At 46.7% G+C, this 144,179-nt stretch overlaps 1 long non-coding RNA gene across 1 annotated transcript; it reads right to left on the bottom strand.

Annotated features, from left to right (window-relative positions):
* Window positions 1-25,435: 25,435 nt before the first annotated feature.
* On the bottom strand, window positions 25,436-139,359 carry LOC138493338 (uncharacterized). The gene is made up of 3 exons (XR_011276385.1): window positions 138,975-139,359; window positions 26,616-26,762; window positions 25,436-25,473 (listed from the first exon to the last, which is right to left on the bottom strand). It is a non-coding gene; the product is annotated as an uncharacterized lncRNA (long non-coding RNA).
* Between the last annotated feature and the right edge of the window lie 4,820 nt (window positions 139,360-144,179).

Genomic DNA, 144,179 nt, shown 5'->3' with positions numbered 1-144,179 from the left:
CAATTCGTGATCAGAACGAGTGAGCATGGCATGTCGCTGGTAAGAGGGTGTCCTGTGCTTCTTGAGTGCGTTGGCAAATGCCCTTAATTGCCATCTCACATTAAACAGGTGCTTAAACCAATCAGTGTGGATTGCGCAATAATAAGTCGACAGAGGTATTTCAAATGGCCAATTTAGCTCTTTGGGTGACATTGTCAAAGTGGGAGAATGTTGCCCAGAATGTGCCACTTTCCCTGCGGAGTGAATTGTGCCCACCCCGAGGAAGAAGTATGAAAACCCACAAGGGCACCGTGCCCTGCTCTTTCTGTGTGTCTTCCCCACAGGGCGACAGATGCCGACTCAGACATCTGACATGGGTAAGTCTCAGGTGGCAAGCCTATACCCTAATTGATGCGGCAAAGGATTCCAGACTTCCGAGGCTGATCACATTAGTAGCATTTAGTTACATGCCATCTGACAGTTATATGTGATAAAGTTGCAAAGCAGATCTGTTAGTGGACTAAAGCCGGAGGCAATGTCTGCCCACCCTCAAAGGGTACGTACAACCAAAAGTAATAGGCCCCTCCCCCCCATCATGGCAGTAAGGGCCAGGATCCAAACCACAGAAAGAATGCCCTCCAATCATCCATGCCCACGAGCAGGGTACCCCTCCTGCTCCAGGAACCCTGTTGAGCAACCGCTTTGCTTTCCAGGTGATACTGACATTATTTAAAGCCAGAAGTCTAAAAGGTAATCGCTTAGTTGCAGCTGGAAATTAGCTCCTGGTGTGATCAAAATGTCTTAACCAAGTGTGACATCATCCCCTTCATTTATAAGCAATATGTGTGTTCTCGCGTTTCTTCATCCACTGAATTATTGTTAGAAACAAAGGCAACAGTTGTGTCTCTTTTGAAGACATTAGGAAGGCAGTTGCCCACCTCTGGCATAATATGCCCATGTTCTTCCAATATTGGCTAGCTAGTGCCCTCTTATGGCCAGGTAGAACCATTATGGCAGTGACTGGCAAATGCCTTTCCCCGGCAGACAGTAAAGCGGAAATAAGAAGCCAATTCAAGACACGGAACAAATAGCAGTTAAGACAGACTGCATCTGGCATTGCTGTATTAGGGAGAATATGTTGAGTGTTCAAGCAAGGAGGTATGTATTAAGCAAACAAGCAGTGAGATAAGGGAGAGGCAAAGAAAGGCCAGAGGGGCTCTTTGAATAGTGTAACAGGGCAGAGGACCCATGCTCTGCCGTCCTAGTAAGATATGAGAGAATCAAATAGATCAGGATTTGCAGCAAATGTTAAACGAAAAAGGAACAGAGTCCAGCTCTGCATTCAGAATAACAAAGGCAAAGAAAGGCTCAGCTCTAAAGCCAGCATGAGATGGAATACGAGGGACCAGACTCATCATGAGAGGCTGGCCCGGCCCTCACAGGAGCACTAGAGGGGCAGCCCACATAGCCGGCTGCCCCTCTGACCACCCCCTTGGGTCCACATACACCCCACCCACTAGGCATCCCCCGGGTCCGACCCATCCGGCCGTGGATCTGGGGAGTGCTTATAAGGGGGTGGGCTTGCGATCGCTCATCCTCCTTGTTTGCTGTACCACCCACACCCCGGCGGACAGTCAAAGCAGCAACATCACACACCTGGTCCCTCTACTCCAATAACAGGGCTTACTCAGAGGTACAAGCAAGATTTCCTCTTTCTTTGAAACCCCCCTCCTTCCATTCCAAGAGACACACACGTCTCCTTGCCCCACACAAAAAAGTAGCAACTTGCAGTTGGTAGAAAGGCTGCAACTGCTTTATTTGGCAGGAATCTACTTAGAGGTGATCTGCCTCTTAACGAGCTGGCGTCCTAGCTGTGGCCCACTGGAAGTAATTGTTATTTCCTCTCTCTTACCATGAGCTCATAGTCAGATGACAAATTCAGAAATGCAACATATAAAGACATGGGGCCTCATTACGACCCAGGCGGTAAGTTACCGCCTGGGTCGTACCTTTACCACCATGGCGTAAACTACGTTTACGCCATGGTGGTTGGCGGACTTACCGCCCCATTCCGAGGTTGGCGGGGCGGTAAGTCCCCAATCCCCATTTACCCTTCCCCATTCCCATTTTTGCCCCATAGGGCATAATGGGAGTGGGGAAGGCGTTAATTACGCCACCGTAAATTACGGTGGCGTAATTAACAACAAGGTCCCTTAGCGCCATGGATTTTAACACCTGCTAAAAGCAGGTGTTAAATCCTCCATGGCGCTAAGGGACCTCGGAATCAGGCGGTAAGGGTCGGCGCTGTTTACGCTGCCGTAAACCCCTTACCCCCTGGGTCGTAATGAGGCCCATGTTCTTTGCTGCTGCATCCTTTAATTTTCTTCTGTTTTCTTTTCTTCTTTTCTCTTGTTTTATACAGTGATATTTGTAATTTAATGTGTACTGCTATTTTAATTTTAATGTTGTGAAAAGTCGAGTTCTTTGAATAAAACACAATAAATAAATTAAAAAAGCATAGTCCCCATGGTGTCCCCTGCCCCCCCCATATTTTATGCATCTCCTACGCCCCTGATGTAGAGGGTATTGTGGAAACAATCTATCATTTGCTGCTTGAATGCCTGGTCTTGTCTTATCGGCGTGAATTGTATTTCAATCATCTGGTTAAATATTCTACAGTGTTGTCACCAGGTTGAATTTGGCAATACATTCTTACTGAAAAAGTGAATAGGTGGAGATTGGCGGCCCTGCGACCTTTAAAAGAGCTTTTTCCAGACGAGCCTAAGATTAATATTAGCCAGGGTGCACAGGGTGTACTAGGAAAACTCAGATGTTTATTGTTAGTATGATAGTTATACTGTTTTTTTTTCTTATAGTAGACTGTTTTAAGAATTAGCTATGATGAAATTAATTTTGGTAATAGGAATTTTAATGGGCAATCTAAAATGAAATAATTTGGATTTTATTGCGTTGTATGTACTGTACATGTTTTAATGTGTCTTCTTTTCTATTCTCTTAACTGATGTGTGATTAATGATGGATAAGTGAAAAGTTCCTTGTGAGCTAATACACTAAATACATAAAAACAAAAATGTGTTCCATGTATGTGTACCACACTGCCTCCTTAACTCACTAAGAAGTACAGTACTGTCACAAAGAGGGGACATTTTATTCACGCACTAAAAAGACAAGACAGCACATGCAGCAGACATTTACATTCCCCCGACATACAGGAAAGGTACAACATGGGTATCAGAGCAAGTTACCTGCCCACAAAGGACAGTACCCGCATAGGGAGCAGAACTGAAAGCACCCATCACACACTGAACCGATACATCATGCTCACCAACACGGCAAGTTACTATCACACACCAAACATGTTCAGCATGGGTGGCATCAGGTCCAAATTCCCTCACAGGCACCCGTAAATCACAGTCTAGGAAGCAGTGCTGCAAAGTTTCCAAAAGTACAGGATGTCCTCACAAATACAGCACATACTGTTCCTATATGCAGAACACCAGCACAGCCTTTCCTCAAACAGGTATAACATAGACCAGGCTATTGCAAGCTTTCCTCAAAATCCATCAGGAACCGCATGGACAGGGCCAGTGGGCACGTTCCACAAATAGGTACAGCACGTGAAGGGTCACTGCATGCTTCCCTAACAACCAGGTATATACACAGAGCATTGACAGGGCTAATGCAACATTCCATCTCAAACAGATGAAGCATTTATGCAAACAGAGCTAGCTTCTCTCACAAAGGGTTCAACATGGTCAAGTGAAGGTTACCACACAACACATCCTGCAAGTGTCCCTCACAAATAAGTACAGGTACATAGTGGAAATACACGTGCATGTTTCCCTCACAAGTGGATATGAGTACAGCATGGGCAAGTCTATTACATGTTTCCCTAACAAATGGTGACATGGACAGCATGGGTAGGGCCAGACAAGCTTCCCTCACAAACAAACATAGTATGTGCAGCGTCATTGCAAGCTTACCTAATAAACAAGTGCAACATGAGCAGGGTCAGTGCAAATCCTGTGCAAAACAGGTACCCACACTGCATGCCAGGGCCAGTGCAAATTTCCCTCATAAATATGCACAAGGAAAGTATTGGCAGAGCAACTGATTGCAAAGGCCTGTGCCCACTTCCCTCACATGTGTACATTTCTGACACACACAAGATCCGTGCACGCTTCCCCCACACACTGTTAAAGGTACAGGTACAGCATCTGCAAGGCCAGTTCAGGTTTCCCTCCTAAACTAATACAGGTGCAGCATGGTTAGAGCCCGGGCAAGCTCTCTCAGCCAACAACTTGCACTACACTGGCAGTGATAGTGCAAGTTTTGCTTGTAAGGAACGGGTACAGCATGAGCTCTCCATCCATGCTGCCTGCTAGCTCCCATGCATGTGGAGAGCTCCTCTTTTATATAACCCTTCAACCCAATCAGCAGCTCCTACCAATGGCCATGTGCTGGCTGGGGAGTGGGACTGGCACAGGGGTGCACTGTGCAAAATTGCCTGCTTTCTGCACTATGTCACATCAATGGATCATTACCAGGCGTACATGGTTGTGGGTGGAAGGACGAGATGAAGAAGATGAGGTGCTAAGGGCAGATATTGCGGGCCTGAACAACACGCACAACCATCGCCCATTGCAAAAAGTCTCAATTTCCAAATCTGCCCATTAGTGAATACAATGCTGTCCAGGGGGTAGGGAGGGGACAGCCAGGGAGCAAGTTCTAAGATTACAGGCCATTGCTGCTTGGCTGGAGCATATGGGGCCTTTTGGAGCACAAGTGCACTGCAAAGGGCCATCAGGGTCCTCTATGTTCAATAGCACCCCAGTGGCTTATTAGTTGCTCCGGCCCTCCCCTGAATTTGGAAGGTCAGAACTTTTTGTCCATCACCAAATGGCTAGTGTGACCATCTAAAATGTTCAATTCTTAAAATAAATGTGCCGTAAGTTTAACCAGCCTTTTAACATCAGAAGACCCAAATAAAACTTTGACAGGTTGAGTGCTATGCATTTACCCTCAACATGCACATATTTTTTGCCAGCAAGTTTATCTTGGATTTAGAACCTGCACTGAATATATATATACTGGCACAGCTAGCAAGGCTTGACCAGTACATTTCAGTATTGCTTTGAAAGTAAGCACAACACATTGCATTGGGCGTCTTTGTTAATCCAAGAAATGCTAAATAATACTGGCAGCTGTCCATTCATCCAGAGATAAAGAAATTCAACTTTAAAATAGTGTGTGTTCCCAATATAAAGTCAATTTATTTGTGAAGTATTTTCAAAGTTGCGTGAATAAATATGCATTACTTCCACTTGAGAGCAAACACTGCAACACGTCAATTGTGGGGTCAGTACTCGGAGTCAGCCCTTCCAGCATTGCTTAGAAAGTTACACCCAGCACGTTGTTCCATCCTAATGGAAATGATTATGAGTAAATGTAATGCATGCAGAGCACACTTTGGCATATTCTGAGGTTATGTGGATAAGGCTCTTGAATTCCCTTTTGCTTAACCTGCACAAGGCCCCCTGAACCCACCAAATCTCCCTCCTGCTCTTACCTGTGAGGTGTGCTTCGCCTGTCCCATGCTCTGCCGCCTGGGCTCCACCATGACTCTTGACTTTCCTGGTGAGAGTGCCCTGGCTCAAACCGGGTTATTCCATCAAAATGCATTCCTGCTAGGCCTCTGTGCTTTTATTTGAGCCACACTATGTGTTGCTCAAAAACATGTGTCAATAGGCAATGGCCCTGCTTCCACTTCCCTGTTAGAGACTCCTAGAAATGGGAGCACTGTGATTTGCAGCAGGGCACCCCCTAATTGCAGGAAGACATGATGCAGTTACTTTAGTTCAGATTAGTTTGCATCTCTTTTGCAATTCATGAAAGCAGAGTGGAAATCGTGGTCTTTGGCACCTCCTGTTGGCCAGCAACATAGGCAGGCGTCTAGCTTACCTAGTGCTTGCACCGGCCCGGTCTGTCTCCTCTTCTCTTATTCCCAAGATGTACTTTTCCATCCATCTTTTCTTGACCATTCACTTTAATATGTCTCTTTCTATTACGACTTTTCCCTCGGACATTAAGCATGCTGTCATTCTACCTACTTTAAAGAAGCCGTCTCTTGATGCTTCTATTCCTGCTATCATTCAATTTCACTTCTACCACATCTGTCTGAAATTCTTGGGCACACAGTCTGCACTCAGGTCTCTTCCTATCTCAATCAGCACTCCCCTCTTTTTAAATACCAGGCTTGATTACATCTCTTTCACTCCACTGAAACTGCTCTCTTTAGCATACATTGCTTGCTTCTTTCTGCTCGTCATTCCAGTCTTCTATTCGGATTCGGACCCGCCTTTGCGACACAAATGGTTGAGAGCTATGGGAAAGGGCACAGGACAAGTTACACCATCTCAAGTATCAGTTAGTCACACACGCACACATGAAAAGGGTTACATAGGGATGGGGGTTTCTGTTGTGCAAACCTGCCTGAGCATCTAAGGAGCCCTGTACATGGAAGGGTAGTTTAGCATATAGCTATGGAGGGGGTTTGGGATAAGAGCGGGTATAGGAGAGATCCTGGGATGTCGAGATCAATGGTTTAGGAGATGTGACCATTTCTTTCCTGCCATGCACTAGGCAGAGAGGCTAGGAGAAAAGTATTTCTTGTGGCCGCTCGCTATGGATTTACCTACATTCCCCTCGTGTCCGGATCCTAATTCTTCTTCAGATCTCACTACAGTGTCAAAAAACTAAGTAGAACCCTGGCTACATAGGCGCTGAGTCAGCAATATATTTCACAATGATTAGGTGTGTTTCCAAGGATTTAAACCAGTCCAAAGGAGTTAATTATGAAGGTTTGTTTTAATTAGGATTTCAACCAACACGTGTTTCGACCCTCCTGGATCTTTACCAAGGCTGTGTCATGGTTTAGCATAAATTGGCATTGATATTCCACCCGAATAGTGATTCACAGAAAAAGTGGTGTAGTTACACAAAGGGAGGAGCACCATATAGTTAATGGAATTGAGCATGTGTCGCAATATTGAAATTAAAGACAGTAGTTATGATCATAGGTCATGGTAGCAATTAATACAGACAGTCAGATAGTGGACCCATAAGGGGTGTTTGCATTACAATGCTGTGCACCGAGAAAATTAACCAGGGAGAGAAAGGACACACATAGAAGGGAACATGGCATTAATATGTTATGTTGGCCACATGGTGTATGAGTGAGGACTTACCGTGTGGTCTCAAGTAAGACGTCATCAGTGAGAGTGATGAGAATGAGATTCCGATGAATCTCTGGTGATGCACAGCCCTGGTTGAGCTGTTTAGCGGCTGGAGTGGCCCTGGGGCGGATTGTGTTGGAGGTATCCAGCTGGGTTGGTGTGTGGTTGTTGGATCCTTCAATAGAAACCTAGCGCGTATGTTCTGTAAAAGACACAGATGAATGGGGGGCTGGTGAGTGGTAAGTGGATGCATCTACTAAGAGGTGGGATGCCCAATGGAGTCAGATAATATTTCACCGTTGATTGGTAGCCTGTGATACAATTGTGTTCGGTGAACATGTGCATTAGTACGGGGCAATATGCATGCTGCCAATAGCTGTGCGCCTCGCTAATTTGGTGTGGCTACCCCCCTGTTGTAAAAGGGGACTGTGACCGCTAGCCGTGCGCTGCACGCTCCGTTTTTATGTTGCAGTCATGGTAGATACGCTGACTTACATAATATTGACACGTGCACCGATTCGTTTGTTCACTCGTTTTGATCCCAGAATGTGCAGGTGGCCGCTGGCATATTGTGAACTAAGTACAGGGGGAACTTGTTTTGCTGAATCCTCTCTCTGGCTGTAGCCTGTCGAGGTCCCTTGCTTGAGTTAGGGTATTCCAGGTATATGAATTTGATCTCTTGAGGGTAAATGCGATTCTGCCTCTTGATGAAAAATGCCTTGTTTGAAATGTATTACGATATCTGAAGAATGGCTAGGATAAGACCTGTCGATTTGAATAATTCTCTATGTTTACTTTATGTTATAAAGAGCCAAACATGGAAAATGTTGATAGCTTGAGTACAGGGAAATGTATATTGTGATGTATTAATTGTTCTTTAAACAGTCTAGTTGGATGTTTATTAACTGAATATTTCAATGAATTGTGTTTATGAATATACAATTTTATTGATGCAATTTTACAAAAGTTCTTAGTTAAAATTTTTGTTTACTTTTCCTGTTTTCTCTTTCTCTGATTTTTTTGTTATTAAAATCACAAGAACTATAACACAATAAAAATAGTTTGAAAAAATTAGTATTATTTCAAAGATGGACAGTGGCGAGTGGCATGGAGAGAAGAGGAGAAGCTCTCAACTAAGAGGCCGAGTCGGCCCTGCTGACCTACACAACAATGATTTTGAGACTTTTGGAATGGAACATAGAATGACACACTGCATCTTTGAAGATCCCACAAGTGTGAACAAACTGCTCACACTTGTATGGCATCTCACACAAGCCATATCGATATTTCAATGTATATAGGCTTTTTTTTCTCATGTGCACTCTCCCCAACATTTTGTGGGTCACTCAGATTGCCATCCTTAAGCTATGCTGGAAAAACCAGCTGGCATTTTCAATTCAGTGGTCCGGGTTGGAAGTGCCAAGTGGAATGAAAAGTGATGTTCAATGAGGTTAAGTGCTTGGGGCAAACATTCCTATAACGCGGAAACCGATGCCAGGACAGAGAAGAGTGTCCAGACTCTTTTGACTGGGGTGGCCCAAGTGGGGACTGATTTATGCAGGGGTGGCATGAAATATGAGCGCGCACACACACACAATAATCATAGTTTAGGATAATGGGGTGGCACCTGATGTGGCCAATCAGATTCCAGAGGTAGCACGTGTCACCCCAGGCCACTCCCCGGACACGCCTATGGTATAAGATAGAAGTTACTTTTGTTAGGTGTGAGAGACATGTTGAGGAGAGAGAATTGATGAGGGTTCGGTTGTCTGCGCTGGGTGTGGCTGAGCTGAGTGGGAAGGCTTTGCTGGGAGGTGACGGGGTGAGAGGCAGGAGGAGGAGCAGTGTGCTGTTGGATTTTGTGAGGCAGAAGGGGCGGCGGGAGGAGTTGTGAGTTTATGTGAGCTGAGTATTGATTGGTGGGTTTGGTGCACATCATCCTTTAGGATGGGGAAGCGCCTGCGTGGGTCCGCCCACGTATCCGAAAATTAAGAAGAGAAGAAGAAGAAGAAGTAAAGAAGGGTGTCCCAAATCATGCATGCTCTTCCGTGAGTGACGCACTAGCCCTTAAAATGAACGCGCTTTCCCCTGGCACGACTGGCATCATCTAATGATATAGAGAAAGCCAGGGGCGCGTGGGTATCACTATGAATCGAGCTGCAACGTTGTGTAATCTTTGTAATTTTATTTAGCAGGGTTTTAGGCAACCCTGGTAAATTGTGTCAGTGGTACCCAGCAGGGGCAATACCAGCGCAATGACTGCCTGAACTTGGCGAAAGTAGGATGGGTAGGAACATAGTAAAAATAACCTATCACCTTCTGCTTTAGGATGACGTAGGAAGAGAGACAGATGGTTGGTGTGCAGGTGGGAAAAGCATTAAGGTTCAATTTTCCACGTGCGTTCGGGAAAATGCAGCGGCCTGGGGAAATGTTCCGTTGTTGCCAAGTCCTCCTAATTAAAGAGCCACCGTCGTACCTGGTGGTAACCCCGGAATGTAAAGCGAAGGATGAAACAACAACTCCCGTCAGCTGCTCCTAATTACCACTGGAAAGAGGACGTGGTGCTGGAGTCAGCCTCGTGACGTTGCGTCATTTCCTAAGAGAACAGCGTGTTCTCACGGCCACACGTGTTAGATATTATGTCCTGGAAACACCAGGATGAAAAGGCAGCCGTGAACGGCTGTGGCGTGCCTATCATTAATCCCACACGTGTCGCTTATAAATTTGTACTTGTGTAGACTTGTAACCCTATAGTAAGTATAGGGTCAAGAAAATCAGAAAATGACATCTCTGCCAACAAAACAAAACAAAAAGCGCTGCAGGCGGAAGGTGTCCTCTGCACGTCTGCATATCTGTTACCCCCCCCCCACCCAGTAGGTCTGCAGAAGCATGCATTGCCTTCATGGGATGATCTCACTGCCCTTCCCCTGCACCTGCATACAGTGGCCTCCAGCAAATTGTTTAACTGGAGTGTCATACATGTTTGCATGGGATATGCAGGAGCCACCAAGCACATTAGGATAGCCCGAACCAAACAAGTGAGGGTCTGTGGGGGTTCCTGGCTGAGAACTTTTTCAACATAATGGGTTAAAACGGTGCATTTTAAAGCACTGTCTGTGAAAAATTGGGTAAAAACCCAGTTTGCAATCGGTTTTTCACTGGAGCACATGAAAAAGAACAGTAGATGCATGCCACCAACAGTGCACAAGAGCATTTTCAAACACATTTTCATGATGCCTTTGGCCACAACATATGCCAGTGTAAAAAATTGTTATGCTAGCTGTGCCCATATATGTCGTCCCTTTAGACTGCACCAATATATGCCAGTATTACCATATAAGAACTCCTAACCAATAAAGAAATGCTATGCCGCAGAAAGGAAGTATATCCAGACTGGCCATACCAATGTAGGCCAGTGTACCATGTTGTTTGCTTTTACCCCTGATGCTTAGTACAAAAATGCCATGGCACACAAAGAATACACAGCCAGACTGGAGCCTGAAATGTAGACCAGTCTAGCCATCTAGTAACACTTTTCATGTTTGATTTGCCGTGGATGGCAAGTAAAAAAAATGCCAAGCCCATTAAAAAAGTAAATGCAGACCGGCACTATTAATGTAGGGTAATTTAGCCACATGATAACACTTATCATGTTTGCTTTACCCTTGAAGACTAGTAAAAAATGCCATGCCACCTTAAGAAAGTATATGCAGACTGGCACTACTAATGTAGGCAAGTGTAACAGATAATACCACTTCGCATCTTTGCTTTATCCTTGATGCCAAGTAAAAAATTATTTTTTTCACCTGCACATGCATACATTCTTTGAATGACTCCTTGCATGCACTCAGACATAAAACAAACACATCAACATACAAGCAAACACAATTAATGGAAAAAAACACATACTTTACCTGTGTGCCCCTTGCCGCGACACCTTGGATGACTGGCTAGCCCACATCTTCTATCAGCAACAACATGAACGGTTGAGTGTGCATGCTGTTAGCGCAATAATGAGAGGTGGCCGACTTTCATTATTTCATGCTATGTTTGTTGCAGAGCCCCAATGGCTATGCATACAAACAAATAAAATGTGTAGCGGGATGACGCACCACTGCTCAGAGGCAGGCAGCACAGTCCTTCATGCAAATAAAGCATACGGGTGGACTGTGTTGCCTGCCACTGAGGAAAGGCATCGGCACCCTCCACCCACAATGGCAAACCGCTACTGTCTGTATAAAAGGGCACCACACACATCCTGGACCCCCTGGATTCAGGTGGTGTTGACAGACAAAAGTGGCAGTAGGTGGGAGTGAACAAGAGGGATGGGCCCAGGAACCAGGTGCAAGCAGCAGATTGCAGCGACAATGGGACGAGAAGTGGTGGTGGTCTGTTCGCTAAAGGCTAGTTTGCAGAAGGAGAATGCATGTGGCTTCAGGAGAGACATGTGTCAGTCCCATCAGCAGGAATAAAGCCCTAGTCTGTCGAGATCCCAGTTCCCGTGTTAGGGCAAAGACACGTATAGCCTAGTCTACTTCTGACCACGGTTTGCAAGATCGGGGCTTTGAAAAGAAAAATGGAACAAGTGCTATTGATTAGGATAAAAAAGCACCCCGTATCCTCCCCCGGAAGCACATCAGTGTCCCTGGGGGCAACAGATGCATATAGTGACCCTTCAGTAACCAATCCTGCACACCCCCACTCCCATCCCACCTCCATACACCCATGGTAGTGCAGACAACGAGGGTAGCAATGTCCATACAAGGTCCTGCAACATCCCAATCTAATGGTGCATATAAATGTGCTAGTGCCATCTTCTAACCCTCCTCCTCCTTGTTACTCTAAAGGTGAGAGAGTACAAACAGGCCCTGCCGCCCAATGAGCCCAGGGTAAGAAACGATACAAGCTAAGGCAGAGTCCATTAAACAGTCAAACTATAATTGCACATACATCTGCCATAAAGAATTAGTTAGGTTTAGCGGCACTAGTAGGGATCTAAGCTAAGCTATAGAATGCAAAAGTAATGTGCTATAGGTAGCATAGGTTCCTGCATCCCAAGGGAGGGACTGACTACACTGGAAGGGCAGATGAAACTATAGGTAGATACAGGTGCAGCATACATGAGCAAGGAAACCAACGTAAGGCAGACGTACAAGATGAATGGAACAGGAACAGACACGAATATAAGTCACCAACATGGAGGCAAGAGTGCAGAAGAACAACCATTTTTCCTAACATGGAGGCTGCAGCAGGTCCAAGAATTAGCAAAGCATTAGATTCCAAGATGCTGAATTTACAAAAACATTTATTTGAGAAGCCTTTGAAGCTGCCCAGACAGTAGTTCACAGTGCGCATCAAGGTCTGAATGCCAGGAAGGGTAGTGAGAGAGCAGAACCTAGAGAAAGATAACAGTTCCCAGGATGCGAAGCAGTGGCCTCCCAAGTTAAATAAATGAATAAGAGCACAGACAGCCATTGATGTTGAGGTGCATGAGAATAGTATGTGAAAGGACTCTACAGAGAATAGATGAAATGTGTCTCAAGTGCTCACAAACCGTACACAAGCAGGTTAGAATTTGTTAAAAGTTCAACAAATAGGAAGAAATTCATTTTCCAACACAGTCCCCTAGTATGTGATCAAGACACTGAGAACAATGGCTATTCATTATGAGCAAAACAAAGAAAAGACACATGATGAACTCCCCAGTACACAGACAGACACCAAATGATACACAAGGCCATTTACAAAGGAAAGGCCTCATTGTCACAAGAAGTTGCATTTAATTGGAATAATTAAAGATCATGGACTTCTCTTCCCCCACCCTATGTCTCTCTCGTATCTTGACCACTGTCAGGATGTCCAAGGTTGGAGAGCGAATTGCCAACCAATAGAAATCCCTTCAGTCACACTACCTATTATGAAAAGCGCCAACCTATTAGTTATCAATGTGATGATGTATTGAAAGTATTATCTAAAGTAGGTTGCACCCAGGAGGAGCCCTCAAATATGTTTAATTCAATCATAGAACTAACACCTATATACTCTATATGTAGTTTGTGACGTTGAGAGCTGATTGTATGCTGTCCTGGCTGAGTTTCAATGCTTTGAATAAAACTGGGATTTTCCGAGCACTTTGAGTACTCCGTTATTGAGTATTGGTTTTATTAGTGTGGCAAATTGGGCCCATCTCTATACCACCTCTCAAATCCATTTCCTCCATATCACTGCGACAGGCAATTGAAATCCTGCCACCCTTGCCTTGCATTCGCACCAGGCATCTCACCCCACCAAGAGTTTAGACACAGCTGCAAGGTGCCAATTTCCAAAGATATGATAGAAAACACTTTACACTACTGTACTAATCATCGACATCAAAAATATGGATTTAAGACATGACGTACCCTCTGGTGCTATGTGAGACCCATTGTCTCGACGAGTGACCGTTGGGTGATTTATTTCTTATTTTTGTCACTGATAGGATTAAGGAGGAATTAACAGTACTTCCCCACTCTCTCCACAAGGTGGCGCCAGATGGAACCTGCTCTGCCCATGCACAAGGTTTTGCCCAAGTAGAGCGCATGGTGACATATGGGGTGTGTTAATGTTTATCTTTGCCTCTATGGGGTTCACCCGCGTGGCGCTGGATTGTCCAGTAGTTAGTACACTGGCCTCTGAAAGAGGAGCCTGCATGAGTGCCAGGTTTAAATTCCACCTCCACCAAGACGGGGTTGAATTAGCTATGTGTTTTTTAATATTATTTTATTTTGTTCTGGAGCTAGCTGCAATTGCCCTCGTGGTTAGTTACAGCCAAGGCTGGTGGCTCCAGTGTAAACTAGCTGGAGAGGCGCAAGGTTGATGCCCCTTGACATCCAACTCCACTTTTTAATTAGCAATCCACAAAAAGTCACACTTATTAATTACTAGAAAATTTAAATACCACGTTGCATACATTTTATATTTTTCAGAATTGTGTTGCCTTTTTCATACTTGCCAGGAGCAGCAGCCTAACATGTGCCAAGGCTGCCCAGGTTGACTAAGTCATGCTGGTCTTGCAGAGGCTCCCCTGGCGTGTGACTGACTCTTTCCTGCCCAGTTACCCTCACAGCTTTGGACATAGCTCACGTGTATTCTAATTGTATACTCTTGCAGCTCATAAGGACACAGCAGCGTTATTGTGCCCATTCAAAATACATATTGGCTAGTTGCCAGACTGTGATACTAATATTGTGACACTGGAGTCATGCTGCCTTTGCCTCTGTGATGTCAGGTGCGTGCTAACAAAACCCTATACATTAGTACTCAGGTAAAAAGGAGAAGTTTCTTCTATCTTTTATTGCACAGACCTGTTCAAGGCCTGCACCATCCCTCCTAGTCGTTCAGCAAACCCCATTTAGTGTAAGACTGCGTTTTATGTTACAGATGCCCGGAACTTAATAAGGCACAACATTAATGTAGGTATTTCCCGCCCTTTCAGGTATGCAGGGCCAGTTTGTTTATGTTGAACTACAATGGGCGCCAAAGCTCTGCACTGAACCCTTTCACCAGTCCATCTCTCAGTGGGGGGTGCGTTCGGTCTGTGGATTTTGAAGGCACAGACGCTGCTTTGTCATCATGTGGAGCTCTTTCTGTTAACCAATGCCCTGTTTCTGTAGCTCTGGCGATAAGTTGGCCACTGTGCACGTGCAGCAACAGTACTGTACAGATGTGTGGCCTTAATATGTACGGTTGGTTAGTGAGTATGGGGCAGGCGGGAGCATGGGGCACACACGCCACATGCACATAGCTCTCTCTTCGGTATACCTATGCCCGAATACAGCACACGACATGTGACATGACGAGTCATTTATAACGCGCCAGTACACAGGTGTTTCGACTGGTCGTGTTTACTAATAATTGGCTTGTCTGCACCTGGACACACACATCCAGATGGGGGGCCCTGTGGGGAACGCAAAGCGTTTCCCCCGGGGAGGTTTTTGGCGCTGCACACGGCCAGCGAGTGGCCGTGGGGGGCAGAGTGCCTCTCCGGGGTATTTAAAGGGCCAGAGAAGATTCAGGAGGCAGGTGACGTTTGGACTTGGCGATTGTGCGGTCCTGTCCTGTCGCCTGCTCCCGAGCCTTCCCTGTTAGCCGTGCTCTTGGTGTATGGAGTTAGTGTAGGTGAGCTGGTGTATAGGGCTGTAGTGGGGGGAGGTTAGGCATAGTGATTTATTATTAGTGCCTTTTATTTAAGGTGTATTATAGTCGGGGGTACATAAGGTACCCCCCTTACCGGTTATTTTTACCTTTTTCAGGCTGCTCGTGGCGGGTTTACTGCGGCAAGGCGGGGTGTCCGGGTTAATATCCATCGGGTTGGGAAAGCGGTGTTTTCGGGAGTGGAGCGCATAGTGCAGGCAGCACTCGCTCCTCCCAGTCGCGGGTCCTCAGGGTTCTTGGGGTGCTCTCCGCCAGCGTGCGCCATAATATAGAAGGCAGAGCAGGCTGGGGGGGGGGGTAATTATAGCTTTTATCCCACCGCGGGTGCCCGCTCTTCCTTGTGTCTTTTGGGCGCGCAGTGGCTGTCTATTGACAGAGGGGGGCGGTGCGGGTTTCTTAAAGGGCCCGTTACGAGGTAGAGCTCACAGTGCGGTTCTATCTACACACCGCTAGGGGGCAGTGTCTACGGCAGTTCCTTCTACCATATCTTGAGCCTGTGAGCGCAGTTTTTCGGTTTTTGGTGGGATGAGTGGGCTATTTCGGAGTTAGGGAAGGGGCCCAGTAAGGAAAGGGTAATTTTAGGGGGGAAATATATATAAAAAAATAAAAATAAAAAAATAATAATGATCATAAATTTAAATAAATAAATGAAGAAGTAATAATAATAATTGTGTGTTAGGACAACAATTTTGCTTCATTTCATCTGGGTATTATAGAGTTAATTAACTCTTTACTTGGATATTACATTTTTTTCTAATTTTTCTTTCTTGGTTTCCCATTGCTAGGGGTATTGATCGACGGGTAGGTGCTGGCTCGGGGCTTAGTTAGCTAGGGGAGCTATAAGGGGCATATTTTTAGTGCACATTCAGAGTATTGGTGCACAATGGTGGGCTGGGAGGCCAGTAAGAAGGGGCTGGTTGATGCTAGGGCTCTGAGGGAGGCCCTGGAAATTATTAGCAGGGCATCTAAGGCCCAATTGGAAGGGGCGGTAAGGGAAGTAACTAGTGAAGGGGAGGAAGGAGGGGGTAGGCCGCAGCGTAGAGCTGCGGCTGATGGGGCTCTCGCAGCAGTGGTGGCTTGCACCCCCGCGGCGGGGAGAGGGGAGGTTTGGGAATCCAGGGGTAGGAAGATGAGGAGGGAGATAGACAGGAGGGCGTCCGGGGGAGAAATGATTTCGGTGGGCAGCCGTTGAGGGAGGGAGTGGATGATAGCCCGAGGGAAGCTGGGAGTGCACAAAAGGAGGTGGCACAAGGGAACCACAGCGTGGCCAGTGATGGGGCACAGAAGGGGATGACGGGGCAGAGAGGAAGAGGGGTAAATACCTGCAGAAGAGTGCAGGTGGGAGAAGGAGGGAGAGGTCCCCATCAATGGAGGAGGTTAGGTTGGGGCGCGGAACGGCCCCCCCGGGTAGGAGGAGTGAGGGCGGAGGGCACTGCGCAGCCCCCGCTGGTCAGGTGGAAGGAGAGGGTTTTAGAACGGCCCCTCCTCGGTCAGCGCATGGAGAGCCTAGAGGCTGCAGCACGGCCCCTAGCAATGAGGACGCCAGGGTGGAGGGGTTTCCGCGGCCCCGCCGAGAAGACGTCAAAGGAGTGGCGGGGCGGACGCCCCGTGCTCGCAGGAGGAAGATCAACTCGATTGGGGCACGAGCTTGCATCCACAATGGTATTTGAGGGGTGATGAAGTTGGTGTGGAGGATTATGTGGGGCAATGGGAGGTGGAAGGTTATAGGGCGGTAGGGGAAAGGAGGGAGGAGAGAAGAAGTTGGTGGGGGGATCTGGAAAGGCAGGTGCAGGGGATTCGGGGGGCAAGAGGGCGGGGAAACTGTTGGCTGGGTGATTCTGCTGACATGTTTTGTCCCTGCAGTAGGAGCCCTCTAAGAAAAGAGATGAGGAGCATCGGTGTGGACGCCAGACCGCAGACGGCAGGCGTGGAAAGAGGTGAGAGGGGAAAGGGAATAGTCATCTGCATGGCAGAGAGGGGTCACAAGAGGGGGGATGGGAAATGAAGGGTCTGGATTGCAAGGGATAAGGAAAGACGTTGGGGTACAGGCCATGGGAGCATTGGGGGTTGAGAAGGGCAATTGCTCAGTGGAGGTCCAAACGGATAAGGTGGTGGAGCCATTGGTGCTCGAGGGGCAAGCTGGGAAAGAAAAGGAGTTGGAAGTGAAAGGAAAAGAGAAAAAAACTGCCATACATGGGGATAACAAAACCGTTGGGGGTGCACTTGATGGCAGCAACCAGGGAGAAGATTCAGGCGGGGGAATTTGTAGATGTTTTTAAATTGCTCCATAGGGAAGTGAGAGCTAAGGAGGGGTCTAAAGAAGAAGAGAGGGACGTAATTAGGAAGGCTTTCACGAGTTTTGGGGGCTTTGCCGGGGTAAGGTATGATGAGGAATTCAGAGCGAGAATTGGCGGAGGACAGTCAGGCGGTCTGGGGGGAGATAGACATGGATCTTTGGCTGCAATGGATGGCCCCAACGAGGCCTGCCCCGACATTGCACACAGCAAGTGGGCTGCCGGTGCCTTTCCGGCCCTTTCTTGGTTGCCCCGCCCATGAGGGGGCAGGGGGAGGAGGCAGAGGGCAGTCCTCAGCAGCATGTTGGGCATTTTATAAGGACGGCCGCACAAGGACCTTGTGTAGGTTCAGGCATGAGTGTAGCAAGTGTGGAGGAAAACACCCTCTTACGCAGTGTTTCCAACAGGGAGACAGGGGGAGGGGGAGAGGTTCAGGTAGAGGGGTTGTGGGGAAAAGCTTCTACGCCAATTAAAGTGGGGGTGCTGCAGAAATGGTTACAATTTTATCCAGACAGGGAAGGGGCGAAGATTTTGAGTGAGGGGTTTAGTCAAGGTTTCAGATTGGGGTACCAGGGCCCAAGGGTGCGCCGGTGGGCTGAAAATCTGAAGTCAGCCAAAAAAAATGTTGAAGTGGTAAGACAAAAATTGAGCAAAGAAATAGCGGCGGGAAGGATTGTAGGGCCATTTGATGACCTGCCGGGTGACTTAGTTATATCCCCACTGGGGGTGGTGCCCAAGAAAGCTCCGGGGGAGTTTAGATTAATACACCATTTGTCATGGCCGGAGGGCATGTCAGTCAATGAGTTCATTGCCCCGGAAGAATGTGGGGTTGTATATGCAAGTGTTGACCAGGCAGTGGAGCTGGTAAGGAAAGAAGGGCGAGGGGCCTTCATGGCCAAGTGTGACATCAAGGCGGCTTTCAGGTTATTGCCGGTGCACCCGGAGGATTTTTGGTTTCAGTTTGAGGACCGCATATACATAGACAAAGCCTTGCCAATGGGGTGCGCAATTTCCTGTGCGCTGTTTGAACGATTCAGCTCCTTCTTACAGTGGGTTTTTTCATTTAACTCGGGTCGGGAGAGTGTGCTGCACTATCTGGATGATTTTCTGTTCATTAGCGGGGCGGAAAGAGAAGGGGAGTGCAAGGGAATGCTACAGTTGTTTCAGGAGCTAATGGAGGAGTTGGGTGTGTCGTTAGCGGAAGACAAAACAGAAGGGCCTGCAGTGGTGTTGACATTTCTGGGAATTGAACTGGATTCAGTGGCCATGACCTCATGCTTGCCGCACGACAAGGTGAGCAAACTGGTGGTGCTGCTGGAGAGAGCGGTAGGGGCCAAGAAAATGACGCTGGTTTACATGCAGAGATTGGTGGGGCATCTGAATTTTGCATGCAAGGTGGTGGCCCCAGGATGGACGTTTTGTAGGAACATGGCAAGGGCTATGGCGGGAGCAAAGTGCCCACATCATCGGATAAGAGTATCGGGGGCAGTGAGGGAGGACTGCAGAATTTGGCTGCGTTTTTTGGAGAATTTTAACAGGGTGTCAATGTGGTTGCAGGGAGACCCGGTGACATGGGAAGTACAGATATTTTCTGACACAGCAGGAGCGGGAGGTTTCAGAGTATTTTGGAGGGGGAAATGGTGTGCGGAGAAATGGCCAGATTTGTGGTTGAAGGAGGGAAGGAGTATAGCGTTCCTTGAATTTTTCCCATTGCTGGTGGCATTGGAGTTGTGGGGGAAGGATATGCAGGATAGAAAAGTGAATTTAAATGTTGACAATGAATGCGTGGTCCATGTGGTAAACAGGCAGTCAGCAAGGGATCAGAGGGTGGCAAGACTCATGAGGGAGTTTGTGCTGCGTTGCATGGAATTGAATGTGGTGTTTAAGGCAACACATGTGCCAGGGAAGGATAATGGCATCGCTGATGCATTATCTCGTTTTCAATGGCAGAGATTCCGTGGATTGGCTCCAGATGCGGATCAGGAGGGGCAGCAGATTCCGGAGGAGCTGTGGAAGATAGGAAGATGAGAGCGCTGGCTTTGGTGGAGGGTTCATTGGCCGGGGCGTTGAAGGAGTCATACAGGAGGGCCTGGGAGGATTTTATTGGAGGGGGAGCGTGTAGTTGGAAGGGTAGATGGGATGCGGAAGAGCGGAGGAGGGATGATGTCATGAGCTTCCTCCTGAGGTGCATGGACAGAGGCTGGTCAAGAGCAACTATAGCAGGGAAGTTAGCAGGGATTGCTTTCTACGGGAAATGGTTCTGGGGTTTTCAGCCAAGTGGGGGGGAAATGGCGAGTAGGATGTTGGAAGGATGGGCAAGGGAGAGTAAGAGGGACAAGGACAAGAGGAGGCCGATATCGGCGGAATTGCTGCAGAGGTTGGTTAAGGCAGTAGGGGGAGTTTGCTGGTCGGTATGGGAGGGGGAGCTGTTTGCGACCTGTTTTACGTGGTTATTCTTCGGGGCTTTTCGGGTTTCGGAGTTGGTGGGGGGAAAAGAGGGGTCTGGGGGAATGCAGTGGGAGGATGTGCAAATTACAGAATCGGGTTTGGACATCAAGATTTATAAGTCTAAAACGGACCAAAAGGGGAAGGGTTCTTGGGTTTTGTTGGGTCAGAGGAGCAAAGACTTATGCCCAGTGCAGACAGGCAGGTTGTGGAAGGAGCGGTGTGGGGGTAAGACAGGCTTGGTGTTTAAGCATGAGGATGGGACGCCGGTTTCAACGGCACAAGTCTTGGGGGTATTGCGGAAGGCTCTGGTAGTGGTACGAGAAAAGGGAGAGGATTTTGGTGCACATTCATTCAGGATGGGCGCAGCATCTGAGGGTAATAGGCTGGGTTTCTTGGAGGATAAGGTGAAAAGTTTGGGGCTTTGGAGGTCTGGGAGATACAAGGGGTATGTCAGGGAGTTTCATAAAGGGGAATTTTGAAGGAAGGTGGCAGAAGTTAGTTGACAACACCGTGTGGGGAGAATGTATTATGGTAGTAATTTTGTAATTTCTTTTTCAGATACTGTGCGAAAGGAGGGGGAGTTGGCGCAAGTGTGGATTGTCGGCCATTCAATTGTTAAATGGGCTGGGAAAGAAGCAGAGAAAAGGGTTATGGGCAGGCAACTGGGGTGTAGCTATAAGGATGTGGTGGTAAGATGGCACGGGTTAGGGGTTCTGCGCTGGGACCAGTTGCTGCCTATGTTGGCAGGGTTGCGGGAGCGCTATCGGGCTCCAGAGGTGTTGATTATTCATGCTGGGCAGAATGACCTGGTAAGGGATACGTGAGTGGCTCTGCTAAGGAAAATGAAAAGGGATTTAGTCTGGGTGCGGGAAATGTGGCCTCAAGCAGAGGTGTTGTGGACCAAGTTGTTGCCGCGGAGAGGAGCGAGGAGCGAGGGAGCGATAGAGCGGGCTACAAAAGGGATCAACAGAGAAATGGTGAAGTTTTGTGCCTCTGTGGCGGTGCAGGTGATGGAACATAAGGAAATAGTGTATGAGGGCTTCGTGATCTTTAGGGAGGATGGTGTACACTTGTCGATTTATGGGAACAATCATTATCTGGCGGACCTGGGCTCTTGGCTGGGAGATTGGTTAAAGAGTTGGAAGTAAAGTAAAGTGTTGGGGGGGTCAGAAAGAACACCTCGGGGGAGGGTTTTTCTGGTGCCGGGGGCATGGCCCCTTTTGATGTGGGGGGAGGGAAGCACAATGGGGGAATGACACGGGAAAGGATGGGGTGTTTGCACAAGAGGGCCACCCCGGGGGAACAGGTATTGAGCCTGGAGGGGCATGGCCCCAGGGAGAAAGCGGGACGCCTGGAAAAGGGGTAAGGAGACGGTAGGGTCCAAGGGACAGTTAGGGAGGAAGTGGCTTAATTTAATTATTTATTTGTTGGGGAAAATGAAAAATGTGTAATTAGTTAATTGGTTGTTTAAATATTTTGTTAGTCTGTAAGGCCATGGAGCCAGGTAAGCGTTTAATTGTAAGCTTTGGCCTGTCACATTATAGCGACCTTTTCCACTTTTAAATGAGTCTGGGTTTTTGTGCAGTAAGCCAAAAAAGCAATCTCGTTTTTTGCTGCACTCTCCAAATGTTCTGGAATGCCGCCCCCGCCAACTTTACACAGGATATGCAATCGGGAGGGCTGATGGGATCAGCAGTTAGAAACCCCTCATCACCCACACAAGTGGCTACTTCACACCGGCTGTCCCGACTTTCGGGTGCCTGCAGTATGTACAATGTGTTTACTAATGCAATGCATTTTAGTCATGTTTATTTTCGATTGATTTGATGCGCCCTATTTTCATTTCCCCAAAGGTCTTGTCTTTTGTGTTGTTTATTTGGCGATGCTGACTCATGAAGACACTGCTGTTTGTAATCGATAATAAATGAAGACGCACCTTCATCCCGGGAGCGCCCAGTGGGTGTCCGTGTAACCAGTGGGCGCACGGGTCCGGTGGGGTCTGCCTCATTCAAAGGATGATTAGACGTCGATTTGCACTCCAGAGGGGAAGGCACACATTTGCCTTAATTTCCTCTGATGGTCCAGAAGGCACTCAGCGGTTGGCACTCTGCCAGGTGTAAACGGATGGAGAGCGAGGGCAGGGATGCTTCAGCTGAGCAATGAGTTGGAACTGGGGGGGTTTTCATGGAGAAGTAGAGTAAATAAGCTCATGATGTGTCTGTTGTGTGAAGTGTGTACATACCAATATTGCTCATGTATTCTGGGGCATACAGTCCTCCACTGGTAAAAACAGAAATGCCTCTGGGAGCATCAATTAAAACAAGAAATAATAAAAGCACTAATAACAAAAGGCACTAAAACAAACAGGAAGGGATAAAATAAAAGAAATACATAATAGAAAGTAAATGCAGGGGGCGTGGCGTGAGATCAAGCAGGATGGTCGCTTGATCTGTGAGCTCTTCCGACAGAGCATTAACATATGGCCTTTCATATATGTACATGGATGTAAACTTATTTAAACATTGCTGCTTCCCTTAATGTCGGAGTCCTCTCTGGAGTGCTTTTGGAGTCTCTTTGTGCCCATTTTGTCAGCGTTTCATTTCTGGCGCGCTTTTTCTGTGGAACGACTTTTCCGTCAGGTGCTGGGAACACAGAGTGTGGACGAGCACATAGGCGATGGTGAATTCACCTACAGAACTTGCTGAGGCCTGTGTCAGTGGGGTGGCTTGGGGTGGCTTCTGTTGCCGGAGGTAGTCCGCTGACTGGCTTCCCGCCTCTTAACTGTGCATCTCCGCATTCAGGTCTATACTTTGCTGTGCCTCCTGAGGTGAAGAAACGGCCAGACGTTCTACGCTAGTGCGTGCCTTGTAACTTCATTACAGGCCTCTCTGCTGGCCTCCAGTGTCTTTCATTGGTAATACAAGCACCTGCTACTGTTTAAAATGTGTTTTCTGCATATAATCATTTCATTAAATCAACTAAGCTAAAAGTCTACGGTTGTAGATATTTTATCAACTGGGGCTGAACAGGACCATCTTAATTTTGCAGGAGAATCCTCACAGACCTGGGGATCTATTTGACATTAACGTTCTAAATTTAACTGGGGTTTTGGGTGGTAGAGGCTTATTTTAAACCAGCGACCTGTGTCTTTCAAGTTTCTCTGGTGTGGCGCTAGTGTGTTAATTGGTGGGGAAGGACCAGTCCCCTCCTTCCCTTGGTTGCAAAGTGAAGGGGTTTAAACACACTTCGAGACTGCGCCACTTCCTGTTGTCATTTTGAAAAATAATTTTCCCACACTGTAGTAAAGTTTGAGCCAATTTATTCATTGATAGCTCTTACTGCCCATTTGACCATTGTTGACACGTGTTTCAGCCTCTCACGGGCCTTTTTCAAAACAAAAGATTAATCTCAAGGGCAAGGTTATCGTATCAAAAGAATGTTTTCCTTTTCTCTAAATAACAAAAATAACACCAAATGTACGTATCATGAAAAAAATGACCACACACGAATAAACATAGTCACATATAATGAGATATTCACAAAAAACGATTTGTAAAAGAGTACAAGGAAAAGATGGAGAAGGATGGAGAGAGAAAAGGGAAAATAACAGAAAAAAGAAAATTAGAGATTGTGCTATAAAATGCGCTTTCAAAACATTTCCACATGTTTAAACCTCATAATTCAATTGCAATCCAACTTAAAGCAATCTTTTTTAACATCATTTCAAAAATGTTGTTGTTGAAAATAGCAATCATATCAACCAGAGTGCACCTGCATAATATAATCCTAAACCTGCAGTATTGTAGTATAATTGGATTTGCCATTGTATTTCGGTGCTGGACTGCCCCTGGGCAGGACAAAGACTGATATGCAAATGGATATTTCCCATCTGTGAAAGGCACAGTGAGTAAAAGCAGTGGCTGCGAACTCTCAAGTGGTTAATAACCACTGAACAGGTTATCATGTCTGTTCTTGCGAGAGAGGGGCGCCCGCTACCTTTCTAAAACTATTTTTTAAGGAACCTGGGATTGGTAACCCTAGGTCTCCTGGGGGCAACCAGACGTGGTCTCCCTCTCACTGTGCTTAGAGAGGCATCAGCTTCACCTCACTGATGATCCCCAACAAGGGTGAAACACGTGTATGGGGTTGCTGGTGGTACTCTCGTTCAGATTGGATTTGCCATTGTATTTCGGTGCTGGACTGCCCCTGGGCAGGACAAAGACTGATATGCAAATGGATATTTCCCATCTGTGAAAGGCACAGTGAGTAAAAGCAGTGGCTGCGAACTCTCAAGTGGTTAATAACCACTGAACAGGTTATCATGTCTGTTCTTGCGAGAGAGGGGCGCCCGCTACCTTTCTAAAACTATTTTTTAAGGAACCTGGGATTGGTAACCCTAGGTCTCCTGGGGGCAACCAGACGTGGTCTCCCTCTCACTGTGCTTAGAGAGGCATCAGCTTCACCTCACTGATGATCCCCAACAAGGGTGAAACACGTGTATGGGGTTGCTGGTGGTACTCTCGTTCAGATTGGATTTGCCATTGTATTTCGGTGCTGGACTGCCCCTGGGCAGGACAAAGACTGATATGCAAATGGATATTTCCCATCTGTGAAAGGCACAGTGAGTAAAAGCAGTGGCTGCGAACTCTCAAGTGGTTAATAACCACTGAACAGGTTATCATGTCTGTTCTTGCGAGAGAGGGGCGCCCGCTACCTTTCTAAAACTATTTTTTAAGGAACCTGGGATTGGTAACCCTAGGTCTCCTGGGGGCAACCAGACGTGGTCTCCCTCTCACTGTGCTTAGAGAGGCATCAGCTTCACCTCACTGATGATCCCCAACAAGGGTGAAACACGTGTATGGGGTTGCTGGTGGTACTCTCGTTCAGATTGGATTTGCCATTGTATTTCGGTGCTGGACTGCCCCTGGGCAGGACAAAGACTGATATGCAAATGGATATTTCCCATCTGTGAAAGGCACAGTGAGTAAAAGCAGTGGCTGCGAACTCTCAAGTGGTTAATAACCACTGAACAGGTTATCATGTCTGTTCTTGCGAGAGAGGGGCGCCCGCTACCTTTCTAAAACTAGTATTGTAGTATAATTCACACACCACTGTTATAATTTACCGCTTTTGTGCATCTGGGAAAAATATATATAAATTAACCTAATTGCGTAACCTCTATTACACTCCCTTTCTGTGATGGATGTAGTCCACTGCTTATACAAAGTAAATATTCAATTCATGTATGAATAAATAGAGGCTTACACAAAAAGTCGCTTTCACAAAAAGTCATGGGTTAATCCCTGTGGAGCAAAAACAAAGGCGAGTGTGTTCAACTTCTTAACAAAGCATCATAGTTGACGCTAAAAACAATTTCCCCGCCTTTTCTTGTATAGAAGAACATACTCACATTTGCTTTTCGCATAATGCCAGTAATAGTATAAGAAAACATGTCCATGCTGGCTCTGCCAATATTTGGCAGAATCACCACATACTCATGTTGGCTTTGCCTTTAAAAATGCTGTGCCACAATAAGAAAACTTGTCCAAACTGACTGCACATTTTAGGCCAGTCTAGAGACGTAATATGACTTTTGTTTGCTTTACCCTTGATGCTTAGTACAGTAAGAATAGGTAGACTGGCTGCACCAAAATGCCAGTCCAACCATGTAATAACACATGTCATGCTTACTTTATCATAGATGCCAGAATGAGATACCATGCCACAGTAAGGAATACCTAGACGGCAGCAACACAATGCCATTCTAGCACATAATAATACTTAACATGCTTGCTTTATCATAGATGCATAGTACAAAGATATCATGCCACAGTAAAAATTTGCTACACTGGCTTCCTCAAAATGGCAGTCTAGCGATGTAATACATAATACATAATTCATGATAGATGCCCAATAAAAAAAAGCTGTTGTTGCTGCAAGCCCCAACTCGCCCTCATCTGCCCAGATGCCAAATCAGCTCCCTGCACCAGCACAAACACGCACACACACACATTCTCACAACATTCCCTCGCTGATTCACAGACAGTATTCAATCACTCATTCACCCATTCACCCATACATCATACAGTCACTCATTTACACATTCACATTACATAAACATAATGTACATCTTTGTGGCTGGCCCCCGAAGTAAGACAGTTTCTTTTAAGACTGCAGATAAATCAACTGCCGGTAATGGCTGTTATGTGCCCCCGCTTAGGGGTATCCTTGGAACATAGCACTTGTCGTATCTGTGGTATGCTTGGACATGTCCTTACTCAATGCGCCTACCTGGGGCCCCTACAAATGTGCATGCTAGGCAGATTGGTTTACTCCTATGAGGCAATTACTGCAGATTCCTTTTGGGATTATGGTTTGAATTCTAACACCATTTCAGTGCAGCTTGCCTTATTTAGAGTATGACAGCACGTCAAAACCCTTTTACCTGATCAATGATGTTGTGACCTCTGTACTTGGGGTATCTTTTGGTATCTTTCGGTGCCGTGATTCCATAGAATCCATAGACTCTGTCTTTCCATTTGGATTTCCCTGTTCTTCTCCAATGAATTGTTTTGCGAATTGTCTGGTGAATCTGGAAGTGAATTGAAGTCATATTTTATTTGGGTACTATATATTATGCATTTTTGTTTTGCATTTTCATTGCATCATACTTATTTTACTGATCTACATTGTATTGCATTCTATATACTGTATTTATGTTTTGTATACTAAGTATTTTATATGTTTTATGTGTGAAGTCCAAATTATGGACTATATGTTATGTTATGTTAAAGGTACTTATATACTGCACTGTCACCAACGGAATTGGTCCCCAGGCACTCTGGTGGATCTGTAAACAAGAAGGAGGGAGGGTAGGGTTAGTCGGGTGGAGCAGGAGTAGAAGAGTAGGAGAGTTGGAGAGGTGGTGTGCAGTTGGCGGCTTCAGCTCATTATAAACAGAGTGCTGTGCTTTGGTGCAAGTATCGGATCGGGCGAGACCTTGTGTGCTGTAGGTGCTGTTTATGTGTTGTTGATTCAGTGTGGTAAAGTGCATGCGGATTGCTGGGAGAGAAATGGTTGTGTGAGTTTTATGTGGGTTGAGTCTGCAGAGATTTGAAGGGGTCTGTATCCTGATTCTGATACTTCAGGTTTCGTTTGAGCTGTATCTCTGTGGGTGGGGTTGTTGCTGATTCCTCATAGGACATCTCGCTGTGGTGTGTGATGGTGCGGCGCAGATCCAGCTGTACCTGGTGAGTATTTGTATAGAGTGATAGGTATGTCCGAACCTTTCCTTCGGGTGTGGAACTGAGGTTAGCACTACCTGTTCTCTTGTTATCTATTGTGACAGTGGTCTGTTGGAGCTTGGAAAGGTTCAGGGTCAGTGTGTTGATGAGGCGTCCTAGTGTTTCTGTTCTTGGTCAGCCTGTGTATTCAGTCGTTAGTTTCCTCCTATCATGACTATCTTTCAGTTAGTCCTTCGGTTTTCTGTGGGGTGACTTCCTTAAGAGCTATTGTTTGGTTATTGTTTGTGTATGATGGCGCATTGTGCTTCCTTGATGAACATTGTGTAATGTGAATGCTTATTCTGTTTCTCACCCTCTGGTTTGGAGCTAATGGATGGGAGTTTCCTATTCCCTTGCTATCTCCCATGACTTGTGATGAATTGGCACATGAAAGTAAGCATCCTGAAGGTCCAATGATACCATCCAGTCCTGAAGCTGGAGAGCCTGAAGGATCTGAGAAAAGGTAACCGCCTTGAACCTGTCCTTCCTGGGGAATTTGTTTAAGTCTCTTTAGCCCAAAATGGGCCTCAATCCTTTTTTTCAAAAAGCAGCTGAGGGGGCGCTCTGTGTTTCCACTGGGAAAACTGCTGGGCGGAATGGCCCAGGAAGGCAAAGTTGTAGTGTGGCGGTCCAGAAAGGTGCCAGTATGATGCGACTGGCACCCTTATTTCTGGACAGATACACTTGTAATGAGTCCTAATGTCTTGGGCAGTCATTGGAGGACACCTTTAAGACACACATGTTCATTGGGAATGACCTGATCCATCAGTGATGGAGCTTCAGCACAAGTACCATTTCACAAGACTCTGCCAAGTGGCCAGAGAGCTAAACGCTGTGGGACTGTTTCCAGGAACACTTTAACTAGATTTCAATATGAAAATGGTTGGAGAAAACAGATACCCCCTGGCAGTTAACACATGTTAAGAATGGGGGTTTGAGTGTTAGGCCAATACTGAAGCTCAAAGGTGTAAAGATAGGGTTAGCATCAGCCTAAGGTGCAAGAGCTAGGAGGTGATCTGTTCCTGTGTACAACTGTTCTTATGTAGTGTTTGAAAGGGCACTATGTAGGCATGTCTGACACAGGAAAGGACATCAACAGCATCTTCTCACTTTGCTGGGTTTTGCGTAGGAGAGGGATATCCATTGGTTAAACAGTAACTACTCTCCAGAATATTTTTCAGAAGAGTGTTCTTTCATCAGACTATTTGGGCCATAGCAGATTTTCTCTTAAATTGCAGCCCTCTTGTTGACCTCCTTTGAATACTAGCCATTCAAGTGCCAGAACATGTTCTGGTAACTATAAACCTGCAATCTGATTATGACTTACATTTTAGGAGCGCTTTGGTGAATAACCTACGAGTTGTTGGGACAAATCAGATACACTTTCGACAGACAGAGAAATTTAAAGACAGAAAGAGAGGGGGAGAGAGAATCTGAGAGAGATATCAGTCATTACACGTTTTAGGCGCACTGCAAACTGATTACATACAGGCCTTTTATTGAGTTACTGGTTTCAGGATTTGAAGTGAATTTAAGAGGTTTATTTGTTGATTTACTGAGGATATGATCTGCTCAGTATAACACTTGCAGCACAGACAGGTCAAAGGAGTCTTTCATCACTGTTGATCCCTGAATCCTGCTGATTGCTTAGTAGGGGAATAATGGGAGTTGGATGCCACAGGCAGTTCTATTGCACCCCATCTTATATATCTGCAGATTTGCACAAGGTAACCTCTTTAGTAACATGCTTTTCTACATCAATTAAATCTCATTGCCTCATTATATTTAAAAAGAAAATGGAACATGAATCTACCCTATCTGGAATCACAAATTCCATTAGCTGTTCTCTTGATTCTTCAGAAACCCTGTGTCAGGTCAGCGCGCATGTAAAACACTTTGAAAAAAAACTAAAACTAGCCAATTGGCGTTGCTCACTCCTAAATACTCGCTCAGTGGCCGTATATAGAGGACATGGTTATGATGTTTCCACATCTGACTCGCTTAAACTCGTCTTCTATACAGAAGCTTACTTTTCAGATGCTATTTCAATCAATTACTGCATCCTTTGCACTAATAGAACCACTGATCCTGGTGGCTGCATTGCCTAATCGCTAAGAGAGCATATCAGTGACAATATTAGACTACCTCCGCAATCTCTAATTGTGAATCCTCCCTTTTCAAATGCATATATATATCCCCCCTCAGATACAGCCTATTACCTTATACTTTATTGTCCTACTAAAGCTCTCTCGCACAGAGATACATGCTGACCCAGTAACTGATATAAAGGCAGCATATCTTTCCCTGATGATACTGGGAGATTTTATTGTCTGGGCAGATAACACCTTGGATCCTGCATACAACAATTTACTAAACAATCTTGCCATTATTGCTGTGATCCAATAGGTTGTAGGACCATTGCATAAATAGGCCACCTTCTTGATTTGATCTTTACCTCAATCAACACGATTATAGTGCTGCAACTTACTCAGTTGGCTTGGACAACCTTCTATGCCAACTCTTTGAAATATCAACCTTCACTCCCAGACAATATCTCTCAAAACAAAACAGATGGCAATGCATCAAAGAAACTGGAAAGATCTATATATGTTGGATCTAGGTGCCCACGCTGAGAGTGGATTTGAAGAAAAACATAGGATATGCTTGCTTAAACACTCTAGAAGTATGAGAGACTGAAGGTACCTTTTTAAAAATATACACTCCCCACCAATAATGTCTTGATTCACTCTAGGACCAAAAGGATCCCTTGTTTAACACCACAGTCAAAAAGCAAAAGAGCAAAAGAAAAGGAATCTGGCACATTGTCTGGCTTTATTGGACCATAACATCTTATGGCAACCCTGACATAATATAAAGCTATAGCAAGGGTAAGTCGTGATTTTAAGTCACCCCAGAGATACTTGATGCTATGTGCGGCTTTGAAGCTGTGCAATTTAATTCTGCGGCTGCAGATTGCCTGTGTTGGTGATCATAAGGGCAGAATGAGGCATCCCAAAATGAGAGCGACGTGTTGACTGTGTAATCTACCAACAGTGGACGAAACAGTGAGACATGTACTAACGGAATGCAGAGAAAAGGGAGCATTACATATGTCCATTTTGGGATTTTTCGTTGCTAATTATGACAGAATTAAAGAGGATAGTTTCTGGTCTCTTGTTTAAATACTGAGAATAAAGCCCTTCATATTGCTTTACATTGTATCTGGAAGCAGATTGAGAAAATGTTGAAGAATTAGCAAAAGAACACTTTTAAGGTTTCTCTACAGCAACGGTCTATGAATTTCTATGGCTCTAAGCCTGAAAATCTTACATAATCATAGATGTGTATGTATTTATGTTCTAAGAAAATCAGTAGGAATTGTTTCATTTTTTTTTAGGACTCGCTAATGAGTTTTAAAATAAATGTGGAAGGAGAATTGGAGGAGTGATACGTAAAGTTGCCAGAGATAGTCCTTGATTCTGTATTCTGTTCTATTTTAGAGTATATAACTATGTGGTTTTAATGCTGAATTATGATGAATTGTTTTTATTTTATGTATTTTATTAAATGAGTTTATATGTTTAAAGTTTTAATATAAACTAATCACATTAATAAATAATAAAACATATGCAAAATATGATTACACTATCAGAAACAATGCAGCAAAATATACTCCAGAAGAATAGTTCATCATTCTAAATACATTTTGCAATTCGTGTGTAATTGCTGATTTGATATCATCATCTGTGAAACTCTTGCTAAATTCTTCTTTTCTGGGATTCCTACTATGGCAGCAGATTCTTGCATCTCATCTATGCCGAAGCCTGGCCTTGCAGAACATCTTCTTCTGATTCAAGTTTTTTTAAAACATCTGTTTATTCAGCTTTTATATACATAGAAGTCACAGTAGAGTGTTGTCACATACACCTCTCTTAAAAAAACGAGGAAAGAAGATTGGACATCCAATATTGCTACATACCCAGCATGCCGGACCACATATCCCTCCAAACAATACTGCAATTACCCATTCTGCCCCCCTCTAATTCCCTCCCTCTCAATTCCTCTCCCACCCCTGGCCCCCTAAACATTTCAAACCCACCTCTGCCTCTCAAGGAAGTTTCAGGTCCATCAAGGAATTCAGTTCAATCAACAGCTGGCCTGCAATCTACCGCCACCCCGTCCTCTTACTGCGGTTCCCAGTTCTGTTGCAGAATGTCCATTTCTGCCATTCCCCACCTACGAATATCATCCTTCCATTGCGCTAAAGATGGGCCCTGGGGTTTCTTCCAGGCAGTAGCCACCCTTCTTTTTGCCAATATGAGCATAAACTGAGCCAGCCGTCTCCTCACTTTATGCCACTTTCCACCCAGTACCAGCCCCCACAGGTATCTTCTTGGGCTACATTCAAAACTGGAATTAAGCAGTTCATTAATCTTGGAGATCACTGCCTGCCAATAGTGTTTAATCACCGAGCATCCCCACAATATGTGCCAGATCTCTGCTGGACCTGACCCACACCTTGGACAATTGCTACTCAGGGTACTATTCAATGCGTGTAATTTGGTTGGGGTCACATATACCCTGTGGAAGACATTAAACTGAATAAGTGAAAATCTGGCATTTCTTTAGACTTTGCTGACTTTTCCCACATTGTACCCCAATCCGCCTCAGAAATCTGGTCCCCCACATCCATTTCCCACTTGGTCTTAACCTTCAGCTCCCCTAAGGGAAACCACCCCTGTGTTGTCTGATAAAGTCGAGAAAACCTAGCCCTCCTTCCCCTTCCACGAGCATGCACCTGTATCAGTGGATTCTTGCTGGGTTTCTCTGGGATACCCGCCTGTATCCTCCATTCCTCAAATGGCATCAGCTTTCAACCTGCAAAAATATTACCCACTGACCGACATCCTTTATTCATCAGGTTCGAGAACACCATTAACTGTATTGCTGACCAGAGTTCCTGGTCCGCACGGCATAGCAGATCAGCACATTATAACCCTAGTATCGTAGTCTCCCCAGAAGCTTCTTCCAGATCTCCCATACCACCTGCAATATATTAGTAGTCCCCTTCCCTCCAACCGTGCCCTACAATAATTCTACTCCTGTCCGATGGGCTGGGAGGTTCCCCAGTAAGCCTGCGAACAGTGCTCCTTTTGTGTCCACCCATGCTAGCAATGCTTGTAATTGTGATGCCATGAATTACCATTCATAGTTTAGTAAGTTGAGGCCCCCCTGCATTGCACGATTGCCACAGAGACCCTTCTCCTCCCTGTATTCCATAGCAATTCCCCAACCTGTTCATCCAGCATTTCGTAAAAAAGGTCTTCATTATACTACAGGGGATATTGGTAAAATAGTAGAGAAGTCTTGGGAGAATGACAATTTCACACAACGCTACTCTCCCCATCAATGATATCAGTAACTTCTTCCAGAATTGGACCAAATCTCCTATTCCCGACGGCTCTATACCCGTATTATATGTAAATGTGTCATCTATACTACGAAAGATTGGGATGCCCAGGTATCTAAATTACTACCCCTCCCACCTGATCCCTAGTCTCGGAGTGTAGTGAGATCCTGACTGCAAAGTCCCCCCAATGGGAATAGAAGTGACTTGTCCTTATTTATATGGAAGCCTGATAGCCTCCAGAAATTATTTAATACCTCTGGCAATATCGTTACATTTTCCAATGGGTTACCCACATATAGCAACAAGTCATTGGATATAGGAAACTATGCGTCTTACTCTACCCGCCAATATACCTGCTGTCCTCATCTCTTTTCTGAGATATTGCACCAGTGGCTCTAGTACCATTTAAAATAAAATCAGGCAGACCGGACAACCCTGGCACGTCCCCCTGCCCAGTGTCCACTGTGGCAATACCCAGTCATTTGTCTTTACTGAACAGAAGGTCCATCTGCATCCCATCAGCTTTCTGGCATCTGTGACATCTGACACTGGAGACAGGAACAAAGGAACAGATGCCCGGATGCGATTCACAGTCCTCTTTAATACATGTTCACAAGATACACTGGAAGGGCACACCACATCATTCTGTCTTCCCCTTCTTATATATGCCTTTTTGAATGATGCAATACTTTCATGCAAATTCAGGGCTTATCTTTAATAGGTCCTTTCATCCAAGCCCACATTAGCTCATTATTGGCAACCACTTTCTGCCTGACACAGAGACTGATAAGCTTATTTTAGACCCAGCCAGACACAATTACACATCCTTCAACTCCTGTCAAAAGCAATGCTTATCTGCTTCTCGAGGTCCTGCCACATTTCGTTGGCAGCTCATACCATGGAAAACCCAATAAACTCATTTTGTTTGCTGCTAATTTAATTCATCTGATCTGTACTAATTGGTCACTTTCTTGCCTTTATCTGAATCATGGCTGCTTTTCCGGGCTAACTTTCAAATTCAATCTCCAGACTCAACTATTTCACAGTGAGATGCTGCCAAGAAGGCTCTCCAGCAGCATGATTCAGGCCTTTCTTACACCTATCCTTTTGTTTTTGGCATCCATTTAAAAATATATCTCAGTCTGTCTGTGCTACCAAACGGGGAGTCAATATTAACTTTTAAGCTTATCTCATCTTCTATCTCATTTTTACAATACATGTTTACATATTCATGATATGTGAGTAATACTGGAGACACTCTTCACTGCCTGAGTCATTCTGATCCAATACAATGTGTTGCCCCACATGCGCCTTTTACTTAAAAATAAAAGCGCTATCATTCTAATTTCTGCAATACTGGAACCATTGATCAGCCTATTATGTTATCTATAATCAGTTTGGGTGGTGGGGGGTCTGCACCCCTCTACATTACCCTTGCTATTGGGTTACTATATAGAAGTTGCAGCCATCGGTAGATATTGTCTACAAATCCATAGGCCCCCAGCACCCTAAACAGCCACTCCCATTCCACAGAGTCAGAGGTCTTCATAGCATCAAACGAGGCCAATGCCATGTCCTCAGTGGAATCTTTGACCTGGTCCATCACATGATGTATGCGCTATAGGTTAATTGTGGTGCTATGTCCCCTATAAATCTGCACTTGTCTGGATGCACCAAAAGCGGAGCCACCCCAGATAGTCTGATAGTCAAGACCTTGCTCAGAAACTTTGCATCCACGTTCAACAGTGAAATTGGGTGGTGGGATGCACAGTCTAGTGGGTCCTTACATTCCTTCAGCAAGACAGTTATTACTGCCTCCCTCATGGAATCTGGGAGGGATCCCGTCTCAAAGGTTTCATCATAGATTTTCCAGGAAATCTTCATATTTACAATAAAATTGGACCAGGAAGCCATCCCTCCTTTGGGACCTATCTTTACTCATGGACCTCAACGTCCACTTATCTCGGATTCTTCAATAGGCTCCTCCAATCTATCCAAAAAATCCCCTGCCAAGACCAGCAGCTGCACCAAGTCCAACGGTTCCTCTACATCTTTGACTGAGCACATGCCTTCACTAGCATATAGGGATTGGAAAAAATGTTGAAAGGTCTCATTGATCCACTCTTGGGTGGTGGCTAGTTCCCCAGACTCCTGCCTAACGTCTGTTATGGTGTGCCGGGTTGTTCCCGATGGATCAGCCAGGCCAGTAGAGGCCCTGCATTATCCCCTTCCCTGTGAATCCGTACATCCCGTGTGCTTCATTCAAATTTGGAAAGTGATTCTTGCCTCTACCGATGAGAATCCAAGGCCTTCACCAGTTCCGTCCCCATCCCCCCGCCATATCTTTCTCTAACTTCGACACTACCCCCTCCAATTTTAACAGCTTATTCTGCAGTACTCTCTTCACTACCTCATTTTAGACATACAGATCCCCCTAATAGTAGCCTTAAAAGCCTCCCAAAGGGTCCCATCCTTTCCACCGAACCTTTGTTCCCCCCAGAAAACTGTACTATTTCTTCCTGCAGTGTCTCCATAAATACCACATCCATTAGCGCCACGATTGAAAGGTGCCACAAATTCACTGCTGATCTCCACCTCACTTCCTCCAAATACGTTATTAAGGGCGAGTGTTCCAGGTGAACCCTCCCCAAATATGCCATTTTAACAAACATGTGAAAGTGTTCCGCCCCCACAAAAATATAATCCAGGCGTGAATAGGAAATGTGCACCCCAGAGAAATAAGAGTAGTCTTGCTCTTGCCCATGTGACTCCTGCCACAATTCCACCAAGTCTAGGTCTCCAACAATCTTCCACAGAGATAATGCTGCCGGCTGCTTCATTAGGCCTGATTTCCCCATACCATCTAATCTAGTCCTGGATCTAGGAGGCAATTAAAATCTCCTCCCCATGCAAATAGCCCTTCCTGACATCCCCCCGCCAACTGCATCACTGAAGGGAAGTACTCTCTGTTGTCTACCTTGGGAGCATAAGAATTTATCACACATAGATCCCTACCTTCCATCGTACCAAGGTGAACCACTGTCCTCTCTACATCATCAGTCAGTGCCCTGTTCACCTGAACAGGGTCCCTGCTGCTACCCAGATCAAAACACCCCAGGCATACTTTGAGTAGGTCATTCCCACTACTGTCCCTCCCCAACACCTCTTGAGCAGTTCCAAGTCCTTCCTTACCATGTGAGTTTCTTGCAACAGGGCCAGTTTCACCCCATGTTGCTTCAGGAATACCCATACTTGCTGACATTCCCATTTCTTACCCAGCCCTCAGACATTCCATGTCCCAAATGTCAACCCGTCACCTCTCATGTTGGATGTAGATATTGACTTCCCTCCGCTTGTCCCTCCCTCCTTCGTGCATCCACTGTACTTGATGTACCCGACTCAATCTGCTTTCTTACCCAACCACACACTTCAACCAACAGGACAAAATGCCCTATCATATGTTCAACCAACTACCCCCAAATTAACTTCCCCAACTTGCCCCCCAGCTTTCCCCCAACTCCTTCCGTCTCTTCCCCCACCTTGTCTCCCAACCATAGCCAATCTACTCTGTAGTCCTGTTTCCCCCTACCATTCCCAACCCCCCAACTACTCCCAATTCAAATACACTCCCTCCTCCCACAAACCCCCAAACCCAGGTCCTGTTCCCCCATAACTCTTGGCCCCTTAGACATTCTTTCATCCCTTCACCTCCCTTCTATGGATGAACGACCATTGGTCCAGGGGTGTCTCCACATTGCCCCCTTCCCATCCGTCACTGTAATCAGCTCTCACTTCGCCAACACTAGATCATTAGCTAGTGCTTCAGGTGTGGTACAGGTCTCCAACCATCAACCTCAATTCCAATTCACCTCACATCACCCGACTGTGGTACCCCATTCTTCTCTTTTCCTTGTGTGTCTAAATCTTGTGGCACCGATTCCAGCCAGGTCCATACCTCCTGCATAGATGTAAAAAACCACAACTTCCTACCCGCTATGACCTTCAATTTGGTTGGGAAAAAACATCATGTATTAAATGTTAAGTTCTCTGAGACGACATCTCACTGCATCATAGATTCTTCTCTGCCGTTGCACCTCCAATGTAAAATCCAGGAAAATGCACAGCTTCGTGTTTCCTACTTCATAATATCCCACCTTGCGGGACTCCTGTAGGGTGGCATCTCTGTCTCTGAAGTTCAATATTTTTGCCACTATTACTCTCGGCCGCCCTCAGGGGGCGGAGGTCTGCCTAGCACCCTGTGCGCCCGTTCAACCATGAACAGTTTAGACAGTCCTTTCACTCCCAAAGTGCCCAGAATAAGATGTTCCACAAAGTGCTCCACACTGGGTCCCTCTTCTCTCTCTGGAACCCCCACCAAGCAGATGATGCACCGTCTAGATCGGCTTTTCATGTCTTCCGCTCTTGCCTCCAAAGACCTGGTAACCTCCACCAGACCAGCCACTTGGTTCTTAAGATGTTGCAGGTCGTCCTCTACATCACTCACTCTCTGCGCCACTTCTGTGACCCTCTCGCACACCTTCCCAAGGTCCGCTCTCACCAGAGACACATCCACCCCTACCTCTTTAATACTCCTCTCAAGTGCACTCCTAGTGGCTTGGATTGCTTCCATCAGGGCATCCAGGGCCACCCCGCCCCCAGAGCCCCCAACCTCAGGCCTGCCATTGCTCTACCTGCCTCTCCCTGTTTCTGTTGTTTATTTGTAAGGTCTGTGAACTTGTCCATTTTTTGTTGGGCATGGTTTCCACTCAAAGAAGCAGGATTTTAACAGGATTTATGGCGGGCGGTCCGGGAGTGCTCATGCTCCGGCTGCTGGCCTTGCCCTCCCAACATCTTCCTCTGATTGATGTTACTGATTGTATATCTCTGTTACAACAAGTCTAATCTTTATCTGAACCAGAAGTTATGATTTATCCTATGTACCATGACAATCACACAAGAAGAGTAGTTAAAGTAGTTAAATGGCTTGGAAGGTGTGTCAAGGTAGAGTGATGACATGTTTCTGCTAGGTTACACAGATAATAGACAGTGGTTTGTAAAGACACTTTGGTTTAACAGTCATGTTCCGCATGTGGCCTGCTCTGCTTTGCCAGTTCTGTTCATTTTGTAAAAATGGCATTCACTAAATCAAAATCAAGGATTTGTACTAATGTGGTTTCTGCTAATGCAGTCTTTTTTTAAAACGCCAGAGGATCTGAAGATTTCAATTGACTCTGTCAGCTTAATATTAGTTATTTACATTCGTTTATACAATCCATGTTTTGTAGTTTCAATCTGCCAGCTATTTTAGCCATTGTGTAGCCATACTACCCATTAAAGCTTTGCCTTTCAGTTTGGCTTGCAAGTCACAAGAAGGAAGTCAGCTGCCTATCACGAGAACCCATGAAAGAAAACAAACTTGTAATATTCAGCATCACACCAGGTTAAATGAAACTGAAGGCAAGTCTACCTGGGTAGCAACACCCCTTTTTGCAAAATGTGCAACTCTGCAAATAAATCATTGATTTATTCAAAATTCCTAGCAAGGGCCCTAGCAATAGTCCTATTCTTCCTTATAAACCATTGGAGAGGTCCTACAATGAAAGAACCGTTAAAGAGAAGTCTATCCATGCTTCATAGTCTATGCCAGGGGAACTGCAAAATGAAATAACTGATATACGCCCAAAAGCTAACCAGACCTTTAAGTTTTCAGAGAGGACATCTACGATGAGAGATTCAACTCGCTTTCAAGATAACTTGCTCTTAAGCGTGAGGAGAAGACAGCGCATTGAAGCAGTAAAATGTGAGGTTGATTTCCCAATCTCTAGGTCACAAGGCTAATTCAAGTGCTTTGGAGGACAGCTAGTCAGTTCTGCTTGCAGCTTCTCTATGCATCCAGCCAGCTGCACAGCCAAACCAGTTGGAGAAAGATGTCAATATATCAGTTGGTCGCTTATGTATTTCCAGAATTCCTACTGTAAATGGGAAACAACAGAGTTCCAATCCAATGAATCCACCCAATAAGGAACCAGGGATCCTGTCCTACAGTTTTGATGCAAATGATTGGTCCTTAACAGAGGATACACCACATGACACAAATCAAATGATTCCGCCCTCATATGGGGTTATGCCACGTCCTCCCATGTAATCAGAAACAGTGTCCCTGTTTGCACAGCACAGTGATGAAATTGCATGGTTTAGAGATGAATTACCAGCCCTGGCAAATAAAGGTAACGTAAAGCCAGATGTGAAAATCAAAGTGAATTGCTCTTCTCAGACACGTTGGACACTACGTCGCGATAACGGTAAACAGAAAACGTCATTGAATGTCTGATTACTCAGCACGGCCATTAAGTTGACAAATGCTAACATTGTGATGAATTCAGAGATCTCAAGGGAGGGGAATAGAACCAGTACAATCTCTGGGGCGTTATGTGAATCTGTCATACCTAAGCATCCATCTTTCCAACAATCATACCGCGAAACGGACTACCTGCAATCATCACAAAGATTTCATCAAGCGAATTATAGAGCTTCAGAGGATTCAGTTTCTACGTCAATCCAGATAGTAACTCAGCCCAAAGCATAGAACGCTCATCAAATGGAAGGAGAACATGGCAGAAATTAGGGATGAGAAAACATTGACTAAAATGACGGACAAAAGCAACCTTGTTATTAGCAGTGTTCCCAGAGTAACAAAGCATGAGCCATGGATAGCCCTTCATGGCTGAGTCGAAAAACCATTCCTGGAGCTAGATGTCTCAGAGATTTAAAAAAAGGTCATGAGAATCCACATCCCTAAATGGAGTCCTTCAACAGGGTGCATCATTCTAGGATGTGGGTAGATACATTTGCTGGACTATCGACAGAGGAACAAAGAAATGAGGGAATCAAATTCTTAACATTATTTTGGATCCCACCATCTTCAGAACAGCACAGTAGTTTGTATTTGTATTTGTATTTATTTGAGACTTGTATAGCGCCTTAATCCAACACGCTGTACATAGCACTAATATAAAAATGGTTAAATGATATAAAATGTAAAAATGAAATGAGAAGCCTAAGATCAACCCTTCTGGATCAGATGAGATTTCAACAATTTACGAAGCAAGGAGTAAACAGTTATGGAGCGTAGAAAAAGAGAAAGAACATTCCAGTGCATGGGAGCAAGATGAGTGAATGTGCAAAATCGTGACTGGGCACAGGGGGGGGGGGCTTTTACTACAAGATGAAATTGAGCGCTAGATGAAGAGAGCGGGAGGCAATATCGAATGAGACAAGCTAGGAGAGGTAATCTGGGGTAAAAGCGTAGAGTGATTTAAAGACAAGGGATACAAAGTTGAAATTGAATTGAGCATAGACGGGGAGCCAACCTAGAGTGAGAAGAGCAGAGGAAATAGAATCAGGTGGAGTCAAGCAGAAAAGAACATGAATAGAGGCATTGAAAAAAGATTTTAAGGGAGAAAGTCGAGAGGTTGGGAGGCCGAAAAGTGTAGTGGAACAATAGAAGAGACATGAGAAAATTAATGAAGACATCAATAGTTTGGTTGCATCAAAAGTCAAGAAAGAGCAAACGTTGTGAATATTGAATAGATATTTGCGACAGGCACAAGAGGAGATTGAAATGTGGTGTTTAAAGGATAGAGCGGAGGAAAAGTAGAGTCCCAGATTGTGGGCGTTACATATAATGGGGAGCTGAGAAGGGGGAAATGATATGGATGAGGGCAGGGACGTCATTTCACCAAAATGCCAGGGGTAGCGGAAGTGACATCACACGACCCTTGATCCCCTGATGACATCACAGGAAGTGATGTCATTTGACCCCAACCCAAAGTGATATCGTGAGAAGCGATGGAAAACGACCTTTCACACGTTGACAAAACAGGAAGTGGCATCACATAGCATTGTACACTCCGAAAAATATGATATCACTATAATGTGATGTACTTTTAATACAAGAATGGATCACCGAGTGCGCATGCGCGAGCGACGTATGCGCTGCTAAAACCAACGGCTCCCGGCGGCCGCTGCTGACATCCTGTAAATTTTTCCACTTTACGCGGACTAATCTTCCCTCAACCGCCTGCCAGCGGTGGTGGCCCCACCAGGGCTGCTGACGCCGCACTCCGGAGAGAAACCGGAACGGGAGACGCCAGAACCGACCCGCGGACTGCCGGCGGACGGCAGGCGACCATCGCGGCGCGGGCGGAAGAAGAGGACCGCCCCTCCCCCCCGGAGGCGCTGAGTTCGCTGGTCCCCAGGCGAGATCGTCGCTCGGAACGCGACCCCACGGCGCTCTCCGGGGGCCATTGAGCGGCCGTGGAGAGGCCCCCCCACCTCCTCCACCCTCAGGACAACAGTGGCCCACACACTACGAGAGGCTTTGCGGCCTGGGCGCTGCAGCACCGGCCTCACCTGCCGGACCTTCCCCCCCCATCAGCAAGACTGCGAGACCCGGGGTCGAGCGGCAGCAGGAGCCGTGAGCTGCGCTCCCCCGTTGAGGAAGACACGCTGCAACTAGAGGCACCCACGAGAAGGTACAAGGGAGTGGGGGGCGGACGCTTTGCTTGTTTTTCCCCCCCCCGCGACCCCTTTTTGCAACCAGCCTGCACAGAACACAGGTGCGCCACAGACCAGCACCAGACCCAGAGCGCTGCTACTACCTACGTGTCCGCGGTGGACCCCAAAACTCGGCGTGAACAGTGGAACTGCCCTGCCTCTCTCTTGGGACCACCCCGAGCGGCCTACCTCACACCCCGAAGCGCAGCACTCGCGGTAGAACAAGGGCACAGTCCTACGCACTTTGGCCACTCGGTACGCCCGAGATAGACAAGGGCCAACATCACGCCGCCTGGTGAGGCCGAGCGACGACACTGTGAACACCCCAAACGTGACCTTGGCCGCGATTCACAGTGCGCATCCCGCGCAGCCTGTACGCAATCGTCCGCCTCGAGGGGGAACAGCTGGACCCCTGTTACACAGAACCCGACCACAACATGGGAAAGGAGAAAACCAGGAGGCAAACGCTACAGAGCAAGATGGATCTCTATACCGTGGGGGCCCCTCCCCAGCGCGAGCCTCAACCCCTAGAAGAAAAAAGTAACCCTGGAGAACTCAGCGACCCTCCTATCTCTTTGTCAGATCTTATGAAAGCGATTGGGGACTCCAGGACGTCCTTGGAACTTAAAATGGGCGGCTTATCCTCGGAGGTGTCCCTCATACGCCAAGACCTCCGCAACTTGTCGACCAGAGTGGGTGAAGCAGAACAGAGGGTGTCCAGCAATGAAGATGCGATCCACCGCATGGAACAGCAGCTCACTGCGATTGCCCAAAAGGTGACCCAACTGGAAAGCCGCGCCGAAGACAGTGAGGGGAGGGCGCGACGCAATAATCTCAGGATCCTCAGTATACCGGAGAAAGAGGAAGGCCCCAGTGCAGAACTCTTCCTGGAAGATTGGCTCACTCATATCTTTGCCCCGAAGAAGCTATCCAAATTCTTCTCGGTGGAAAGGGCACACAGAGTCCCCACCGGCCGGCCTATACCGGGCGCCCCACCCAGAACAATGATCGCACGCCTACTGAATTATCGCGACCGAGATGCAATCCTACAAATGGCAAGGGCCATGGGCCCGATCACATACACCGGCTACAAGGTTGGCTTCTACCCCGACTACACGAAAGAAGTCCAAAAAGCCCGCCAATCTTTTGACTCCGTTAAGAGAAAGCTCCAGTCACTATCCATCAAATATGCCCTCTTCTTCCCGGCATTGCTGAAAGTCCAGTATGAGGGCGCTACACACTTGTTTTACAACCCCAAAGATGCATGGGACTGGCTTGAAACTCACGTCCTCACGGAACCCAACGGGAGACGTGGGCCATCGGGCCCACCCACGCAGCGACCCCGACCTGGGAGACCCTCGCCCCCTCGTTCCCCGTCTGAGACAGACGACGACGCGTCAAGGACCCCGGCGGGAAAAGGATGAATACCCGGTACTGTAGGGCCCAAACTACAGATTGGTAGAGTGGAAATGCTCACTTAGCGGCCGCCGCCCCCCTAAGGCTGAGCGTGCGTTACCACACCCGGGTCATCCCGAAGAAGTTTATAAAGTTATAGGTTTAATGTTTGGGCGACAGGTGCTCCCAGTTGGAGGGGAAGTACAGGGTGGGGGGAGTTCAAAGTTCGTAAAGAAAACGAAACAAGAAACAAGAAGATACGACACATAGAAGCACTGGCAAGGGAGCCAGATATTGGATATGGGCAAGACCGCAGACACGATCATCATCCAGGCAGGAGATATACCAACACGAGAAGACCTTCGGGCATCCCCCCCGAAAGTATAACGTTGCACAAATCTCGAGCGTACAGGACTACCATTGATCCTTCCAGATATCCAGATAAGCGCCCCACGCAGAGAGAATGAACTCCAACAAGGTGACCGTGCTCTCCTGGAACGTTAACGGCCTCGGCTCCAGTATAAAGCGAAGACTGGTGCTCCAGTACCTTAACCGTTACTCACCTGATATTGCCCTACTAAATGAAACACACTTGCTAGGCACGAGCACAAACTTCTTCAAAAAAACCAACTACTCTCACACCTACCAGGCTGGATTCACAACAGGAGCTAGGGGCACGATGATCCTGGTTCACAAGCGAGTCCCCCTGCAGGTCAGGAAGGTCAAGATCGACCCCCGGGGCCGATATGTTATGATACTGGCCGACATCTGGGGCGAGAAATGGGGCCTCGCTGCAGTCTACAGAGCCGGTTGCTTGAGGATGTGGCCGATGTATGGGTGATTGGTGGGGACTTTAATGAAGTGATGAACACTACAATCGACAGATCTCACAGGAGGTCAGGTTCCTGTCTTGCCCCCACACCACTCGCCATGTTCGCCGAAGCTCTGGGTATGACAGATGCATGGCGCGCGCTCCACAACAACGAGGCTGGGTTCTCCTTCTTCTCAGGTGTCCACAAGTCATTCTCCCGAATCGACTATGCCTTCATCCCCCGCAATGTAAGTCACAGGCTCCTTGACGCTGACTTCCTCGCAAGAGGTATTTCTGACCACTCTCCGCTCCTACAGTTTATGAAGAACTCTTGCCGTGGTCCGGATCGTAATTGGCGCCTGAACACATACCACCTACGTCTCCCCGAAATAGCAGAGGAACTGGAGAAGAAGACAACAGAATACTTCGAAATCAACGAAGGATCAGTGGATTGCCCGATCTCGCTCTGGGAGGCATATAAGACTGTCCTCCGCGGAGAAGTTATCTCGGAAGTTTCAGCCTACCAACGAAGACGAATCCGAAAGATCAAAGAGGCAGAAGCGCGCACCCTGGAGTGCGAACAACAAACCCTGGAACACTCCACCCAAGAAGCTAAGGAGGATTTGATCACCGCACAAGTGGCCCTTAGCAACCTGGCTCTAGACAATGCACGGACAGCCCATCAGTCAGTCCGGAGCCAAATCTACGAACGGGGTGACAAGGCGAATAAGACACTGGCCTGGTTGGAACGGCGCGAGCAGACCAAGGGACATGTGCGGGCAATTGAATCTCCAGACGGAACGCTCCTCACAGACGACTCGGACATTGTTGCAGCATTCGCCGCCTACTATGAGAAACTCTACACTCCACCAACCGAGCACTTGCCTCCCGAACCCACATGCTACCTTGACCGGTTCGAGATCCCGAAGCTCTCTCAGCGCCAAACAGACCTCCTGAATGCCGAAATCACTGTAACTGAGGTACAAGAGGCGCTCGCACAGCTCCAACCTGGGAAGACCCCGGGTCCCAACGGGTTCCCTACAGAAACATGGAAATGCCTCGGCGGTTCACTGCCCGCTCACATGCACCGTATGTTTCTACGCAGCAAGGAGCTGGGGGCACTCCCCCCGGACCTCAGGAAGGCATGCATAGTCGTCATACATAAGCCCGGGAAACCCCCGGAGGAATGTGCCTCCTATCGCCCAATATCCTTGATCAACGGCGAAGCCAAGGTCCTTGCAAGAACACTAGCCAATAGACTGCTACAGGTCATTGAGACCCTGATTCACCCCGACCAATGCGGATTCATGCCCAACAAATCCACCCGCAAGAACCTGTGCAGAGTTCAGTTGGCGCTGAGTAGAGCCAAGGAAATATCAGCCCCACTGGCCCTCCTGGCAGTGGACTTTGAAAAAGCATTTGATTCTGTGGACTGGGAGGCCTTGTGGGCAATCATGTCTCGAATGAACCTGGGGCAAACGTTCATATCGTGGGTTAAACTCCTATATGCACACCCAGAAGCCACGGTAAGGGTGAACGGCAGGTCTTCTCAATCATTTCCCTTGGGTCGGGGTACGAGACAGGGGTGCCCCCGCTCCCCGCTGCTTTTTCTATTGGCCATAGAACCTCTCGCAATTGAGCTTAGGACTAACACTACTTGGACAGGGTTCGCCTGGCCAGGGGGGGGAGAAGACCGACTATCCCTCTACGCGGACGACCTCCTCATATACCTAAGCAACCCACGCACTTCCTGCCCGATTGTCTCCCGCATCCTCAGGGAATACCAGCGCTTCGCAGGCCTCAAAATAAACGAAACCAAAACCATTTACTTCCCGATCCAGGGAGGTGAGTCTGCGATCCCTGAAACCTGCCCATATCATGTCTCCATTACCTGGGCATAAGACTCGACCCGTCACTAGGTGGGTTCCTACAACTCAATCTACAGCCAATAATTGACCGATTCATTAGGGACACCTCCCACTGGCAATCACTCCCACTATCACTATTGGGCAGAGCGGCGCTATTCAAAATGCTGACCCTCCCCAGACTACTATATGTACTTCAAAACGCCCCCCATATAATCCCCCGTGACACCTTCGCACTCATTGACAGACGCCTCCGCACACTGCTGTGGGGAGGGAAACAATCCAGGATCGCCCTGGAGACGCTGCAGCGATCAGTGTGGGAGGGAGGCATCGGTCTACCATGCATTCGCACCTATTACCTTGCAGCCCAGATTGGGGTGGTAAACGACTGGATACATGCTGACCCCACACTCCCCCACATCCGCCTTGAAATGGAGAGCATGACCCCACTAACCCCACTACAGACCCTGTACGCCACCCACGACCAACCCCCGTCCTTACCCAAAATGACACGTCACATTTGCTGGGCCTGGCGGGATGCGCACAAACTGATAGGCTGGAAAGATAAACCAACGCTATCTCAACCCCTATGGCACAACGCACTCCTCCCAGAAATAGTGAAGATGGGCCCCTTGGGTCACTGGTGCGCGAAAGGGATACACACACTAGCACATGTGATACAAGAAGGCCATCTCCTTGACTTTGAGGCCATGCAAGAGCGTTTCGACCTCGCACCTATGGACCGGTTTCGACATGCGCAAATGACCCACGCCATCCGCACCCAATTCCCTGACACGACGACCATACCCCCCTGTACTCCCATTGAGACCAACATCCTTCCGCAACGCATTACCTCTAAGGTCACCTCCACGATCTATCAAGCCCTTAACTCCTTCTGGGCGACGCAGCTAGATGGGCTCAAAGAAAAATGGGAAAGGGATATAGGTCACATGGAACCAGAGGACTGGGTAGAGGTATTAATGTCCCCTAGAGAAATAGGTATTGATTCTAAACTCAGGCTTATACAACTGAAGATCCTCCACCGCACATACTATTCACGCACTGCCATGGTCAGATGGGGTGGACTGGAAGATGGGACATGCCTCAGGTGCAAAACAGAACCGGCCACCTTTTACCATATGTTATGGGAATGCCGAGTCTTACAGGTCTTCTGGGAGAGCTGTACCAACACGATTTCTGCCACCCTGGCGACACCAATCCCCAGGGACCCCAAAATGATGCTGTTGGGAATCCGAGGTGAAGTGGATCTCTCAAAACATGATAGAATATTTCTGGCACTGGCACTTGGGACAGTCAAAAGATTGATCGCGGCTAGCTGGGGCTCCGCCGACCCCCTATCTGTGAACCGATGGTGCAATGAGTTGGACAGATGTGCGGCCCTGGAGCGCCGGATTTACAACGCACGGGGGTGCCCCCGCAAATTCCAGAAAATATGGGGTAAATGGCTGGACGCTAACTGAAATGTACCGAGAGGAATAGAAATGTACTATTGTTAACATTGATTACCTGCCATACCCAACGAATGTCTGATGGCCCTCGGCCCCACCGGGTTCCCTCTGCCTCTTTGAAAACTGCCTTACTATCATGATCTGTTGTATGCCTTTGACTCATGCCTGTTTTGTTGTTGTGTTACTAAAACGTAATAAACAGAATTATTAAAAAAAAAAGAATGGATCACCATATGTATTGTTAAGATCAGTGTGTATAGGCCCATATTACCAAATTACTGTGAATGCAAGCAGACGTCCATGACAAATGGTAATGATGTGTTCTTATATAGCACTTACACTTAAGCGCTTTATATAGAAAAAAAATATACACCCAATATCACCCAACCTGTGTTGGTACTCATTTATCGACCTCAGAAGGATGAAAGGCTGAGTTGAGGCGTTTAAGAACAGACTAAATCAATGACTCACCCCCTGAAGTGTGCCTGAAATAAACCTTTAATGAGTCTAACAATTATTGTATAGAATCCCAGAAAGACACATTATTTGGTATTCCTATTCTTTCATATTTAGGGTCAGTGCTGAAAGAGTTAGAATTGTGGCACTCCGGTTCTTATTGTTGTTCTTTTTTTAAGGGGCCTGAACAAGAAAGCCAGCCACTCCAGAAGTAAAGAGCCACACGGTGCTGTCCACAGCCCAGGAGCTTGATTTAGAAAAAAAGAAAAGAACGTTTTTAAATTCTTTTTCAGAGGTCGCAAGAGAGACCTCAGAGGTTGCAGTTGCGACCTCTGGCGACCCCTAAATTACATCCCTGGATGAGGGAGGCAGAGGGGGTGATAATAATAGAAGGGAAAAAGAGTACTTCCATTTTTGAACTGTTAAGTGTGAGAGAGGGTGAAGATATGCAGAATTTGATGGCCAATAAGCATGAAGATATCTGAGTATGTATGTCTGCTGAGTAGGAAGAGAAAGAAAGGAAGAATTTGGTGTTGCCGGCATAGAAGTGGTGTGATAGGCCATAAGAAGAAATAACTTCAGATAGAGAAGTTTAGAGAGAAAATAGGAAAGGTCACAGAACAGATCCTTGTGGGACACCATGAGCAAGAGGATGGGGCTCCGAGGTTGTACCAACCCATGAGAGAGAGAATGTCCGCTGGGTCCAATAGGATTTGAACCAGGAAAGAACAGACCCAGAAATACCAAAGGATGAAAGAGAAGCTAGCAAGAGCGAGTAATCAACAGTATCAAAGGCAGCAGAAAGGTTTAGTAGGATAAGAATGGAAGAGTGCTTAGAGTGACGTTTTGTGAGCAATGATTTTAGGACTGACAAAAGAGCAGTTTCCATTGAATGCATGGGACGGAAACCAGATTGAAAGTGAGGGAGAATTGAGTGAGTTACTTGACACAAATGAGGCAACTTGTGAATAGACAAGACGTTCAAGTAGTTTACAGAGATGGGGAAGAAGGGAGATGGGATGAAAGTTTGAAACAAGAGAGGGGTCAGCAGAAGGTTTTTTTAGAATAGGAATGATAGAAGCGTGTTAGAAGGAGAAGGGGAAAGTAGATGTTAGAAGACAAATATTAAAGAAAGATGTGAGATAAGATTTAAGGGAGGGATAGACCTTAGAAATGAGAGCAGATGGGATAGGGTCATTTGGTGCAGCAGTAGGATGAGCACGTCTCATCAGAAGAGAGATGTCTTCGTCAGTGATGGAAGAGAAATGAGAAATAGAAGTGGTAGGAGGCAAGACGTGAGGGAAGGGTAGTCTTGGTGTGGAAGAGGAAGAAGAGTCATTAGTGGGATGAAGAGAGGCCTCCTTGGAGGAGAAAAAAAGAGGCTAACTCAGAGGCAGATAGGGAAGAGTTAAGTGAGTGGTCCAAAGTCAGAGGGGAAAGAAGATGAGAAAGAGTTTGAAGAAGGCGTTGTGGGTGAGTTGAATGTGCATGGAGGAGATCAGAGGAATAGGATCGTTTGACAGCAAGAAGACAGTCGTCATATAAGATGTGATATGATGAGTATGAATTGAAATCACCCTCAGATTTGGAATGGAGCCATCGCCTTTCAAGAAAAAATAGAGCAGGTCGCATCGACTGTAGATGGGTAGAGAGTGAAGGCTGAGAGGGTTTACGGGAAAAATGGAAAGCAGAAGTAGGATAAAGAGTGTCAAGAGATGAGGAAAGTGAGGAAAAGAGAACAGAAGCTGCTTTGTCAGCTGACAGGGCAGAGAAAGTAGAAAGCAAGGGTAAGGCAGAGATGCATGAGGAGACCAACAATGGGGCATTGAAACTGCCCAAATTGCGCCGGTAGAATGAGAGAGGGGAAGGCAAGGCAGGTGGTGTTGGATGTATGGGAAAGATGGAGGCAAAAAGAAGATAGTGATCAGAAAGATAAACAGGGAGAGATGATACATCAGAAACGGACAGAGAAGAGGAAACGAAGACAAGATCAAGATGGGACCCAGAGACATGTGAGGGGAGAGCGGAAAGAGGAGAAAGGAAATAGGAATCCAAAATGGTGAGAAGTGGAAGCGAGGAGTGAGTCGAAGAGAGATGAACATTAAAATCACCTAGAAGTACAAGAGTACTAGTCAATGGAGAAATAGTAGAAAGGAGATTGTCTATATCGTCACAGAATGAACTGATAGCCCTGGTGGTCTGGGGGGGCCAACGATAAGCAGAAATGAGATAGGATAAGGTTTAGAAAAGGTAGTGAGGGTGTATTCAAAGGATGAAAAACTAGGAAGCGGAGGTGAGGAGGGCGAAACAACGACATAGTTTGTGCCATGAATTACTCCAGTCCCTCCACCATGACCAGAGGTATGCAGGGTATTGCAAAAGGAGGTCTCTGTTGTGGGTAGGGAATCAGTGACTGTGGTATTGAAGGGAGGGAACCATGTCTCAGTGATGCAGAGGAAGTGTAGATTGAGTCTCAGAAACAAGTCCAGTACAGATGAAGATTCATTGCAGAGTGATCTAGTGTTCCATAGACCAAAGTCAACAAGAAAAGGAGTAGCAGTGCAAGGGGGGTAGGTAAGATTTGAATGGTTTTCGAGAGGTAGGAAATCGTGAAGTATCCAAGCAAACTGTTGGTGGCATTGATTATATTGATAATGAGCAAATAAGAGTTACCAGCATAAAACCGAGGCAGCTGTAGGATCCAAATAGATGAACTGTTTGTGCTTGTGGTGTAGACGCAGGAAGGACTGCCATGAGCTGCATTGGGGAGAAGAAATTGTGGGCAGATTTCAGAGTCAAGGAGATTAGTAACATGCGCCCAGCCACGGACAGCTGCAGATAGCAAAGTACGACTTATCCCAACTTCGCCTGGCTTTGCCAAGAGTGGATGTCCAAAGCCAGCGAGCGGGATGAGAGTGAGGTAAGGGGGCATGGCCTTGGACATTGCCGGACAAGAGGAACACTGATGTTCTTGCCGTAGGAGCGAGCGGGCACAGCAGATGGAGCAAATAATGCCGTGAGCGCCCTCACAGGGTGATCACAGTTCCTTGCAGCCATGGAACCCGCAGACAGCAAGGTCCGACTTATCCCAATTTCAATCTGTTAAATATTAATGATCCATTGAATTTTGACTTTTTGTCATTTTTCTGGCTCTTCTTTGAACTTTTATTTTACGTGCTTCTTCTGAAATGTGGTGAATATTCTCATATATTGTGTCTGTATGTATCTTGTCTGGCACCAAAGCCCACTGGCCGAAGTGTGCTCAAAATAAAACATTAAAAAAATAGAGCAGTCTTGTTTTTAACAGAAGCATTCAGTATTCATAATACAACTGTTACGAAGAAAGTATTCATTTTAAAAATGTACGTTTACCATCCGAATTATGTGATTTATGAAGAGCCAAAAGCTCAGCCCTGCTACTTTTCAACATTGCAATGAAAGCAAATGAAGCAAAATCCTGATGAGGAATGACATCAGTGTTTTTACAATTGAAAACAAACATAAACACCTATCAGGACTAATGTAAACACTGCAGCATTTTGCATTTCCTCTATGTTCCACATTGAACCACTAGCATGCAAACAAAGACCAGCAGTTTGCATCCACTGCTTCAAGGTCATTTACATTAAATAAAACTAGACCAGCATGTTGATGCTTCCATTGCAAAATAGTGGATCCATTAAAAAGATAGACCAGAAGGGCCATTAGACTGTTGCTGTTCTAGTAGGAGATTGTTTTATAGAAAGGTACACACTTCTACAGAGAAAGGCAGGGAATGTGGCTAGAAGTCACATAATGAGATAAAGGCTTGCTTCAAAACTTTAGATAGCATTTTAAAAAGATTGGATTAAAAGAAGATTCCATGTTCATTGGGGACAGAGCTGGGATGGAAATTGATATGGCCATCAGAGAACCAACACAATGGTTAAATACTATAGAGATGTGCTCATTGTGGATTGTAATACTTGCTTTTAGAGTACTGAACCTTGAATTAGGCTTTTAGATTGATATGTTATTGTTCATTATTACATTTGTACATGGTTTTGAATTTGTTTTAGAATGGCCATGTTCATTTTGCTTGGCTAGCTGCTTAACTGTTCACTGGTGTTTGGGACACACTGAGCCAAGATTGGGCATAGTGCACATCAAACCCTGTGCTGTCCCTTGTACCTCTTGACAGGATAAGTAGACTCATATGTAAATCTGGTGGACAGGGGACAGGGTAGTAGGTGGATTACTACTGCTTTACCTGTATTTTAACTGTGAGTTTAGATTATTACTTTTGATTTGCCATGGGAATTTGACTCACATTCGTAGACAACACTAAATTGAGCGCACGTTATTAGTTTTACTATGTTATATTTCAGATGGCCGTGAACATTGATGATTGGCTGTAGGATTTAGATTCCTTTAAGTGAATAGTAGAAGGGTGCTAAGTTTGCATTCAAACACACTTTTGCTTATTTGGGGAATTACTTATTGTTTGACCAGACTTCTGGCAATGCTCATATATTGTCTCTTCAAAATAAATACACATAGTGCAAAAAAGAATTGGAAGAGCATTGTGTTCCTATGTTGTGAATATAAGAGGAATTATACTGCAAGTGTAATTGTTTGTTGGTTAAGTGAGAAAACTGTGTAGGGACATGTGTAAACATTTCATGTTCATTTTATAAACCTTGTGTAAATTAATTGGTTCCTAGGATTTCTGATGGTAGTCCCACAACAATTTTGATAAGTAATATTAATAAGTAAAAGTAAGTAATATTCGGGCGCTCAAGGGTAGAGCATTCCCTTGCAGAGGACCAACACTCTTGGACGCCTGGCATTGGGTATGGCACTTTTTGCTAACACAAACTCTACCTCAGCCCCAAGGAGGCATTAGGCCTCTGAGATGGAAGGGAGGCTGTGCCGAACACAGTATCAATACAATCATGTCAGAGTCTCAACTTATCTTGTAGATGCTCACAATCTCTTCTAGATCCACTCGCAGGCAAACATACATTTCTCCTGCCCTACCATCGATTGTCAGTCTTTGTTGTTCCCAAGATTTGAAACAGTGGTTCTAGCTCCACCTTTGAAAACATCTGGATTAGGTGACATGCAGCCAGGTATCCTCCACTTTATCTTCTATTTACCTTATCCTGCAACACTGTTGAATAGAGCAGTGATTAACCAGGTTTAACACTTTCTAGATGGTTTTGACTGCCTAGACTTGAGTCAACTGGGATTTCGTCCTGGAAGAGGAACCAACTTGTTTGTCATTGCACCTTTTAGATAATCTCAGACTTGGAGTTGATTTATGCAAAGTCAGAGCATTGATCCTTCTGGACCTCATTTGATACCTCAAAACATAAGATATTGATGTTCACTGATAAGAGACATTGGTGTACCAAATACTGAATTGACATGGGTGGGACTCCTCTCTGAGAGATATCAACATATATTAATTCCTCTATTGTCCTCTGACTCATGTGCTGTAAACTGTGGAATCCCGCAGGGTTCAGCGCTTTAACCACCCTCTTCAATATTTGTAACCATTCATAAAAATGATTTGATCTTTCATGCTGGAATCCCTGAACTATGCAGATAACTATGTGCATTTCTTATGCAACTCTCTGTTAATAGTAAACTTTTCTATCCCAAAAATGTTGCTAGTGTGTTGACAGCACTACACTTCTGGATGAGCAAAACATTTTTAAAGCTCAATCCTCAAAAAATGTAGCTTTTATATTTATATTTATTCAACATTAGGGATGTTATTTACACAGAAATGATTTGGAAGCAATATGGGTGTTAGAGACAATCCATGGTTAAGGGACTTTTACAATAGAGGGTGAATGCTTGAATGGTCACAGATGATAGGTACATATAAATAAGACAAACAATAAGGGCTTAGTGTCATAACATGATCAGAATACATATTTGCATTAGTTACATAAGTGATCACATTTTCAAGAGAAATATGCTGGTTTCAGTAACAATATTATAAATGGGCTGTCTTTACTTTCCTGCAGGAGGCCATTCTAGTGGAGGGAAGAAAGTTGAGAGGAGTAGAATTGAGACGAGGCACAGGGTGCAGGATATAGTGGTTGATAGAGAGGAGGATGTCAAATTTCATGAGGAAGAATACAGGGAGATGCAGTCGGCAAGGTGGCGTGAAGTCAGTGGATGGGTTTGTAGACAACAAGATGAAATTTAAAGAAAGAGTGATTTAGAGAAGAGAGACATCCAGCGTGTTGTCATTTGCACAGGTGATAGGATCATGGTAGGTTGTAGAAGGTGCAAGTGGTGAAGCTGAGAACATTATTTAGTGAAGAGAAGGTATAGAGGGGAGGTCCAAGTAGTAGGCTTGAACAGTAGTCCATTTTATGAGTACAAGGGAAGTGTGTCAGATAGAATAGATTTTCCTTCTATTGAGAAGATCAGCCCTTGAAGAAGTGGTAGTTGCTTTGATGAACTGCTAATGTTTTAGGTCGCTATCAAAGCCCAAGGTGGAAAGCCTTGGGTGAAGGAGTAAGGAGATCAGGAGGGAAGGAGATGGGACATCTGGGTGACAAGAGAGTAGGATTAGCATTGGAGTCAGGGAAAGAAATTACATTTTGGAGGAATTAAGCATCACGCAGAGAGTAACTATTGAGTAGCAGATGCCCATGAGACAGCTAATTATGAGTCCAAAGATGGTAGGGTTGGAGGATGGAAAGGAGAAGAAGATTTGGGTGCCAATGGCAAAAAGCTAATAATGAAAGCCAAAGGATGAGATCACTTTACACAGTTAGGGGCTGTAGAGGGTGAAGAGAGGAGGTCTAAGAACTGATGTTATCAAATATCCCTACACAGTTTTGTCATTAAAAAGAGAAACTTGTATACTTGCAATGTAGTGCCTCTTTCGACTCATGAAAAAGGAGCACATAAAGAATGCTCTCATACATTTATTTAAGATGTATGCATATGAACTCTCTTGCAGAGATACAATATGAACATTAAAAATAGAATAGTTGAACAATAGGCAATTCCCAATATAAGCACTAATGTTCTTAAGCCTACATTCAGTCGCTAATGTGTATAGCAATCTAAACTATGGCATGGTAAAACTAAGGGTATGCTCACAATAGTGCTGTAATAATAGGTGAGCCAATAGTAATGTGATGTTTTTGCAGCTTCAGTAAACGCATTGTAAAACCATAGGTAAAAATACAGAAAAAAGAGTAGTAATCCACCAGTTGTTTTCCTCTCTTCCAAATGCTTACTTGGGGCCACTTCCCCTGGCCAGAAGAAGTACAAGGAGGAGCAAAGGTTTTGAAATGTGCTATGCCCAGACTTGAACCACACCTCATCTCAGTACTTTACAAAACATTAGCGAAAAGTCAAGAATTAACCTCACAAAACTACAGTATGACCTCTCTGAACATAAAAGGACACAGACAAAAAATGTGTTAGCTTTGTTTTTGGTTGGCTGCTGTTATCCTTTCATCTAAGCTGGTCAGTCCTATCGGATACTTAAATTTGGTCTACGATGTTAGTATAAACATGAAGGGGAGCATTCCAAGTTTGGTGGTAACAGTAATTTTGGTGGTATTTCCAACATATCGCCAGAATTAACATTTACAAGATCCAGAGTTTGGAGGTAATACCTTTTGATGGTATTACATAAGGGGTAAAGTCCAGCTTAAGGTAAAGTTCCCAGATGATTTTATCCAAATGCAGCTTATCTTTACCTTTTATATAGCAGGAAGAGGGAAAATATTCCACATTGGTCCTAAAAGTATTTCCATTTTTTCACTACTGAAGGAAAGGGAAAACACTTCCCTGTAATACGTTGACCCTGTTTTTAGAATGGGCCATGGTAAGGGGTTGAAAGGGAAGCCATGTCTGATGCCTCTCTAAACACATTAACCATGTAATGCATAAAAGGGCAAATGGGGACTCTGTTCTGCATTGCCCCAGTGCTCATTAGCATCCTCTGTGTTTCTTTGTCTTTTTATGTACAGGCCCCAGCGTTTTGCCATTGAGGGTGCCAGAAACAACCCAGTCAACACAGTGTTGAAGAGATTTACGGATTTTATAAATAATCCCTTGAAGAATGTTCTCCCTAGATGGGGCTTGATGAACAGAAACATGTTGGGATTGATATTTTAACGACACATTGAGATTGTTGTCTTTTATTATGTGATATCTTTTGTGTCCTCTGTATTTGTATGATTGGTTTTTGATGTTTCAGATTCAGTTCCTTCTATTATTAGAAGCATCACTGTGTTATGTTAGGGTTGTTTATATGTTTTAGATATTTTTTAATTACATTGAATAAATATTGTTTTTGTAAGGTAATTAATGCACAAAGTCCATTTTTTCAGGACATGAAGTGCCGGGAGATCATATGGAGGTTCTAAATCTTGGTGGGAAGGTGCGACTGAAGATAGGAATCATCTTACTCCTTACTTTATTATATAAATCCATTTCCCTGTTGGTGGAGGGAGATGAAATATTCAGAATAGGGACATTGTTTACCTATTTGAACATACTGTGAACCAATACTAAACAAATACATTTACACCACCTCATTGAAGGTAAAAAATGAATATATATATCTGTTGCAAAATTAAATTTATTTTTTTATTGTAGCTTTAGTTTTACAAAAACAACAAACTTTTTCGCTACATTAACCCAATATACTTGATCTAAATCTCGCTAGTAGTAAGTACAATTCGTAAGCAACAGTGCATAGATAATCCGCTCCTCATCACATCAAGCAAATTCCTTCTTCACGAGGATTGCGTCCATAAAATTATTTAATGCACAAGTTGCAAGCACATTTTGTCCATTTACTAGAAAGAGCCACCAGTCATCCATGCTTTCATTTACAGGTGCATATGTGTGTAGATTGAAGTGATGATATTTTTCCACATTCTACTACTAAATGTTTTACTGATTCAACAGCATTGTCACAGTATCTGCATTGATTGTTTAGTACATTGTACATTGTCATGTTTCAAAACCCTTATTTCGTTAGTATTATAAAGGTTTAGTCGTAGTCGTATGAACTGGTCTCTGTGGTACCGTGATGGAAATTTTGTCAAATATTTCGTCATCACATCGAGTCCATACGAAATGTGGCCGGTGTCCAATGTAGTCACCATGTTGTTCCGTCTTTCGATGTTTATTATCGAATTCCATCACCTCCGTTTTTTCTTTGCTATTTGAGGTGTTGCTAGTACTGTCTCTGTTGCGACATCAGCTTCTTTCAAAATATTTAGCAATTAAAGCTCCCAGCTTGTTATTAATTCTGGAACCTCTTTATTTTTTTCTGTTTTTAGGATCTCATATGGTATCGAAGGTATTGTTAATCACATTTTTTGCCATGCCATAACAGATTTCCACAGCACCGTTCCATACAACGATTCTATTCCTAACTCAACACGAATAGCTGTCATTGACAAACTCTTCGGCAGTCTCAACACCTTCCGCCAGAAGTGCCCCTCAAGTTCAGACCATATATTTCCATTGATATTCCAGCCTGCCTCACTTCCAAATGATATTGAGGGCACTACATTTTGTAAGTAGAATGTTTGTATAGGAATTCATGAAAATTTCCCATAAACTGCATGTAATTTCGCAACTTGTAGTGCAAACATCCTCATTTGTGAGGACAGATCTTGGGTCCAACTCCATTCTCTAATCGAGGTGTTAAATAGCACTCCCAAATAACGTACACTGTTTGTCTCTGCCAGCTGTTTACCCCCCACTGATAATTTAAAAGTCTTATCACTTTTCTGGGTCTTCGGGCCAAATGAGATAATCTTGGATTTGTCCACATTAATTTTCAGGTCAGTTCATTCTAAATAACCATAGAGCACATTCAAGAGTCTCTGAAGCACAATTTGGGTTGAGTCGATGAGTACAATGTCGTCAGCATAGATGATATAACTAAGATTATGACCATTTATTCGTGGTGGAAAGCATCTCGTTTGTTTTAGTACATTTGGCAAGTCTACAATGAACAATTTAAACAATAATGCTGCCAATGGACAGCCTTGCTTCACACCTTTCTTAGTTTGTATTTCGTCTGTTAAGTCACTGTGGTCATTGAAACGGGGCCTCATTACGAGGTGGGCGGTAAGGGATTACCGGCACCGGTAAGGACACCAGTGCCGGTAATCCCTTACCACCCTATTCTGAGGTCCCTTAGTGGGTCCCTTCCTCAACGCCTGGTTTTGCCAGGCGTTATGGAAGGGACCCGTTAAGGGACTTCAGAGCTAATAACGGGCCCGCTAATAGCGGGCCCGTTATTAGCTCCATCCCATTTTCATTGAGCCCTATGGGGGCTTGAATGGGAATGGGGAATGGTTCCCGGAATGGGGACTTAGCCCCTATTACGGGAACACGGACCCGGAAGGCGGTAAGGGGGTAGCCATGGTGCTAATAGCGCCATGGCTACCTCCTACCTCGTAATGAGGCCCACGGACTTGAATTGAGGTGTTGGAGTAAAGGGCTATTAGTGGGAACAGCAGCTCATTTGGACAAGCCCACTTTTGTAGTTTTTTCCCATAGTAGATGTCTATTTATGCCGTCAAAAGCTTTTTTTAAGTCTATGAATGCGAGGAATAATTGTTTCCCCCCCTTGAAGGCCTCCAACTTTAATGTATTTAAGAGAAGCAAATTGAGTTCCACCCCAACTCCTTTTGTAAATCCCGTTTGACGGCTGTCCACAATCCCTGTGTTTATTGCCCACTTGGTTAGTTTTTGTTGTAAGAAGGTTGCAAAGATCTTTCCTATGGTGTCAAGGAGGGCCAATAGTTTGTTGGGTCGGCACGATTGCCCTTCTTGAATACCAGGACCACTACCGCATCTCTCCATGAATCCGGTAGGCATTGTATTTTACGTATTCTATTATATAATGCTTGTATGAAAGGAATCCATAGAGCTTTATTCAACTTGAGCATTATATTTGTTACGCCGTTTGGGCCGGCTGCCCTTGAGTTTTTTAGTTTTTGTATTGCACTTGCAATATCGTCATATATTTCTCCAACGTTCCAACTTACGTTCATAGATTTTTTTAATGAGTTTAATGGCGTCACCTCTGTACCGCTTGCGTCAAAGACCTTAGAGAAGTGACTTATCCAATCCGTTGGATTTACACCGTTCGATAATAAACATTTTTGTTTTAGCTGGCCTGTGTTTATTATCTGCCATATTTGTCGACTGTCATTTTTGGCCAATAGGCGTAGCATATTATCTGCTCTTTCCTGGTCATGGAGCACTTCGAAGGATTTCTTCCAGTTCCGATAATGCTGGTGTCTCTTTTTAATTTTCAAAGCCTGATTCGGTCGGCGTAATTTTTAAATTAAATTCACATCCTTCCTCTAGGTTTTTTTTTCTTCGTTTAGCAGCTTACTAAATGAATGCTTGTGTTCTTCATTGCAGCGTTTGCCATTTACTTGATTTGCCTTGAATTGCAACAACAGTGGAGCATAATTGACATCTGATTGCAAGGCTTTGTTTGTAAACAGATTTGAAGTCAACACTTTTATTTCTTTTGCTTGAATGCGAAGTCTAGTTGCTCTGCTGTCAATGGTCACCGTTTCCAGGTATCTTAGTGGGACTTTTCCAATGCTCTCTTGCCAGGTTGCAAGTAGTGCATCGTGGTCACTTTTCGTTGTTTTGATCGTTTTTAGATTTTCTATTTTGTTTCTTAGGTTACTAGATGCCCAGATATAGTCTAGAGTTTTCCTAGATGCCCCTTGATGCCAGGTGTCAACAGCTGGTATGTCACCACGAGTACAGCCATTTAGCATTTCACAATCTCTGTTGAATAACTCGCTTTCCCACCATTGACCTTTATCTGCTTGCGACACTGATTGGTTCTTTAAGTCTTTATTTACCAGTTCTTTGTTTTCATCAAACCAGGAATAATTAAGATCGCCACATATAAATATTCCTAAATTATTGAATTTTAAGGGAGTGTCATCAATTATTGAGGTCACCGCCCCAATACATTTTCCTGTGGAGATCATAGCTGAATTCCAATATGTATTTATGATCAATAGGTATTGGGCTTCACCATCTATTCAATCAGTGTATTGTAAAATTGTCGCTTGTACAAACAAGTTTGGATTTTCCGAGCTGAGAACCTCCCAATCACATATATGTTGGATCATTGTTATCAGACCAGAAAAGGAGCGACCAAATACATTTTTCCCAGCGGAATTTAAGTACACTGAGTACCTATCACATACTGGAACCTCCCTCAGCCATGTTCCTTGTAAACAGATTATGAGGTTTTTGCTGCATTGTTCGTGAATATCTGCAAATAGATGGACAAAGCCCCTGGTGTTACACAAGATCAAGGTGTATTTGAAGTCACTTTCCTTTTTTGTGTGCTATTTGTGCATTCAACGAGCATTTTAGGCCACACGAGGACTGCTGTCTCGTCTCGCCGATATCTTATTTTTATATGAAGATGAAAGGTTTGCTTTAAAGTAGGCCCATAATTCTTTTCGTCGTTTGTCATTCGTGTCCGCACTAACTGATGCAGACAATGCAGGATCCTGGGGTCGTTCTGTCTCATTGTACATTTTTATTTCAAATCCATACAATAACAGCTCTTCTTTCGCATCGGTTAAGGACTTTGCATTTAGCTTTGACTTTGTATGCAAAATCATCCAATCCGAGCGACTCTCTGACACATATTCAACAATTGCAATATCAGCTGATCTAATAGTCCGAAGTGACGAAATTGTGTGAAGTAAGGTCATTATGTTACTTCTATTTAAGTTCACTTCGTTTTTTTCTTTAAGGATGTTTTCTAATTGCAATTTCCAACTACTTGCTATTGTAGGGTTATTTATACTCCGACCCACTTTCTTTGACTCTTGTTCTTCTTTCAGAGATTGTGCTTTAGTTTGTTTTGGGTTTAGTTTTAGGGCAGTCATACTTCCCTTTTGAATTTGCCCAGCGCAATGTTCTGGTTGCAACTTTAGATTTAAGTCCTTGACGTTGGACTGTGTTTTTAGCTGTCTCGAGTTTATTTTCACGGATGCGTCACTGTCTAAATCGCCTTGCCTTTTCTGATTCTTTAAGTCAGAGATGGGGTGATCACACTTGACTCATGTTCAGAGCATTTGGAACCAATTGTATTTTCCGGTTCATCCTCCTGATCTTCGATTGAATATGTTGAAAATTCACAGAGGTCAATTGCAGACAACTCACTGGTGTCTTGGTGTCTTCTGCGTCTTCCGTTTCAACTCTTGGCCGTTTGTACAGTATTGCGTGAGGACAATTCAGCCGCCATAACTGTATCACAATGGCCTTTTGGGCATTCACACTGATGGCATATTATATCGCCATTATTGGGGGCATCTCTTGATGTGTTGGTGTTATGCCTCATCCATTTTGTGCATTCAATTACGGCCTCAATGAGGTCTCTTTTTTCTGCCACCTCATGCCGTACTAGGTCACTTAGGTGTGCTTGCCACTTCATTGACGTTTCTGCCTCATAGTCAAGTCTTTGATTTATCTGCTATGTGAATTTATCAACATTTTGTAGTTTACTGAGTATTGCCGCCAATAATGTACCTTGATCTTTAACGGCCTCATTGAGTGATTCATTCAGCTTCGTGAACGGAATGAGGACTATGGAAGTCACTGCAAGGACTTTGTCATCTATTTGGATGCCGGTGGCAATCGATGAGTTACCTCGATTGTTTGACTCATTTTCAGACCCCCCCTTGATTCGCCAGTGAGTGTCTTACTGGTGTGGAGCATTCTTTTGACCACCAAGCATGATGTATATCTCTCCCGTTTGTTATTTCCCTGTGACTCTTCATTTCTGAATGACCATTTGTCTTTTCTCTGAGTTATTTGTGGTGGCTTTATTATTGGCGTTAACCCACGTGGCGTGCTTGTTGTTGCTGCACAAATGTCTTGTTCGGCATGCACGACTACGTTGCTTTGATCTACCTTATTTGCCAATCTGTGTAAGAAACTATCGTTTAACCGGTCCCTCATCAATACAAAATCAGCTTTCAGTCTTTCTGTTAGTCGCACTTCGCGAGCAGCGTCTTCATTGAAAGGTTTTCTGTTTTCATATCTTAGCCGAGTTTCTAAGCCGGGCATTTGTGCTTCAGTGATTTGTGGATTTTCTGGTGCTTCTCCGTTGCCACCTAAAATATGATGTCCTTGCTTAGGTTTGCCATTGAACGCGCCTTCGGTTCTAATGGCGTGAAGTGTCCTTTTTCTGTCATATTGCTATGCATAATTACTGGTTTTGCTGATTTATCAGCATTTTCCTTCTGTGCTTCTTTGGGAGCAAGCACTTTCTGCTGCCTCAAGTGGTACTTGGAGGTGGCAGTGTGCGGTTTGCTTTGTCGCCAAGTGAACTCATGGTGGATACTGACATATCGCAGGCTTGCATGACAAACCCGTGATTCCTATCTTCTTTACTTGGCGTTGTGCTTGTTTATCCTTAATGCAGGAGTCGAACTGTGGAACAAGCTCGGCCGGCATCTGCATTGCAAGTAAGTTTGAATCCGTTATATCAAACTGCTGTGCCCCAGTCTCCTCCAGAGTGGTACACACTGTAGGCGTTTCCGAATCGCGACCCACTGATTGCAAATGCGTTTCTTCACCATCAGCATTCTGTTTCTCTTCTCCATGCTTTATACTTTCACTCAAACTTAAACTTGCCAGTGCCAAGGATGCTAAAGATGGAGCGTTTCATTTTTGTGTGTCAGCGATTGTATATGAAACATTGTCTAATATGATTACCTCTAGAGAAGGTTCTGGCGCCATGTCGCTGGTTAGCCTTTGCCGGTGTTGCAATGATTTGTGTCTTGTGAGCAGCCCGGGGGCAAACAAGGGAGCCACCATTTTCCAGTAGTTGTTGAAATGTAACACTTTTACGTCATCAGCTAGTCGCCCGTGGAGCTTCTTGAGCGGCCTGGAGCAGACTGAAGTAGACTGAACTCTGCGTCCGAACTCCGCGCCACGCTCCGTGCTCACAAGGACCTTTTTAAAGGCGTTCCTTACAGTTAAAGCAGCAGTGTTCTTTGGAGACCAAGTGTAGCTGCAGCTCCTCTCACAGGGTAAACACCAGACACACTGAAGCAGACTGAACTCTGCGTCTGAACTCCACGCCGCGCTCTGCGCTCACAAGGACCTTTTAAAGGTGTTCCTTATAGTTAAAGCAACAGTGTTCTTTGGAGACCAAGTGTAGCTGTAGCTCCTCTCACAGGGTAAACACCAGACACACTGAAGCAGACTGAGCTCTGCATCCGAACTCCGCACCACGCTCTGCGCTCACAAGGAACTTTTAAAGGTGTTCCTTACAGTTAAAGCAACAGTGTTCTTTGGAGACCAAGTGTACCTGCAGCTCCTCTCACAGGGTAAGCACCAGACACACTGAAGCAGACTGAACTCTGCGTCCAAACTCTGAGTTAAATACTTGAGACATTTCCACTGGGGCATGGGGTAGTTCCAGAAAAGCCATCTCCACAAGTTGCAAACTCTGAATGGGAAAGTCTTGCAGAAACACCACCAGTTACAGAGGTATTTGCTGACAGTGATATTTAAACAAATATTACACCCAAGTTGTAATGGCCTGCTGAGTGTTTACATTTTGACTAGGATGTAAGTATAAGTATTAATCACCTAAGTGAACAGTAATGGGCTCGTTTTTTTACATTGCCCCATTTTGAGGTTGAAATTGTTGTCTATTGTTGACATATTTGGTTCACAATGTTCCTTGTAAGCATAAATAACTATTTAGGCTATCTTTTGCTTGCTGTTCCTTATAATGCATTGTGAAATAAACATGGACACTTAGAGCATATTATTCTGGTTTCAGAACCAGGCTTCGACATTATATTTTTGAATGTGCACTTTCGAAGAATATTTTACCAATATGAGTACTGGATGGCTTTTTTTTTTAATCAAATATTTTATTGATTTTGCACATTTGGAAATAAACAATACAACTTCTTAGGGGGATTGCTCGGGTGGGTCTCTGCACCCATCCTGTAACATCCACCAAACAATGAATAAGACGCATAACATAAAGGGGTCGCAACAACAATGATAGGCAATATTATTATACATTGTCACAGTGATTTTTTACACAGTCAGTGCGCTTCCACAGCGACGGGCTGGATGGGCTGGTGCGGGGCGGGCTAGCGGCAGTCTTCCCATTTCTGCCAGATTTTGTTTGCCTTTTCTGGGCAACCTCTTGCGGTGTATACTCTGTGTTCCATTGCAGCGATTATATCGATGTCAGTGGTCCATTGTTCGAGGCTGGGTGTTGTTTCTGATCCCCATAGTTTCGCTATGTTGCGCTTACTCACTGCTGTGGCGGTCGACAGAAATAGTTTTTCGTATCATGATAGTTCAATCTCGTCATCCACCCCCAGCAGTAATACCTTTGGTTCCCTGGGGACTGTTTTACCCAAGATTCTGGACAGTTTGTTACAGCATGCTCGCCAGTATTGTTGAATCCTGTCGCATTCCCAGAGTATATGAAAGAAGGTGCCCTCTTTGCGTTTGCAACGCAGGCAGTGTGGGTCCGATGTCCTACCCCAGTGGAAGAGGGCCACTGTCGGGTAATATATTCTATGGAGGATTTTAAGCTGAATAAGTCTAAGCCTGGATGATATGGCTATCTCATGCGGATACATCAGAACAACTGTCCATTCCTCGGGTTGTATTATTCCCACATCCCGCTCCCATTTTGCTTTCAGGCTCGCCAGTTCAGGTGTGGCGAAGGAGGTGATGGCGCTATACATCACTGAGGTGACTTTATGTTCAATTTTTTGGGGGATTAGGTTGCGTTCCATAGGGGTATATTCAGGCATATTACTCCCCACATGAAGGTGAATCTGCAAAGCATGGGTTAGTTGAGTATAGTGGTATCGCTCCGTGGGGGGAAGAGTGAAGCGGGTTGCTAACGCCTCAAATTGGACTATGTTGCCCTATTGTATTACATCCTCAATTTGTGTTATCCCCGTCCTCATCCAGCTAGGCCATCTGGGCAGCTTGTTTATTTCTGGTAGATTCCTGTCATTCCACAACGGCAGGTGTTAGTTTATCCTCCCACCCCATGTGTTTGTGTGTTTCTGCTCATATTCTCGTCATGTGCGATATCATGGATGGGGGGGCCGCATGGCTCAGTTTCCGATATAGGTGGTCCGTGGGGGTTTTGGTAGGGTCACCAATGTCAATTGCTCTGATGTGTGGTAGTGATGTGTCTCTGTGTAGCCAGTCATTCACGACTGCCATTTGGCTGGCCCAGTAATATGTTTGTAGTCTGGGAAGGCCAATACCTCCTTCCCAGATTGATTTTTGGAGTATTGCGAGTGCAATTCGTGGGTGGCCCCTGCCCCATAGTAGCTTCCGGAGGAAGCGATCAATTCTGAGGAATTTGCGGCTTGGGATATATAGTGGAGCATTCAGTAATATATATAAAAAGCATGGGAGGGCCATCATCTTGAAGAGGGCTGCTCTGCCAAAAGGTTGAGTGGTAGGGAAGTCCAGTGTTGCACGTCCTCAGTGAACCATGCTGTTATCGAATGCAGATTAATGGCTGTGTAGTTTTTAAGGTCTTTCGTAATTTGTATGCCAAGGTACCTGAATTGTTTTAGTTCTATATGGTATGGACAGTTTGATGGTATTGTTTCATCTGGTTTTCCTATCCGGAAGAGTATGGACTTAGTCCAATTGACTCATAGGCCGCTGAATGCCCCATACCTTTCTAGTAGTTGCGTTACAACTGGGCAAGAGTTGATCGGGTCTTTGAGGTATATTAACAGGTCGTCCGCATACAGGGAGACTTTATCCTCCCAGTTGTCCGCCCAGCGGGAACTACTCCAGGCTTCGGTATCCCGCAGCAGTATCGCAAGGGGTTCAATCGCTATGGCGAAGATCTTGGCTGATAGGGGGCAGACATGCCTTGTTCCCTTTCCTAATGCAAAGGAATCAGAATTCCATCCGTTCACCCTCATCACTGCCGTTGGGAGACTGTAGAGGAGTCTGACCCATCTCATGAATTGGGGACCAAAGCCCATGCGCTGCATTATCTCCCAGATTGCTTCCCAGTGGACTGAGACAAATGCCTTCTCAAAGTCGACGGCCAGTAGTGCCCTAGGGCCCCGGAAGTCGTCAGCTCTGAGTGGAGTCTGTATATATTCATGCGGGTTGACCTCTGTGGCATGAAGCCGCACTGGTCTAGATGGATGAGGGACGAAATGACCTGTTGTAAGCGATGAGCTAGCACTTTCGCCAGAATCTTGGTTTCACTGTTTATGAGGGAGATGGGCCTGTAAGAGCTGCATTTGTCAGGGGGTTTGCCTGGTTTGGGTATTACCACTATGGTGGCTTCCCTTAGGTTGGGTGATAGGAGGCCTTGATCGTGGGCATTTTGAAACATGCACTGCATATGCGGGGCTAGCTCTCCTGCGCCTATCTTCTTCCAGAGTTCCACGGGGAGTCTGTTTGGTCCCCGTGTTTTCCCTGATTGAAGACCTGATATGGCTGCTACTATTTCTTCCTCCGTGATTTCTTTTTCAAGAAGGTTTTGATCATTAACGTTAAGGGTGGGGAGGGCAATCTCTTCTAAGATAGAGATGTCAGTGGGGGAGTCAGGTACCTTGTATAAGTCTGCATAGTACGCGGCAAAGCCCTCTGCTATTTCTTGATCCATTACCAGGGGGTCGGAGTCCCTTAGGTGGAGTTGTCTGACTTGTCTGTGCCCTTCGTCTCTTCGTTCCAACCAGGCCAGCATTTTGCTGGCCTTGTCTCAGGTTTCGTACACCTTGGCTCGCATCGCCCTGTGCGCTTGTTTTGCGTTATCCAAAGCTACGTTTTGGAGGCGCTTTTGTGCAAGAAGCAGGGCGCATTGCATTTCTGGTTGTTCTCGGGTCAGGTGGGCTTCCTATGCATTCCGCACCTGCCTTTCGGCTTCATGCATCTTGGAGAGGTGTTCTTTTTTATAAGCGGTGGTCCAGGAAATGATTTCGCCCCTCAACACTGTTTTATATGCTTCCCATAGCGTTCCCGGATTATCGGCCTTCCCCGGGCTTAATTTCAAAATATGTCTTCGTAGCAGTTTGAATGCGTTCCTCTAGTTCTGGGAAACCCAGGTAGTAGTTGTTGAACCGCCATCTGGGGGGGGTCTGGGCCTAGAGGTACAGAGTTCTAACACCATGGGAGAGTGATCCGAAATCCCTCTGGGGAGCAGGGATGCTCTCTGTATCTTGTGTGCTTCTACCGCTGGAATAAAGAAGTAATCTATTCTTGAGAGCGAGGCATGCGCTCCCGAGTGAAAGGAGTATTCTCTGTCATTGGGGTCTAGGTTACGCCAGGTGTCCCCCAGTCCCAGGGCATCAGTGAAGGTGGCTAGTTTGGTGCTGTTGTTGGGGTTCCGGCCGAGCAAGTGTGTGCGATCCATCTCTACGTCCATGACCTCGTTGAAGTCACCTCCTATGATAGTGATGTCTGCTGTGTCAATAGTCATCAGGGATGAAATGTCTGAGAGTAGTGGGGCTAATAGGGCCGGGGGGGCATAGGTTTCTAGTATTGTGATTGTTTGTTCCCATAGTGTTCCCGTTATGCATACATATCTGCCATTCGTGTCCTGGGTGACGGTATACAAATGAAGAGGGAGTGCCTTGTGGATTATTATGAGTACCCCACGCGAGCCCATGGTAAATCCGGCGTGTATTGCTGTTCCATAGTTTGTGCGTCTGAAGAGGTTACACACTGTACCGGCAAGGTGTGTTTCTGTCAGGAAGACTTCATATGGTTTATGTCTATTTAGAAATTGCGTTTCTAGTCGTCTTTTGATACAGCTGCCCAGTCCGTTGACATTCCATGTCATGAATCTAAGGGTTCTCATGATATTATTTTGTGGTACCATGGTGATCTAGAGTTGGCATATCACGTGCGTGGGTGTATCTTGTGGTGTAGCCCATATATACCAGTTTCCGTGCCCATCTGTGTGGATATAAGGAGATAGAGGAATTGATTCCTTGGAGTGTTGCCACCGCCCATGCTGTGTTCTGTAGTATCGCTGTGTCCTGGTCTCAGTTCTTGTGAAGTGCCATGCCTATCTGACCCCTTATTAACAAGATTAACAAAATTAACAAAACCCTGTTGCACCACCCACCCTACACTCCATCCAACCCAGAGCATCTGTCGCCCAAACAACAAGTAGAGGCTGTTAACTATACGGCTTACATATATTATAACTTTTAACTTGTGCTGACGCATCTCGAACACCAGCTGTGGAGAACGAAACAGTCGATTAAGAGTTCCACCCGTGCTTGGGGGGGGCCTCCTCTGTGGCCGTCCAATGTGGGTACTGCACATGGATCTTTGTCTGTGTATTACGTTTGGTAAATCGTCAGGTTTTCTCGGTTTCGCCTTTAGTAGTTTAGGTTAGATTATCTCAACATGGTCTGGTCAATGATCCTCAATCGGTGGTAGCGGTGGTGGGTCAGGCTGTCCTGCTGCCGGTTGCGGAACCGGCAGGCCTCGGTCGGGCGGTGGACGAGGTCTCTTGTTGTTATTGGCCCTTACCACGCTCCAGTCACCTTCAATGTGCTGTTCCGCCCAACTCCAGGCATCCTTGGGATTTGTGAAGTGTACTGTCGTGCCTTGGTGATATATTTTAAGTTGTGCTGGAAAGAGCAGACCGTATTTCACATTCAGGGTTCGGAGGTGTTTCTTGAGTTGGTCAAAGGATTGTCTGTTTTTCTGGACCTCTCTAGTATAGTCCCGGAAGAAGGTGATACGGGATCTGTTGTGTGTGATCGCTCCCTTGGTACGTGCCATTTGGAGTAATGCATCACGGTCTCTGTAGTTTAGCAGTTTTGCAATCACCGTGCGCGGTGGTGCACGAGGTTTGGGAGGTCCGGTGGGCATCCGATGGGCTCGTTCAATGGAGAAGAATTTGGAGAATGATCTCAGTTTGAATAGGTCTGACAACCACTGCTCCAGAAACAGTTCCATACATGGCCCCTCTGCTTTTTCTGGTAGGCCCAGGATTCGGACATTGTTTCGTCGCGATCTTCCCTCTCCCTCGTCAACTCTTTCTTCTAGTGTTTAAGGCGTGTCATGACACGAGTCCTGCACTGTTCCATGTTACGTAGCCCATCTTCTGTTCCTGAGATGCGTTGCTCTGCCTCTCCCATGCGAGAGGTGAGTTTCTGCAAGTCATGTCTAAGGAGAGAGACGTCCATGCTGATGCCGTCCATTTTTTGTTCCATAGATGCTCGTGAGTCGGCAATTGCAGCCATGACATCTTTGAGGGATAGGGTATTCTCCGTATCTGCCATCTCAAGTGGTTGGTCCTGGTCTGGGGAGGAGGTCGATGGTGTTGTTGTGGTGTACTGGTCGATTCTGCATTGGGTAGACACTTTTTTGGTTTTGTCTTTACCCATTATTGGGATTCGCTCAGCAATTGCCACTGCAGCGGGCGAAATGTCTGAGTGTGGGGTAAAAGGCCCTCACTTTGGATGTCAGCATGCACTGGAATCCAGGCAGCACGTATTTCTCAGTTCGTCGTGCTTTGCTGGGTGCCACTGAAGATGTGCCTACAGGGCTTATGTGTTGGGGTACTTTTGCGAGAGTTGGGTGTTGCAGTAGGACTTACCCATCCATCAAATGCGTGGCTCCCTGTTTTTGACGATCCTCCCTATGCCTTCATGGTTCAAAGTATGTGTGTCAGCGCAGTGTCAGGGCTGAGTAAGTACGACTGTACTCCAGTGTTGTTGCTTACCGCTTTGCGCCAGGCAGCTTTCGAGTTCGGGTGCCCTCAGGGTATGTAGATGCGAGTGAAAAAGCAAAAGGTGCTTGAAGTTGTGCACCCAAAGTAGGCGTCTGGTGAAGACGCTTTCCGCTGGTCCGTGATGTTGGCACCGTCGGTGCTTGAGCGTATCGCCGTCACTCACAGGGCAGCCCAGGCCTTAAGTATTTTTGTATACACCGCAGGATGGAAGCAGGGCTGCGGGACACCAGGCACGTCCTGCGTCCCGTGTAGCTGCCACCCGATGCTGCCTTCGGGGTTGGTAGGTGCTGGGATCCTAGTCAGATTGGTGCGGTAGTGTTTGCACCTGCAGTCTGTGCCCCACTCCGCCCGGACACCGCAAAGGGTGAGGTATGGTGTTTCCAGTGGTGGGTGCGAGTGTGCGGCGTCGGAAGGTTCGCTCAATGAGGGGGGCAGGGTGCTAGAATCCACCCTGCTTCCTCGTGGGTCATCGCTTATTCTCCCCGGTGGGAAGGAGGCGTGGAGCAGGTCCTCAGTACGTGCTAGTGCCCGCAGGGTGTGCAGCATACAGTTTGCCCCAGTCCAATGCCACACAGTCCAATGCTCTGGCTCGCGTGGGTCAGCCCGGAGTTCGCTATTTGGTGCAATTGCCTTCGTAGCTGTGTGCTTTAGCTATTGTTTAATCACACTGTTAGCGTCCGGCAGTTGCACTTCTGACTTCGGGGCTTTCTCTGCCAGCACAGTCCTCCAGTAGCCGCCTGCCTCCCCCAGCATCCCCAACACGACTGGCCAGTTATTTGGCAGGGCCTTGGTGTCTAGGCTCCCGCTGTGCCCCGCTGTCTTTGTGATGAATGACACGTACCTTCTACGGAGGTCAGCGATGTTCGCGGGGCCTCCCTCTACCCAGGCGCCCGTACCGCTCGCACTCAGCGCACACGGCGGGCCCCGGGGATGGGGGTTGGTGTGTATGTCGTGACTGGGGAGTCCGGGGTGTTTGGTCCCCTCGCCACTCTGTTCCTTTCGGTGCGTCGCCAGTACGGACCAAGACAGGGCCGCTGTTCCCTCCGAACTGACCCACCGGAGGGGGGGGCATCACACACGGCCGTCCGGTTGTGTCTCAGGGTGTCAGCACCACTCACGGCCCAGGGCACGCCAGGTGGTGCTGCAGATGCTCGGCCACTAGATTTTGAGGGGTCCGCACTTGGAGAGCACCCCGTTCTGCAGGATAATTCTGGCAGGGTTCGAAAAGCTGCGCGGCTATACGTTTAGTGTGCGGTCATCTTGGGTATGACTGTCTGCGTCTCTGCGGATCTCGGGGCCCATAGGACCGCAGAGGGCTGTCTGTGAAGGTCAAAACTTCACACAGCGTTTCCCCGCATTTTCACCTGTCGGTTGGTATATTTTAGATTCAGAAGTCTCCATGGACAGCAGGATGTAACAGGATTATTCAGGTGGCTGCGGGAGCCTCGGGAGCTCACGTCTGCATCGCTCTGCAGTTGGCCACGCCCCTACTGGATGGCTTTTTTTGATAAAAACACAAATTACGCCCTGCACATTCTATGGTTCTTGGACTGCACTTGCAGGCAGTACGAATAAACAACAAATGTTCTGCTTTCCAAGGCCATAGCCTGACAAAAAGAAGGGGTTGCTGCTCAAAGCAAAAGACATTTTCCAAAGCACACCACTATCAAAGCATCATTGAAAGCAATGTGTATTTGTAACATGTGTTTAATCCCAGGACAACATAGCTTAATGAAATTTTCAAAGCACGCCAAATCTGTGTATATGTGTATATTGTATATTGCAGATGGCGAGCAGGTGCAAGTGGATCTAGGTCACCTGGCCTAAGCCCTGCCCATCTTCTTAGCCCTACCTCTTCCTTTCTGCTCTTAACGCTTATATCAAGGGCATCTCTCGCCTGGGTTCCGAAGCGAAGGGCAGACGAAGAAAAGGGCAATTCCTGTTTGGATCTGTTCAGACCAGGAGGACCCAGACCCAAACCACTGCCCAGACAGCAGGCAAGCTGTCTCTTTTGCTTCATTGTGCAAGGGAGTGCAACAACTAAAATTCCTACTGGGCCTTTTCCTTGATTTTTGGGTGCATTTATCCTTTCTCAGCCCCGTTTTGCGTCCCTCTCCCTTGCTTCCCCCACCCGCATCCTCTTCCTGATTCCGAGCCCTCCCGCCTCCCAGCCCACCCAACCTCCCCTGATTGGTGTGTTGAAGGTTATAACTGACCTTCCCAGGGCAGCCCTCTGCCTCTTGGAGCTAAGAGACCAGGCAAAGGGTGGCTTACAGAGGTGGCTCCATATCATGTCTGCAGGTATCAGCAGGGAAAGCCAGTGGCCAGCCATCAACCGGCAGTGACTAGAAAGGTAGGGGTGGCCCGGGTGAGGAATAGAGCCTTCACTCTACCCTGAAAACCCGGCCACTTAGCAGACTCTCAGACTTAGATGTGTTTTTCTCCGGTATTTAAATTGCATTGTGAAAGTATTTAGACTGCATTGTGAAACCTAGGCCTTTGTCCAACTATACAGGACTCTCAGAATTAGGTGTGTTTTTCTCCTGTATTTAAACTACATTGTGAAAGTAGTGCCATTCTGGGGTTTAGCCTTCTTAGCAAAGCATTCATCTTGCAACCTTTTCTACCATTGTCTGAGCTCCTGTCGTCTTGTCCAATCGTCTACTATTGTCTCGTCTCTCTTAGTCTCATCTGCTTGCGCCCCTGCCCGTGTCCTTCCCTAGTGTTCTCCACACCCCCCCAACCCCTTCCTCTTCTCTCCTCTCCCTACCTACTCTATGGTGATCTCTGTCTCCCATATATTTTCTAACTGCTTCTCTATCGACTATCCTGCTCACCTCATTAAATCTGGTAGGAAGAAGTTTAAAAAGGACATCCTGGTCTCCAACCCTGGCCTCCTCTTTGTCATTCCCTCACCAGACCTATGGACTCTCCATATGGTCTCTGTGCTTTCTCCTTTCTCTGCTTCTCCCATTAATGGTGGCACCCGATGGGAGGCTCTCCTGGCCTCCTTCCACTCCTCTAAGGTCATCATTAATGTTTACCTGAATGGTACCGTCTTGGTCCAAGGCCCTCAGGCCAACCTTCTCCTCTTTGATAGACGTTTCCCATGCCTCATCAATTTCCTTTCTTCTTCTGCTGTCCCCTCTCTTCCCTCCACAGCTTCCTTGCCTCCACCTGCTATCTCCTTCTTGGCTACCTTTCCCTCTCCTCCTTCCTCTTCTTCCCCCCTCAGGCTTCTTCTACACCTCCACAGGGCATACTTCTGATTTGTACCCCTCCCCGGAAGTATTTCAAGGATGGCAACCTTCTCCATATTGCTACTCTAAACTCTCACTCAGCTGTCAAACACTCCTCTGACTTCTGCCGCCTCCTCAAAGACCTTGACCTTGATGTCCTCAGTCTCACTGAGCCATGGTTCATGGCCAGCTCTGTCACAAGCGTTGACACTCTCCTCCCAGATGGCTACACGATCCTCTCCATGCCCAGGTCCAATCATTCCGGAGGGGTTGTAGCCCTGATCTTCCCTGAGTGGATTCCTGTCTCTGTCATTCCTACGCAGGCCAACTCCTCTTTTGAATGCCTCGTCTGCAGGCTCTCTCTCCTAGCCATTCCCTTACCGTGGTTACCACCTATCGGCCACCTGGTCAGAACTCCTCCTTCCTCTCTGAATGGATGGACCTCTCCTCGTCATTCCTGGTCTTGAGCACACAACTCCTTCTTCTTGGAGATTTTAACATCCACCTGGATGCTTCATGTCCTTCCTCTGGACTCTTTCGCGACCTCTGCAACTCTCTCTCTCTCTCTATCCTCCCCTCTGACCTGACTCACTCTGTAAGGCACACTCTGGATGTTCTGATCCCTACAGACCTTCCCCTTTCTATCCCTCTCACCGCTCCTCTCTCCTGGAGTGATCACTTTCTCCTTTCCTCGCAGCTCACTCTCTCCACCCCTCAGGCCAAGCCAACTCCAGCAATGCCACCTATCTTCTCGGTTATCTGACCCATGAAGCGTGTGTCAGTTGAGGCTTTTCCCGCCACTTTCTCACCCCCCACCCACCCCTTCGGCTCACTCACACCCTGACACAGCTCTTTCCATGATCCACTCTGCTATATTTGATACTCTTGATGTTCTTGCCCCTGTCATGAGGATCCGCTTGAAGCTCAAAGCCAAGTGCAATTCCTGGTACGACTCAGGCCTCGTCACCCTTAAATGCAAGTGCAGGGTGGCTGAGAGGAAATGGCGTGCTTCCTGTACATCCTCTGGCAAACTGACCTGCCACCTGCTCCAAAGGCAATACCGGCTCTCTGTCCGCACAAGAAGGGAGCCCTCATCCAAGCACGTGTCTCTGTGGCATCCAACAACTCGGCCGAACTCTTTAAAATCTGCAAGGAGCTGGCCAATCCTGCTGCATTCTCCACCTCGCCTGTCCCCTCCAGGGCCCTCTGCACAGCCCTGGCTTCTCATTTCATCTCTAAAACTCAGGATATCCTGTCTGTCCTATCTTCGTCTCCTCCTCCTCCTATCTCTACTTCCCTCTCTTCTTTTGGCCCTTCTGTGTCCACCTCTCCTCCCTCCTTCTCTGCCTTTCCCCTGTTCTCCCCAAACAAGGTTTCTAGACAAGTCTGATCTATGAAAGTCTCGTTGAAACAGGTTCTCCCCTGTTCCTCTAAAAACATATAGGACCACATTGACACCCTGGCTCCTGCTTTGGTTGACTTCTGCAACCACTTCTTTGCCACTGGAGTCTTCCCTTCCCCCCTGAAGCACTCCCTTGTGAACCCTCTTCTTATGAAACCCTAAGCTGGCCCCTGCTGCTATGCTAACTACCGCCCAATCCCCATCACTCCTTTCCTGGGCAAACTCCTGGAAAAGCTGGCCATCTCCAAGCTTAATCTTCACACTGAATTGGTTGGTTGTCTCCATGACCATCAGTCTGGCTTCAGAGCTGCCAGGAGCATGGAAACTGCTCTCCTGAACATCTGTGAAGATCTGCTCTCCAACCTTGACTCCAATATCCCCTCTGTACTCATCTTACTTGATCTCGCTTCTGCCTTTGACACAGTCAACCATGCCGTCCTGCTCAACTGTCTCCGTGATAACCTGGGTATCACTGATCAGGCCCTGGCTTGGTTGACCTCTTTCCTCTCCTATCAACCCTCCCATGTCCAACTTGGGTCCTTCCTCTCCTCTGTCTCTATCTCTACTTGTGGTGTTCCCCAGGGGTCTAACCTCTCTCCCTGGCTGTTCACCGAATAACTGGCACTTCTTGTCTACCGCATTGTCGCTCTCTGCCCCAACTTTCAGTGCTATGCGGACGACAATTAGCTCATTTTCCCTTCCACCACCTTCTCTCCTTCTCTCATCTCTGACTGTTTGTCCGCTATCCAGGAGTGGTGTGCCGCCAATGATCTCTGCCTTAATGCCAGTAAGACTGAGATTCTCCTCATCGACACACCTGCTCCCTCCTTTCCTGTCACTCTCTGGCCAGCCTCTCTTGGCCCTCTTCATTCTCCCACCTGTGAGGCTAAAAACCTCTGGGTCATCTTTGACTCCACTCTCTCCTTCTCTCCTCACATCTCTGACGTCTCTAAGAAGTCACACTACCAGCTGCACCTCCTCAGAGGTATTCTTCCTTTCCTCTCCTTCCCCCAGAAGCTCACTGTCTCCAGAGCTCCGGTTCTCTCTGCTCTGGACAACTGCAACAGCCTCTTTCTAAATCTGCCTGCTTCTACTCTCTGTACTCTCTGCCCTCTACAACTCATTCAGAACAGGACTATGATACTTGGCCTCAAGTCCAGGGATCGTATCTCTCCAGGACTGAAATCTCTGCACTAGCTCCCAGTGGCTGCAAGGATTAAGTTCAAAACCCTCTGCACTGTCCACAAGGACTTCTGGGGTCTAGGGCCACAATACCTCCATCTCTCTCTTCCTAAATGTCTTGCTTCTCGAGCTCTTCTCTCATCCACCTCCAACTCCGTCAGGGCCATTCGCTTCTCCAAGCCATGAGTTGGATGGTAGATCTTTTTCTTCTGCTGGGGCCTCCCTCTGGAACAGCCTCACTACCTCCTTGAAACTTGAGGAGAACCGTCGCTGGTTCTCAAGACCTTCCTCTTTTCTTCTGCTTTCTCTGCTCCTCTCCCCTGCTGAATTTCTGACTGAAACTGCACTGGTCACCTGGCTACCCTCTGATCTCTGGCCCAGGTCCCCTCCGCCGCCAGCTGCACACCTGCACTGCCTCCCAGGCAACTCTTGCACTTGGGAGATGTTTTTGTATCCCTACAGTCCCCACCAGCTCTTGACACTTGATGTCTGCACTTACCCCTGCACTTGCCACTAGCTGGCCACACTTTTACCTACTGTTTTTATTTATTCTATTTATTTGTATGTATTGCACTGCCGCCCTCCCCCTACCTGCACTTTCCTTTTCCCCCTCCCCTGCACTTGCACAATCTCAATGTTATCTGGCCTAGTAAGATTGTTGTCTCTGTCTTCCCTCTGTTCCCCCTCCCTTGCCTCGTCGCGCTTTGAAACAATTGTGTATAGGTGCATTATAAATGCCAGATCCTGGTGGAACAAGGGCTGGTGCTGTTTGGCTGCTTATCTGCTGTGCACTATTTTGAACTTGCGTGCCATTTGAATACAATCTTTACTTTCCTTCCACGGAAGCCGCGGCAGGAGCGCGCAGCTCCTTTAACACTCTTGTGGAATCCCCGGATGAGCTGACGGCTGACGGAGCACGCTCGCAGCGTGTGAATACTAAAGGGACAGTCCACAGCCCTTGCGGCGACATGCCCTGGTGGAACAAGGGCTGGTGCTGTTTAGCTGCTTATCTGCTGTGCACTATTTTGAACTTGCATGCTATTTGAATACAATCTTTACCTTCCTTCCATGGAAGCCGCGGCAGGAGCGCGCAGCTCCTTTAACACTCTTGTGGAATCCATGGATCAGCTGACGGCTGATGGAGCACGCTTGTAGTGTGTGAATACTAAATGGACAGCCCACAGCCCTTGCAGCGACAAGCCCTGGTGGAACAAGGGCTGGTGCTGTTTGGCTGTTTGGCGTGGACGGCTGCCGGGTGCCAGAAAAAATCAAGTTGCAGTCTGCTGCAGTCCGCAGCACCCGGGCACGAAGGGTGCGGTGCGGTGACGGTGCGACCACCCAACAATGGAATAAATCCCTGGCAGAAGGTGCTTGAGAAGCCACCGCCCAACGCGGGAACACTGGGGCATGGAGCTACGTAGCCCACTAAAGCCGCCTTCCCGCGTGAAACGGCTTTCATCTGCCCCAACACACTTGCAAACGCAGATAAACTCTGAGGATTCAGGTACGTTGGCCAAAGAGCCTCTTTTGACTGATTTGACTTCAGTGTTAGTGAACAATCCAACTAGACCTCACAGCGCGTCACTGCGCAATGTAACGAAAGATTCACACGACACACGACCCACCCACCCTCTGATGAAACCAATATGGAATTCATCCCAAGCCCCATTTAAGCCTCACCTTGCTCCCACCAAATCCAGCAAGCTAGGCAAGATGTATCCTTAGGGGCCTCTACTTTAAGGGGGGGGGGGGAGCGAGGAGCGAGGGCCATTGGAATATGACTTACTCAATCTAGCAGGTGCCCGTGACCGCCTGTGTGCGAGTCCCGGAGCCGAATTCGAGGCTTCATCGGAAGACCAGGAAGTGCAGAGGGACGTGGCCGAGGGGAGCGGCAGGGGGAGTGACGGGTGAGAGGAGCCTGTCGCCAGAGAGAGAGCGGCAGGTGGGGAGTCAGCGATGGGACCCTCCCGAGAGGCAGAGACTGCTCCCGAGGACGCCTCCCCTCGGGAGGAGAGCTCCAGAGGAGCTGACATGGAGCTAGCTACTCATCTGCCTGACAACCTGCCCCTATGCTCTGAGGCAATCGAAAGCCAGAGCACATCAAGAACGTGCGGATAGATGTGCATCCGCAAGCTGAAATAGAAGACTTGAAAAGCCCAATCACTGAGGATGTAGGCGGACAGCTCTTAAATGAGTGCATGCACAAAGGAAAAATCACTCCATGAACCTGGCATATAGCCGAAACAGGCGCACTATTGCTGAACAAAACCCCGCCTGGAGTGCACTCACAGCAGGGAGAAGGAGAAGTGTTAGCAGCACCTGGGAGCATGGAGAAGAGAGCTCTACGACTTTATCATCATGATCAGAACAGACTGCTGACTGCTAATGCGAAGCATCGAGCACAGACAGCGAGGAAGAGTATAACCCTCCTTCATTAAGATCAATGGAAAAAAGACCAAATCACAGCAAGCTGTCAAAAGAAAACATGGAGAAAAATTAAAAAAACAGGAAAGTAAAGGAGGCTATCTACCCGAATAAGGTAGTAAAATACAGGAAACCGCAAAAAAGGGGATGCAAAAAAACATCATCAAATCCTCCTAACCAGGACCTCCTTGAAAACAATGTCAAGAGGAAAATATTGGAATCAGAGAAAGTGTCCAACGAAATCTCGGACAGAGATATTCTGGAGAGTATCAATGCTTCTCAAATTTGCGCCTCCTCAGAACCAATGAGCCAGAGATCTCTGGATACCTCGGCCATTAAATCGTCATCAAATCCTCAGGAGGGAAACAAAATACATTCAACATCTACACTGCCACGCTGGCACTTCGGCCACAATCCAATGAAAACGGTTCGAGCATTTCCTAACAAACTACAAGAGTACTTCACTCCAGCAAGTGATTCTCAAGGAAAAGCTGATGCCGGTTCTAAGCCAAGCAACAAACCTCACATAACTTTTGAAAACCCCCCTGTAGTGACTATCGCGAGAGGCATCACAGCACAACTGGGTCTAGACGGTGAGAGCAGCGCTTCAACAATTTTAAAATGCATAAGGCCGCCGACGGATCCACGAGCAAAGGGGCACAGAAATCAGGATGAAAGAAATGGGGGTCTACCAACTCCACAGCTAGGTTCAAGAACACCTGGGAGAATTGCCCAGAACTCTGCGAACAGACAAGATGAACTAACTACACCACAAAGGAAAATACGAGGCCTGAGTGATGTATCCCAATCTAAAGAAACCCCGGGTAAAAAACCTGACCTGAGTAATATAATGGCAACAGTAACAATAGCATTAGCCCCATTCAGCAAACTTTATGAAGCCATCAATGACACATTAAAGTACCAAACATCGCTGATTGCATTGATGCATACTAAGATGAACTATCTCGAGGGCTTCATCACGGCTAACGGCTGGGGAACTACTGCAATATACAACCAAAGTCAGGTTTACGACAAAAACCTCAGGGAAACACAACATACTATTCTGAGCTCGGTAGACCAGTAAAAGATCTTCTGAAAGAAGTCGCAACACAAATGGAATTAGTAGGCGCACAAGCTCCTCTTCTCCCACAACTGATTATAACTCCAGACAGACCTGAGAATAATTCTGACCAACAAGCACAGAAAAAATTGTGCAGGGGAGGATCAAAAGACCTGCAGAAGGTCCTGCGTCCTAAAAAGATAGACAACCAAATTGAAAAGAGAACAGAGAAAGGAAATCGCTGTATCTCCCTGGAACAGGAGAGTATTTCGAGCATAACAAAACCATTACTCGAAAAACAGAATAAAAGAATCCTTTCTCTTTTGGCATATTCAACCAAACGCTTTGGCTAAAGGAAAGCCAAAGGAAAGCCTGGCAATATCCAAACCATTATTAAAACTGCAAGTACCTGAAAGCTGGCAAAAAGAAGTGATGAATACCAAAAAATGCCAGAAGTCTAGCAAAGAAAAACGCGACTGTCTGGAAAGGAAAAAAGGAAAGGGTGCTCAGTTCGCATACCAGTCAAAAAAGGTCAGTTTCCTTTTCAGAAGAAAGCACTGTAACCATAGCAAACTTGATGAACTTGAGCACATACACAATCGAAGAGTCAGAATCAGAAGCCAATCAAGAATTGGAACACAAAAGGAAAGCAGACTCAACTGAATACAACCTCTCAAATGTGGAACCTAAAAAAAAAAGTGTTCATAACCGAACCATCAGTACCTAAAAAAGGAAGGGACTTTTCAACTAAAGAAAAGCAAATACAACATAATACAAAGAGCCCCAGAAAAGTATCTGCGCCGCTTCCTAGATCAGCGAGAGAAGCACCATACACATCCTCTCAGAAACACAGAAGTAACAATCTTCAAGTGGAAGTTAACAAGAAAAGACAGACCAGGGAGGCAAAATCAATGAGCAGATCACTACGCCGCCCCACCAGAGAAAAGGAAGAAAGGAAGAAACTGAGCCTTACTAATGAAAGGAGCTATCCTCCAGAAAAACAAACAGTAAGACGGGACCTGCGAAACAGAACAACAATTGAACCCGCGAGTAAAATCCAAAGCAATTGCCTCTTCAAGATGAAGCGAATAAAAAAGTACAACGACAATTTAACTCTCAACAGAATGACAATAATGAGGCTGTTTCAACAAATACCGAACCTACGGCAACTACAAAATGACGACATCTGGATAATGGAACCATGACTGCTCCTATCTTCATATCAACTCAAAAATAATATGAAAACTACTAAAAGAGGAAGAAAATAGCCTTAACATTCTGGGTTATGAGTTGATTAAAGAAAAACAAGATGCTACAATCAAACAAAGGGATAATTCACAAAAACAATCAGAGCAAGAAAGAGGTTCAGACGGCCAAAAATGGAAGAGTGTGAAAAGTAACAAAAAATCCAGACAGGAGAGCAAGGACTTTTCAGACTCGATACAAGAAAGAATAGATGGCGAAGAAGGGAAAGAGGAGGAGTGGAGACCTTCAGGGCCTAAAAAATCCTCAAAAGTGAGCTTTGACATTAGCAATGCAAAAGGACACTATTCAAAAAAGGAAATAGCAAGAAGCACAACATTAAAAAAAACGGATCCAACAAGGTGGACATGGGCATCACCCCACTCAAAATCATCAAACAGAATTTAGCCATCAGCCAAAGATCATGAGGCTCCTAACCAAGGAAAAGGAGCTCAAATTAGGGGAGGAAATGAGCAAACCATCAAAATGGCCTCCTGGAATACCTGAGGATTTAGCCATTTTATAGCCCCCAGTGAGGTAGACCTAGGCTCCTTCGACATAATTTGCCTCCAAGAGACTTGGCTCATGACAAAGCCCCATATCGATGGCTATGAAATAATATTCACCACAGCCAGGAAAGGTTTGACAGGTAGGCCGATAGCAGGCCTCATTACAGCAATTCGCACAGGCTCGGACCTGGACATCTGCACACAAATTCTACCCTCACCGTTTATACAAGGGGCCGTGTTAACTTGGAAAAGGTGATCAAGCAACGAAGCCCCACAACATCAGAAAACATTGCCTTGCTAAACATGTACTGGAACCCAGAGCCCACTAAAGATGATGCATACTTAAAAATAATAATGAATACTTTAGAAGAGGCATCACTGAGCTTCCAACTGGACCACGTAGTAGTTACAGGCGACTTCAACGTGATTTGCACAGACATCGGCGACCAACGGAAACATCTTCCACGATCAGCCCTAATCTTAGAAAGAGGAAGACTTTTAGAAAATCTAATGGCCGACTAAACGACCTCCACAACCTCCATTGGACACGATGTAGATCAAACTTACATTTGCCCACTTGGAAACGTAACAACCAATGCAGCACAATTGATCATACCTATGTCTCAAAGGAATTATTGTGGCTGATCGCCACATTCATAGTTGTCTGTGTCGTAAATCTCCCCCCGTCTCACCTGGGATCGCTTCTTGCTCTGTTCCGCTGGAGGATTCCTCTTGTGGACGGATCGGGTCTTGTATAGGCTCGCTCGAGTCTCGTCCGGCTCCAGAGCGCGTTCAGAATTCCAGGAAGGTCGCAGTTCCAGGATGTCCAGGAAGAAAAGTAGCGGTCGCTAGGGTTGAGGATTCCGGGAGCAGATTTAGAGGGAAAGGGTGGAAGGAAGGAAGAAGGAACCAGGAAACTAGGAATAGTGGATTCGCCGAACAGTACACACACGTCAAGTCACTACCTAATGATAGCGTTCAGACGCTAGGGGCCGTGAAGGCGTGGCCAATTTATAGAACGTGCGTGTCCGACGTGAAGGCTGGTGCGAGGCAAGTCACTTGGCACGGCCATGTTGGGAGTAACGAGGAATACAAGCCCCGTCGCGATAAGGACCAGGAAGTCCAGAAAGGGCAGGTTCTATGGGTCATGACAGCATGCCTCCTCCGAAGACCTGTTCCACCAGTTTTGCCCGGGTGTATGAGATGGAATCTTCTAAGCAATCGAGGGGTATTTAAGTTAGAAACTGGTTCCCAGGTTCCCTCGCTAGAAGGATATCCTTTCCATTCAACCAGGTATTGAAGTCGACCCCGTTTATACCTGGAATCGCATATTCTGGACACTTCACATTCCAGCTGATTGTCCACAATCACAGGACTGGGTCTGCAGGATTTCTGGGTGGATCGGATGTAGGGTTTCAATAGAGAAGTGTGAAAGACTGGGTGTATTCTCTTCCAGGAGTCTGCTAGCTTGAGCCGGAATGAGACAGGATTGATGATTTCCTTTATGGAAAATGGTCCATAGTACCGAGGGGCTAATTTGTTTGGCCGTAAATGTCGTGGTAATAGTTTCGAGGACAACCAGACTTGATCACCAACAGAATAAGAAGGCGCTGGTCTTCTTTTGGAGTCCGAATAACGCTTAGTGCGTGTCTGGGCCTCTTCCAATTGTTCCTTGGCTTCCTTGTGTATGTTGATGAGAGTCTGAATCCATGAGTCGAGGGTAGGTACTGGTGTGGGATGTGGAAGAACAGAAGGTAAAACGGACGGGTGAAAACTTTGACTCCAATAGAAAGGGCTGACCTTGGGCCTCATCACGACTTAGGCGGTAACCCTTAAAATCGGCGGTAACGCTCTTAGCGCCAATTTTAAGGGTCCGTCGGATCACGACTCCAAATACCGTCGGCGCCATAACAGCTGGCGCAAGGACAGCCGGCTGTACAAGCGCCGGCCATAACAGCGCCAGGAACCATTAGCGCTAAAACATCAGCAATCACAAGTCCGGCGTAAGCCCTATTAGCGCCAGAAAAGCAGCGGATAATCCGACGAAAATACCTCCAGCAAAAAGCTGGAGGTAACAGAACACAGGCCACAGCAATAAGGGCCCAGGTAGAACCAATGCAAATGAGAGGCCTACAAAGGACCCACCCATGCACAACACACCCTCCCCAACACCATTATACCAGCAGGAGCAGGGAGGAGACAGCAATGAGGGCCCAGGTGGAACCAATGCAAATCAGAGGCCTACAAAGGACCCACCCATGCACAACACACCCACCCCAACACCATGCTGCCATTTGGAGCCGGGAGCCTTGATGTCGACTTCTACCTGCTGCGCCTGGAGCTACAGAGGCCAGTCAACCAGGCCAGGGCCCTGGGAGTGCAGGGGGCAGTGGGGATGAGGAGAAGGAGGAGGAGAGCAGCACCAGCAAGGCGGCCAGCCATCCCCAGGGTCAGGCCAACCCCTGGGCCCTGACTGATGGTCAGTTGGTGACAGAATATCGGCTGGACAGGGCAACCATCACCCAGTTGCTGGACACAATCCAGGGTGACATATGCAGCCGCATAGCCACCAGCACGGCAGAACCTCCCCTAGTGAAGCTCGTGTCTGTGCTTCAATTTCTTGGGACTGGCAGCTACCAACATACCGTTGGCATGATGCATGGAATGGCCCAGTCCACATTCAGTGCCATGCTGGGACAGGTGCTTGATGCACTGTTGAATCATGTGAACGAACACATTGCATTGCCAGCCACACAGGCACAGGTGCATCAGTTTAAGGGTCAATTCTATGCCATTGCCCAAGTCCCGAATGTAATAGCAGCCCTGGACTGCACACATGTGGCACTTGTACCACCCCAGGCACATAAGGCTGCCTACAGAAACCATAAACAGTACCATTCCCTCAATGTGCAGATGACATGTGGTCCTGACCTCACCTTCAGACACTGCTGTGCCCGCTACCCAGAATCCACCCATGACTCCATGGTCCTACGCAACAGTACCCTGCCAGCGTACATGGAAAGGCACCGTGGCCAAAACACATGGCTACTGGGTGAGTACAAATGTATACCACAAAGCATGTCAATCCACAACTGATGGTGCCTATCACAGAATCCATCATTCCCAATAGGCAGCAGCATCACTGCAGCATACACATTCAAGCACCTTGCACGATGAACCTTGGACATGTCCAACACAGCAGAACACACCCATGCAGGATGTAAGACATGTGGCGGCACAGTGACATATGGAAACCCCACCACAACAAATCCTCCTGTGTGAGTAGCACCATGGCTCCCAACACTGACACAGTACAGAAATCCCACCCTGCCCATCCGACAGTAATGAAATTCCAAACCATGAGCTGGCACATCCACGAATGCTCCACACATAAGTAGGCCGAGTAATGACAATGCACATCCCACAAACACTGTCCCCAAAATGGCCATGGAAATGCATGGAGAACAGTACAGAATAGTGAAGAGCAGCAAATGCAACTGTAGCCAAATGGATTTGCAATGACACATGAGGCAGCCACTTCTTTCAAGTAGAAGTAGATGGAAGGGCCCCCTTAACCTGCGACAAGTGAATGAGTACTGTTACATACAGAAACATAGGCGTACCAAGTGGATTGAATCAATCGTGCCCGTAGCACAGCACACTCCACAATGTTATAGGCCAAATGACAAATATGGCAAAATCACACTGATGACAGGGCTCTGTACACCCACTGGACTTACCTTGTCCCCATACCGGCTTTCTCTCCCCTGCAGGTGATTCTGGATATCCCCAGTACACGTGGCTCATGACCCCTGAGCGTCACCCACACATGGCGGCGGAGCGGGCATACAACCTTGGCCATGCCCGTACGCGGATCTGCGTGTAAAGGGCATTTGGACTGCTGAAGGCACGCTTCCGGTGCCTCGACCACACGGGAGGGGCAATGATGTATGTACCAGAAAAAGTTGGAAAAATTGTACTGACATTTGCCATGCTGCACAACATCTGTTGTCGCTGAAATGTGCCACTGCCCCGTGATGCTCATGTGCAGCCACCTGAGGATGGTATTGAGGGCGATGAAGTGCCAGAAGGTGTTGCACATGCACAAAGGGTTGGGCTGAGGGAGGGGAGGTTGGCCAGACGGGGATTGATTGATGGATTCTTTTAGAAATGGGTAATGGGTAAATTGTAAATATGTCACTTCAAGATTAAATTGCATTTGTAACAATCACTACTGTCCATGCATTGTGATTTTTGTAACGCGATTTATTTTCCGTCCAACGAACCCCCCTCCCCCCAGTAAACACCCAGCACACAATCCCGCCTCCCCCCAGTGAACACCCAGCACACAATCCCCCCTCCCCCCAGTGAACACCCAACAATGCCCCCTCCCCCCAGTGAACACCCAACAATCCCCCCTCCCCGCAGTGTACAACCCCCAACTGTGCAGTTGCCTCATCAGGCCAACGACAATGATGCCATGAACCACTAGGATGGGCGCGGGCGCTTCCCTCTCCCAGGCCCCTCCGGTGTGCATGCCCTCAGGTGGCGCATGGACCGGCGCCTCGGAGATGGCTCTAGTGAACCCTCTGTGTGTGTGGTGGAAGTAGAGGGTACAGAAGCGCTGGCCATCATGTGCTGACGCATGAGGTTATTGGCCTCGCGTTGCTGTTCTGCAAGTGCTGATACTGCCTCTGTGAACTCGCAGACTCGTTGCCCAAAGCCTGTCAGGGCCGCGGTGCATTGTTGTACGACTTGCCGTGAACGCCATTGTCCCGCGCCACGTATTTGCACCCATGCCTGATGGAATGACTGACAGCCTTTATGTGCCTGCTCTGCACCTTTGCCATGGCTTCAACCCGGGCCTGTTTGGCCTCGATGATGTCCAGTCGGCCCATGACTGCTGCCCCAGTGACAAAGGGCTCCCCTGGTGCGTCACGTGGTGGACCGCGAATTGGGTGCTGTCGGGGGGTGGGGGGCTGCATGGCGAGAAGCCACCAGCCTGGACTCTGCTGCCTGGCTCAGATTGCTGGTCCTCTGGCCTCCCATAGGACAGTGTGTCCACATCTGGCTGCGGTGTGCTGCAGCGACGCACAGGCACATGGCGAGTCCCTGCCTGCTATCTGCCTGGGTTTGGGCTTCCCTGGGGTGTTGACACCCCTTCTCCATCACTACTACTGTGAGAGTGTAGTGCGGCGGCATGATGCCCACGTGGAGGTGTTGCTCCCACGTCAGGCTCCAATTCAGACCTCTCTCTCTCGGCATCGGGGCTGAGGATGGTGGCTTGGGGTGAGCTGCCGGCCGCCTCCCTGCGGCCATGTGGCTGCTGCTGCTGTCTGGCGGGGCTGTGTTGGGGTGAGGTGGGTGTTCCCCTGGGTTGTCTCCCTTGGGTCCGGCGTCTCTCTGGGGTGCTGGTGCTGGTGGAGGCACGGTGCTGTGGGCGCGTTGTCGGTGTGGCCTCATCCCCATCATCACCGGGCTGTTGGGATCGACGTGTGCCTGTGGGGTGCATAGGGGGTGGTTTGAATACAATGCTACATACATTTGTATGATGTAGGTCATGCCAACAAGTGTGATTGAAAACAGTACCAATGACGCACTCAACTTGCATTCTGTTCAGTCACCATGTGGTGCTTGTTGTGGATGTGCATGGAGGTACACTGCATGGGAACGCGTGGTTGGTGTGGACTGCGCTCAGGCTTTTGTGGTTGAGTTGATGCACGGTACCACTCTACATAGCTGTCCTATGGCTATGGGAGTCTATCCCCTGCCCCTGTCATTCATGCACTGCACGTACGGGGTCGTCTAGGCAGCACTACCGTTCTAGGGATGTGGGTCTCACTTACGGGTGTATGCAGTGCCTCAGACACATGTCTTCACTCTCATTCAGATGCATGTATTTGTGGATGAGACTCACCTGCCGTTGCGTCGATGCCAGTCCCTGCCTCCGCTCCACCAATGCCCTCGATGGTTCCAACGTCGATCAGGCCCGTCAATTTCTCCTCCCATGGTGTGAGGTCGGGTGGGGGTGGTGGTGGCCCTCCTCCTGTGGCCCTGCTTGCACTCCTGTGCTGGGACAGGATGCCTCGCACTCGCACGCGCAGGTCATTCAGCCGCTTGCGGCAGTCCTCCCCATCCCGGGGCACGCGCCCCACGGCACTGACCCTTTGGTCGACGGATCGCCATATTTGGCCTCTACGATGGGCACTGGTTTTCCGCTGCTGCAGCTCATTATGGTATGTCAGTGCCTCCTCCACAAGTACCTCAAGCTCCTGGTCAATGAACTTGGGTTTCCTGACCCTGTCCAGTGCAGACTTGCCCCTAGTGCGCTCTTGACTCATTTTCCAGCCTTGGTTTGCGTGGATGGCTTCCAGTAGCTGTGATATCTGACGGATTGTGATTTCCAAGATGGCCGGCGCTTTATTTCCCGTTCCGGCGGTGACGCGTTTCCCGCGCGCTATGAGCACGACATGGCGGTAGCGCACGGTGCGCCGGTTTTAAGGGTTTGCGCTAATCGCGCTAACGCCAGGGACCGGGGCGCGTGCACAATGACTCGTGATCTGGCGGATTATCCGCCGGGTGCCTTGGCATTAGCGCTATTTAGGTCCGGTGGATAATCCGCCACATTTACCGCCCAAGTCGTGATGAGGCCCCTTGAGTGCTAAGTGATCGGAATTGTTGTAGGCAAACTCGGCCAAGGGCATGAGGAGAGTCCAGTCATCCTGAACCTTGGTGGCAAAACAACAAAGATATTGCTCCAGAGTCTGATTTACACGTTCCGTGGCTCTGTTGGTTTGTGGGTGATAACCTGATGAGAGAGCGTGTTGGATCCCTAGAATACGACACAGATGTTTCCAGAATTGTGAGACGTATTGAGGTCCTCAGTCCGATATGATCTTGGAAGGAAGTCCATGAAGACGGAAAATGTATTCTAGGAAGATTCCAGCAAGTTCTGAGGAGGATGGTAGTTTATACAGAGGCATAAAATGAGCCATATGAGAGAACAAGTCTATGGTTACCATGATGGTTGTGTATCCTCAGGAAGGTGGTAATTCCACAATGAAGTCTGTAGCAATAAATTCCCATGGTCTTGTTGGCAGCGATGGTTGCAGTAGAAGACTCGCCGGTCTCTTGTTATCATGTTTGTTTTGACCGCACACAGGACAAGCCTTGATGTACTGTTGTAAGTCGGTCTTCATTCCAGGCCACCAAAACTGTCTTTGTATAAGACGGAGGGTGTTAGTTATACCACGATGTCCGGAGTGAAGGGTATCATGGCAGAGGTTTATTATTCTTTGTTGTAATTTCTGTGTAGGAATGACCAGTGCATTGTCCTTGAATAAATATCCTTCCTTAACTCTTAGGTTCCATGGATTCTTCCTTGAAATATCTTTCCAGAGGTCAGAGGACTGGGTTTGCACTCGGATTTCTTCCAGGAGGTTGACTGCTTGAGCTACAAAGATAGTGTGGGGAAACATCTTAGGATAGGCCTTGTCTTCAGTGGTTACGTAGTCAGGACATCGAGATAAGGCGTCAGCAATCATGTTTTGTGATCCGGGAACGTGAGTGATTAAGAATTGGTACTGGGCAAAGAAGTAGACCCAACGCACCTGACGACTGTAGAATTTGGAGATTCCGATGGTCTGTGCGGACCTGAACTGGATATCTAGCACCCAGAAGTAGATGTCGCCTTTCAGTGAAGGCTTGGCGGATGGCTAACAGTTCCTTCTCCAGGACGGAATAGTGTGTCTCACTGGGAGTCAGGGTTCGTGAGAGGTAAGCAATGGGGTGTTCCAGTTTATCCTCAAGTTCCTGGTTCAAGACCACTCCTATGGCGTAGTTAGAGGCATCCGTTTCCACTAGGAATGGGCGATTTATGTCGGGTTGGGCCAGGATGGAGCTTGCGTGAACTCTGTCTTCAATCGTTGGAATGCTTTATCTTGCGGTGTAGACTAGATAAAGGGGGTGTCTTTCTTCAAGAGAGCAACGATCGGCTGAACTATCTCGGAAAAGGTAGAAATGAACTTCCGGTAGAAGTTGGCAAGCCCCAGGAAGGAGTGAACTTGTTTCACAGATGTGGGAGCGGGCCAAGCCAGTATGGCCTTTACCTTTGAAGGGTCCATACCAATTCCTTCTGGGCTAAGGATGAATCCTAGGTAGTGAACAGAAGTAATGTGAAACAAGCATTTTTCGGGTTTGGCTAAAAGTTTGTGTTAACAGAGTCGTTGTAATACTGCCTTTACATGTTCTTCATGCTTTGGAGGATCCTTGGAAAAAATCAATATGTCATCCAGATAGACAATGACGAAGAGGAATAACATGTCAGAGAACACCCTATCCATAAAACGTTGAAAGACTGCGGGAGCATTAGCTAATCCAAAGGGTATGACTAGATATTCATAGTCACCAAAGGGTGTTCTAAAGGCTGTTTTCCATTTGTCTCCTTCCCGGACACGGATTAAATGGTAGGCACCCCGGAGATCCAACTTCGTGAATATTACAGCATCTCTCACAGCTTCCAGGATATCCGAGATCAGGGGCAGTGGGTACCGATCTTTGAGGGTGCATTGATTTAAGCCTCGATAGTCAAGGCAAGATCTGAGTTCCTTGGTGTCCTTCTTGGGAACGAAGAACAACGAAGCACCCGCTGGAGATTTTGAGGGTCTTATGGTGCCATTTTCAAGATTGGTGTCTAGGTATTCCCGGAGGGCCTTTTTCTCAGGTTCGGAAAGAATGAACATTCTGCCGAAGGGAATCACTGCTGAGGGATCTGTATCTATGGCACAGTCTTCAGGCCTGTGAGGGGGTAAGGCCTGGAATATGGCAGTAGAAAATACATCAGCATATCCCTGATAGGCCTCTGTAACTTGTATGATATTGGAAACCATGAGTGGTGTTTTTTGGTCTCTTGGTGGTTCTTTAGGAGGTGTCGAGGAGGGATCCAGGGATAGACAGTGGGACATACAGAACTCTGAGCCCAGGAATAGTGATCCTGCTGTCCAATTGATATAGGGATTGTGCTTTTGTAACCAGGGCATACCCAATACCATGGGTTAATGGGCTGACTTAATGATGTCGAATGTAATCCGCTCTTGATGATGGTTTATGGAAAGTTGGATCTCTTTAGTCTGAAGGCTTATGGGTCCTGAAGAGAGGGGTCTTCCGTCAATTGCTTCCACCAGCTGCATGGTGTTTCATGTCTCGTACGGAATATGATGACTAACAACTCAGTCTTGATCAATGAAAATTCCCATAGCTCCGCAGTCCACCAAGGCCAGAATGGGATAGGTCTTATTCTTGGAAGGCGACAGGAAGGCCTGTAGTATCACCAAATTGTTTTGTCCAGGAGAGTTCAAGGATGGAATTGATGTGGAGCAAACATCTCTCTCCCGACACCTCGCTCCATCTAGGATCGGGAGCTGGCATTTCCCGAACGCCGTGGAGGGGCTAGAGGACATTCTCTAACAAGGTGTTTATCCGAGGCACAATACATGCACAGGCCTGTGTGGATCCTTCTCATCCTTTCTTGTGGGGAAATAGGTCCACAGAAGTCTCCTATTTGCATGGGTTCCGGATCTATGTCAGGGGTTGGGGCAGCATCGGTTTTTACAGAAGTCTCAAGGGAGTTCTTTTGAAAGGGTATCTTGGTCTTTCTTCTTACAGCCTTTCTTTCCTGGATTCGGAAGTCTATTTGCATGGCTAGATCCATAAGAGCCTGGAATGAGCCAGGACGAGCCACCCTGGCTACTTCGTCCTTAATATCCTCGTTTAGACCCCTGCAAAATAGAGTGAAACTTGCTTCTGAGGACCAATCCGCTTCCTTGGCCAGTTGTTTGAATCTAGTAACATACGTTAGCATATCCTGGGATCCCTGTCGGAAATCAAGTAACTGTTCCTGAGCACTAAAAACCTGTTCTGGGTAGTCGAACAAAGTTTTGAGTGCCTGAATGAATCCATCATAATCATCCAGGAGGGCATCTCCTGAGTTGACAAGGGAGTGGCCCAGGTCAACGCGTTCCACTTTGAGGTGCGAGATTATGAAGCCCACCTTCGCCCTGGAAGTTGAAAAATAGTAGGGCTTAAAAGTAAAATGCACCAAGCAGGAATCCAGGAATTCACGTAAGGACTTTGCCGAGCCATCATATTTGTCTACCACTCCACCCAGTAACACACTCTCCTTGTTAGCGGAGTCGCGAGACAAAACAAGTTGCTTTAATGCAGCATTCGCTGCTTTTAAGTTCTGTACTTCAGTTGTGAGTTCTTGCATGCCACGCATGAGGTCCTGGACTGCTTTCTCCATAGCAGTATCAGTGTCGGTCGTTTGGCGTCTCAAACTGTCGTAAATCTCCCCCCGTCTCACCTGGGATCGCTTCTTGCTCTGTTCCACGGGAGGATTCCTCTTGTGGACAGATCAGGTCTTGTATAGGTTCGCTCAAGTCTCGTCCGGCTCGAGAGCGCGTTCAGAGTTCCAGGAAGGTTGCAGTTCCAGGATGCCCAGGAAGAAAAGTAGCGGTTGCCAGGGTTGAGGATTCCGGGAGCAGATTTAGAGGGAAAGGGTGGAAGCAAGGAACAAGGAACCAGGAAACTAGGAATAGTGGATTCGCCGAACAGCACACACACATCCAGTCACTACCTAATGATAGTGTTGAGACGCACAGGGCCGCGGGGGCGTGGCCAATTTATAGAACGTGCCGTGCCCGACGTGAAGGCTGGTGCGAGGCAAGTCACTTGGCACGGCCATGTTGGGAGTAACAAGGAATACAAGCCACGTTGCGATAAGGACCAGGAAGTCCAGAAAGGGCAGGTTCTATGGGTCATGACAGTCTGAAGCAAAACAGCGGTCATAATATTCTGAAAACAACCTGGTCGGGCCCGAGAGAGACAAAGCACAGAATGCTGCACGAATTATGATTTGATTTGTAGAAAAGGAGCTAAGTACCCTACCTCAACCATCTCGCCCACACCACCTGTATGTTGGATGCCAGAGTGTGAAACACGTGCAGTACCAGTGAAAATACCGATGCCTTGGAGAATCTGGGAGGCAAGGTTCCCATTGAGGAAAGCATACCTGCATACGAGACAATTCAATGGTCATCTGAATAAAATCCCTGAAGAAACAGAGCAAATGAATGATGAATAAGAATGATGACGTCATACAGAGCAAAACTGACGTGTAGAGAAGAGATGCAGAGATTAGAGAATGCAGACAATTCTATAAGGTATCAAGAAAGTATCGAGATAAATGACATCTTGGGATCAAGATGAAGAAACGTATGCTGCAGAAATAATGAAGATATCAAGCTATTTCCCCACGTGTACCCATGCAAAGAAACGCAAGCAGATGAAGTATTCTTAAAGGCTAGCTTTGTAGTAAATAGAGTGCGGCATGCGCCAACAGGTACATACATATATATATATATATATATATATATATATATATATATATATATATATATATATATATATATATATATATATATATATTGGAGTCAGTAAAAGATGGATGTTCCCACTACGTACGATAGCAGTGCTGAGCAAAAGAAGGAAGGCCGCTTTTTCCATTTTCCCAGTGTGGCGCAGTTAGAAATCAAATGAATTACAGGTGAAAACTCAGAAAAGCGAGGTTGGATGATCCAAGAAGCCAAGGCCATATCAGAATTGGGTGAGCTGACATTGGATACAAATTGTGTGAAAGAATGAAGCTCCTGTTCAGAAGGAATGGACAAAAACAAGAAGACGTCAGAGGTCTATTAAAGAATAGCATTTTAATACACTGAAGCTCAATTTTGTGGTCTTGACTCATGTGGGGAGAAGAAGTTGGACGAGCATGATGGTCACACCTACGCACAAAGGCAGAGCGTGCCTTCACTCCCCCTAATTCCCCGGAGCAAAGAACATGTTCAAAGCTGAGTTCAAAGACCTAATTGACAGTTTGCCACTGAGGTGATGATGGATGGATATGCTAATTGGTGGGAAGCTATGGTTAAGTCAAAGCTCATCAACACCTGGACTCTCAGCCTGCATGCTGCAAGCGTAGGTTGGGAAGGGACTGACAGAGGTAAGGAAGTAACCAATGATAGAGGACCGCATGATCAATGGTCCCATAGTTGTGTAGCCAATTAGACATTGTATATTTAGTGATGTTCATAGTGACATATTTCAGGGAAGGGCTTAGTTGCCCCACCTGATGCTAAGAAGCATATCACATTGTTCCACTGCCCTAAATGAGAAAGGATTCTATATCTAAATGATCCGTGTAGAACCTATCACACTCACCATTAGGTTTTTGTAGTTTGCCACGTAGGATGACGCTAGTGATACGTAGGTTAAACGTCACATATTACGATTTTTTACTATAAGAATGTCATTTTTTATGAAATGCTTTGAGTAGTCTCGAGAGAGATCATGCTGAGGATCGTCTATTGATGTCCGTTGTACTCCCTGTTTTTAGATAATTGATATTAAAACAGTATCTTTTGCCAACTACTCGAGTTGTCTCGATTATTGATGTTTGAGTAAACTCTGCATTCACCGTACATCTCTAAGGTATTGCTAACCCATCTTAAAGGGCTGGGAGAACCCCCAGTTCAGATTTGTGTGCACCTACCTTTGGGATTCATAGCAGGATATACTTCTAAAGCTGTTGATTGGTATTCAAACTGCTCAATTGAAAGTAAAGGATTCTTTTGTGCTGACTGCAATTATTTCAAAACTGAGCTGTGAGTTAATGGGCGCTAACGTTTGATTTTCACTATGAGAGCAGAAATTCCCTCAGCCCGGCCCTGAATAGGAGCAAGTAGACAGCCCAACCCCTCCCCTGGCCGAACAGTGCCTTTTACACCACGTATATGCATACAGAATTGCAGGGCGTGTCACTCTACATTCCAAGAATTCAACATCAGATCTGGATCTATTATTGTGCTCAAAATCACTTTATTACCAACAGTGCACTTGACGTGCATGACTTTGAAGTCAATGGTGTTTCATCTCCAGCTGGACTCGCAGTGTGCAGAGACGTTTGGGGTGTGCATTCAGAAAGTGGAAAACGTGAACATTTCTATGTGGGTGAAGGGAGGTTCCTGTCTCCATTGTTAATGGCCAAAGGGTGCAGTCGCCCACATTCCCCCTGTACTCAGCGCTCATGGGTGATATATACAGACTGGGCCAGATCATGACTACAGCAGTAGTGGCAAAATCCCAAGAAATAATGGGTGTTTTACTGCTCTGCCAAAATCCGAGTTTTTTAAAAAAAAAAAAACTATTTTTTACCAGCTGCCTTTGTTTGATGGCAATTACTGCCACACAAAAGAAGTATCACATGAGATATATATACTGGGAGCGGTAATTACCGGAACCAATGGAGTCCTATTGGACTCCAAAATGGGAAATACGGTAAAGGTTGGCATAATGATTAGTCATGCAGACCCCTCGGGGCACCAAGTAATTACCACATGTGGTAATAGTAACAGAGTGTGGCAGTAGTACCTCTGGTAATACAGAGAAATTCATAAGCGGGTCAGCTGTCTTTAACGACCTATCATTTGAAACTGTGCTATGGATGATTTCTCTTCTGTTAGACTGACTCTTTTTTGAGTGCATATTATTTGACGCCGAGCTAGAAGTGGTGTCTCTTTTGCCAACCACCATCTCTTCCTACATATTATTTGAAACTGTGCCTGGAGGGATGCCTCTTTAGTTAAAAGGAAACTGCCCCCTGCTGAGTGCAAACTATTAGGTTGTTGAACTGTGAGTGGCGTCTTATCATTACACGTATCCTGTCTCTTGACTGTATGCACATCACACATAACAACAAGCTGCATGCCTTTTTCAAACAATGACTAAGAGCAGGTGAATATCACATCTATAACCCAGCTGTAAAATGAGACATATATAATTAGTCCATGTCAGGTGTTAGATGCTGGCCCAGTCTGATCACTTAGGGCCTGATTAAGAGTTTGGCAATATTACTATGCGTAGTGCAACCAACCTGTTATCTTTAACCCATGTGCTAATTACCCAGTGCCCCGGTAGAATCGCATGATTCCAAGTCATGTGGATCCTTCCAATAGACCCCATTTTGGATTCCCAGGGGACTCCATGCTGGTATTTACCGCATGCAGCAATTACCGCATACAGTACATACACAATAAAGCAGCTGGTAAAAATGAAACCTTGATTTTGGCAGGGTGCAGAACACTCAGTAATACTAATTACCGGGTGTTTTTAGCGCTAGTGCAAAACTTGTGATCAGGCCTTTTTCCTCAAAAATCTTTCTGTTCACTAGACTGCAACAGACAAACTAGCATGACCCCTCCAAAACCCCAAGAAATTAAACCTTGTAACCTCTACCCACGCCAGACTCGGACTGCAGACCCACCAGAACCACTCAGATGAGCCAGCATGGTCCTGCAACTCCGGAGGCATGGACCCCTCAGATCTTAACCAGTGGCGTAACACAAAATGTGGGGGCCCCCCTGCGAGCCATGCTGAGGGGGCCCCCCAACTCGGCAACAAATCACGGGTTGCGCCACACTCTGGGCCGGCCTAGACTGTCACGCTTGCACAATACGCATGAACGTGCTGCTGAAGGGGTATGCCGCACACTGCACTAGGAAAAAGATATAAATATGTGTTTTAATGCAATATACAGCACACTTTCTGAGATAAATTGGCTATAAAGCCAGAGTGTTTGCAATTGTTTTGTAGGGTAACACAATCCAATACATGCAAGTCACCAACAGTGCACAGGAACATTAATGCTTCCAACTGGCTGCACAATGTAGACCAGTGTAAACACGTAATAACATTATAGTACAGAATGCCAGGCCACATTTAGACATACCTAGACTGTTTTCAGCAAAATGCCAGTCAAAGCAATAACACTCATCAAGAAGAGAGCACACAATAAAGCATGTGTCTCCATGGCCTCGAACAACACGGCCAAACTCTTTAAAATCTGCAAGGAACTGGTCAATCCTGTTGTGGTCTATACCTCTTCTGTTCCCTCCCATGCCCTCTGTACAGCTCTGGCCTCTCATTTCTCTGCTAAATCTCAGGACATCCTGTCCTCTATGTCCTCTTCCTCTCTCGGCCCATTTTGGCCATCTCTTCTCTCCTCCTCCTTTTTCCTCTTTCTCTCTGACAACACCTGACGAGGTTTCTAGACAAGTCCGATCTATGAAAGTGTCGTCCAAACAGGTGCTCCGCTGCTCCTCCAGAACCATCAAAGCCCATATTGACACCCTCACTCCAGCCTTGGCCGATTTCTGTAATCACTCTTTCGCCACTGCAATGTTCCCCTCTCCCTTTCAGCACTCCCTTGTGCACCCACTCCTCAAGAAGCAGTCTGCTGATCCTACCTGCTGGAAAACTATCGCTCAATCTCCACCTTTCCTGAGCAAACTCTTGGAAAAGCTTGCCATCTCCCAGCTTACTCTCCACACTGAATCTGTTGGTTGTCTCCATGACCATCAGTCTGGCTTCAGAGCTGCCAGAGGCATGGAAACTGCTCTCCTTAACACCTGCGCTGCTCTCTAACCTTGATTCCAGCATTCCTTCTATTCTCATCCTTCATCTTTCCTCTGCTTTCGACAGGGTCAACATCGCCATCCTGATCAATCGACTCTGTGAGAACCTGGGCATCACAGATCAGACCCTAGAGTGACTGACCTACTTCCACTTGGACCGCCACTCCGCTCCCAGGTCGATCGTGGTCCCATTCCCTCCGCCACCTCTCTCTACCTGTGGCATTCCCCAGGGCTCTATCCTCTCACGCTGGTTTTTCAACCTCTACTTGGCCACTTTGGCCTCCCTGATCTCTACCTTATCCTCTAACTTTCAGTGTTGTGCGGATGACTCAGCTTTCCTTCAGGCTCCCCTCATCCTCCTCTCCTCTCTTGCTCATTCCTGACTGTCTATCCACGATTCAGGATTGGTGCGCCTCCAACAATCTCTGCCTTAATGCCAGTAAGACAGAGATCCTTCTCATTGGGACCCTTGCCACTGTGTTTCCTCTCTCACTATAGCAGACCACCTTGGGCCCTCTTCCTTTGCCTTCCTGCGAGGCAAAAAACCTTGGTGTCATCTTCAACGCCACACTCTCTTTCTCTCCTAACATCTCGGACATCACCAAGAAGTCCCACTACCAGCTGCTCCTCCTCAAAGGGACTCTTCCCTTTCTCACTCTCCACCAGAAGCTCACTGTCTCTAAGCTGGACTACTGCAACAGCCACTTTCTCAATCTGTCTTCCTCTAGTCTCCGTCATCTGCAAATAATCCAGAACAGGACTGCAAGACTTAGCATTGGCCTCAAGCCCTGGGATTGTATTTCTCCAGCCCTGAAATCTCTCCACTGGCTGCAAGGATCAAGTTCAAGAACCTTTGCATTGCCCACAAGGCTTTCTGGGGCCAGTGCCAACACTAAATCCAATGCTCTCTTCCAAAATACCTTCTTTCTCTAACCCTTCACTCAGCTACCTCCAACTCTCTAAGGCTTAGACATTTCTCCAGGCAGAGAGTGGGGGTAGACCTCTCTCCTCTGCTGGTGCCTCCAACTGGAATGGCCTCCCTGCCCCTCTCAAACTTGAGGCGGACAACCTGAAGTTTCGGAAGCAGCTAAAAGCTTTCCTCTTCTCTGCTGCTTTCGCTCTCTCTCCCCCCCTGCTGACCTACCTGACCTACCTGTCTGCTGTACTGACTGGCTGCTTGGCTACCCTCAGAGTCTCTCTGAGTCCAGGCTCTTTCTTGATTAGTCACCCTTGCACTGCCTCCGGGCCTACCATGCACTTAGGGGCTGTAACTGTAACCCTGCAGTCCATTGTTCTCCTTGCACAACCAATAGCTGCTCTGCCCTGGCTGCACTTACTGAGAGCATTGCTGCCCTGTTTTCCCCTCCCCTCTCACTTGCACTTCCCTGCTCCCTTTTCCCTTGCACTTCTCGTTCTCACAATGACACAAGACCTAGTGAGATTGTTTGTCTTGTCCTCCCTCTATCATCCCTCCCTTGTGTACACTTGTGTACAGGCGCATTATAAATGACTTGAATCACATCATATCATTTTATCACAGATGCCCCAATAAATATACAATGCCGCAGTAAGAAATGGCTAGACTGGCAGCACCCAAATGCCAATCTAGCCAGGTAATTAAAGTTAGCAGGACTACTTTATCAGAAATGTCCAGTTAAAAGAAAGTCATACCAAACTGAGGAATGACTAGACTGGCTAAATCAAAATGCCTCTCTAGCCACTAATACCAAATATCATGCCTGCTTAGCCTGGACATGGACAACCATTATGATTTATCACACAATCCTGCCCCCCCACACATCCACTCTCCCTCCCACCCACCACCCCAACCTCCACAATCAGCTCCTTGGCCCAGAATTACCTCTGCGTCCCTCTTCCTTGTCCCAGAGCTTTCGTATGAGGCTCCTTGCCTCATAGGTAAGTACTGGGATGAGGAACAGTGGGACTAGGAGTGATGAAGATTACAGGTAGCTAAATCAGGCATTACCTCCATGTACCTCTACCTCTTCCCAGTACTTTTGTATGAGGCAGAGTGCCTCAAACACACGTACTGCCTTGTATATAAGTACTGGGACGAGGAAGAATAGGGCTAGGAGTAAGCAAGGCATTAAACACAAGTAGTAGCGCAACACCATTGAGTTGACTGGGCTTCAGCACTACCCCCCTGACATTTTGGGCTATATTGACTCAACTTGGCTAACCTTTAGAGCAGTTGCCAGACCGAACAGGACACAGATTTTAAACGGCACCTGGTTTTTGCTGTTAACAAGAACCCAGCAATTACCAAGGTAAAGCATTTCACTGTTAGTACCTGCATTCAAATGCCACATTGTTTAGGCGATTGAAATCGTGATGTGGGTTTAGTACTTGCATGCCAGGGGAGTGATTGGAAGGGTAGAGAGGGAACAGGAGACTTATAGGAGAGAGTTAACTGCTTGTAACATTGAATCTGCACTAGAATAGTCTCATTAAAATGCGTAAATAATTTGGATGCGCCCACACAAATAAGTTTCCCCCTCCCCATCGCATGTGAAGTTAGCGCCTCTCCCAACATTTGAAGGGTTAGCCCCCCGAAATGAAGGTTTTCTTGTGCCCCTGTACACAAGCACACACACCATTCACCTTATACACACCCAGTCATCCACACATTTAAGTGTGCACCCTTTCACCATACACTCACACAGGTAGCCACCTATACATTTATGTGTGCACCCTTTCACCATGCAGGCACACCCCCACAGCCACCCATACATTTAAGTGTGCACCCTTTCAACATACACACACAGGCAGCCGGCTATACATTTGAGTGTGCACCCTTTCACCATAGACACATACACGCACACCTCATGGAGTTGAGGGGGGGCCCTATTACTTAAAAAAGAAATTGGGGCTCATTACGGGTTCAGCGGTAACCGTGCCGGTGCTACCGGCGGGTTGCCGCCAGACCCATAAAAAATTACTATGGCCTGACTTCCCGGTGCCACCGTGCTATTTCAAGTCCGGCGGCTGGGAAATCAGGTGCCGGTAATTTCGTTAAACCCCAGACTCCACGGGAATGGGGACACAGAAGCACCTGCACCATTGTTAACGGTGCCGGTGCTTCCGTGACAGGTCTGCCTACCGTGGCTGCTGTGCCTGGCAGGGTCAGACCTGTCGGGCACGGCAGCCCCACCAGGCAGACCTGTAATATGCCGGAAACAACAGTGCCTGTAAGCTTACCAGCACCGTTGTTTCCGGACCGGCATGGTCAGAATGAGCCCCATTGTTTCTTTTTTAAGTCACTATAACTTCATTAAGAAATTATTTCAGTTAAGGACCGAACCATAATCAAAATAATTTCTTTATGATGGCTGAGTGGCTTCAAAAACAAACAATTTCTTCTTGAAGGCATAGGGTTCCCCACCCCCCCCCCACCCCATGACATGGAGGCCTCCAGCCTAGGGTCTTCCATGTCATGGGGTACGGGGGCCCTCAGACTTCAAAAAGAAAGTTTCTTTTTGTAGTCACTCTGCCTTCATAAAGAAATTATTTCTGTTACAGAAATGTTCTTTATGAATGCAGAGTGAATTTCAAAAGAAACTTTTTTTTTTTTTAGAAAAAAACTTTTTTTTTTTTTTTTTTTTTTTTTACTGGGGCCCCCTCCCAGCCATGTGCTGGTGGGGCCCCCCACACCGCGGGCCCCCCGCACCGCGGGGGTTGCGGGGGCCCCTGTTACGCCAGTGATCTTAACATAATAATAGCTACCACTAACCAGGACCAGAACCCTATCAGAGCACCAACCCTACAAACCTGGAAGAAATAGAGACTGAAACGTTTTCAGCATTTTCACTGACATGGGCAATTCGCCTCTGCACAGCACTTAAATCAAGAACACCTTGGACGGTGCTTCAATGGATAAAAGAAGTGCAGATATTTATTGATCTATGAAATGATATGATAGGTTATTTATAACACACACACAGGTTTCTGAGCGCGGACCTGGGGATCGAAACTGTGTTGCTCTGTGTCGTCTTGCTTCCAAGGCGAGCACGTTGCCCCTGAGCTATCCTCCCTAGACAGCATATCCTCTGTATGCTTTGAATGGGCCAGGGTCCAGCCCCAGCAGGTCCAAAAACTGCTCTTGTGCTGGGCTCCTACCGGGGCTCCTTGAGCCATTTTTCTAATCTCACTCTGTGTCCATTTATTTACATAGTTTTCTATTTTTGACTTTCCTTGTGTACTGCACACGTTGTGTCCCTTTTTATTTGTCTCTCTTTTCATCTACCCACATCCCAGTCTGGTTCTCACCCCCTCTTTGACGCTCTAAGTCCCTCTTTTTCTCAGCTTGGGCCTAAGAAGCATGATGAGCTGAAACATCTCAGCTAGTGATTCCAACCAAAATCTGATTATAATGATTTTCTCTTAAGTCAGTAACTTTAAATGTAATTGTCAGTCTAATACAGCAATCACTCATAGATGATTGTCAATCACAGACTGGTTTGACCCCTTTTCTCAACCAGTATTTTGATGTTCAAAGGTTTGGAGGGTTTGAGAACTCCTAATTTTTGCAAATAATGCACCATGAAATTAAATAATTTTGCCTTGCGATACACAGTTTAAGCCTTGAAAATGAAATATGTTCCCACTGTGTAATTTAGGCAACTGACCACATACCTTCTAAACTGTAGTTAGGATACATATTTAGGTTTTGACATTGAAGAAAACAATCCTTTAAGGTTTAATTGCAAAGTACACAAATCACATAGTAACGCAACCTGACATTATGCATCCATATAAAAACATGTTAAGATGAATAAGTATCATTGCAGCTATATTTTACACATCCTAAAGTAGAGCTATAAATCCCAGAAAGCAAAGTAATGTAACTCTAAAAAGAATCCCCTCTTTTGTTACACTATTTTACTTTCAGAACTTAAATACGCACAGGAGAAATGTTGTGATAAAGTCACCTGCCCAGATAAATGTTTTAGCACAACTTTCAGCTTCTTGGTATGCATGGTCTCAAAAATATTTGAATACCCACAAAAAACAATTCCTTTCTTTTTTGCATGTCAAACTAGCAGATATCATAGATAAAAACTAAGATTCAAAAGGTGATTTTTATTTTTTGCTCACTTTCATGGCCTAGTAAGAAGGTCAATATTTGGTAGGTAACCAGAGTGGTGAGTGGGCTTTCAGTCCGAAACATCCCATCACAGTCACATTTTCAATCACCTAAACAGTTACTCATAAGAAAAGGCATTGCTAATAAAAAGTAAACAGGTTCAAAAGTAATTGCCAGGCCCTGCTTCAGGTGCTGCATGTGCCGGGGTCCCCCAGATACTGTCATCATGAATGTATCCTCCACATGAAAGCTCTGGAGGGCCCTGTGAGTGAAAGGTGTAGCTCAATTAACCAAATGGTGTTGCGCGCCCAGTGAACACACTAGCAGCCCTGTAGCTGCATGTTTGGTTCTCCTTTTGTTCTGCATGGTGGGCCCTGAAGGAGACCTGATGGGCACTGTGGGTGGGGGAGAGAGAAAGAGGAAGTCGGCTCAACTTTCCGCAATAAAGGCTTCAGGGTGTATTCCTTCATCACTGTACAATTAAATTAAATGTTTCATTTTTCACCTGTCCCCATAATTGAGTACCGGTACTGCGTCATCGTGGAGAAGTTCAGGTGCTCAATATGGTAAAAAGGAGAAGTGCAGGTAATGAGGCCGCATAGGACAGGCCCATTTTAAAGCACTATGCTTGGAGATCTCAACCCAGTCTTCCCATCTTTTTCTCCCCATCACATATTTGACACTCACAACACCCCACAGTCATCATAGAATGGAACCCAGAACAGTACCACCACCTCATTAACTCTCCTGATTCAGTAGAACCCTACATTTCTAGTTGGACCCCTCAGGAGAAATCTCGTTTCCCCACCCTTTCAATCTGCTGGCACCTTTAAATCACACACAAGGATTGTAACACAAACAGCGAGCAGATGTATGCCTGCTCCCACCATCCTAACCACCGGAACCTTTGGAAGCAGCTCAGCGTTCACCGCGCAGCCTGCTACCTCTTTAGCTCTTTCACGTACCGTGCCCAGCCCTGTCTTCCAATAGAACACATCGCCAACCAAGTGCCAATGCCACAAAGCAGATAGAACCATACCAGCAATGAGGTACGTCTGGCCCACACTCATCAGCACCACATACCTTTCCCTTAATACCACACCTCTTTTGTTCTGGCAAAAACACAAGCCCACCACACATTTCAGAGATTCAGTATAAAGGACCACTTTTACATTATATTACATTGCCATTAACAATAACACTTTAACTTTTATAATGGAATTCATGGATAAAGGTGCATTTTAAAAGTTTGTAATAAACTAAATAATCGTGTGCTCCGAGGAAGTGGGCCGGAAGTGGGCTGTCTGCTGTCGAGGAGACTCTCTACTGCAGACTGCTACAGACTGCGTGCTACACTAGCAACTGCTTGTTGGCCACGCCCCTTTTTATGCAAACAGCATAAGAAGAGACGCAGGCACGCTCCTGGGTGCGCGCTCCGAGGAAGTGGGCCGGAAGTGGGCTGTCTGCTGTCGAGGAGACTCTCTGCTACATACTGCTACAGACTGCATGCTACACTAGCAACTGCTTGTTGGTATTTACCAAAGACACTTCACTTAAAGAGACTTTATGGACTCTACGACACATATTATATAATTTACTACCTTTATATATAATTATAAGTGCATAATATTTACTCTTTTGCACTTTTTTGCTAGGCCACTGTGGCGCTGCCCGTATTGACGGGCTTACGCGGTGGCGTGACGTAGCACGCCGCCGCCGAATGTATAAATAAAGGGGCGTTCCCGGCCGCGAGCAGAGCGACCGGGAAGCCCAAACCAAAAGGCTGTGTGCGTGTGTCCTTTCAGGTGGGGGGGGCTTACGAGAACGCAGCGGGGGGCTCAGGACCGCCCCCCAACAGTGGCGACGAGCGAGTGCGGATGCCCGGGCCCGGCGGTGCAGGCTTCTGAATTTTTCTGCATTCACGGAGCGCCTGGATGCTCCGTCTTACGCCGTGGCTGCGGCTCGTACGCGCGGCTGACGGCCATTTTGTCTGACAGGCCGCGGATGTTCTCCGAGCTCCGGTTTGGAGGGGGAAGTGAATCCAGGCCTAATTTTTGGCAATTCTGCTTGCAGGCAGCTTGATCTGCGCACCCATGTTTGGATTGTGGATTTTTATGTAGTTTTGGTGCAACTACGTCGTGCGAAAGCCAGGAGAAGGGTTAATATGGCTGGACCTGCTTAGCCTACTCCATGCTCATGGCTTAATTTTTGGGACACCTATATATTGGTGGATGCCAGCGGATGGAGACAGCAGTTTTCTTCATCCCCTTCATCATCAAGTCGCTGTGGTATCTTCTTCATCCTCTTCATCATCGGAGAAGGCTGTGATTGAGAGCCATTCACGCCTGCATGCTGTGTTTTTGGTCCTTGGAGCTGATACCCGTCCCAGGTGAGCTGTCAGGCTCGTAGTGTGTACCTGGTATCGGATTTGATTGTTGAATGCACTCACACTGTGGGTGGTGAAGGGTGGCTGAGTTGCGGCCTCCAGTACAACTGGTTGGGGTGCCTGTGCGCTCAGACCTATCCTTGACTCTGAAGACTCGGATGACGGGGCAGGGGCTGCGCCAATTCCTCAACAGCCTGGGCAGCCTCCAATAATTCCAATGCAACAGCCGGTACCGGCTCCACAGTTGCCCCTGCAAGGACCTCCCGCAGTGTTGCCAGCTGCCCAACCTGGAATCCCCATCACGGCTCAGGCGAGAGCACCTGCGGCCCACGCTGCTCTGCAGCCCATTCCGGAGTTTGATGCATCGGGGCCACCTTCGAGCATGGGCCCCCGGTGGAGGAGATGGATGAGTCGCCTTGACATGTATTTCAGGGCCTCTCAGGTGACGGACGATGACAGCAGAGTGGCCACCATGCTGTATTCCGCAGGGCCTGCGGTCCAGGAGATATTTGAATCCCTCACACCTGCTAATGCCTCCTATGATGCGGCCAAGGCGGCACTCCTTGCACATTTCCTCCCCCTTGCTAATGCGGACTATGAGAGATTTGTCATGCTGTCGGCCAAACAGAAGGATGACGAGACACTGGACACCTTCTATGGTCGTTTGCGCCGCCTCTCCCTAGGATGTGCGTGGACGGACGCAGAAGACATGATGCGCACAATGTTAATCCAGGCATGCTCCTCTGGCAAACTCAAGAGGCAGGTCCTCAGAGAGCCAGGCATCACTCTGCCCTGCATACTGGAGCTCGGCCGGTGCCATGAGGTGGCAGAGGCTCGGGCCAATAAAATGGAGGCAGGATCCCGATCAGTGAGATCGGAGGAGGTGTGCGTTGTGTGGCGAGGTGGCAGAGGCATGAGACGTCCTGGTGGTGGACCCCGTGACAGGGCAGGCAGAGCCGCGGAGTCGTGCCAGAAGTGCGGGTACGACCTTCCTCACCCGACAGAGTGTCCGGCGGTGGGAAAGACCTGTGGCAGATGTGGATTGGCCGATCACTTTTCAAGGGTATGCCGTGCAGCCCTGCCTGTGATGGTGCCGAGAGGCCAGCCACGGACGTGGATTCCACGCCAGAACCCGCCGCCAAATGTGGCCCAGGTGGATCAGGGAGAAGTGGATCCCCAGGTGGAGGGTGCCGAGGAGGAGGACGAGGTGAACATCTTCTTCGTCTCGAGTGTGGAAATTCTGAAAAGGAAGAGCCGGAGATAGCCCAGATGTGTGGTGGAGGTCAACCACTCCCCAGTCCCGGTGCTCGTGGATACGGGGGCCTCCGTAAATGTAATGGCCAGAGGACATTATGACACGCTTGATCCCCTCCCGGGTCTGGACACACCGAAGGCTCTCATCTTTGCGTTTGGAGGGCTGGAACCGATACCACTGGATGGTGCCTTTGTAGCCTGTGTTGAACATGATGGCTCACAGATCAAGGCTCGCTTCTATGTGACTCCTGTGAGTGACAACACCCTGCTCAGCTGTGCCGCTGCCGAGGCACTGGGGATTGTCAGTTTCGCCTATTCAGTCTATTTGGAAGACATCAATGATCTCCTAGACAAGTAGGCAGCACTCTTCAGTGGGATCGGGAAGATGACCGGCGAACCGGTTCGGCTTCAGATTGATGAGTCGGTCCAACCGATTGCCCTGAAACATCGCAGGGTACCGTTTCATCTGAGAGAGCAAGTGGACAAGGAGCTGGACAGTTTGGTAAACCTGGACATTATCGAAAAGGTGGAGGGCCCGACCCCGTGGGTGTCTCCGATCGTGGTGGCCAGAAAACCTAAGCAGCCTGATTCGGTCCGCATCTGTGTCGACATGAGGCTCCCTAACTAGGCAATAAAGAGGGAGCGGCATCTCACGCCCACGATCAACGACATAATTGCGGAAGTACAAGGGGCTCGGTTCTTCTCGAAATTGGATCTCCGAGCAGGTTACCACCAGGTCGTTCTTCACCCTGAGTCCAGGTACATAACAACGTTTACCACCCACCGGGGGTTGTACCGATACAAGAGGTTGAGCTTTGGAGTGTCATCTGCCGCCGAGGTGTTCCAGAACATCATCAGGGCTGGCAGATCTCGAGGGCGTCCTCAACATCAGCGATGACATTGTGGTGTTCGCAAAGACAGAGGTAGCCCACATGAGGAGGCTTGGTAAGACCCTGGAACGACTCCAATCACTGGGCCTTACCCTGCATAAGGAAAAATGTGAGTTCATGCGCACCTCCATTGAATTCTTCGGTTTTGTGTTCAAGGAGGGAGGGGTATCGCCCGATCCAAGAAAGGTCCAGGACATCAAATCGGCACAACCTCCCGAGTCGGTGTCAGATGTGAGGAGTTTTCTGGGGATGGTGACCTACTGTGGACGTTTCATCCAAAACCTCGCCTCAAGGTCGGAACCACTCCGGGCCCTGACGAAGAAGGAGTCAGCGTGCCACTGGGGCCCACTTGAGCAGGCCGCTTTCGAGGACATCAAAGCTGCCCTCACGACGGAAGACACCATGGCATTCTTTGACCCAGCCCTGGAGTCAGAGATCGTTGTTGATGCCAGTCCTTTTGGCCTGGGCACCATGTTAACTCAGGTGGATCGCAACGGGGGAGTTCGGCCAGTGGCATATGCCAGAAAGGCACTATCAGAGACTGAGCAGAGGTACTCCCAGATCGAGCGGGAGGCCCTGGCGGTGCTGTGGGGCTGCAGACATTTTCGACTCTATGTCTTGAGTCGTCCGGTGACGGTGGTAACCGATCACAAGCCGTTGCTTCCAATCCTGGTGGGGTCATCGTCAAAGCCACCGGCAAGGATTGAGAGGTGGATGCTCGCCCTCCTTGAGTATTCTGTCACCCTGGTGTACCGGCCTGGGGCCAACAATGCGGCGGACTACCTGTCCCGCCACCCGGGGGTGTGCGGGGGAGAGGGGCACGATGTCTGTGAAGAAGAGGCTGACAGCCATGTACAGATGGTAGTGGAGGCGGCCACACCAAACGCGATGCCGCTGGCGGAGCTGGAGGCCGCGGCGGCCCAAGACGAATGCTTTCAAGTACTGAGGCACTCGATGCAACACGGCTCCTGGAAGTCCGTCCTCGAGGCTGTGGCCGGGCGGACACATGAGGCCAAAATGACGCTTGAGCAGCTGTGGAAAGTGAAGGACGAGTTGTCGTTTTCGGAGTTGGGCCTGCTGCTCCGCGGTGACCGGATTGTCGTCCCCCTGTCAAAAGTGATGGAGGTCATCACGTTGGCACACCATGGACACCAAGGCGCGGCCAAGACCAAGGCGCGACTCCGGTTGAAGGTCTGGTTTCCCGAACTAGAAAAGAAGGTTGATGACTTTGTAGCGGCATGCGTGTGGTGTCAGGCAGCCTCACCTCTGCAACGGGAGCCAGCAATAGAAGTGATGCCCCGAGGCACCCGGCCCTGGGAGGTCGTCCACGCGGATTTTGGATCGACGTCAGTGGGCACCCACTTCCTGGCAATTGTCGACGAGTACTCTAGATATCCAGAGGTGGAGTTTGTCAAATCCGTGGCGTTTGAGCATGTGGTGGTGGCGGTGGAGAAGATCTTTGCAGCCCACGGTTTTCCCCACACCCTGTGCTCAGACAATGGGGCTCCTTTCCAAAGTGAGCGGTTCTCCGAGCTAATGGAGAGCTGCGGGGTGCAGCACAGGAAGGTGTCACCGCTGTGGCCCCGAGCAAATGGCGATGCGGAGAGACTCATGCGGACTCTTAATAAGACATTCCGGATCGCCCAGGGACAGGGTCAACCCCTACAACGGGCCCTGTACCAATTCCTGCGGGTGTATCGAACCACCCCGCATGCCTCGACTGGAGTGGCTCCCGCAGAAGCGCTGTTCAAGAGATGTCCCCGAGGTCTGCTCCCTGAGGTTGGGGAGAAGGAACCGGGAGTGATTGACAACCAGCGGGTTGCAACGGAAAGGCGAGTGAGAATTGACCAAGAAAACCTGCGACAGGGTCTCCGGCCTCAACGGCTTGAGCCGGGAGACGAAGTTCTAGTCCGCAACCGACACCCCCATGGGAAACTCTCACTCCCCTATGAACCCGAGCCTTTGGATGTTGTGGCTGTCAAGGGATCCATGGTGACGGCCTCGGATGGGCGATCTGCCGTCACCCAGAATGTGAGTTTCTTCAAGAAACTGGGTGATCCCCGGAATGAAACTCTGCCTGAACCTGACCCACCAGAGGACCCCGACGCTGGAGATTTCCGGGACGAGATCCCGGACTCCCCAATCCGGGGAGCCGCAGCTGAGGGACACCACGGGCCGGAGGTAGGCAGGAGGTACCCCCAGAGGGCTGGGCGAGGGAAACCTGCTTACCTCAGCGAGTATGTTCTTGGACACTTAGCATGTAAACTGTGATGGAGGGATCCGGGTGGTTGACAATAAAGGGGTGTTGGGTGTGCAGTGGTGGTTTTACGGCCCTTTTTATTCAAACAGGATAAGAAGAGACGCACGCGCGCTCCTGCTTTTAGTCAGACTATCAGCACGAACAGACAAAACCCAGCGTGGCATTTCACTGTTTCTACGTTGCATTACCTGATGTTGAGAGCGTATCAGGACTACAACGTAAAACGCTACCTTTCAAACAAAGTCTGTGTCGTGGCTTTGTGTTAGTATACTCCATGTGTTCTTTCAATTACACTATTAACACGAGGAGGCAGCACATTTGCAAGCGAAATACACGGGTCATTCTGTGACATAGGGGTCATTCTGTGACATAGGCATAATGGCGAGCAATACGCGCAGTGGCAAACAGAATAAACCCAAAGCAACCATAATTAAGGAACGTGTGTTTAAGTTTGCAGAGAAGTCAAAGCACATTATTAAAGAAGCAGAAGATCCACTTGATCTTCATAATGATGCAAGTAAGGTCTGTACCAAGGCTTCAACCAGTTTGCATGACTTCAGTATCAAGAAGACTTGTGATGTCAATTTCGATAAAGGTGCCTGTGCAAGCGTTAGCGAAGAGGGGGTTGCCTCCAATGAAAATAAATGCTTTCAAATTAAGGAGATGTATGATGGGAATTGTCCATACAGCACAGCTTTGTACGTGTGAGAGATAGTGTCAAGCTAGATGGGCAAGATATTCCACTCAAATCTAATATCAACCCTCTGAACGACCATATCTCAGACATTTCTATTATGGGGGCTACCGTTTTGACTGAACTATCTAAGCGGGCGCGACTCTCTTTAGGTCCGTCTACCCCAGCCACAGGCAGACATGGTGCCTTGGAGCATGTCCACTTGCACTTAGCCTCAGAAAAAGAGGCGCGTGCTACTACCATTCCTGCAGTATGTAAAGTGGAGGATAATGAGGTTACTGGTAACTTCAATTTGAGTCTGTCGACAATTGCCCAGTTAAAAGCATTTAGGATGGCCATGTTCCAAATAGAGACTGAAGGGGCTTCTGAGAAAATTGCCCACACAAATAATCCAGAGAGGGGTGGGTGTTCCAGTCCTGTTGATTTAACTACCCCGCCGAGGCTAAACTATGAGTCTGCACTTAAAACCTTCTTAGGGCCATCTCCTGTCGCCTATTATTCGGAGAAGATGGATTTGCAGTTTCCTGTCATAAGTAGAATCCTCAATTTCCTAGATAAGGGACATGAGTTGACTCATTTGGAAATAACAGCTCTTAAACAATCAAACATGGAGATCTTGGCAAGCATTAGTAAGATTGAAGGAATGCTATATGGTACTCTAAACAAGGTGATTCACACTACTAACGCATCTAAGGACTTCTCCCGTGAGTGTGCCTCTCAAATAAATTGCCATGAAACCAATGTGAAGGGTTCTCAAACAGAAATTGGAGGGAATGCAGCTCTGTTTTTGACACAATCTTTTTCACAAGCAGTCTTAGAACAGAAGGAGGTTAGATTAATCAGTAAAAATGAATCCATTGAACAAACCCAAAGCCCCAAAGGTGGAAAGTACGGCGAAATGGAGGAGATGTTCCTTAAAATTGCCAGAGACTTAGCAATTTTGGCTAGTCACATTGGTCTACTCTTGGAACAAAATTAGGCTCCATCTTCTGCAGCACTGGGGGATAGTCCTTATGCACTTGAACATTAGCAGAATGAGGATTCTTTGGAAGAAATTCCACAAAATGTCAGTGTGGGTAGTGGATCTGACACAGAGGATACGAGTTTGAGAAAAGTACCCTTCATGTCTCGTAAGCAGTGGCGCTTACATTTAAGGGCGCTAAAACGCATACAAAATTTAAAAAGTCTCACCTGCCCAAAAAAAAAAAACAATAAAAAAAATTCAAAGACAATGCAAAATCTTAAACCATCAAAGTAACGCACATGAGAATGGGGAATCTGAGACTGATGGTCGGATTGTGGATGAATGTGTGGTAGATCTGGATCAACTAAATGCTGAAAGCAAACTTGCGCTACAGCTTCCACAAATAAATGCTGACCCGACCCAGAGTGCTATAACAAAAAGAAAAAAGCGAATGTAATTAAAAATAAACAAAATTCCCAAACAACAGCAGGGAAAATGTAATGACAAGGTGGGGTGCAACGAAGAAGGAAAAGCAACTGGTTTACTCCATAAACACAGAAGCCTGGCATTAAAAACAGGGTGCAAACAAACACAACTCTCTTCTTTTTATCCTATCAAAGTGGTCTCTACGAAAAATCCAAGTCAGGCGAAGGAGTCAAACCCTGGAACGTTGACACAAGGATATTCAGGTCAACCTAAAGGTCCCATTATTGAGCCTAAAACGAAAGAGGATAAACCGCTTAATTTGGGGACAAAGGGAGAATCCGATTTGGATTGCGTGGATACACATCCAAATGTAGTTCTTCCACTCCCCGAATGTCCGATAGGTATGGAGGGACCCGCGCATAGAATAGCACAAAAGGGAGAGAGCAATACTGAATCCTGCTACTATATTGGGTTGGAGTAGTGATCCAAATACACATGGCATGGTATGACTGAATCGAGAATTTATTTTCAAAATGTTCACAAAATTCCTATGTTAAGACTTCTGAATTCGAATGATGTTGAGTGGGTGAAATTGGCTGATGTTAACAATGGCAGAATGATATGTAAGATATCCTCATCCATCATCCTAAAACAGTTTTGGGATTTTAAAACTGATTTTGTTCAATTTGGGCTGCAAATGAAGTTACTGCATGATGAAAAGCGGGCTGTTCATTTTCTGAATTTTGTGCCTCCCCAACCTGATGCCTTCTCTGGCAGCACTGGTAATGTTGTTGCATCATCCACTGCTTCTTCGGATGCTATTGTTCAGTTAGCAGCCATTGCATCAAATATAAAGGATTGGTCATGGTTAGGCAACTTTAGTTAATACTGTAACGAACAGCACCATGGTGAACCAGTCACGGTACTTGAAATAGCATCCAGGTATTCTCCTGGAATGTGTGTGGGTATCATAATTTCTTTACGGCACTTAAGTCAAAGCGCATGTTTAGCAATCCAGCAATTATTCTGCAGGAGACGATGCTTACTAAACAGATGTCTGTTGGTGGGTATTGTGTTATTTCTAGTCCTGCAACAAAGTGCGGTGTGGGTCCTCTGTCACGTGGCTTGGCAATTTTGATCAACAATAGGATCAACGCCCTACTCTGTGGTATCACACTTATCGACTGATATTCTTGCCATAGACATAGAATTAAATGCCGGAAAGAAGGAAATTCTTATGCTCATAAATTTATACTTTAATCCACTTAAACATAATATGGTTCAGTTTATGAACACCCTTGATGCAATCTTTGAAAATGCTGTATTAAGTAACAAGTATGAGGGCATTATTGTTGGAGGTGATCTTAATGCAAGTTGTCTGGGCGACCTGCATGACAATCATGCCTTCTCATTCTCTAATAGTAAAAAAAAAGCCGTCAATCTTGGCATGCGATGGAAGGAATTTTTCTGGACTTGGAACATGAGAGTTGTAAGAATGTACCAAGACACTTTACAATATACTTGGCATAGGGACAACTGTTCTTCCACAATTGATTTCATTGTCATATCTGAGAGTTTGTTGAATCTGTGTTCTTTAAGTAAATCCTTGGACATGGGTATGAGTGATCACTGTCTCATTTCAATCAAAATAGAATTAACTTCGATGCAGGTGGCAAACGTTCCTGAATTGGCCCTCGTAGAAATAGAGCATCTCCCGGGCACTATTCGATGGAACAAATATGTATGTCTAAAACTGGTGGAAAGATTAAATAGACTGGCTTTATATGCTCCTAGTGTTGACTATACAGTACAGGACTTTGTCCATCTTGAAATTCGTAACAATGATATTATAAGAGACACTTTAATATGGTTATCTGAAAGGTACCTAAACAAGCAAACAACTCACCTGCATCACTTTGATTCATATACAGCGGTTCTTATGAAGCAAAAACATAGTGACCTTGGACATCTAACAGCACAAAAGCTTTCCATCAATGAATACATGGCCAACAAAAAGCAGATTGTACGTATGTTTAGCAATAATTGGAGAAGACATCGCCATCTTCTTCATCTACGTGACAATCAAACAGTAAATTATTTGTTCAAACACAAAACAAAACCTATTTGGTAGATGTTCAAAAAGCCTGGACAGAGTGTAACTGAGACGGCTCTACCCAATGTAATCTCTGCCTACACATGGACCATGTTCATTGCTGAAAACTTCAAACTTCCGAGGTCGTATTCCTCGCATCATTTACCATAAAAAAATATACACATTACCTCGTTTTTGCTGGTCAATTGATGATATTATTTGGGCAATAGGCAAGCTTAATTATTCTATGGCATCTGGGCCAGATGGTATCCGAGCCTGTGCTTTTAAGGCTGATCCTGCATTCTGGGCAAAAATGCTGTTTCTAAAGTTTGAAAAGATCTTCTACACAGGGTCCATTCCTCATTTGTGGCACATCGCTTTGATTGTGCCTATTTATAAAAAGGGAAATCTGGCGGATCCGTAAATTACAGGCCAATTGCCCTTATGGGCTGCTCGTACAAAGTCTTTACAATTTTGCTTCTGAATGAGATGGAACAATTTATAAAATTACATGATATTCTATCTCAGAATCAAACTGGTTTTCGAAAACAAATGGGTACATCCATCAATGCGATTATATTATCGCATATGTTGCATTCCTGCAAAAAAAATCAGGTAGGCAACATTTATATGGCATCCTTAGACCTACGCTCAGCGTTTGACTGCGTTATTCGCGACAAGCTGTGGTGTAAACTAAGAAAACTTGGTTTCCCTGAAAACATAATTCAGCTACTGGCCCTTCTTCATACTGACACATATTTTAAGATCCAAATTAACAGGCAGTGTAATGTTACTCATGACATTCTCACCTGTACGGGGGTGAAGCAAGGCTGTAGCCTTTCTTCCACTCTTTTCAATCTTTATCTGGTTGATATTAAAACGCTTTGGGAACAAACATTGTGCTATCCGGTCATACATGGACATCTCAAAATACACTGGTTAGCATACGCCGATGACTTCTAAATCGCCCATAAACACCACTTGGGCTTCAAAATAAAGTACAAGCTTTTTCCATTTTTGCAACCCACCATAACCTATGTGCGAACGTAGGTAAATCTAAGATTCTAATACTGTCAGGATCCCAAAGAATTCCTCGCTATTCATGGACTTTCAACAATCACAAACTGGATAGAATTTCCATGCTGAAATACCTGGGTTTTGATATTACCAACAATTTCTACAAAAAATACTGGAGTGACTTCTTAACAGCCAAAGTTAGACCTTACATTTCACTTTTAAAAATAATACATCCAAAATTTAGCAAATTCTCATTAAATCCCACACTTCAATTCCACTTATTAAAGATCGGACCTATAATCTTGTATAATTTGGACCTGTGTTTGCACAACATCGATGAGTTATTAAATTCTGTACAAGGGCGTATTTGGAAACAGGTGTTAAATTTGGTAAATCAGTTCCAAATTCATGCATACGCAAAGAATTAGGTTTATCAAGCTTGCCTGCGTGCTTCTTGTGGCATCAAATGAATTCTTACGTCAAAATGTTGAATCCCCCTAGAAATTCCATCTATTTGGAGTTTGCCAGGAGGATGGCCTTAGACAATCCTGCTTCAATTGTTCTCTTTAAAAAAAGAATGGATCTTGCCCTTCTCCGAATCAATGTCACCGAATAAGATTTGATAACGAGAGGGGGTTATTCCAAAATAATGCTATATCAAATAGATTGGGTTGATTCTCAAGAAAAAATTGGTTCCTATCGGCTGTATAAAGAGCTTGCCTTACACACACACAAAAGGGTTCCGAAGCTGATGTATATGGAGTGCTTCCCTGACATCAAAGTATGGGAAATCTACATGCATTTTCGTTTAAATCACCTTAATTCCAAAGAACGTATTAGCCAGTGGATGCATTTTAATTCAGATATTTGTCGCTCTGCGAGATAGCTCCACAAAAGGAAACCATAAAACATCTGGTTATTTATTGCAGGCAATTTGACAAAGAGAGAATTGTGTTTCTGTGGGACAATTAAATTGGGAACTCCGTATCTTCACATGAAATGCTATGGTATAAATGTATGAACAATCCTCACATTGCTTTCATGTCTGCCTTGGCCAGACTCCTATTCAAAATCGAAGAAGAACTTGTGCAGAAAATGAAGTGCTATGAAAATGATCTAAGCTTAGCGTTATGTTGATCGACACATTGTTAGTAGTAACACCTTATGTTGTCTTACGAGGCTCTTTGTAGGCGGTGATTTCAATCATAAGATCTTTGTGTTTTTTTCTCAGCAAGTTGGAATCATTTGGTTACCATGTTTGGGAAGAAATAAGTTGCTTTGAATGTTATTTTAATCTGAATTTTATGAAATGTAGAGTTATTTTTATTGTTATATTTGAATATGTATTTTAATTTTGTAAGTGTGAAAAGTTTCTTTTGTAAACTGTAGCACACTGTATTAATAAAAACATTTTTTTTTAAATAAATAAACAAATAAAAAATACTTTTACAGCACCTAGGTGACGGAGTTATCCGTCATGAAGCACTAAATAAAAATGTGATCTGATTATTATTGTTAAACTTGAAATAATGGACTAAGGGTGTATATTAACTTGATGCAAAACTCATATAGTCTTAAATCTACTCTGAACTGGCATACTGTCACCTTTTTTTCATCCAGCTTGTTAAAATTTATATTTATTGATACCAGTCTGCCTGTATATCCTTATTTGATGTGGCACCACCCCGCCCCCACCGCCTGTTCTTTTTGTGCCCCCTGATTTCCACCCCCCTAAATATATTGATTTCAAGAGACGCCACTGCTTGCAGCCACTTGCTCCCGAAGAGCTCCTGTTTTCCAGACAAGCTAGCGCCCAGATGCCCTCTCGAGCTCCGAGGGAGCTTTAGATCCGGTTTCATTAAGGTGAACTGAAATCAGCGATTGTACAAAGAAGCACCGGGCGTTGGGTAGAGTAGGGTGGTGGGCAAAGAAAGGTTGTTGGGCTGAGAAAGTGGGAGGACAGAGAAAAGTAGCTGGCAGAGCCAGTGGTGGGTAAAGCAAGGCGGCGGCAGAGAATAGGCAGCGCTCAAAATGTAAATTGTAGTACTGGATGCCCAGTGTGAAACCTAGTACTTCCTGCTCTACTGTGATATGTGTTCGGGTGTGTGGGTTTGAGGAGAGCCGGTGGGATACTGTTGCGTATGAACGGGTGGGTGTTGGTTAATAATAATACTTTAGCATTTATATAGCGCTAGGAACCCTCAGGTATCTGAGCGCTGCCTATTACCCATGGTGTGTGGTGCTCATTTGTCGACCTCGGAAGGATGAAAAGCTGAGTTTCGCCCCGCCGGGATTCGAACCTGCGTCAGCAGGTTCTGAACAGATGTCAAAGCAAGCACTCTACTCGCTGTGCTATCAACCGGTTGTGTAACAGATTAGAGATTACAGAGAAGTACAGAGTATAAAACAGCATGGAACTGTGTCATGACTGTGGCGCGGGCCCTTTAAGGGCGCGCACGCGACGGGGTGTCGTTCACTCCATCGCGTGCGCTGTATAAATAAACTTGGCGTTCCCGGCAGCCGCAGAGCCACCTTGGAGCCCACACGAGCAACATCACGTCTCCGTGTCAGTGTGTGTATGCGAATGGGGGGCTCACAGTAATGCAGTCCGAGTCTGCTAACAGTGGCAACGAACGATCGGACCCATCCCCGGGACAGGTGGTGATATTTGCGTGATGCGCGGATGATCCGAAGTGAGTGCTTTTTGCAAAATCGTGCCGCGGAAAGGGGTATGAGACACACGGTCAGCGGCCATCTTGTTGAACAGGCCCTGGGAGGTCACGGCTTCGAAATGAAGCGCCAGTGAGCCATCCAAGCCTAATTGTTGGACGATCCAGTGGTGGATAGCCACTAGAAGAAGCACATGTCATTTTCATAGTGAGTTATTGACATTTTCACTGTTTTTCACCGAGTACTTGGGTGAAGCACCAAGGAAGGCCTGCTGGTTGCACACCTTGGGGCCCACCCTGCTCAATTTTTGGATCCTCCACATCTGCCTGGTCACCTGATCTACCCATCGTGGAACTGCCGTTGCCTGGCTGCATCTGAGGAACATTGGTATCTGTGGGCTGTTTGTGGCTGCATTTCAGGACCATTCTCTGCAGAAGAACACTGGTGTGTGTGGTGGTGAGTTGCGGCCCCATTCTTTGGGCATCCCTGGGGTGCCTGTGCGCTTACCACCATGAGCCAATCTGCAGCGGCTGCGGCTGCCCCTCAACAACCAGCTGCTCCTGCACCACAGCCACCACCCATATTGCCGCCAAGACCTTTGCTGAAGCCACCTGGGGCCCTACAACCAATGCCTAAGTTTGATGTCTCAGGCACGCCATCAAGTCTGGGACCGAGGTGGAAGATGTGGATGGACAGACTCGAGATGTACTTCAGGGCCACATTGGAGACTAGTGATGACAGTAAGTTGGCCACCCTCCTGTACTCTGCAGGCCCTGCGGTACATGAGATATTCTTATCCCTGCAACCTGCGGATGGGTCGTTTACTGCGGCGAAGGATGCGTTCCACAACCATTTTCTGCCCATGGCAAATGCAGATTATAAACTTTTCCTCATGGGGGCGGCGCGTCAAAAGGCTGATGAGACCCTTGATGTCTTCTATGGGAGGTTGCGCAGACTGGCGGTGCCGTTTGCGTGGAATGACCCAGACACCATGATTCGCAACCAACTCATACAAGGGTGTGTGTCTAGCAAACTGCTGCGCCAAATCCTGCGAGAGCCTGGCATCGCCCTTCCCCGCATCCTGGAACTTGGCAGATGCCATGAGGTGTCCGAACTGCGAGCAACTAGAATGGAGGCCGGAGTGTGCCCCAGCAAGCCGGATGACATCTGCGCGGTCGGCAGGGGACGTGGGCTTAGACGCCCCGCAAGTGGCCAAGGACCTAGAGTGCCAGCAGGGAATAACTCCTGCATGAAATGGCGGATACAATCTTCTGCACCCAGCAGAGTGCCCAGCCGTGGGTGTGAAGTGTGGCCGGTGTGGGGGTGCGGACCACTATGCCAGAATGTGTAGGACCACAGCTCCAAAGGTGGTTCCCAGAGGACCTGTCTGGGCTGGTTTCTTCCGCCCCCAGAGGTCGTCGAATGTCGCCCAGGTGGACCAGGGCGAGGACGGTGTCCCTCAGGAGGGTGACAAGGAGGAGGAGGATGAAGAAAACGTGTTTTTTGTGTCCAGCATTGACGTCCTGAGAAACCACTCCAAGAGACAGCCCTGGTGCAACGTTCTGGTCAACGGGGAATCAATACCAATGTTAGTAGACACTGGGGCTTCCGTGAATGTGATGGCCAGACAACACTATGACTCGATGCAGACCGCTCCGGCTCTGGCGACGCCGAAGGCATGTATCTTCACTTTTGGGGGCAACCAGCCAATCCCCCTGGACGGCGTGTTTGTGGCAGGAGTCCAGTACGGCAACACATCACTCCGAGCCAGGTTCTACATCACACCGGTAAGCAACAACACATTGCTGTGTTGTGCGGCGGCCGAGGCCCTTGGAATTGTGACATTTGCATACTCGGCATACCTGGACGACATACAGGTATTGCTGGGCAAGCACGCTTCCCTGTTTGAAGGAATTGGACAGATGGTGGGTGAACCTGTAAGGCTACACATAGATGAGTCGATCCAGCCAGTGGCGCTCAGGCATCGGCGGGTGCCATTCCACCTTAGAGAGCTGGTGGACCAGGAGTTGGACAACCTTGTCGGATTGGGCATCATTGAAAAGGTGCAAGGCCCCATCCCATGGGTATCCCCCATTGTGATCGCCCGTAAGCCCAAACAATCAGATTTTATTTATTTTTATTTTATTTATATATTTATATAGCGCTGCAGCCCGCAGGCATCAGAGCGCTTTACAAAAAGACAGACTGGAGTTTAGAAACGGGACAAGTCAAAATCACATGTAACAGACATTGGAACAGAGATGGGCTAGCTGGCTGTCGGGAGTAGGGATTTTATTTAAAGAGAAATTTCTTGAGTTGCTTCTTGAAGACTAGATGGTTAGTTTCCAATCTCAGCCCAGGGGGGAGTTTATTCCATATGAGGACTGCCTTGGTCGTGAAATCCCTACCTAATCCTTTAGCTTTTTTGGTAGGAATAACTCGCAGGGGGCCAGATTTATTGGACCTCAGGTTGCAATGTGATTCGTACCACACGAATTGCTTTTTTAGGTAAGTTGGTGCTTTTCCATATAAGCATCGGTGTACTAGGGTAATGGCTTTGTATGTGATACGATCCTCGATCGCCAGCCAATGTAAGTCCTTTCTGTCTTTTGTGATGTGATCTCTCTTGGGTGTATTGGTGATTGTTCTGACAATGTTGTTTTACACCACTTGGCATTGTTTTAAGCATTTATTGCTTGCGCCAAGGAGTAAGGAGTTTCCGTAATCCAACCGGGAGAGAATTGTGGCTCTTGCTATTGTCGCACTGTTTTGTGGGCTCAGCAAGGGTCTGATTTTTTTCAATACTTTCAGATAATAGCGACAGTTCCTTTTGAGGTAGGAAGTGTGGACTTCTGCTCCCAAGGATGCCTGAAGATAGACGCCTAGTGTTTTAACTTTTTCTACTATAACTATCTGTGTCTCTTTGATCTTAAATTCGGTGTATTGTGGACTAAGTTTTTTTCTAGCATGAGGAGAACCGAAGATCATAAGTTCCGTCTTGGAGGCATTTAAGCACATCCAATTGTCTTTCATCCAACTCTCGATGATGTTATAGATTCTCGAGAGTTTTTCGCTGTCCTGTTGGTAGTTACCAGTAAGTTCGGACACCAATTGGGTGTCATCGGCAAAGTTGGTAAAAAATATACCGAGATGGGACAGAAGTGAGCATAGGCATCGCATATATAAATTAAATAGTAGAGGGGAGAAGCTTGCGCCCTGTGGAACTCCACAGTTGACTGTTTTAGATTTTGAAGAGTGTTTGCCCCAGACGATTTTAGATTGCCTATCCTGCAGAAATGATGACACCCAGTCTATGGCCTCATCAGAGCAGTTTCCCGATTGATCTAGGGCCTCTCGGAGCCTCCGGTGGTCCAATAGATCGAAGGCTGCCGAGCGGTCCAATAGGATCAGTAAACCAGATTTACCTTGATGCAGGATGCTTAGCATTTCTGTCTGCAGATCTAAAAGCGCTGATTCTGTGCTATGGGCTGTCCTAAAGCCCGATTGTTGTGGATGGAGTAAGTTGTTGTCATCCACAAATTCTTGGAGTTGTTCTGTAGCAATCCTGTCAAGTATTTTTAGTAAAAAGTTGCAGTTGGTAATTGGCCTTAGATTTGCAGGGTCCTGTTGGTTAAGTTCAGGTTTTTTAGGTAATGGTGTTACTGTGACCGTTTTGATAGCGGCTGGGACGTTACCATCTCTAAATGACGCATTTACCATTCTTGTCAGAAATGGTGCAAAAATGGTAGCATTGTCAAGGATTAGTTTTGGGGGCAGTACATTTTCCGTGCATGAAGTGCATTTGATATTTGAGAGGGTTTTATTCATACCTTCCAGTGATATGGGTTTAAAATAGAATTTTGGACTTTGTGAGTCAATCTTATCTGTCCCTGTGTTATCTGGGATAGTGATATTGGTTACCTTACAATTAGAAATTGTTTCTCTGGCCTTGGTAATTTTATTGTGAAATGCAGTTTGAACTGCTTCACAATCTTTTTGAGTGGGTTGAAAAGGGGGAGATAGTGCTACAGGTTTTTCAATATTTTTAAGTATTTGAAAAAGTTTCCCAGTTGAATTAGATGCGGTATTGATTTGTTCTTTATAGTGATTTTTCTTCAATTTAGTTATTATAGCCCTGTATGTTATGTCGGCAGTTTTCCAGTTTTTTTTGTTGTTTTCTATAGGGTCTTTTAGCCATATTCTTTCTAGTTTCCGCTTTTCCTTTTTGAGGTTCAAAGCTTCAGAATTGAACCATTTCTGGTGGTTCATATTAGGTCGGACTTGCTTGTTTTTAAGGGGAGCATGTTTGTTTAATATGTCGTTCATGTGTTTGTTATACGCGGAGATGATGTCCTCGCATGAATCTGTGTCTTTAGTATCGAGCATGATTTGCGTAGTGCCTTCCAAAAGGATGCTTGGCGTGAATTTTTTTTAGATTTCTATCTAATACCATTTTTGGGGAGTTGTCGGGTTTGGCTGCTTTTGGTTTGAGCACTAACTTGGATTCAATTTTATGATGGTCTGACCATATGCAGGGATGTGTACCTAGCATCGTCATGTCTGTGTTATTAGTAACTATCCAGTCTAGCTGGTTAACTGTGACGGCTGTAGGATCTTTGTTTATTATGGTATAGGAGCAGTTCGATAGATCTTCCTCTAGGCTTATAGCATCTGGATCTTTGGGATTACCTCTCCAACGGTTTAAGTCTCCTAACAGTATTGTCCCTGAATTAGATGTTTTCAGGTTGTTCAATAGTTAACTCTTCATTGAAGTCTGATGCAAGGGAGGGGGTTCTGTAAATGACTATCAGGTTGATACAATCATTTGGGGTGTGTGTCAGTTTGAGGTGCAAGATCTCACAACCTGTACACTGTATGGGAGCGGGGAAGAGGTTGAGGTCTTGTTTGGCGATTATGGCTACTCCACCACCCTTTCCTGACGCTCTATTGTTAGTATAGATGGTGTAATTCTTGGGCACGGCAATGTCAACCGTGGGCCCCATTGGTTCCTGAAGCCAGGTCTCAGTGAGACACAGGACGTCAATGTCATCTTCCAGGATATAATCATAAATATCCTGTGCATGTTTGTTTAGGGATCTAGTGTTCAAGAGTGCTATTTTGATGGCACGAGTTGCGGTTTCGTTTGGGGTAAGTTCTTACTTGTCAGAGTTTTTAAGTGTGACTTTAGAGTGATTGATACAGGTCCTTAGCTGGGTGTGGATAGATTCTAATCTAGTGTTCACATATGTTTGCACTAGGTTTTGGTTTTGTAGTTTGGTAGATTTGACTAGTAAGTCGCATAGAACTGGGTAGCCCATACCTGCTTAACCGGATCAGATCTTTCCCTGGAAGAATTTGAGCAGAGTTTTGGGCCGTGTGCCGTTGGACGCCGTGGACCGGCGTAGACCGCTTCGTTGCAGAAGCGCCGGCGCTGAAGCGATTGACGTTTCTTGAAATGGACGTGAAGGCACTCTGGGAACTGTAGTTCCTGACTGTGCAAGTTTGCGTACCTGCGGCTGAAAAGCACTACTGGTACTACGGTAGATTCTGGGACTCAGAGTGCTGTTTCTGACAAAGCAACTGTTTAGTCAGTCTATTCCCCTGCAGCTAAATGCAGACTCCGTTTTTCAAAAGAAAATGCTAAAGTGCATTTAAGTTTCAAGGTTGCCTTAAATTAGTGCTTCCCGTTATGCAATCAAAGTAAAAGTACTTAACTTAGAGTTGCTTCAGTCTTTAGGAGGCTGAGCTTCTAGTTCAGCATACAAATACAGATGGCAATACGAGACAGTAGAGTGACTAAGAGAGATTCAGTTACTTTAAGATGGTGCTTTGTGCGCTGAGCACTGCCTCCTCAAGCCTCCTGGGGCAGTCGAATCCTAAGTGAGGGCAAGGATGGGAGGATACAAGTAGGGGGATGACAGATGCGGTGAGAATATGCGTGGACATGTGCCTCCCCAACAAGGCCATAAAGAGGGAGCGGCACCTGACCCCCACCATTGATGACATCATAACGGAACTGCAAGGGGCGAGGTTTTTCTCTAAGCTGGATCTAAGAGCAGGGTATCATCAGGTGGTCCTGCACCCGAGTCCCGCTATATAACGACATTCACCACTCATCGGGGGTTGTACAGATATAAAAGGCTGAGCTTTGGGGTCTCATCGGCTACAGAGGTGTTCCAGAACATCATCCGAGGGGCGTTGGCAGACCTAGATGGAGTCCTTAACATCAGCAATGCCATCCTGGTGTACGCCAATCCTGAGGCGGAACATCTGGCGCGCCTCGCCAAGACATTTGGACGCCTCCGCTCACTGGGACTCACACTGCATAGAGACAAATGTGAGTTTCTCAAAACGACCATTGAGTTTTTCGGATTTGTTTTCAAGGCGGATGGGGTGTCCCCTGACCCCCGCAAGGTGAGGGATATAAAGGAGGCCAGACCACCAGAGAATGTGGCTGATGTGAGGAGCTTTCTGGGCATGGTCACGTTTTGTGGCCGTTTCATTCGGAACTTGGCATCCCGCTCGGAGCCATTGAGGGCACTAACGAAGAAGGACACCGTCTGGCAGTGGGGGCCGCTTGAGCAAGCGGCCTTCGATTACATCAAAAGCGCTCTGTCTGCCGAGGACACCATGGCATTTTTTGATCCGAGCCTACAGACTGAGATCGTTGTAGATGCCAGCCCCTATGGTCTGAGGGCGGTCCTCACCCAAATCGGGAGTGATCAGGAAATCCGCCTGATAGCACACGCCAGCAAGGCGCTCTCCGACACCAAGCAACGGTATTCACAAATCGAGCGAGAGGCCCTGGCGGTGCTGTGGGGCTGCAGACATTTTCGCCTGTACATCTTGGGGCGACCAGTGACTGTGGTTACAGACCACAAGCCTTTACTGCCCATCATGGCTGGGTCCTCATCGAAGCCACCAGTGAGGATAGAGCGCTGGATGCTCGCGCTACTCGAGTATGGAGTTTCGCTGATCTATCGTCCGGGAAGTAACAACGCTGCTGACTATCTCTCCAGACATCCGAGAGGGGGCTCCCAGGCGTCCACATCGGCAGAGGAAGCAGATGAACATGTTCGGCTTGTCATTGAAACGGCAACGCCGAACTCGATGCAGGTGGAGGAGTTGGAGCAGGTGTCTAAAAATGATGAGTGTTTTGAAATAATGAAGACGGCGATGGGGCAAGATGCCTGGAAGACTGTGTTGGAAGCTTTGGGCCGAAGAACAAATGAGGCCAAACAGGGCCGGTCTTACACCAGATTGCACCCCAGGCGGGAAGCATCGTTGGCGCCCCCCCACCCCTGACTGGCTCACGTCACTCCCAAACTACACCTCTGTCGTGCGACAAAACACCTCCTCAATATGAATAAATAATTGCTATATAAATGAAGCTAGTTTCATTGCATTGTAATTCAAGTACTACAGAAGAATTCTAATTTGAATGCAGTTTCAAACTGTCTGCACTGGCACACTGCGGTGTGACCAGCCTGCCGGGGTTTGAGGGCCCACTGACCAGTGGCCCTGTGTTGCAGGTGTTCTGTTCGTACCACCTCACATGTATTTCACAAGGGGCAATAATACACTAAGCATATGAATAATTTTCTGATAGTAGGTTATCATTCCAAGATGGTCAGTCTAGTACACTCTTATTGTACTCTTTCAAAATACCTCTCTGAAAGTGGGGAAGGGGACAGATAGCACCAATGAGGATTCCTGTATGCTTTGCATTAAATCACAGATCATTTCAGGACTATAACAGTGATCAGAGACAAAGTCTGTGAGAAAAGGATTGTATGTGTGAATCTCTAAATGCATAACCGATGCATGGCTTGGTGCTCACATCACGATTCACAATACTCACCCTAACATTAAAATGTTTGTAACCATGAACCATACATGCTCATTTGGACAGCTTAAATTGTTGGATGTGAGTATTAAATGGCTGCAACATCAGCCACTCAAATGGGGTACAAGGGCTCTTATGCTCCTTTTTTCTGAAGAATTTTAGACGAGGAAGGGCTGGGTCTCACCGTGGGCATGCCCAACCCAATACAAAAACATCTTTTGGGAATTATATCTACAGACAGGACATGATACCGCACAAAAGAGACACAACAAACAATGCGCAGAAAGGCTACACAGAAAGGATTGTACCTCTTATAAACTTTAGCCTGACCAGTAATAAGCTGATGAAGTGTTTTAAACAAAACTGGTTTCTAATGCATTGTAAAGGGTCCACAGTTCCTCAGCCACTACCTCCTCACTATTACGCAGGTCTCAGGGGTTATCTCGGCAAAGAAGAACAGGCCTATGATCTAACTGAGCTGGAATTAGCATCTCTTATTAGTGCTGACATGCAGCAAGTGAAAATCATGGCGTGGCCTAGTGGATGTACAATTTGAACCAACTTCTTTGATTGCTTAATGTGTTTACGTGTGGGCACAGTATGGAATGCTCATCAGAGTCACATACACAAAACATTATTATTATTTTTTTTGTTTTGTTTTTTGCATTTGTAAAGCGCACTGCAGCCCTTGGGCATTGAGGCACTATGAGAAGGCTTAGGGAGGCTTTATTCAGGGTTACAAGAATGCGGCCCCAGCAGAGACTTAAAGACAGAACTAGTTACGGTTAACAATGGACATTTTCATGACAGTTTCAACACAGTTAGGCAAAAAAAGCAGTACATTGTCAAGTTACAGTATATATAACACAGGTTGTCAGACAAAGAGTCTAGTTTTAATGGCCTTCCTGAAGGTTGCATGGGAGTCAATCCCCCTGATGGAAGGGGGAAGGGAGTTCCACAGTGTGGCTGCCATGTTAGGGAAGCGTTGCCACATTGCATTGTGCTATAGTATGGACATTGGGCACATCGGACAACAACAGGTATATGTGCTGTTACATGTAAGAGTGCCACATACACGTCATTAACCAACATGGTGGTGACTTGGGCCGTGCACAAATCATTGCTGCACACATATCACTGCACTGATTTGCCACGGTCTGTGGTCTGCACAGTGACATAATAAACCCTGCTTTCCTAATTAAGGTGCCAAGTCATATTGGGTTGCCATCTGGTGTGCATGCTAGGCCTTGGCTGGCTCTGGGTTGTTTAGAAAATGAAAAGACCTTTGATGCTAAGCTGATGCATTTTGTCCAAAGCAGACACTACAAGCAAATACATGTCAGTTAACCTTCCCAGGGATGCACCATATGTAACTAAAAAGTAATATTGGTGTATCAAATAAAGAGATATGAAAATAAAGAAAATAGTTTGACACTTTTCTGTGTGGCACGTTAATTCTCTTTGCAGAATGCATAGGTTTGATCAGCTAACTGATACTTGTGCTGGCCTGGTGGATAAAAATGCCCCATGTTCAGTTCTTAAAACAGAAATGTTAAGCACATACTGTATATAAACAATGGCTTGTTAAATGAGCCATCACTTATAAATTGCCCCACTTGAAAGGCTGTTAGCGCATCACTACACGCAACACGTTGCATGCCTTGTAACCCATTTAGTACTTATACGAGTGCGGGGCAGGAGGCTTTTGTTTACAGTCGTTCCTGATTCCCTTGCTTGAAGAATTCTTAATATTCGGCAGCTCACACCCTTGCTATTGTTAAAGTGAGTCTTCTGAAGGAATGTGAGCCGAGGTTAAATGTGCACCAAATGTGCTGCTTAAGTTGAATTTAATAATGTTTCTGTATGATGCGATGATAAAATGTTTTTGGCCTCTACCCTATTAGCCTTATGCATCAGTCAAGGGACATAAGCATTGCTTGAAATCAAACACGATTCAAGGTTAGAGTCTAATGGAGCCAAAAATAGATGATTAAAGTGGCTCAGCTTTCAGCACCTGTGGCAGTTCCCAAAAACAACTTTGCTTTAAGGAGACTGGCAAGGGTTAGTTGCCATTCGTCTGTTTTTTGGTTGTACTTGAAGTTTAAACAAACTCACCTTTCCTTCCATTGCTGAAGGGCAGGCCATTTCCATATGAACTGCAAGATTAAATGTTTGACCGTTGTTGATCCTTCCAAAATAATATACCACTTTTTTCATATAGCGCTTAATGGTGAATTCCTCCCACTATGAAGCGCTATAATAAAGGATGTAATTAATACCCATGTTAATGGTACCAAATGTATCAACATCAGAATAGGGCATGTCTACTCTGCCGGGGATTCAAACTTTGAAGTGCTATCACAATTCGAGGTAGATTCGTGAAAACCTGTGTGCCAACTTTTTCTTTCCTACTGAATGCTAGAGCTGGCGGGCTGCACTCAGCAGTCCCACTGTCTGAGGGAAAGGGGGAGACAGAACCGGTGAATGTCTGGGGCAGGCTCTTCAAAACCTCCCGGTCAAGGCAAAAGGACATACATTAGATGCCTGCAGCAAATATGCAAAGACTCTAGTATAGGCAAAGGCGAGACATAGCATTCGGCCACGGCTCCATACTGACACCATTTCAGCATTAACCTTGGGGTCATCTTCGTCTCCACACTCTCCTTCTCTCCTCACATCTCAGACGTCTCTAAGAAGTCACACTACCAGCTGCACCTCCTCCGAGGTATTCCACCTTTCCTCTCCATCCCCCAGAAGCTCACTGTCTCCAGAGCTCTGGTTCTCCCTAGGCTGGACTACTGCAACAGCCTCTTTCTAAATCTGCCTGCTTATACTCTCCGCTCTCTGCAATTTATCCAGAACAGGACTGCGAGACTTGTCCTTGGCCTCAATCCGTATCTCTCCAGGACTGAAATCTCTGCACTGGCTCCCAGTGCCTGCAAGAATCAAGTTCAAAACCCTCTGCATTGTCCACAATGCCTTCTAGGGCATGGGGCCTCAATACCTTCAACTCTCTCTTCCTAAATATCTTCCCTCTCAAGCTCTTCGCTCTTCCGCCTCAAACTCCTTTAGGGTCAGTCGCTTCTCCAAGCAACAAGTTGGTGGTAGATCTCTTTCTTCGGCTGGGGCCTCCCTCTGGAACAGCCACCATGCCTCCCTAAAAACCTGAGGAGAACCCTCTCCGGTTCCAGAAGCACCTAAAAACCTTTCTCTTTGCTTCTGCCTTTTCTCCTCCTCTCCCCTGCTGACCTCCTGGCTGAAAATGAATCTGCACTGGTTGCCCGGCCACCCTCTGTTCTTGGGCCCAGGTCCCTCCCCCACCAGTCACACACACCTGCACTGCCTGCCTGGCTACCCCCTCACTTGGGGACTGTTTCTGTATCCCTACAGTCCCACTACCAGCACTTGACACCTGATGTCTGCACTTACCTTCGCACTTGCCACCTGCTGGCCGTTACCTTACCTACTGTTATTATTCTTTGCCATGTACTGCACTGTCCTCTCCCCCCGCACTTTCTCCCTTTCCCCATCCCATGCACTTGCGCAATCTGAATGACACCTGGCCTAGTAGGATCGTTGTCTGTCCTCCCTTTGTTCCCCCTCCCTTAGCTTGTTGCGCCTTGAAACACTTGTGTATAGGTGCGTTATAAATGCCATATCATATCATATCATATCATATCATAAGGTAAGCAAAGCAAACTGCTGCATCTTGCCACCCCTTGATAGTGGATAGAATTTAGGGTACAATACTTGCATTTAACTTTTCAGGGAGAAGCACTCGGCACCCAAGGTCAAGATGGCAAAGGAGGGCTCTGGCTCACTGAGTCTGGCTGTGGCTGGTCCTTGATCCGATCCGTTTCATCCGCAATTTCCGTGTCACTGCCAACGGACACAGACAGGGACAGCAGGTCAAGAAAGGGCAGGCTGCCCAGCCCTCATCAATCTCCCTGTGGCAGTCAATGCACTCTGCAAAGTATGAGCTGGAGGAGGGCACGTGCCCAGACATGGGGCCTGGCTGCATGGCGGCAGCGCCACACAGGGAAGTGAAATGAAGCAACAAATGTTGCTATTTGCTGCCCTGAGCTGACACTGCAGTGCTAGCACTACATTATAATTTATATAAAAATGAATGTGGCTGCAGGAGATGAAATAATGCAGAGAAAGACTGCTGTCTCTGATTGCATGCACTCGCCACTCAGACTGGCCCCCTGTATGACTGGTGGTGGTAGGCCGACCGAGTTTGTTGAGTCCTACAGTGTCAAATGAAGATTCAGCAGCCATGATGAATGACTGCTGGCATAGAGGTGTCTCATGCCACAAAATCAAACCTATTACGCTTTCTTGTGGGATCAGGGTTATGCTTGCACGGCCCACTTTTCCATGGAACATGACTAAATTCCACTTATTCTTGCAGTCACTGCCTCTCTCCAATGGTTTTTCAACCACCATCTGTTTCGTCATTGACCGTGACCCTGTTCCCTCTCAGTGACCCTGCTCCCTCTCTGTGACTCTGCTCCCTTTCCCGTTCCTCCACTCTCCATGTTCAGTGTCCACACTGCCGTGCCGTGCTACTGGTCTCCACTGGTTTCAGTGCAGAGTAATGAGAGCCGCCGAAAGCTTGTCCACGGAATTAAAGCCACGAAATGATGACCGTGTCCCGTCATGTGAGATTAGTCGGTACTGTCTTTTTAGGCATCTGTTTGCAGATGCACTCGTATGGGAAATGGAAAACGACAACTACAGAAATGCGAGTGCAGATGGCTTAAACTTCTAGAGCTTTGTGAAGGCATCACACGTGACATGCAATGGCTTGCCAGCTAGTGCCTTCCTTCTGGAGGGGACGGCGAATGTTTCTTTTTTTAGATTGGAAATATACAGCAAAGCAATGACTCCTCTTACAAATCTTAACTGACGCGTACTTATTTAGCACTCAGAGCAACTCCTGCAGAAGATTAATGGGCATTTCTTGCATTTGTGAAGTGAAGAATGTTTGCTGCTTTGCGTTTTGTATTGTGCTTTTTCCTTATTTACCTCGAGATACCTGTGACAACAAAGAAAGACAGGGATGAAGTTCTGGAAGCCCTGTGGCAGAGGGTAGGGCATCCTTCTACCCAACGTTATTAAGGAAATGCCTGATTGGTTTCATGGTTCGGCCCCATTTTAACATAATTTTTCTTCACTCCCAAGGAAGGTCAGCGGGAGTTCATTTGAGCTGAAGCTTCCTTGAAGCATTTAGTTTCATTGAAGGGGACACTTTCTTCGCTTTTAACAAATATCTTTATGTCATTTAACTGCAAACTGTTAATTAACTAAGCACTTCAGGCTCAGAAACAGGGCAAACCTTCACATTGCAAAGTTTAAATCCCATGGTGCCACATGGCTCAGCCAGTGTGTGTGTTATGAAAAGGTACGGACGCTAAACTGTGAAAGATAAATGTACTTTTAACTTCTTTTTTTTAATGAAATGCAGACTAGCAGACTGCTGGTACGGCGCCCCCTAGCAGCTGACTGACATCAGGTATCCGCCTGATCTGCCTGACACAAAGACCGGCCCTGAGGCCAAAGTAGCGCTGGAGCAACTCTGGCGGGTGCGCAAAGAATTGACATTCTCTGAGTCTGTGCTCCTGCTGAGTGGAGACAGGATTGTGGTCCCCCAGGCCAAGGTTCAGCAAATCATCGCCCTGGCGCACCAGGGTCATCAAGGCGCCCCCAAAACAAAGGCTCGTCTCCGCCAAAAGGTGTGGTTCCCGGAGCTGGAAAGGAGGGTGGAGGAGTTTGTGTCGTCTTGTGTGTGATGCCAGGCTGCTTCACCAGCCCAGCGCGAACCATCCATCGAAACGATGCCCCGAGGGACCAGGCCAGGGGAAGTGGTTCATGCTGACTGTGGGTCCACAACCAGGGGCACTCACTTCCTAGTAGTGGTGGACGAGTGGTCTCGGTACCCCGAGGTCGAGTTTGTGGAGTCGGTGGTGTTCGACAAGGTGGTGATAGCACTGGAGAAGATCTTTGCCACCAACGGTCTACCCACTGTCCTGTGCTCCGACAATGGGGCGCCCTTCAAGGAGAGAGCTTCGCAGACCTCATGAAGGACTACGGCATCCATCATAGAAAGGTCACTCCACTCTGGCCTAGGGCCAACGGGGAGGCAGAGCGCATGATGCGCACACTAAACAAAGTGTTTAGGATCGCTCACGGAAAGGGCGAGTGCCTACAAAGGGCGCTGTATGTGTTCCTGCGAGGATACCGGATGACACCCCACTCCTCTACGGGTGTGGCACCAGCAGAGGCACTGTTCCAGCGTTGCCCGAGAGACATTATACCTGAAGTGGGGGACCGAGAGCCGGCTGTCATTGACAATGATCAGGTGGAAGAGAAGAGAAGGGCAAGGACTGAAATGGAAAACAACAGAAGAGGTCTGAGACCCCCAAGGATTGCTCCTGGAGACGAATTGCTGGTGCGGAATCGTCACCCACAGGGCAAATTGTCTCTCACGTATGAACCGGCCCCTTTGGACGTGGTGGCGGTCAAGGGGTCCATGGTGACCGCATCCGATTGAACAACATCAGTGACTAGGAATGCCAGCTTCTTTAAGAGACTGGGTGAGCCGAGGGCGGAGGCCATAGAGGACATGGACCTCGAAGAAGCACCGGACGAAGGAGGGGGTCAAACCCCCAGAGTGGACTCGCCGGCCCGTGGGGGGCCAAGCGAAGGGACACCGACCAGAGAGGCTGGCAGGAGGTACCCCCTGAGAACAGGGCGTGGGAAACCGGCCCGCCTTACAGACTATGTGACAGACTGAGATGGGAAGGCTGGCTGGTAGTTCAGTCCAGGCCGTTTGGGCAAAGTGCCATTGGGGGATCCAGGGTGGCTGCTAATAAACGGGGGACATGTGGGTGCTCTAATGTGTGCTGTTAAATGTGTGGCAGTTGAGACCTTCCTTTTTCAAGTTTTGTTGTTATGGAAAAGGAGGAGTGTGGCGCTGGCCCTTTAAGGGCACGCACGCAACGGGGTGACGTTCACTCCATCGCGTGCGCTGTATAAATAAACGGGGCGTTCCCGGCGGCCGCAGAGCCACCGGGGAGCCCACACCAGCAACATCACGTCTCCGTGTCAGTGTGTGTATGCGAATGGGGGGCTCACGGTAATGCAGTCTGAGTAACTGCTAACAATGACCTGTATCGACATGTTGCATATCATGACGTCCTGACCATGGTTGTCCTTGCCACGTGCTGGCGTGGAATGAGCCTCTTGCCTGTGTTACAGGGGGCAGCAGATTGTGAAAACCCGAGGCGTGGGTAGTGCCAATATTGCTGTACATCATTGCTAATCAAAACGCACTGTATACCTTCAAAGAACAGTCTATGAATATTCACAATAGTGAGCACTGAGTAGGATTTCTGATTTAAATTTACACTTTTATTTCCTACTTTCTGTTTCTATTTTATACTAGTTTATGATTTTATTTTAGATAATTAAGTTCTGTATGTTTTTATTCTGTGTTGGATAAGAATGATGTGCCTTATTTTTCTGTTAAAACTATTAAAACATTCTAACTTGCACTAACAAAATACCTTTCAAATACTTCCATTGAGAGAGACAAAACATGGATTTATATATCAGCATTCACACGATCATATTCTGCCACCTTGTGGCTAAAATAGAGATCTGCAGTTAAAACTAGAGATTCGTATATGTTTCTCTTTCTATTAAATTACTTGGCACACAAACTCTAAATAAAGGAAATCCACGCATTAAAATTAAATAACTATGCATATTTAATAATAGAATAATAGGGACCGTTTTTCTGGAAGAGAACATGTTCTCCATCTTGCAGATCGTAGCCGGCAGTGACTTCCTGAACAAAAAACAAGGGGGTTCCTGGGAGTCCCTCCCTCTGCCAGACATTAGTCCCGGTTATGAGAGCCATTCTTTAGCTCACTTTCTTTCACAGAGGAGAAATATCCAAAACATATCAGTCTTTGTCCTGACCTGGGGCAGTCCAGCACAGAAATGCTAGGCAATTCTCCTCTGAGCAAGAGTACGAACAGCAACCCCAGACACGTGTTTCGTTCTGGTTGGACCTCATCAGTAGGGTGGAGCTGTGCCTCTCTAAGAATAGTGAGCAAGGGGCAGGGTCGGATTGGCCCCTCGGCCCGTGGCCGGGCCGAAATCGTCACTGGGGCGTGGGGGCTGATTTCTGGCCATGCCGGGGCCGATTTGGAAAAAATTAAATTGAAAAAAAAAAGTGTTCCCATTTTTTTTCTTTCAAAAAGCCTTTAATCCTTTTTAGGTAGAAAAATGAGAACCAACACAGGTTGGGTGCTATTGTATGCATATTTGTTCCATAAAAAAAGAGCTTAAGCGTAAGTGCTATACAATAACATATTATAATTTGGCCTTGGACATCTGGTGGGATTCACAGTAATTTAGTGTACTTAGGAACAATGCTATTTGATGCCACTTCCTGTTTGTCAAGGGGTGAAAGTTCATGTTTCATTGCTTCCCGGGATGTCTCTTTGGGTTGGGGTCAAATGACATCAATTCTGGTGATGTCATTAGAGGACAAGGGTCGTGAGGCAAGGGATGGGCCACTTTTTTGAGGCGAGGGGTGGGCCACTTTTTTTGGGGTGACCGGGCCTATTCCTTGTCCTAGTCGGACCCTGGCAAGGGGTCCACGTTTGGATTCCCCCTCGGGTCTCGTAACCGGGACTAATGTCCGGCAGATGGACTCCCAGGACGCCCCTTGTTTTTTGCAGTTACTTCCTGAAGCCAGATTACCTAAACTTTTCCATTGTGCAGCAAAATGGAACAAATGCGTTCAGCACCAGTTTTGTTGGTTGAATAATAGGGAATGGAGCAAGCAGATTTTGCTGCAATCTGCATTTCCTAAAAGTGTTTTCACTGGGGGAAAAACGAAGCAGTCTTTTAATGTTATATACCAAACATAATGCAAACACAGTGGCCCTCATTACAAGTCAGGCGTTAAGGGTTTAACGGCGCCGTCGGCGCCGTTAACCCTTAACGCCTGATTCACATTTGAATGCCTGCTTTTTGCAGGCGTTAAAGTCCAAGGCGCTAAGCGACCTTGGTGCTAATTACGGCACCGTAATTTACGGTGCCGTAATTAGCGCCTTCCCCATCCCCATTATGCCCTATGGGGCAAAAATGGGAATGGGGAAGGGCAAATGGTGAATGGGGAATTACCGCCCCACTCACCTTGGAATGGGGCGGTAATTCCGCCATCCACCATGGCGGAATCCGGCATGGACCATGGTGCTAATAGCACCATGGTCCACCGCCGGACTTGTAATGAGGGCCAGTGTAATTCATTACTTTCCTAGTGTGAACATTTTTAGATAATACGGATTGGGACAAAACGGGGTTGCTCCATTCTGCATTATTTAAACTTTGCCATTAGGCAAAAGAGTGCACCAAATACATGTAGCAGAGAATCTGCTGCTTGTGTGATAGGGAACGGAGCAAACAGGATTTGTCCTAATCCGTGTTATCTACAAATGCTTTCACTAGGGAAAGAATTAACCAGACCATCTTTTTTTAACTATATTTGCTGCTTGATATAGAGGTAAACACATGTATTTTTATTTTATGTAGCTAATTTTCTGTAAACCTATTTAGATAATAAGGATTAAGGCACCTGTTTGCGCCATTTCCACAGCACACATGGTGCAGAATCCACCTGCTCAATTTTTAGCAACACCGCAAATGTTAGAGAATCTGTCCCCAGATGGGAAGAGGTGGGCAAGACCCAGAATTCATGGGAGAACCAAGCTAGAGGTCAGCTGGGGGTCTGGGCTGCCTCTAAGAGCCATCAGAAGCAAGTTTCAGAATGTTTGCAGCACATTGTTTTATACATCATACAACTAACATACCTAGAATAACATGTCACAGTCATTGTGGCTATCATTTAAAAAAAAAATGATTTACTTGACACAATCGTTTTTACAATTTTTGCAAGAAGAGAAACTCCTTCTTTCTCCTATCTTGAGGTTTCGAAATAAAAGTTTGTGAACAATGTAATTTAGTTCTTTAGGTCTGGCTTCCCATCTAGTTGTTTGAGAGGCTTAGCAACCATTTTCCAATTTCCAGAATTAGGTTACCCCAGCCGATTCCAGACCAACGTTCTGAAGAAATTGTGCAATGGCGATCACAAGTTTCGTGCTTTTGCCATTCATCAAACGACTCCACAAAAACTCCCCATCGTAGTTCTGTGAATCCTTAAACGGTTGTCCCATTTATGTAAGTCTCTTTGTGGATGTTCCTGAGCAGGACAGTAGCAAATGTCTTATCGTTTCCACTTTGTCCTTGCAATCACAATGTCGACAGTTATTATGCTTTGAACTTCCTCTCACCTCCAATATCTCATTTGTTTTCAGTATGTTTAGGCGTGCTCTCAAGAACGTTGTTCTAAGCTTCCTATTAGGAAATTTTGACAGGTATTTCATTGTTGTATTCACTTTTTGTGTGTTCATTGGTAAGTGAGTTGTTAGCTTGTTCTTGGAGGCAGCCTCTAATGTTTGAATCCAGTCCCACTCTTTTAATCGTTTGTTCGTTTTCATTGGATTGTTTTCAAGTTCCTGCTCAGTTCAAGACAATCTCTTGCAATAATATTAGGCTCTTTTTCGCCCATTGGGACAGCATTTCGTTTTTGCCGCTTTCTCTTTTAATGTACTTAAAAGCATGATGTTTGCTTAGGTTCCCAAGTCCTTTCCGAAACCAGATTGGAAGGGGTCCATGCACTCCGAGGACTTGACCCAGGCTTGAAATGTATCCAGTAATAAGGACACAAAGAGTTTCCCAAGGACATCCAACGGTGCTATTGGACGATAATTTCCTTGGTTCCCTTTGTCGCCCTTTTTGTAGATTGGGACCACGTTTGCCCTTTTCCATGATTCTGGGATTGAATGAGCCAACACGCAGGTGTTTATTATCTCAGCAATAAGGTGTGCCCAATCTTCTGTTTTTTTTTTCAAGTCCATGTTTGTGACCCCGTCGGGTCCTGGCCCTCTTGAATTTTTTATTTAGGTGATTTTTGTTAAGATCAAAGCTTTATCATACTCGACATTCCAAGTTTTTGACGATGATGGATGGTAATTGTTTGGATCAGTCAACAGTTTCGGAAAAAGATCTGTAAAGTATGCCACCCATTTTATGTCCCCAACGTTCTTTGAGAGGGCGTCCTGAGGAACATTGGCAGATGAAGCTATTAACGACCAAAAGTCTTTAGATTGTTTCCCACAGATGGTTCGGAGCATAAATTCTGAATCTTTTTGGTATAAAGATATTCTGTAGGATTTTATCAAATTTTTATATACCTTGGATGATTGTTTGGCTATCTCCAGGTTTTCCACAGTTGGAGTAGTTTTTGTCCCGTCTTATTTTTTGTCACATGTCCTTCCTTTTTGCAACCAAGATTAAGTTCTTTTCATGTAGGTGTTGCTTTGTATTCGTTTTTTGCTTTTTGCATGGTTGTTGGTATGGGGTAGCAAAGGGCGATCATCAACCTTGACTGTTCCAGGAAGGCTTTCATTACCATACTTTGCTGTGTGGTATTGTTCTATGATTTGATTTATGGAGGTGCTCGTTAATCTTAACTGCGTGCCGCGATTGGAGATTTTGATTGAGGTTTCCATTTGTTTTCTCCTTGAAATTGTTGCTGCTGCCCATGAAGTGACCAACATATTGTGGTCGCTGTTTGCAGTTCTCATCACTTCAAATGATGATACCAATGACAATAAACTTTTGGACACGCAGATGTGATCGAGTGTGGCCTCCCGACCATCATGTTCCCAAGTAGGAATAAAGGGCTTGTTTGAAGCCTTTACAGAATATAGGTTGTGGAGGTCTCTCGAGTCCGTAAGGTTAGTCCACTGAGTTCCTCTTTGGACGGAACCTGCTGTTTTTGCCTCGTGATTTACAGTCTCATCTTGGTCTCTGCTCTGGTCTGATCCTCGCTATAATGTAAAATATATGTAACCCAAAATGGACTTGCTACATAGGCATTTTGTTAGAACATTGTACGTCACAAGGAATGCAAATTAAGCTGCTTGCATTCACTGCAATCTCAGTTCAGACACTACAATAATTAGTTTGCCTTTTGATTTGAATATTTCCATACATTTATTAGACTTCTTTAGTTTTTAAGGATGGAAACAGTCCATAATCTACTACTCACAGAGCAGAACTGTCCCCCATATGATACATACATTTGTGCACTCACTACTATTCAAACAGCAGACCTATCTCCCAGAATACACATACTTTCATGAGATTGATACTACTCAAAAGGTAGAACTATCCCTCAGATTACACATAATTTTATGAGTTCACTACTATTCAAACAGCAGAACTATCCCCCAGATTACACATACTTTTATGAGCTCGCTACTACTCAAAACAACAGAACTATCCCCCTATTACACATACTTTTATGGGCTTGCTACTACTCAAACAGCAGAATTATCCCCAGATTACACATACTTTTGTGAGCTCACTACTACTCAAACAGCTCGCTACTGCTCAAAGAGCAGAACTATCCCCCAGATTACACATACTTTTGTGAACTTGCTACTACTCAAAGAGCAAAACTGTCCCTTAGACTACACATACTTTTATGAGTGCCCTACTACTCAAAGGGCAGGATAGTCCTCCAGATTACACATGCTATTATGAGATTGCTACTACTCAGCGAGCAGAACTATCCCACAGATTACACATACTTTCATGCGATCACTAGTACTCAAACAGTAGAACTATCCCTCAGATTACACATACTTTTATGAGCTCACTACTACTCAAACAGCTCGCTACTGCTCAAAGAGCAGAACTATCCCCCAGATTACACATACTTTTGTGAACTTGCTACTACTCAAAGAGCAAAACTGTCCCTTAGACTACACATACTTTTATGAGTGCCCTACTACTCAAAGGGCAGGATAGTCCTCCAGATTACACATGCTATTATGAGATTGCTACTACTCAGCGAGCAGAACTATCCCACAGATTACACATACTTTCATGCGATCACTAGTACTCAAACAGTAGAACTATCCCTCAGATTACACATACTTTTATGAGCTCACTACTACTCAAACAGCAGAACTATCCCCCGGATTACACTTACTTTTATGATGTCGCTACTACTCAAAGAACAGAACTATCCCCCTATTACACATACTTTTATGAGCTTGCTACTACTCAAACAGCAGAATTATCCCCAGATTACACATACTTTTGTGAGCTCGCTACTACTCAAACAGCTCGCTACTGCTCAAAGAGCAGAACTATCCCCCAGATTACACATACTTTTGTGAACTTGCTACTACTCAAAGAGCAAAACTGTCCCTTAGACTACACATACTTTTATGAGTGCCCTACTACTCAAAGGGCAGGATAGTCCTCCAGATTACACATGCTATTATGAGATTGCTACTACTCAGCGAGCAGAACTATCCCACAGATTACACATACTTTCATGCGATCACTAGTACTCAAACAGTAGAACTATCCCTCAGATTACACATACTTTTATGAGCTCACTACTACTCAAACAGCTCGCTACTGCTCAAAGAGCAGAACTATCCCCCAGATTACACATACTTTTGTGAACTTGCTACTACTCAAAGAGCAAAACTGTCCCTTAGACTACACATACTTTTATGAGTGCCCTACTACTCAAAGGGCAGGATAGTCCTCCAGATTACACATGCTATTATGAGATTGCTACTACTCAGCGAGCAGAACTATCCCACAGATTACACATACTTTCATGCGATCACTAGTACTCAAACAGTAGAACTATCCCTCAGATTACACATACTTTTATGAGCTCACTACTACTCAAACAGCAGAACTATCCCCCGGATTACACTTACTTTTATGATGTCGCTACTACTCAAAGAACAGAACTATCCCCCTATTACACATACTTTTATGAGCTTGCTACTACTCAAACAGCAGAATTATCCCCAGATTACACATACTTTTGTGAGCTCGCTACTACTCAAACAGCTCGCTACTGCTCAAAGAGCAGAACTATCCCCCAGATTACACATACTTTTGTGAACTTGCTACTACTCAAAGAGCAAAACTGTCCCTTAGACTACACATACTTTTATGAGTGCCCTACTACTCAAAGGGCAGGATAGTCCTCCAGATTACACATGCTATTATGAGATTGCTACTACTCAGCGAGCAGAACTATCCCACAGATTACACATACTTTCATAAAATCACTAGTACTCAAACAGTAGAACTATCCCTCAGATTACACATACTTTTATGAGATTCATACTACTCAAAGAACAGAACTATCCCTCAGATTACACATACTTTTATGAGCTCACTACTACTCAAACAGCAGAACTATCCCTCAGATTACACATACTTTTATGAGCTCACTACTACTCAAACAGCAGAACTATCCCCCGGATTACACTTACTTTTATGATGTCGCTACTACTCAAAGAACAGAACTATCCCCGAGATTACACATACTTTCATGAGATCACTAGTACTCGAACACATACTTGTATGAGCTAGGTACTACTCAAACAGTAGAACTATCCCTCAGATTGCACATACTTTTATGAGCTCGCTACTACGCAAACAGCAAAATTATCCCCCAGATTGCACAGTCTGGCAGCACAGTATTTTATATGATTCATATCATGAATGCCCTGCGTTATTCTGGATGTGCGCATTGCATAAATTGTCAGTGCCTGATGATAGCATGATCAGGGCATTGCTCAGTGACTTATCTGACATGCCAGTGTCATGTGGGGCGGCGGCCACACATTACACCACTCTCCATTCATGCTTCTGTCCTTGCTCTGAACATATTTTACTATGTGACGGTTCCATGTCCAGATCCCTGCAGGAAGTAAACCCCTTTCTCAGTGTCACCCAGCTATACCCTTCATTGCCTCGCCACTGGTGCGACCATGCATGCAGCAAATCATTCATAGGATGACCCTTTGGCACACAGCTCTGCTTCGTCACTGGTAGGTCAGCACCATCTGTTGCACAGGCCATGACCCACACCACACCCCTGTGCCTTTTCTCAGACCCTGTTTTAATGGAAGTAGACACATGATGCAGTGTTTGTGCTGAAAATGTATAATGTAGACTTAACATAAGACAAATGAAAAATCAGAAACATTAGAGGAATCCTAAGCCCAACAGTACTGTTATACCCAAGTCCACTTAGAACTGTGTACATAATGACAGCTTGCCACAGCCGCTAGTGGACATGCATCTTACTCTGGCAGCGGCCCCCTCACCCCAACATCTGGTACAGTCACATGGACCACAGCAGGTGTCTCATGGATTGTTACACTTGCCTCCGCTGGCACCACAGCGAGGTTATTGCTGTGGCTGGATGACATTACCCTGGCATCAGCATACGCCACCGGGGATGCTGCAGTGTGATTTTCCAGGAAATACTGCCTCAGCAGCTCTGCACCGTCTGTTGCCGGGCATGGTATAATTCTGACAACTCAGCTATTTACACCCTGTGGATTTCTGCCAACTAAATCACTTTGGCACTCTCGGTATCTGTGGCCTTGGGTACCATGACTCACCAGGTACTGGATACTTCTGAACCAATGTTGAGCTTATCAATGAAAGCTGGCTGAGGATGGCGACTTGAGGCTGGCACATCTCTTCATCCTAGCTCATGAAGTCATATGGAGCAGGCAGATTGGTGCAGGCTCAGCAGAGCACACCTTGTGGCATGTCAGGGACCAGTGTTCCAAGTTGCGACCAGCAGGGTTGTGTTAGTCCCTCCTCATCATCCTGGGGATCCACTGGACATTTAGTGGTGCCTCTCATTCGGGTATTGTTTGGAATGTTGGCCTTTGCGGCACAGGGACAATGCTCCCAGCAGGGTCATCTTCATCGTCCTCCTCTCAATAGGTGGCATGTCCTGCTATGGGTCTACCACTGAGGTGTCTTGTGGTGCAGCATCTGTGTGAAAGAGTGATGAATTAATGACATTCATCTGTGCATGTCTGTGTTGGATCATACTCAGGAATACATTTCTGCATTTGAACCACATAACTATTCTTGGGTAGGTTAGGCCCATCAGAGTTCCTTCCATTAAACATAATATACATTGCATATAAATTTAACCCTCGGTCGGGAGGAAAAAAGCAGGGATAAAGAAAAAAGGGAATCGGGTCCCCAATGCAAGCCGTGCCGGGGACCCAAAAGTATTTAAAAGGTTAGAGTAAGGGACCCTCGCACATGGGCATGCAAGGGTCCCTTTGCTCTAAAGAGAAAAAAAACAGTGACCAGGGCGAGCAGAGCATCAGTGACAGTGGGCCTCATTACGACCCTGGCGGAATTCGAAAAACGATGGCGGAAATGCAATACCGCCATCGAATAGCGCTCGGTGCGACTATGACCCGTCACCGCAAAGTACGAAGCCATTAGCGACACCGTAGTGAAAGCCAACGCTAACTGCACCAAGCACGCGCGCGCGCGCCATGCCAAACCGTAAACACCACCATGGCGCAAGGGTACGCTAATTCCGACCCTAGCGGACATGTACCTAACGCCATCAAGCATGGCGGAATGAACCATTCCGCCATGGTGAGAAGTACGGCATCGCGAATCAACCGTAAACGGCCCCACTGAGTGCCTGTACACCGCTCCCTGCCCACAAAGTACAACTCCCCGTAGGTGCAATGAAGTCACAATGCAACCATTGAAATGTACAAGTCACCCATGCATGCCAACGAACAAATGAAACACAAGAGGGGCCAATGGGAGCTGCAGGGCACAGATGGCACGAATACAGAAGCCATCCCAATGGACACGACCACAGTCCCCCACCAAGAAACGCACGCAAACACAGGCACCTGTGACCAGCAATATTCCGATAATCACATCATTCCACCAGTCCACCTGGCTGACCGGCATCTGTTACACAAAACCCAATCCCCCGCCCCTGAGCATGACAACATTCAAACAGTCATATTGGCAGCCCCCATCCCTGGCCTCACGGGCTTCGTAGGCAAACGCGTCCAGTACAGTACCACGCAACTAAACTCCGAAGCTGGAACCCAATGCAGATCTCCTCACAATACATCGCTCCCCAAATAGGAATATGCCACATCACTTGCAAAGAAGAACGCTACACGGGCCAAATCAGAATAGAAATTTAATGCACAACAAAATCACCAAGCCCATACAGCCATCAGGCCATGAACTCCAAAACACATTTCACCATTGTGGGCTGCATCCGCAAGAAATGACCAGCCACTACTTGTGTGACGCCCTGTTCCATCATGGTACACAGAGCCACATTCACGTACGAAAAGGCAACATGGAAGCGCACAGAACCGCAGGGCCGTCCCAATGGGGAGGCACTAGTCCAGCTGAAAGGCCGAAATGTTGCTCCGAGCCACCAGTACTGCGTAAGGGCATGTGGCCCATTGGCGATCGTCCCATAAGATCGTAATGCTGCTCCACTGATTAACACGAAGCAGCAGGTGTCGGGAGTAAAACCCATCTGCAGGAGTGGCATACAGATGGCAGTGGCAAAAGGGGAGGAGATACCTGTCAACCAAAAGAAAAGAAAAAGAACAGAATGGCCATCAGAACTACATTCGAACAACTCACTTCAATGATCACACTAAATCCACAGCCATATGCATGCTAGCCCACTCCAAAGGTTCATCACCACCCAAAAACCACTTGCGACTCATAACTATCTATATCGAGGTGTAAACACCATCACAAACGAGTGTACCTGTGCATGCGTCTGTCAAAACAGAATCCATCAGATGGGATTGGTAACGTGCATGGACACAAGTGTCTGAGGGCGCGTCGAGACAGGGAGGGCTCAACAAGGCCAGATAGACGATGGTCCCACTATGGCAGCCCTGCATCACATAGCGTAGGGGAGGCGTATAGATTCCAAGAAGCCCTGTACATGGCAAACTCTGTATCAAATCACCTGCCCATGCATCCATTCCTCATTCCCTCATCCCGGGATTAAAACGCCAGAATATTTACTCACATAACATTAGAAATATCCATTGAGTCTGTGCGTTATGCAGCCTGCAAAATCCACAGTGCCCCAGCCCGTAATGCCAGTGTTGTGAAGTAACATGTATTTGGGAACGTCCGGCCTCATCGCCCACGTCGCTATTGCGCATCCCAAACCATTCATATCAATCATTGCATCCTCGCCATGGCCCCTGTCCCAAGGACATTGAACAATAGTACGTTATATTTGCAGTCAGACCTGTGGGCATTTCCTCGCCGCTAGCTGAAAACCGAAAGCGCCGCCCTTCGAATTCCTCATTTGCAACATCACGTCGAAGAAGCATCTGTGGCCGTTTGAAATCACTAATTAATCCATCTAGTGCGGCTGTGTGTGAAAATGGCAACTGCCTTCACCCACAAATGGGACGCCCCGCCCGTCGTTGCAACTCGGTACAGTGATGCATGAGGGTCCACCGTTACTCGAGTACTACGTACCACTGACCCTTCACAAGTCTGTTCGCGACTGCACAGATAGTATGTGTAACAATGGGACCATAGCAGAATGAACATATCAACCAATGTTACACGGCCATCGGGTACAAATACATGATTGCAATAGCAAGATGCCATTCCCCGAATTGCAGCGTTGTGTGCGGGACGTGCTCGGCCAAAGGGGAGAGCAGTTTGCACAGGTGGAATGAATCACCACAGGTGGAGGCCATACAGCCTGAAAACACATAAATTGCACAGCCAGTCTCCTCCCACAACCACACCGAAATGCTACCGGCAGAACTCGCGATGTTGGCCCTGGGAGACCTGATAGCACTGCAAGTACTCCAACTCCAGGAAGAAGACGAACACCAACTACAACCGGCCGCACGGAGGAGACGCAGGAGGAGGAGGAGGGCAAGGCAGGGCCAGCAAGGGCCGCCAGCACAGCCACTACCACCACGCAGGCAGCCCGCAATCCCACGCCTCCGAGCACATCCGTTCAACCTCACTGATGAGCAGATCCACACCCTCTACCGTCTGGACCGGGACACCATAGCCGCCATTGTGGACATGACACAGGCTGACCTTGTCAGCATGATAGATAGCCCAACCGCCATCCCACCCCTACTGAAGGTGGTGTCTGTACTACACTTCCTGGCCACAGGCACCTACCAGCACACAGTCGGACAGTTGCATGGCATTTCTCAGCCACTGTTCTCACGGACACTATTGCAAGTGCTCGATGCCCTCCTGCAGCACGCAGATGACTACATCTCCCTACCACGCTCGGAGCAGGAAATTACCAACACAAAAGTGGGATTCCATGCACTTGCCGGCATACCGGGTTGCATTGGTGCCATCGACTGCACCCATGTGGAATTGGTCGTCCCACATGCCATGGAGGCCCAGTACCGCAACCGAAAACAATTTCATTCTCTGAATGTACAAATTGTGTGTGACTCCAACAGGATCATTACACATTGTTGTGCCCGATTCCCTGGATCAACCCATGATTCTATGGTCTTGAGGAACTCTACAATACCAGCTACATGGAGCGACACGCAGGGAACAGATCCTGGCTACTCGGTGAGTCTCATTACATGCATGATAATGTGGGGTATGTGATTCGGCAATGACCTGGCAGGAAGGGGGGGGGAGGGTGTGCGTACGTAGCAATGGCATTCCACATCATACGTTTCTCGTCCACATACAGGTGATGCTGGATATCCACTGAAGAGATGGCTCCTCACACCAGTCCGGAACCCACGGGACCAGCATGAGGAGGACTACAACCATGCCCACTCACGTACCCGTGTAGTCATTGAACAGGCATTCAGCCTACTGAAGGGTCGTTTCCGCTGCCTCAGCAGGTCTGGCGGGGCACTCCTGTACCGCCATGTGAAGGTTGCAAAGATGGTGATGGCATGTGTCATGCTCCACAACATGTGCGTACGTAGAAATGTGCCCATGCCCCCTGACGCAGAACTGCAAGCACCTGATGATGGTCATGATGAGGGCGGGGATGTGGCAGCACCTCAAGGAGTCTGCGAGGCACCGGAGGGCCGTGACATTCGTCAGCATCTCATTGATGTATGCTTCTAGCACTCACGCCTGGTGGCTGATACATGGACACGGGACTCGTGGCACTGTGTGTGTCTGGGACATGCACAATATGGACTGTACGCCTATGATGGCCTAGTACACAAAGATCAATGTCCACACATCTCATTGGTTCATCGTGCACTGTTTATGGCATATGTGATATCATGTTGTACACCCTATCGACCCGCCACCCAAGTGAGCCCAACACACCCCCTCCACCCTCCTACCTCCCCCCCGAACACCAGTGTCCACAGATGCTCGTTGTCAGTGGGCAGTCGCTATTGCAAGCCCCCTCTGCGGGTATCAGGGGCACCCCTGCCTGTGGAGCGCAGGTTCCTCCCAGATCTACGTTGGGGGCTGCCCTGGACGGAACTTGCAACGGATGATGTCTCTGCCTGCTCACGTCCATGCATGTCCCTAAGGGTTTGCGAGAGCTCAGTGAGCACACGGCGCACTGCGGCAAGTTCGGCACATACGTCCTTGGACGTCGCATGCAGTTCCCCCCTCAGGCTCTCGGTGCTTCTCTCCATTTGGACTCCCAGGCTCTCGGTGCTACTCTCCATTTGTGCCCTTAGTGTCTCTGTACCTCTCTCCATTTCTGCCCTAAGTGTCTCAGTTGATGTTTCTATGTCTGCCTTAGTGCCCCCACATTCATCGGCATGGTCCTTGAGGAGCGTGGCCAGTTGCTGCTGTTGCAC

The sequence above is a fragment of the Ambystoma mexicanum genome, chromosome 10 (assembly GCF_040938575.1).
Source record: "Ambystoma mexicanum isolate Mex_15411 chromosome 10, UKY_AmexF1_1, whole genome shotgun sequence".
In the NCBI taxonomy this organism is placed as follows: domain Eukaryota; kingdom Metazoa; phylum Chordata; class Amphibia; order Caudata; family Ambystomatidae; genus Ambystoma; species Ambystoma mexicanum.
This window is presented reverse-complemented; position numbering and strand designations above follow the sequence as displayed.